Genomic DNA, 121896 nt, shown 5'->3' with positions numbered 1-121896 from the left:
CAATTGAGAGTTATAGGTCAAACCTTCATGTACTTTTAAAAAAACAACTGCATTAACTTTAAAATGATACACGCATGCATATTTTAACATAAGAAGGAATAAATATTTTAATGATGACCAAAAGTAATGTGTACTTCAAGGTATTTGACAATTTAAACTTCAAAATGTGAAATCATTGAGCAAAATATGTTTTATTTTATTTCATTTATTTATCTTTTTTCACACTTAAAATACAAAACTTCGTAATAATATTAAAATAGACTTCTCAGTATCGAAAATTTCGTAAACGATAGAAAACATCGTAAACTCAGGTATAGGAAAATGTTTTTAGCCCGACAAGATATTTTTTAATAACCTCTGAATGAAAAGTTATAAAATACTTCTTTTCCCTTAAAATAATCTTTGATTTGCTACATATTAAACTGAAATGAGAATGTTGTTGATATTATATCATTTAATAAATCAAAAGGCTTACACTTGAGTTTGGAAGCGACAGAAGTTAAGCAGCTCTTTTTTTAAATACATTCTGACTTCTGCTTTGATGAATTATTGTCTTTATCACAATTGTGCAACTTCCTGGGAATTACGATAAAAATATTGTTTGAGCTATTCTATAATTGCACGGTAAAAACTGTTTCGTAATATCTCTTCAAACATAATGTTGAACAATCCAAAAAATTGGTCATTCCGTAATTGTATATTGTATTCCGGGTTAACCCAAAGTCGAGTTTTCATAATCAATTTAAGGAGTGAAATTTAAATCTGAGAACTTAAAATTGAATAATCTTACATCAAACTTTCAAACTCTTACACCATGTAAAGAATATTTTCACTTCTGAGAACACCAAATTTTAGGCATTTGGCGTGCTTTGAGTATCAAGAAACGCCAAGTAGAATGTAGCGAGTAGTTAGTTAGTTTACTGACTGGAATAAGTTAACAAGAGTTTGTTGTTATTGTCAACGCTGATATTCATTAACAGAAACACAAATCGCTGTTTAATATGTAAGTATGCTTTTAGCTGTGCAATAAGGATAATTATATTTCAATTTTTAAATCACTGTTAAATGATTTTATAATGTATTATTTCGATCCATTCCCGTTTAGTTAAACCTAATTCGAATCGTCTGAGGATTCTCGTTGTGTTACGCGGATGTTTGATTTGCAAGCTATTTTTTTTTTGAGAATCAGTATGCCTACGCATTCTAAATTAATGTTTCTTATTATATTGTATTGTAAAAAAAATTAATAATTGCTATGTGTATCATGTCTTTCCGTAAGTATAAATTTTAATATTTTTGAATGAAAAAAATGTGGTTAATTTACACCATGTCGCGTAAAGGAACTTTGGTGAAGTGTACTAGATCAAGAGTTATGCATAGAGTTTCACTACTCCACTTTGGTGCCAGGTAGTTGCCACCATTTTTGGAGCGACTTTTTTTACAGTGTAGATGCTATAGAGATGAATGCTTTTTTTTTACAATAATTTTCTTTCTTTTTTTACTGTCTTGATTCATTGTCTGGTAGATGAATAACCATGATAGTACATGGCAAGAAACTGGATAAAATGAAATATTTCGCGTCACTTAAACACATCACACGACAAGTATACAGTGACGCAATGATGATATTTTATCTTATTTCACTTTATTAAAACCATAAAATAGGTAGAAAAATGCATAGCATGATGGCAGTAAAAGTTTAAGTGATAATAAAAAATTTAAGAAAAATGTTTAGTTTTGCCAGTTTTCAGTATATAACGCAACCGGATTATAGTAACCAGTTTTAAAAATTTATAAATAAATTTTTATAAGGCATCTTTTTTACTCTATAGAGTTTTGAAAATGAAAACTTTGTTTTTTTACTACCCTTGTCTATGTCCTTAATAAACTTACAATACCGCAAAAAATAAATTCTAGAGAAAAGGAAAAAAAAATTGCGGGAAATAGAAACTTCTGATCTGAAATTATATCTGCTCCATTCTGTGAAAAAGCAACTATCAAAGGCTTATTTTGAAGACTTTCAAAGACAGTTCGATTTAAAGTTTCATTATTTCTTAAGAAAGTTTGGTTCTTAATTGAAATATTTCTGTTATTGTTGGGATTTTTCTTATCGATTTCATCCCCCACAAAAAAGTATAAAATTAATTTCAGTTATAAGAATTATTTAGTTATGTATTATTTTATATAAAAATATATAAAAATCACTTTAAGCTTATAAAAATCTTTTAAAAACTATTCAGTATAATAAATTTGTTAATACAGATAGATTTATTTTTAAATTTTGATAGACTCTAAATATTTTGCATCATTTGCAGACTTTTCAACAAATTTGATTTTACTCATTATAATTTACTATGTTAACATTAAATAACTCTCGAGTTTATTGTTAGTTACTTAATGATAAAGCAAAGTTGATTAATGAGGGTTATTTATTGATTCATTCGAAAGAACTCTTAAGGTCGTTCTTTTACGAAATGGTAACTTATATATATCTTTCACCAATAGGTCAGTTTTTTCCATTCTCAGAAAAATTAGTTTACTGCTGGACCATACTCTTGAACTATAATTTGGTAAAAATATGCTGCGATATCAATAAAAAATTCATTTGTACTATGGTTCCATACAAGCTGAACCATTTTAATGTGCATTAAAGTTATAGAAGTAGGATAATATGGTTCACCTTGGAATCATACTAAAACTTTGCATACATGAACGATATTATGGTTCAATACACTCAAAAATTTCTTACTGTGTGCAGTAAAGCAACAAAGCAGTGTACAACAAAGCACCCTGATTAAATGTTGATCTAATAGTCGGATTTTCATGATCTAGGTCTTCATTTTAATGGTTCAAGAGGGTAATCTGAAATTTGCTAATTAATTAATGCAGACAATATTAAACACAACAACGACACAAAATCAGATACGAAATATACTTTCTCTGAATAAGCATACTTTTTTTGACGGATTATGATTTGTAAACTCTTCCCAAATATAGGGAGTTGCCACAATTAGGGGAATATTGTCCCAATAGTTTGGCCATGGTAGCGTTCCAAAGTTCGTACCTCTTAATAATAATTTTACTTTTTGTGTATTTCACCATTTCTAAGGAAATTTTTGAGCGAATTCGAAAATAATTGCACGATAGTTATAAAATTTATTTATTTAACAATGCAACACCAAAAATAACTTTTAATAATTGTTTATTTTTATTTTTTAATATTTAGTTTAAAATAAGTCGAAAATATTTTGAACTGAAAGGAATAAAATTTTTTACAATATTTTAAGGAATGTAATTTTACGTGATAAAAAAAAAATTTGAACATAATCGGTCAAATAGTTAAAAAATTAAATTCAAAAAAATTTTTTTCACCCTTTTTTAAAATTGCTTTTTCAGAAACTATTCTATCAATTTTGTAAAAATTTTTTCATTTAGCCATATAAAATTAAGTTATTTATGATGATGCAAAAATTTTTATACGTCACTTTTCAAAATTTTTAAAAATATTGATAAATAATATAAAAAAAATAGTAGGCATTAAAATTTAATTTTGGCGTTAAATTATATTTTGATAATAGAATTTCATAATTGGAGGCAGATAATTTTCAATTCACTTAAAAATACCTCAAGATATTCAAAAAGTAAAATTAACACTATGAGGTTCAAACTTTGGACCGTTCTCCTGACCAAGATATTGGGACCATATTTCCTAGATTGCAGCTACCCCATATTAAACTATGTTTTTCATTCACTAATTAGCACATTTGAAAACATAATTATTAGGTCCTAGTATGTAAATATCCGATCATTTGATAAAATTTTTTGAAGGTTTTTCGTTTATTTATTTGTGCTCTGTACAACTCTAAGCAAGTTATAAAAATAGGGAGTTTGCGCTTTTATATATAAAACAACATTCAACATAGTGAGTATATTTTCAGATAAAACCGTTCCGATGTTTCTCGACTTGAATCTAATTTTTGGAATCAGTCTACAAATTTTCACAAAACCACCATAAAAATTTTTAAAGTTTAGCAATATAACATAAATACAAACATAAATTTTTCTGTCCTATGTAAATATTAAAATGTATCACTTTATTTTACTATATGAATTCAAATCAGGTCTGAAAAATACTGTGCTGAGAATTAAATTTCTTTTTTAATACTAAATAACTTTTTTGGTTTTGACATAAAGATGGGTTTTAACGAAACCTGATCTCTACCTCTGATATCTGGCTCAGATTTTTCCTAATCATATTAAGGCCTCACATACCTTTTAATAGGTAAAAAATGAGAGAAAACGAGCAATTTTCAATCATCTGCCAATTTTATAATAATTATTCTAAAAATACCAAATTTTGAAATATGACACTATACATAGTCTACATTTTGAAAACAATGCAAAAATTTTTTTCAAAAATTAAGAAATTTCTTAATTGAAATTTTAATTCAATAAAATTTTTCTGTTTTTATTTGCGCGCAAGCTTCTGGAAAAAGTTTACATAATATTTGCTTGATTTTTTTTGTGAGTATAGAAATATATGGTAAAACTAAAATGACGAAGAATGAACAAATAATTTTACTTTTTTCTCTATGCAAAAATTTTTTTAAAATTTATTAAAAAATTTTAACAAAAAAAATTGCTATTTCATTTTTTTAAATGTCAATACATTAATCCCACCTTCAAATGGCTTCGTTAATTTATAGAAACAGGTATTTGAGACCTGCTGTAAAAATTTTGTGTAATTCTAATCAATAGTTTTCGAGATATTGTGCGCGCAAGGTGTAAAAATAGCATTTTGAGATAAATGAGTTTAAACACAAAACAGGACATATTTTATTAAAGAAAATGTATGACTTATTTTTTCGATAACTTTTGATCTAATGTAAATTTTTTTATGCTTTTTTTCCCAAATTTTCAGAAAGATCCATAGAATAGAATAAAATATTATTAAAAAAATCGATTTTTTGAAGTATTAAAAGGTATGTGAGGCCTTAAAAAGCCATCCTAGTTATTTATTTTTCTATTTTTTTATGTATATATTTTCCCATTTAAATCACGGGCATTCTATTGAGTATCATGCATTTTTTTGCAAACTATGAAAATTATTATATACACCGAGGAGCCATTTCACTATGACCACCCTCCATCTATAACAATGGGCTAGCCCAGGTTTTCATGGTTTATCGCCCAGGATCAATGTTTTCATGGGACACATTGGGACCCATAATTCTCACAGAACAATCCTTGACGTCTGTAAGCTACTTGAACATAGTTGCAGACCAGGTTCATTCATTCAAGGCAACAGTTTTTCTAGCGGGGTATGGTGTTTACCAACAGGATAATGCATCATGTCATAAGCACCATGTCATACGAGGTAATGCACCATGTCGAATCGTCATGGATTGGTTCGAGGAATATTCCAATGACTTTCAAGTCATGTCTTGGCTTCAAAATTCACCTGACCTTAATCCAATAGTGCATTTGTGGTCCTACTTGGAAAACCAAATTCGTGCTGCCACGCTACCCAGTTGGTGAGCGCTTGGTACCAGATACCTCAGACTACCTATCAGCACCTTGTGGAATCAATGCCAGGGTGGATGCTAGCAGTTTTGAGGGCTAAAGGTGGTCCTACATGTTATTAGCAAGGTGGTCATAATGTAATGGCTCTTCGGTGTATGTTGCTATAGTCATAGGGTATTATCTCTATTTTTTTCTGGAAGTCATTCTATAGAATGCCTAGGGAAAAATTGCAATCTTGATTGTTTCACGCATAATTGGTTTGCCAGTAGTTAGTTTTTGTTTAGAATGCTGAAGCTATACATAAAATATTAGTCATTCCGTACTTTGCCTGCTGATTTTAGAAATTTATATCGATGGTAAGATGTACCCAGATTAATACTGCGTCTGCATAAATTGACAACAAATCTATATAAGATTGTTACTTATCATTAAACAGCATAACCGGTCAAAAGACTGGTTATTGTATTTTGCATTGTATTGTACAGTGCTGGTATCTTTAGTATTAAGGGGCTTCTACCCGTGCAATCTTGGATTTAGGCTAAATTTATGAATTTACGTCTTATTTATGTTCGTTTGTACTTAATGAACTTCTAAACTTTTGATGCATCAGCATCACAATAACTTTCAAAAAAGTAAAAATTAAAAGGGTCGTTTTCTTTAGGTTAAGATAAATGGAGCTTGATATTTCTTAGAGCTTCCATAAAATTCTCCTTACAACTTTAAGGCATTAAAAAACTGCGATGTGTGGTTTTAAATCAGTAACTTGAAACTGCATATTTGTTAGTCTTTAGATTTATTTAAAATGTATTTTTATTACAGTATGAACTGATGAAAACCGATTTGGGTCATTCTTAAACCGTAAATTGCTCGAAAACAAAGAAATTTATCAAAAATTTAACTGCTATTTAACTACCTTTCAAAAACTACTAATCGCAAAACTGTACTGGCATAATTTTGTCATAAATAATTAAAATGGTATCTAAATTCAAGTTCTGATTTAGAGAAAGTTTTGTATTTTACATGTATCGAAAGATACTGCTGAATAAATTAAATATTCACAATCAGTTTATTTGTGCAAATCACTAAAAACTACTGCTACTTTGAAAACTACTTCGATTAAAAGAGTACTTAAAATTTTCACTCGCAGTCTTTACCCCCTGGGCAATTTAGTTCAATCTAAAGGAAAGGCAGCTTAAATTTAAATTTTTGTCAAAGTTGACTGATTGAGAAAAACATCAACAAACATGTATTACGTGATTTTACAGTTTTTTAAATAATTGTAGTACATTATCTAGATTATAAAATGAGTTTTTATGAGTGTAAGTAAAGGTATAATGATAATTAGACCAGTTTTAGCCCTCTTTCTGCAATTTTGAAAAATTTACGGTTTAACCAGATCAACTTACATTTATTTTTACCGTAGCGAGATTTCTCAACGGATGCGAGGACAAACTGCAGCTTTGCGATGACCTTTGCCATATTTTTAATCACGATTTTAATTTTTAAACACCTGAAAGCTACACATTTAATTATGTACAAATGCAGAAGTTAACGATAATTTATTGCACCACATTTTAAGCTTTATCTCCGGATTTATGGGCTTAACGCATTTAATTTAAATTATAACGGAAACAAAATAGCCGAATTCTTTGTCCTCTGAAGAATTAGTCGCTCTCGAAATAATTAAAAGATGTTGAATATTTTCCCCAGTAATATTCTTCAAGGAGACTGAAATCCCGATGGAATTTCTAATTATTGAAGTGCAAAATAAAGTTCCTGTTAATTAAAATAAATTCATGACATTTTCAATTGATTTTAACAACTGATAATCTGAAACTTTACTGGAAATATAATTTAAGAAGAATGCAAATATGGAAATATAATTACATCTTGACCCATTTAAGCTTTCATTTTATTAACTTCTTAAAAATGTAAGCTCATTTTTTTTATTCGTTGGGATTTATTTGGTGATTTGTGTTATCCTTTGAAAGGAAAATGCAAAATAAATTTTAATGTCATGGGCGATTTATAAATTATCTATCAGATAAGTATTTTGATTTTCATGATAGTAATTAAAATTCGTACGTAAAGATAGAAAAGAATGAAATATTTGAATTAGATTTTTATCCAACGAAATTTAATGTAGAAACGAAGTTTTAATTGCAGTTACTAATTACCAGCCCTTCTAAAAAAATAATTGCTTCAGAAATTACTCGTACGTTTATATTTATCAACGGACTGCTACTGAAGAAAAAATTACTTAATTAAAGAAATAATTGGAGAAAAAATTACTCATGCATACAAGTATTTTGTAGAGGTATATGTGGTGTGTAACTCTTAAAAATATGCTGTATTTTTAATTTTATAAGAAATATCCTATAACTCAAATTCAATATTTGCATATTAACTTTAATGTAGAAACTGTGAAGAAATATCTATCTGATTTGGCGTTGAAAAACTTTTAAACATTGTGTGGATGATTACTTTATTTCAAGCTTATAATAAATGAAGCATTTCTACATTCTTCAATGGGTGCAGTTACATCTTAACATCATGAATTGAAGAAGTTTGCACTGGTCTTAGATGCTTTTTTTACTCTTTTCACGGGCGACAGCTTGCTGGTAATTGTGAAATCCGTGAATTAGGAGAATAATTATTGTACTGAATTGTTCAAAAAACAATTTATTTTTTTCACCAACAGAGGGCGAAATTATATTTTCTCACCGCCAACTTTACACTTAAGTCACATAATCATTATATACTTTGACAGCTCACATAGCTTACGCTTGCTGGTGAAAATGTTCGATTGATTCTATGAAATAGTTTTTTATTGGTATTCTTTGAAATAGGAAGAGTAAAAGCAACATTTTTGACATATTTTTTTTATGCTATTAAAAAGGTAAAATTACTGATCAAGTAAGAAAAATTTTGCAGTGTATCTGTAAACCGTTTCTTTGAAGTTTTCTATTGTCTGCTATAGTCTCTGAGATCACCAAGAGTCACTGTCTTGAACAGGCAATTTGTTTTCTCTCTACTTGTTCCAAAACCAATATTTTAATACAATTTTCCTTTTACTAAACAAGAAACAGTCATGGTTAAAGCTAATGACATAGCAACAACTTCGAAATAGTCGGTAATCTAGAATAAGTATCTCAGAAGTACCATGCAATAACGGCATCTCGATTATCATCATATTATAGGTCCCGCACTTTGACATTGTTTTTGTTTCCATTTCTTACAATTGTGAGAAGATCTCATGAACAATGTAACTAACAGAACTGACAGTCATAGGCAAATAAAGGCGACATCTCAGCAACTTCTCTAAGCCCTCAGAAAGTTAGTCCTGGCTTTTTCCAAACTTTTCGTTGCAAATTTTCCTGCATCAAGAAACCGGTGTTCCTCCTGTTAAACAATGGGGCTCAGAGACTAAACATTTAGAAGACTAGAAGAGAGAAGTACTTTGCATTGGTTACCATAAACGAAAACTCCGATCTATAGTAGTTCGAACGTTGGGACACCTTTCTTATTTTTCCTCTACTGAACAGTTTAGCAGTCGGAAAGTTGTGACATTTTCTTATTTTTCACTGACTTCACAGTTTATGTTAATTTATTTGGACTGCTAAAGCGTTCCGTGTGATGGCCTTCTCTCTTCTAGTAGGTGCTGATTCAGTTAGGCTTTTATCCTTCTTTTTCCGCAACTATTTTAAATTAATTGCGTCATTTTCTCTTTTAATATAATCCATAGTTTAAGACCGATAATTGGAGAGACTTAAAGTAAGAACTCTGTTTAGGAGAACCAAACATTCAGAGTAGTTCTGAAAGGAAAGGTACATTTAAAAAAGGAAACTCCTATGTTAATCAATCTTTCAAGTCATCATCGTCATATAACTTCAATTAGTATTTTGACAAAAAAAAAAGAAATTAAAAAAGATAAGTTCTTATCTTTCATATTTTAAGTTTGTTTATTTTCTCCCTAATATCCTCTTAATCTGTTAAAGTAAATTTAACGAGATTAAAAAATAAATAACTTACTTATAAAGCATTATAAAAGCATTTTATGTAACTTAAAACTATAATTTGCTAAGTTTAAAGTTAATTAAAATGCCTTTATGTTTTAAGTGAAAGATCTCCGATTTTTACGTAGTTGTCAAAATGTAGAATATTAAACATTTTCAATGCTAGCTGGGATAGTTTGCTATAGTAACTTTCTTAGCTTTTTATTTCTGAAAATCATTGATTGAAAACCAAATTGTTGTCTAACCATTTTGTACGAAAGTCTATTTTTTACGCCTGTTTGACAAAAAAGGGTAAAAAATGGTTGAAAAATATATTTTTTTCTATACAAAGTGCTTTTTCCAATACAAAGAATTTTTTCTATACAAATATGAATACTTTTCACATCTGGCATTGATCATACGATTGATATTGGTTAGAAGAGTTTTAAATTATTATCTTTAAAAAATGTGCTTCCAACGATGTTAGACGCCTGCAAACACCAGTTTCTAAGCCAGATCACTAAAAAGACTCCCCCTCTTTTTTGAGAACTAATTTTTGTCTGCCCTCTAGGCTTGTCATATGTACTTGACAGTTGTTTTCATGTAACTCTAGATGAGAGCTTCCAAACCAGCAAAACTCTTTAGGTGAATTAAATGTTTTACTACCACGATGTGCGAAAAAATATTATAAATGTCTGCAAAACATTTTATTTATTTGCGTTAAGACATTTCGAGTTATGGCTTTTCAAAATCATTACGTAGAAGGTTAAAATGACATTAAGGGGCCAAACTTTTGGCAGCCTGCCTGTCGAGACCATTCGGACCATGCATTTTAGATTGAGGTCAACTTAAAACTATAATCAAAATATAAGACTGCCAAAACTGTCTGCCAAAACAGATATAAGACTGCCAAATATAAGACTGCCAAATATAAGACTGCCAAAACAGACTGCCAAAATATAAGACTGTCAAAAATATAAGACTGCCGAATAAAGGATTAGTTTATTCAGAGAAAGTACATTTCAGTACCTGTTTCTGTAAATTATTTAAAAATTAGCACTAATTAATTAGCATATTTGGGATCAGCTTTTCAAACCATTAAAATTGAAGTTTAGTTTGTGAAAGTCAAATCATTCAAACGAGTTATTTAAAGTGGCATCTTCTTGATTTTGCTCACTGCGCAATATCTCCCCATGTTAACCCAGAAAGAATAATATGGCCTTTTTTGCCACTCTTGTTGTATGTTGTCAACAATAAATAACTGAAAGTAGTTAATTTTCATGGCTTTTCATAGTGTGATTCAATTTAAGTGTTTATTCAATCATTTTGTGTATCAGCTACATAGGAGAGTAAATATTAAGCCTTATATCTAAATATATGGGAGGGAACAAAGTAGCCCTAGGTGCTTTTCAATAATATAGCACTATAAGAAAGTCAATTCAATGCATATTTATTCAATATATATTTTTAAATAATAAGGTATTTTTTAATAATAATGTACTGTTGCAATTGCAAAACGCTATTTATTATAGTTTGATCTTCCTCTATTTACATTCGGTTTTGAATTCCAACTGCCAGAATTCTCCTACTTCATCCTGAGTACAGACGACTGGACGTGTATTAGTGCATTAGAAAAATAAATAAATAAATTTTATATTTTATCGCAATAAGACTGCGTCGTGGTTTTGCCCCATTTACTCAATTTTTATTTAGTCTAGTGAGAAGATGTCGGACACGTTGTCTCATTCCTGAAGAAATTTTGAAACAATTTCAGTGATTTGATGAACTTAATTTAGGTGATAGTGATATAAATAATTTAGAAGAAGAAGAAGACGAATAAGTTCCGAAAAATCATTGATTCTAGTGATCAACCTGAAATATACAAAATAAAAGTGTATGTTATGAAAATTATTTCACCTAGACTAACTTTCACCTAGACTTCCTAAAACGTATTGATCGAAACTGAAGGTCCTACATGGTATGCATGAAGAAATACTTGAAAACAATGTACTATAAAGTCTAAAAATATAAGAGAGATAATTGGTTTGCAGAAGCATGAATAAAAGTAAAAATATTAAAAACTAACGGGCTGGCAAAAGCATAAATAAAATAAACACATAAAAAGATAAATTTGAATAATAAAAGCAGACGATAAAATTAGAACACCAAAAAGTTTTTTTTTTTAGAATTAATTTTGTGTGGAATTTGAGTTTTCATATATCCCGTTACGGGCACTTTATCTAGTTGTTTTATAATATTTTATCTATCCCGCTACGGGTGAGTTTCCTTATATCCCGTTACGGGTTTTTCTTGCTGTTTTATGATCTTTTCACTATCCCGTTACAGGTAATTCACATTTGTTATTGTTTGTGTTGTTTGTAAATAAAAGTTTTTATAAAAAAACTGAACAGTTCTTTAATATAGCTTGATACGCTACAGTACATAGTGCTTGCCAACTAATTATTAGCAATCAAATAACGTGCTACATAGAAGAAAGCACTGAAGAAGACGCTTGCTGTCTTCCAGCTAACAACACATGAATTTTTTATCTTTCTTTTTTTATGAGCTCGAACCTTTTTTTTTTCAATTTCATAAGCACGACATACTTTTGCATTGAAGAACACTTCTTTGAATTATTTATAGTCAAACTGTTTGAGACCTGTCATTTTTCCACAAACCATTGCTTGCTGGAGATTATTTCAAGGAAATCTTGTGTTTTCTGCTCTTCAAAAAACTGAACTGATCTTAAAACTGAAGTATCAGGGTGACTGAAAAGAGATAATTTTGCTCTAGCGTCGGTTATAAGGAGCTGTTTAGTTGAAAACAGTGCAATTTGTTAAAAACCTGGAGTTAATTTTACTGTGGATGAGCAACTTCTTCTAAGGCTAAATGCCCTTGAACTATATATATTTCCATTAGGCCTGAAAGTTTGAGATAAAATTTTGGCTGTTCGTTTGCGTAGATTCTAAATGTGTTTAAAATAAAATTCCCTAAGGTGTAAGTAACGAACGGCCAGCTGACCAAGCTGTTTATGAACATGCTGTTATGAAGGCCTGATTTGCAAAAGGAAAAAATGGGGCAACTGAATGTTAGTTTACTACTGTAAAGTTGAGAGAAGTTATATTATTTTTTTCTATAAAATATATAAATATAGCATCAGATAGATCCAGATGGCGGAAACTGACTGAGACGGTCTTAGCCGGCAAACGGCTGTGGAGCCTAAGGAGAAGAAAAAAGTTGGGGGGCAAATCGAAGTTTCAGTCAAAATTTCAAAAATGAAGTAGAAAAGCTTGGTTGGAACATTAAGAAGAGATCGTAGAAAACATAGAGATATAACATTAACTATATCTGAAATATAGAAAAATAAAAATACATTATTGCTTAGCTCGCTTTATAACACTATGAATTTTGAAGACGATGAAACTAAAAAACTTGAAATTGTAACATATTACAATAAAAAAAAATAAAAAGTACATCGTAGGAGAAATGATACGTCTTTATGCACTAAAATAGGAACGTCTGCGTTTACGCGTATTTTTTTATTGTTTCAGATATATCTGCAATAAATTCTTGAATTTTATATAAAGATGTAACCAGAAGGAAAGAACTTGGTCGCAGAAGTTTCATATTGCAGTTAGGTGAAGAGGTTTTATATGTGTCATCAAGAAATGTAGCTAATGAATGGAAATCAATGCAACTATGTTTAAAAAGAGATTGGATCACTCTAAAAAACGAATCAAATATAGGGTAAAAACGTCTTGTAAAGGAAGCCATACGCAAAATACATCTTCCAATTGCAAAGAGTGGTTTGCTGCAAATGTGATATAAGAGAAGTGCGGTGCATTGAGTGGTATGGCAACTGTAAGAAATTAAGATGAATCAGGTTAGTGTCATAAATTTTCAGTTTCATTACTCGAACTAAATTAGTACAGCTTATTATTTTAATATCCTTAATTAGTATACAGTTTAAGTATATATATATATACAGTAATTAGTATATATATATATAATTAGTATATATATACAGTGGAAACTCAATACTATAATATAAGCAAATGTAAAATAAATATCAATAAAAAATAGTCATTATGTTAAATTAGATCAGCTATTTTTTCTATCCAAATATGATAAAATACCTTAAAAATTTAAAAACTGAGTTCTTAGTTACATATTTATTCTTCAGTTTTTAAAATATTTTAACATTTTAAATGTATAATTGGTCTAATATCGAAAATTTTAGGAAGGGCATCATCCGACATTCCAGATAAACAGCAATTTTTTGTCTTTCTAGAATTAAAATGGTCATTTTCGATACATCTCTTCTTCGAAAGCGCAGAAAAAATTTAAAGAGCAGTTATTTTTATTCTTTTTAGTACAATGCACATTTTAAAACAAAAGGGTTTCAAAACTTGGAAAGTCTGACTTTTGAAAATTTAATTTTTGGCATTTCTATAAATATTGCAATTGCTTATAGTTTATATTTTTCTATGCTTAATTCTTCTATGCTTTAACTTTAGAAGAGTGCAATTTTTTAATGTTGATAAATTACCATCGATGTGGGATTATTATGAAAAAAAAATATAACTTACAAGAATTATGAGTTTAAAAGCATGCATTATCATAACATAATGCATTAATTTGAAATTGATTAAACTATTTAGTATAATTGGTTAAAAAGTTAAAACCTGAAAAATCAAAGCAATGGTTTTCTAATTATGTTTTTAATAAAAACTCGACGCATAAATCACCAAAATGATGTGAGTTACTTTAAAATTTATTGCATACTGCTCATCTACTTGTAATAAGAACTGTCACAGAACTTGATTTATTTTCTACAGGCTAAATTTCAATATTTACTTGGATCAGATACTGATTGATACGTGATTTATATTAAATTGCTTTTACAAATATTTCATTGTAATTAGTAATTAGAATCAATTGAGTAATAATTTGATTTTGAGAATATCGAAGAAGACCTACTAGTTCAGTATTATGATCTAAGCTTAAGAGTTGTTTTTAACGTACGAATCATGTAATTTAATATAAGTGACAGTAGAAGTGGAAAATAAAAGTAAATTAACGTTTGTTCATATGGATAATGTCTGGCTGAAACAATAAAAGATATGTTTTCTCAGTACACTAGTTTTTAACCATTGTAAAAGACATTTATAAATAGTAACACATCAATACAAATGCTTATGTAGTACAAAAAAAAGCTATTCAAATAACGAAATTGAAAAACAAGTTTTTAATTTCTTTATTTGAGTTCTAACTAACAGACATGTTTAAATACTTTAAAAAGAATCTTTAACTAAATTAGTTCAAGCTATTAAATTGTTTTAAACTATTGATATTAAAAATTTTGTCCAACTACAAAATCAAATATGCACGATGTGCTTGAAAACTTATCTATAACTGTATCTAAATTTTGTTTATTTTTAATAATAAATTAGGAGGAGTTCCTTTAATGTATACGCAAATGGAGATTTTTAATTTCTTCTAATTTGTCATTCAATACATATCTGTGAAATTTAAATCATGATCTTCTATTTTTCATTTGGCTTTGGCATCATCACTCATTTCTGCAATTTTTATATATATATATATATATATATATATATATATATATATATATATATATATATATATATATATATATATATATATATATATATATATATATATATATATATATATATATATATATATATATATATATATATATATATATATATATATATATATATATATATATATATATATATATATATATATATATATATATATATATATATATATATATATGCACAAAGTTACTTTAAAAATCTAAAGTAAGTTTAACAAACAGAAGAAAACTAGCTGGAAACTTCAGTTCAAATAAAATCTTTTGATCTTAGTTCAGGGCTAAATCTCTTTCATCTCTTTGATAGAAACTTTTAAAAGTATCTTCGAGAATGATTTGGACTTTTGTTCTTCCGAAATAGAAGTTCCTGATTGCATTGAGAATAGTCATTTTTCTCGGAACATTTATATGCTATAACATCATTTAAAATATACGTTTTTGAATCTGTTTGAAATAGGGTAAGAGAAATTAAACTGTCTCTAGTGATTACAAAATGAAACATGCTAATAATACTTGACTTTTTCTTAAATTTGCAAAAATAACCTACTGTATTAAAAAAATATTGTAATTGGCATTCTGATTTCTAATATGTGGCAATTATAGCAGCTACAGGATAGCTACTGAAAGAAGTATAGTGCTGTTTAAAGTAGGGTAAATTGAGAAATTAAATTTTCACTAGTGCTTACAAAATTAAACATTCTAATAACGTTTGCTGTTTTCTTAAATTTGTGAGAAAGAAACTAAAAAAATGCATTATAAAATATAATTGGGTTTCTGTTTTCCAATGTTGTTGTTTACGTATGCCTGTTTAAGCAGAGGGGGTGTTATTGTTCTTGTTTTCCAGTGGCGCCATCTAGGGCCAAGAATTCGACTTCTGCCACAATATAGGTCACACCCGTTTATATGGCGGACCCATTCATACATCCATTTATTCATCCACAGATCGTAATTTTGTCCTGAACCAGAGGTATTGATTTGTTATGGGAACATGGAGGACTTTTGTGACTCGAGAGATTTAACGTGTATCTATCACTCTACTACACGGGGAGTCTTCGACTGGTGGACCCCGCCGACCGAAGACCCACGAACTCTCGGACATGGGCCCAGAGCCCTTCCGACCAGGCTATCCCTGCCCCCGTTTTCCAATAACTGGCAATTATAGCAGGTATAGGACAGCTGCGGAAGTAGGTAGGTCTGTTTAAAGACGGGTAAATTGAGATATTAAATTTTCTCCATTTCAAAATTAAACATGCTAATGATATTTGACGCTCTCTTAAATTTGGGAAAAAACGTATTGTATTAAAAAAATATAAGTTGGTTGTTGATTTCTAATAATTGGCAATCATAGCAGCTGTGGTATAGAAAATCTGGAAATCCACAATAAACTGATTAATTAAAAACAAAAATCATTATTTATCCCGTATTCATTTGATAAATTGATTTATTGTACTAATATATTGTGGTAAATAAATTTTTTTATTAGCTGCGACTGTCATAAAAATATTTCACGTATATTGAAATCATATTTTGTAATAACCTTTTGCATTAAAATTTAAAGTCTCTTAATATTTTCAACATACATGCGCTCTAATATTGAAAGCAAAATAATAAAAATTTGCCGTTCCTCATTTCAGGTTTTTCACCGCTCACAATTTATGTCTCAAACATGATTATTTTATTTAAAAAAATTTCTTACATCTTAAATGTATAATTTATTCAAAACAAAAAAATTAAATTAAAAATATAAACGATTCCGAAATCCCGGCATTTTTAGAATATGATGTAAGAAAAATTAAGTTTTTTCTTTCGTATCACGAAATATGGTATAGTAATACAATATTAATAGTTTTAATGTATGTGAGATTCAACTTGATAATTTATTATTATAGTAAATTGCTCAAATATGAATAAAAAATTTTTGCAAGCAAATTCTGTTCAAGATTAAATAAGTTCAAAAAATCTTTTTTTTTAATGCGGTGGGTTAAAAATGGCTTAAAACTATCGGGAAAATGTCGATGATTTACATATGTTGACCGTATCATGGCTAAATAATGGCTATAAAATATAGGCTTAGTCAGATAAAATTATACAGGCTCTCTTCTGGCTGAAAAAATATAGGCTGAATTAGTGAAATCTATAACTCAATATTGACTGAATAATGATTATAAAATCTGCAGTCAATTGTGTAATTCCATATTGGCTATAATATTGGCAAAATACTAGAAAAATGGCTCCAATCCATTTAGCTCTAATTAAGTCATGATCCATGAATATAAGTCCAATAAAGGATTGAAATAATTTGCTACAACAGCTTTATGTTTTGGTTTAGTTACAAATTATTTATCTTTAGATTTCAAGTTGTGAACAATTTTAACACTTTTTTTTGTTGTGTAGAAAATATAGATGTTTTCAAATATGAGAGAAGCAATTATAATCTTACTTTGCTGATAAGTTCGACGCTTGTTAAATAATAATAACGTTCCTATTTGCAAAAAATGTAGGACTGAACAACACTTTCGTACCCCTTAAACTTGATTAAAAAATAGTAGAGTTCAAGTGAAACGGAATTTTTTTTTTCAAATCAACACTTCATTAAGGTTGCAGCAAAATTGAACTATACAGGGTTATTCATAATTCCCTCCGCCTGTGAAAGCCATTTTTCTTTACTACAACTGTCTTCAGTGGTACATGTTACTGCCATTTACTGGCAACTGCTTAAATTAAAGCTTGAATACTTTCGGAATAATTTCATATCTTCTTTTTTGCCATATTTGTCTTCGTTTTTTTACTATAACGCATCGAAACCCCGGAGGGAATTATGAATAACCATGTATTATGGTTTAAGACACCGTTATCATTGTTCAACGTTTAACCTATCTTTCTGAGATTGTGTTTTTTATTTCAATGTTCAACCCCATAGCCTTGTAAGTTTGAACCCAACCCAGAAGTCAAGGGAAGCTCTGGATCTAGTATTGGAAGAAACTAACCTTCGTGGAGGACGTTTTGATGAAACTTACCCGAATTTGCGTTACATTAGATGAAAAATAACGAAAACCTCCCATTTTTTTGTCCAACGACAAGAGTGCTAATGGAATAAATGTTAGTGGTGAAAAATTTCAAATTAGCTGTTGAAGCAATAAAATAATATATGATAAGTATCCAAAATATATAATTAAAAATATAAGCTGCTTTTCCTGAAAATTTAATAAGTTCATTTTTGAAAAAAAGAACGAGATAATAGTAATTCAACGCCAAGTCCTATAACATGCGAGAAGTACAGCAATTTAAGAGTTTATTACCTTTCGTACTACCTATTTATCATGAATACTTAATTGTTATCATTAATAAAAATGATTATTCGTATATTTACATGTTATATTTGTTTTATTTTTACGCTAAGAAAAATACATTTTAATAAAGTAAATATCTATAAAAATATGAACTTAACTTTCCACTTTTATTTCTTATAAAATGCTGTAATTGTTAGGTTCAAGTTATAATGGTTGAGTGTAAATATTATAATTGTTGAAATAAGTTCATTGGAGCTAAACACAATCTTTAATTTTAATAATCATTATTGCATTTTAAAATTTGATCATATCACAGTACCAATAACATTACCCAAATTGATTCACTTTTTTTTCTCCATATTTTAAAATGTTTCCAAACAATAACCCCTAAGTATCTCGAAATAGGAAGAAAGTGGACTTTCTATATTTCGAAAATAATGGATCAAGAGCAATGGAACATGTAGTTTCGTTCGATTTTAAATTTCGAGATACCCGAAATACCCTCCGATATCCGGATCTGTATTTCGGAGGGAATGATACCGTGAAATATGAGAGAATCTTCAACTGGGATCATGTACTTCCATTAAGAACTGCCAAAATGCATGATTTATTTCTAAACGGAAGGATTATTTTAACACGTAAAAATGCCATTAGTTCAGTTAATAGGGTGCTTGATTTATATTTATATCTTTTATCAGAATTTCTAACATTTTTTGGATAAATTCAAAAATGTCATGGAATGTCTTTTTGAAGTATCTTTCTTTTTTTTAGTTAATTTTTTTAATATTCAAAAGTCATAAAATTTTCGTTAGCTGAATGAATGACTCGAATTTCTAATTAGCTCACGCGTTTAAATACAAATTATTCTAATTTATTCATAAGTTGCTAACACCTGAGACTGGCTACCTGAATATTTGATTCCTACTGTCCATAAAAATCATCTGTTCGTTATTCAATATATGATGCTCCTCGCGATTTTATTGACTGAATCTATGATGAATATTTTTATTTAAACTACGTGTGACGAAACAAACAAAGAGGTAGAGTTTATTTCGTCTAAATTAAAAAAAACTGTTACTATTATTGTAAAAATATATGAAAACGTATCTGGAAAATCTTACTGTTTTAACGTTTAAGTGCTCAAATTAAATATTTCTATGAGATTATATATATACAAGAAAACACGAAGAAAGACAATAAGTTTCATTTATTGCGCTTAAGCTGCAAGTAAACAGAACTCATTAGATAAGTTCAAAATGAAGATAAAAGAAAGAAAAATTATTCACATATGAAAAAAAGGGGGGGGGGATAATAAGTAAAAAAATTACAAACAAAAGTTTAAAGAAAAAAAAATGATGAAATTTAATTGAAAAAACCGGAAAAAAAGATATAATCTTTTCTTAAGCCCACACGATTATATCCGCAAAACAGAGTGTTTTCTGATATTGTATCAATAAAGCCAAAGCAAAATATATATTGATACAATATCAGAAAGCACTCTGTTTTGCGGATATAATCGTGTGGGCTGATGAAAAGATTATATCTTTTTTTTCCGTTTTTTTTTTAAATATGTCTATAATTTTTCTTTGTTTTATCTTCATTTTGAACTCACACACGCACACACACACGCGCGCACGCACGCACGCACGCACGCACGCACATATATATATATGCCTTTAAAGACTAGATAATTGAAGGGACTTAGGCTACTACTTTTTAAAAGGCATTTTATGACGTTATATGGAGTATGGAAAACAGTGTTCGTGGGATATTTACATTGATGGTTTCCCAATTTCAGGGATGTTTGGCTTTTGGCCTAGATTTATCTAGCCATGGAAATATGAAAAAAAAACACGCATTTTTGGCTGTCCCGAGAATTTAAAGGGAGGTTCTGAGAGAGAGTGGTTGCAAGAATCTTGTTATCTTCATGAAACGTCATTCAATTGATAAAATTTAGAGATTTTGATTCGCTAAAAGGATAGCGCCGTTCTGGTTCTGGGAAGTTTTTGGGACTTTCTTAATGTGTATTTCATCGACGAATTATTGCCCATTAACTTCAGAAAATAATCTTTTATTTGGCCTTATCTTGTTCATCTTGACTTTTTATGGCTCTTTGTGAGAGACCGACTTCTACTTCTTAAACTTGATGAGAAACATATGTTTTAAGCTTATCAGTTAATATAGAAAGACTCGCATGAGAAATTCTCTCTCTTTCTCTTTGTTTCATGGCTACCGGGACCGGTACCCCCTGAAGACGTCGGCTTCGGTGGTCATATTTTTATTTTAATTTCCTTCGTTTCCTTTATATATTCGTAAGTTTGAAATCCGACATTGTATATAATATCTCAAAATTTAGCGTGCGCTTAGGCTCAGAATATGTCAGTTACACGGGATGGTCACATGCTTGTGTTTCATACTTTGCCGGTAACATACATAACAGCCTTATAAGGACCTTTTTTTATACTTTGCCTAAAAAGCAATTGTCATTCTACAGAATGCCAAGGTATTATATTTAGTGGTTATATGTCCTGATTCTCATTCGCATAAAAAAGTCTCGCATTACATGCAATGCCAGGGCATACTATAGAATGACGGCGTGTAGTACTTTGTCGGTATCATATTTATATGTATAACAACTCAGTGGGTTCATTTCTCTAAACAAAGTCAATGATTTGATCAGATCCATAAATTGTTTCTGTGAAACAATGAAATAAATAAGTCTATTGAAAAACACGAAGATAAAATAAACATACAGATTTTTACTTATGTTTGAACTATATATATATATATATATATATTGTATATATATTTATTTTATGTGGCACCATAAACTCGGGTATTTCCTGATCCACTGGCAACATAGTTATTTTTCTCCTTGTTAGGTTGTCTTAAGTATTCAATTAAGTGGTGTTAAAAAAACTTAGTGAGGCATTGACTACACAGGTTATCATAACATATGAAAAATTCACAAAAATGACAATAACTCAAAAAAGGTATGAATGGAATTTAATAATTGTAATTCATAATAGTGCACGAATCAATGAATGAAATAACATAAAAATTAACTACCAGATAATTATGGTGTAGCAGAGATGATCAACATAGAATAAAAAATATTAAAAATATTTTTATAATCGAGTAAGTATATAAAAGGAATTAAAAATATTTTTTTCATTATTAAAAAAAATAACCAGTATTTCTGAAAATATCTGCATAAACCGCAAAGTTTCATTATAAGTAGTTTTAAAATTTTAAAAAGTAAACTGACTTTTCACTAAGCATTTACTAATATGCTTCTTTTATTCGATTTTCACAGAGCAAACATTTGAGTTCAATAAATATTTATTTAAAAGCAGTACTTAATTGTTTTGAAACCAAAACATCATTATATTTAACGTATAATTTATTCATTGTTTATTCAATTTAAATACGTTAAAGAGACGTATATTTGAAAAAATAAAACAAAAGGAGAAAATCAGTTACAAGTTGTCTGGAAGATATATTGTTATTTCTCCTCTGAGGGTTCTTATTTAGCATATTGATCGTTAATGAATAAATGAATTCGTTAAACAAATAATAAAATTGCAGCCTACAACACAATAAAAGTATGCAAATAGATAAAATGAATGCCTGAAGACACCAGTAAAGTCCATGTTATATAGCTTTTAATAGTTTTTAACGATCACCAATTCATTATATATGCTGTTTTTTTATTTTATAACATTTATTATATCGCGAAAACTCGCTCTTTTTACGAATGATTTTCTTATCCGTGAAATAACTTGTAAAGTAATAAATAATCTGTAAATGAAATTTATACAGTTTTTTTCTCTGCTTTTTGAATATTTTAGGGAGAAAAAAATATTGCTTCTAATATTTTATTAAAATATTTTATTTTATAACAGTCGTTGAACAGCCGACCCAAAATTTGAGTATACGACTATTAATTTTTAACTCGATAGCCTTGTAATTTTGTTTTGGGAGATAATTGTATTTGCCTTCGTGGTGAACTGTATTTGCCTTCGTGGTTATAGGAACTTCACCCACATTTGCGTCAAATGGAGAGGTTGATTATGATATTTTGTTTTTCTTACGCAGATACTACTGGGTTCAAGTCAAGTGATTTTGCCGATCAGTGTAATTAAGGTGCGTCAGCGTAATATTTTAGAGAAACAGTTCTCTCTACTTGTTACAATTGTTCTTTATAAACCTTATTGTTTATTTTTATTGAAAGCGTAGGAAAAATATTTTTATGAAATTAGTACAAAAGATGCAAAATAAGTTAAAGTTACTTATTTTTTATCGTCATTTATTGTAATTCTTCAAGACAATTCGATTTTAGTCCGCTTAAGCAAATTAAATTTATATAATTAATATAGAGCAACATTTAATGAGTTATGTGAATTAAAAATCGGACTTTTAGGAACCACTGATTTCAAGATTGTTGCTCGAATTTCAAAAGGTACTATATACAATCAGTTCCATTATAATAATAGCTAAATGCCCGTTCTTTTTAAAGCTGAAAAAATCAATAAATCGGTATTAATCACAAATATGAAACACTTATTTAGACACAAAATTGAGCATAAATAAATCTAATTTTACTTAAATGTATTATTATTTTTTACCCTTCCCGGTGTCTTAACGTTATTAGATAAAGCGAAACATATTTGTGGAAATTTATCCCATCAAAATAATGATCAACTATATTCAGTATCATTTCGCATAATGATATTGCTCGAGGATAACTTTTGATAGTCAGATATTACCGAAATCAACAGTTTTATCCAGTATATTTGATGGACCATAAAAAATTATTTCCACAGTACTTGAAGTAGGTGTCTTGGAACCAATAACAGTATATTTAGTACCTTCTGAAATTCACCATTTAACATAATACTAGTAGTACTTATTCCAAAAATTATTGACCATCGTTGTCAATAATAGTATTTGATCTTTTAAAGTTCTCTCATACGAATAAGTTTGAGTTCTCTCATACCTCATTCCTCTCATACAAATAAATACGTGTTCTCTCATATCTTTTCTCCATCAATTTAGCTTTATAGGAAAAAAAAAACTTTTCTTTTAATTTCAATTTGTGTCTATTACCGAAGTTAATGAAGCATCATTGGCGGCAATAATAGTGTAGAGATGTTTGCAGTTCTCATGTAAAAATAAATACTTTTCAAACGGCACAACGGTCAACAAAATTCGTCCAGACAGAATTTTAATTTTTAAGGTTTTTAAGTTTATTAAATTTTAATGCTAAGACATATTATTATATTATTACCAACTATTAAAATAATAATTACGTAATCTAATTTTTTAATACGAATTTTTATAATCTTAAGCTTTATATTATTATTCTTAAAATGGAAATATCACAAACGTTATTAAGGAAATGGTACTTATCTGTTATTTTGTACCATGGTGCCAAATTCGCCAACCAGTGTCAGTTTCTTAGTAACACAGATCGATAAAACACATAGGTTCATCAAATATGTCTAAGTTGTTAATATTATAATAATTTATAATTATTGAATACGCTATTGTGAATGTTGCTAAATATTCTTTGGGTAAGAAAAATATTAACAACAATGTAGAAATTAGATTAATTTGGAAAATATAGCGATATATTTTTGACAATGCAATGCATTTATGATTTTGCAAATCTTTTGCATCATCTGTTAGTGAAATTTTTTCATTAAATCATAAAATGCATGTTGATATTATGTAGAATTATTATTATTTCCTTCATTTTTAATTAAAACTGCTGGTTTTGATTAAAACAAAAATGTCTTAATTAATTTTACAGAAAACGAACTGACTCTATTACAGATTGTGAATACAAAGCACTTTAATTAACTTTCAAAAATAATTCACCTTTGGACAACAGCTTCCTTTAACGCAACGTAATTTGATTGAAACACTCTTTGTGTCCTTCATTTTGATGAAAAGTTTTGCTCGGTTGATAGGCGACTTTTCTTTAAAGTTGAAAGTCACGCGGCTATTTCATGACTTCAATGAAATCACGTTAGGCAATCTAATAAAGGGTTGCGCTTTAGAAAGAATATCTACTTTATTATTCTTCTCAGGTGTTTAAAATTTTCAGAACCTAATATAAATCCTTCTTTTTTCGTAACTTCGTTTATCGCTCATTACTAATGAACTGTTTGCTGACATCGTGGTGTTTTTAAAAAGAAAGAAATTAGTGTAAAAAGACGGTAAAGTTAAAGTGATATACCTTAAATGCTAGTGGTTCGGTATGACTGTTCAATAATTGATCGTGATCTACAACAACAACACAATCAAAATAACAGTTTTCATCAACTGTTATTTTCATTTAATTTTAAATAATTGTATTGGCTAAATTAATACCGTTTTCTGCGTTTTAGCATGACGGTGAAAAAAAGGCATTATTAATCAGTGAAAAAAGCAAGAGAGAATCTCATCATTTTATAAAAATTATAATTACTTAATATCTTCCGGCTGGATTGATTTTCACCTCGAAATTTAATCAAATAAAACAATATCAAATGATAATATATGGTAATGGTAATGTTACAAAATATCAAAAGAATTCTGGTAAAATTACCGTTCTAGGTGGTAATTATATTTCTGGTAAAAAGACATAATTCTGGTTACCGAAATTACCGAGTTTTGGATAAAAAGTGCCGAGCTTTTTGGAGTTTCTATAGAGCCAAAACACGGTACATTTTACCATAATCTGGTAGTTTTGACCGCACTTTTTTTCTGGTGTGCGATTAGTGAGATGACGTATGATGTTTATGAGGGTGTATGATGATGAGTATGATTTAAAACTTGATATTTACTAACCAAACATTGTATACTGGTATTTCAGCGTTTAGTGATTTAAGGCACAGAAGGCTTGTAAAGTAGAACTTTTTTTAGGAATTCTAATTAAACTAAGTATGAAATCAGACTAGTTCATGCTTAATTTAATATTCTCACTAAATTAATGTTAAATGTTAATTAAGTATGAAATAGTAAAATTTCATACCTAATTCAATTAATTGGAATGGCCAAAACTATCAGAATATCATTAGAAAACTACTAAAATTTACCATGTTTCTGGCTATATGGGAATACCACTGTAATTTTTATTTAAGTAGTGAATTTGATCAAATTAACTATGAAATATGGTATAATATGTGATAAATTTGATGAAGATGGTAAAATTTGGTAATTTTTATCTTGATACAGTACAGCATGGCATAAAAACCATTCGTTTGGTTTAATTTACATTTCAGTTTAGTATTTTTCAGTAAATGTGGGGTAATAAGAGTCATAGTTTTGAAAATTTGAATTTCCGGTAAACCGTTACCATAAAGACGTAAAAATTACCGAATGAATTATATAATTGGCTTTATTAATTAAAATTAGTTTCATTATTTACGAGAAATATGATTACCGTACAATATGGTAATTTTACCAGATTTTTTTTCTCTATGTAGATTAAAAAATAACTTGTTTTAAGAGGTTGAATAAACAGAAAAAGAATTAAATTTGTAGGAATTGTTCCTGCAACCATAGAGCAACAGAACAATTATCTGTTAACAGTTTATTAAAAGAAACTGCAATGTTGGTAGCATAAACAATTTAGATAATGCTTAAGTTTGGCTATGGTCAAAAATAAATATAGCAATAGTTTGTCTTCAGCATAGTTTGTTATATTCATTAATTACTAAAGATTACGTAATAAATTAAGAATATTAAAAGTTTTGGAAAATGTATATACTGTATAAATAAAAAAAGTTAAAAATAAAACAAGTAAGTAGCATCTTTTTGCGAAAAAAAAATTGATATGAAAATTGAGTTTTAAATCAAATTTAAAATGCTTGAATAAAAATATTTAAAAAACACATTTTTTACTCAAGTTGGTAAAAATTTATTTACAGTCGAATTGAAATTTATTTGAAATTTTTAATACTTGCACTATGTATTGTTATAGAGTTATAAATGGATTTTTTGAATTTTTCTATAGTAAAAATGAAATTTAAATTATCAAAACTTGTTTAATGAAAAGGAAAATGTTTTTTCATAAATTTCCTAGAGAGGATATTTTTCTAGCATAGTTAATGTTCGTGAAAATTAACACTAATGCCCAGAGAGAAAGGAATTTACGAATTTTAAACCTGAAGCTATACAATGTTTATTTTTAAGTATTGGCATATATGATGCAATAGTCTGAAATAAAAAATTCAAAATTAAATTTGGTGTTTTAGTTTAGTTTTTAGATGCATCCAAGATAAATAAAGATTATTCTGATTGATTACTTCTAAAGTTACGTAAGTTGCTTTAGCTGTCTAGATAATCTATAACAAAACGCTTATACATACGTTGTTATAAAATCGATAAAATTTCTTTTCACTCATTGGTATAAGTATAAAACAACGCCGGTAAACACTGTTTCATTATGTAATTATTTTAAGTAAAATTTTGTTTTATTTTAAGTTAAATTATGCTTCGTTGAAAGTTAAATTTTAATAATATTCAATAATTTACGTAAGAAGTATAATAAATTACAAATAAATATTGAAATGTATAGATTGAAAATTTTGTACGTATAATTGTTTTTTGAATGATTTATTCTAAACTTTAGGCTTCAAAAAATTATGCAAAGTTAGACGGAAATAACTTATAAAATGAGCAACCAATAATTGAGAACATTACTTTATAGAATTTCTAATCGGCAAAGCCATCTGATTACAAAGTTACAAACAAAAAGTTTTGGAATTTCTTACGAACGAATCACATTTTTCCCTTTGTAGAACGTATCAAACAGTTAATTTCTATTTTTCTATACTCTTCTATTTTTCTTCTATACTTTCATTTTTCAAATCATCGGGCATTATTAAGTCACCTTTAAAATCACCTTAATTTTTTTACACAGTTCTTACTTATATGTAAAGGACACATTTAGGAATTTTTTTTTCCTCTTGCTTGACATTTTTTTAATAGTATCGTTGATTTCAAATCTGAAATCTTCTTCTCTCTCCATGTTGCTGTTTTCTTTTTAAATGACACTTTTAGTCTATTTTTTGTCGAAATCATTAAGTTTAAAAACGTTGCATATAATAAGGGGTAGCATAAATATTGTGACAAACTTCTCGGGGAATTAGAGCATATCATCAGGATTAAAATTGCAAAGGATCCTATGTCCGGAAATTCTGTTATACGCCCCTAGGGGTGCTTCCCTATTATGAACTGCTTCTTTGTGCTCTTCTGAACAGGTCATAACAAAGATGCGCCTATGATGTCATTTCGGGCATGGGTTTCTGCGCAATTCTCTTGATGAACAATTTTATCATTTTAACGAACGCTTTTTGACTTTTACATTTTGACGAAAAATAGACTAAAAATATCATTTTAAAGAAAATTAGTTGCTATAGGAAGAAAATTAGTCAAGATTCACACCTGAATTAGGCAAGTTTAAGTGTTTGTATAAATAAAACAAAAAATAATGTTTACTTGTGTTCTAATTTGTATTAATGACAATATTTTAATGTTGCAAACAAAATACCGTCAAGTTCTTAATGTTCTTTTTCTGTCATAGATTCTTATTATACGTATCGAATATAGAGGTTAGAATTACCTGATAAATCTGTTTCATATATTCTTCTACCCTTTTTTTTAACATTGTATAAAAACGAATAACATTGTTAATGGAGGACTTAAATAACTATGTTTAATGTGCGTGACGGCCAATAGTTTATCTTTGCAAAAGAGTGATAATTTATTCCAGGAAGAAAACAGTAGATAAATCGCTTTTGCTTCCTAATACGCCACAGTTTCATTTCTTTGAATATGCAAGGTTGGAAAAATACAATATTTTAATCCTCGTTTCCGTTAAGCCAACGCCTCGTACTTAATCTCATGTTTAAATTGAGTCTCCTTATAATGTGTTTTGTCTAACTAAGTTAAGAACACTCCATGATGGGCGTAAAATGGCTTAGATACGTGCTGTTTCATAAAAAGAACTTTAAAAACTGATAATGACGGCAGCTTTTAAACTGTAAAGCTTTTTTTTCTTTTTCTCATAAAGATTTTATTATTTCTTTAGCAAGGAAACATAATTTTAACAAAAATTTGGCTGTAAATAAATTTTTGGTAATTTATAATGATAAATTCCAAAACATTTAATGATTTTTTTTTCCTTCTTCGGTAAGGGATCATTTTAAATTTTTATTTTATGTAACTTTGAGTGAAATTCATGCTGTCTTACTTATTAGGACTTCTTTTGTTGTAAGTTCCAAATGGTTCTTTCAAATATAGTCTGAAATTTATTTATTTTTTTGTTAAAAAAATATTATTCAGAAAAAGCTTAAATAAATTTCATCTTTTAAAGAAAAACATTAATCATGAAAATCTAGAAATATCTTCGTTATTTAGATTAACTCGTATGGTAAGATATGTACGAGATGATAGAAATATTTAAATTTTCTAAATATCAGTAGGATAAAATCTATAAACAAGTTCTTCCAGCATTTCGAAGCTTTAAAATTTCAATGATTTTCGATTAGGTATTTCATAGATATATTATGTTATTTGTTTCTTATTTAAAAAAAAAAGTATTAACGAAGTAGGATTTTTTAATTTTTGAAGTTATACTTCTTATGCGACTTCCAACAAGGTTGCGTTAAACGTTTAACGCTTCATTTTTATTGGCCGGGAAATCACGTGGTAGGATTCAGTTTTCCCTCATTCATTTCCATATTGTTTTGGTTATCTCTAGCATAAAAATAATAAGTCATAAAAGTGTTGTTTTTCTATAAATATTTTTTTAGTTTGGTTTGATACACATATAATTTAATAGGGTAGTATTTTTTATTTTCAAATTTAGTGGATAACAATTGTAAAAAATGAGTGAAAACAATCCCACGGACAATGCGACGGATTTAAGGTTATGTCAAGGTACGTCTCTTGTGAATAGCAATTGATTGTTAGGTTTTCTCTTCTGAAATTACATTATGACGCATTCACATACATTATTAATACAAATACATTTTTTATGGCGAGACGATGAGGCAACCACAAGCACTTCCACTGGTCCACGAGGGAAAAATGCACAATATTACCGTTATTACAGAGTACGGAAGCGAGTGGAGCAGGAAAAAGAGTCGTTGAATAGAACTAGTGATCCTTCTACGACTGCTGATTCTTCTGCAATTAACATCGCAGGTTGCGAAGTTTAACTTCTTCCGCGCGGAGGGACTCCACGCACTATTTTTTTCCTATTATATACTAGGTGTAAATTTCCAAGCTATCTCCGACTGAAAAAAAACAGTGTTTTAAATTTATGAAATCAAGACTAGAAGTGCAGCCATACAGTCCCTACTCTTTATGTCTAAATAAGGCACAAAGCTTTAAATAAAGCTGTAAAGCTGCGCAATGAACTAACTTTGATTACGCAGAGCAGTAAACTAACAAGCATCATTTGTATTACCTTTTTACTTACCTTATCACTTAAGAAAAAAAATGCATGAAGTTTAATTTTCAACAAGGCCTAATGCTAAACCTAAGAGAAGAATTACTTTTTATGTTTCCATTTAAACAGACCAATATACATTTTTAATCGGTTTTTAAGAATCGAGTGCTAAAATTGATCCTAAAACCTGTAGTCGGAGTTCCAGGACATTAGTGAAAATGGTTTAGGATTAAACACAGCCACATTAACTCTTCTTTTTGTTATTATGGACTATATTTGCAATAAAACTAACTTTTAAGCATAACCGAGACTAAGTCGGCCTATTTACATAGTTTTCAAATAGTTTTACAAAGTAATGCTTTTAATTGCATAATTTGGTGAATTTGAATTGCGAAATTCGACGAATTTTTCGAATTTGAATATGCTTAACACATATGCAAAATAATGGGAAAATGGATTGGTTTGTTTAGTAAGTAATTTCGTTTTTTACTTATGGAAATGAAATAGAATTTTCTTTCACTGAATTAATATTTCATTGAATTATGTCTTGTAAATTCAGGACCAATACCTTTTGCCATATATCAACCGGTAGCATGAATCCAAGATCAGGAAATTTTTATTCTTTATTAGCAAAAAACTTGACTTTTGCCCACCTAATTTGCAGCAAAGATATTATGATCTAAAAACTTTTGTATAGACCCGAACAAATATTCTAGACAACCTAATTCTAGTTCGGCGCAACATGGCGGTGGCACAACATACGGAAACGTAGGAACAAAAGGAACCCAAAATGGCGAGTTTAGAGAATAAACCTACAGGTTTCAAACTATCATGTACCGTCAAATTTGATAAATTTAATCTCTCACCGACTTAATTAGTCATTAATTGTCAATTTACAGCAATTAATGCCTTTATTCTGTCTTCAACCGTCTAAACTGGTCTAGTGTATCTCAATTGAAAATTTGTGCAAGATCCTAATTTTGCATACCGATTTCGGCTGTGGCTTTCAAATATCTTTTTCGTACACACCGGATTTTTTTCTTGCTCCAGCCGCATTTTCACCTTCTCGATTATAAAAAATGAAATGTAACAAAAATACAGCATTTTACTTTCCATATTTGAAAGGAAGCCAACAAAAAACTACTGTGTAAAATCAATCGAACCTTATCACGTTTAAGCATTATAATCAGTTTTCAAAATTGATAATGGTTATGCGATATAAGTGTGAAGTTAACTGCGTTAAATATAATGAAGTCTTTTGATGAAAAAAAAAACGAACTTTTTCAACAACAAATAAATCTATATTTACTTTTAACACTTATTCTGATTCCTTAGATGCTACTCTTTTAATAGCTTTTCCAGATGTATGGGTAGTAAAATTTTAAGTAGTTTTTTAAGATTACTATGAGTAGCATAAACATCCATCACAACAACCAAATAAAGCAATATCTACACAGGGCTAGTTCACTCCGCTCTTAGAGCTGAAGCTACGATTTCCCTCCTCATGACGTCACTGTGCCCACAGATCTCGGAGATCGCAAGCAAAGATATGATAACTTTGCATCTTTCTCTTTGTAAAAATAAGTTAGACTTTTTCTGGCTATTAGCCTTCAAACTTTACGTAATTAACACATTATTTCCGTTCATTAACATAGTTCAAAAAAAACTTTCTTGGTTATTATATTAAAAAAATACCATTTTAAACTTATAAAAATATTTTGTTAGTTGGTGAAAATGACACGATAAATACTTTATTTTAAAAAGTTCAGTTTTAACTTTAACTATTAGGAAAAATGAAGGCATATATCGACACTTTTTTTATCTACATATTCTTTTATAAGGATAAGTTAAGTTAAATTTAGAATCCCTGATTTTAAAATATGTCGTTAATAGCAATTTGTTCATACTTAATCATTAGGAAACATCAACCTTAAACGCTAATTACTGAAACAAAATAATAATTTAGGTTCATAATGGCATCAGAAATTTTACAATTGTTTATAGACATTTAAATTTACGATGATATAATATATAGATATTTAAATTGAAGAGAATATAATTTTAAAAAAAATCATAAATATTTAGAATAACTACATTAAAAAATATGTTATGAAATTAGGAGAATTTCAACTATATACTATATATTTTATTTATACTTTTTACTTACATTTTAATTTTCTTTGACTTTATCTATTTTTTAATTCTTTTCACCTGCCTTTCTTTATGAAGTAACGAGGCGGTTTCTATTTAGATAATGAATTTTTATAAAAGTTCTTTACGACAGAATAAACGTATTGCTGTTTTATATTAACTTTGTCATTTCGGAATCCATTCTTTACATAGTTGTTCATTTACTTTAGGGAACACGCGAAAAATTATACTTTTTCCTCTTGTTTTTATATCAGAATTTTTGCAAGTTGCAATCGCGCAAACTGGCATTTCGATAATAGTTTTAAATTCTTGTAAATTCACTGCAAAAACTGTGGAAAGTCATTATAGAAAATAACAAATGTCTTAGAATATCTCGCAAAAAGAAATGATCCAATATTAGTTAGAGCTAGTACGGCCAAATGCTCCGTTCTTAAAGTAAAAGTGCGAGCTTTGCGCCAAAGTGACGTCACTAGAGTGACGTCGGAGGATCGGCGGTGCCAGAGATACTTCAAAGGAGTGAACCAACCCTTCTATTCTCTTTAGCCCTGATATCTACATATATTCCTATTCACTAGAAGCTGCCCTTTTAATAGATTTTTCAGAAAAAAGAGAAGTAAAATTATAAGTGGTTATAATTTATATGGTATTACTATATACTATTATTATTCACAGAGATGCCAACTGCACTGGATTCGGGAAAATGTTTAAAAAAATGATATTGGTGAATTTTGCCCCCATTTTACAAGAATCAGCATAGTTTAGTAACAAAATGGCGTATCGCATTAGTTTTAGAATTATTAGTGGAGAGTAAAAACACTATGAATCTTATTTACTAAACCACAAATCACATACATTAAAAGACTATTACTCGCTACTAATTATCCGCTGTCTGGATCAAGTTGGTATCTCTGTATACATAGCAATAACATTCATCCCCAAAATAACTTTTTGAACAACTCAATAAAACAATATTTATTATTTACATTTATTCTGATGCACGATAAGCTGCACTTTTAATAGATTTTACAGATGAATGTGAAGTAAAATTTTATGTAGTTTTATACAATTGCAATTCTTAGCAATAAAATCTATCCCCAAAACAACTTTTTAAACAATCTAATAACGCAATATTTAGTATTTACATTTGTTCCCAATCATTGAAAGCTGCAGGTTTAATAGATTTTGAAGATGAATGATAATTAAAACTTTATGTTGTTTTATACAATTACTATCCTTAGCAATAAAATCCTTACCAGAAGCAACTTTTTGAACAAGCTAATAACGCAATTCCGAATCATTGAAGGCTGAAAGTTTCTCCATTGAAAGCTCTAATTATTTTCCATATATATAGCAATAATATGCTTCAGAAAAAGAACTTTCTGGACAATCCTATTAAACAATATTTATTATTTACATTTATTTTGCTTCACTGGAAGTTGGAGTTTTAATAGATTTTACAGATGAATGAAAAGTGAAATTTGAAGTGGTTTTATCACAATCGGTTCTGATGGTATGAGAGAGACACACAAACTTTTAATTTCATTATTATAGATGTAAGTACTTTGGCCCTTAGAAAGCTTGAAAAAATTAAATTTTTTAGTTTCAAATTTTTATAAATTTCAGATAAATCTGAAAGAACATCTTGGAATAAGTAGGCAAAGCATATTAAGTAACTCACAGAAAACAGATAACAAAATATCGTGACTTGCTTGTAAAGTCCATGACAGAGAAAGGAAACTTTGACTTTATTCCGCATAAACAGCGCTGGCTAGGAATTTAATAAGAAAAGCTGATTTAATTTCTATGTCCTTTCAAATTCGAATTGAAATCATGTAATCGCGATACATATTCAAAGATATGAAACCACAAAACATTATTTGTTTACATTTGAGTGTCACATACGAAACGCAATGCCATAGTTAAAAGTTGTAAGCGCTTTAAAATTTTAAGCAAATTCCCTTTGTTTAATATTCTCTGATCAATCAAAATACCGAGCATAAAAGAACTTATGTATTTGACTTATTCCCTTCATTTGTATAACATGAAACCTGGCAATGAAGAATCCTCACAAATCTCAGTTGGAAGTTATCTCACACGAACCCTTCTCTCTGTAAATACAGCCATTCTTAACTTAAAAGTTTCAACACGATCCACTTCTTAAAATGTTGTTGCATGAAACGTTTTGTGGGCAGTCATTATTATGTTAATGTAACACCTTAGAATAGATTTGAATACATAAATTTGAAATAGGCAAGAATAGATTAGAAGAACTGTTGTGGAGAAAAGAAATTGGGAGTTTGAAAGTGAGCATCGTGTTTAGGATGAAAGCGCTGTGCCCGCGGTATAAATTTCTGCTGCAAAGAGATTTATGCGGAGAGGTTTTTCCTTTGAATATTGAATGTTTTCTGGTGAAGTCTTATTCGGAGATTTGGCTCAAAATAATGAGATTTATTTCATTTTTTAAGAGTCGAAAAAGTTTAGTACGAATGTGTAAGAGAAACAGTTATTTATCATTGAAATGACTTTAATAATAAAATTCATTTGTTGGTAATTTTTTTGATATAGGATAGAAAAAAATTTTATTTTTTGAAATTTCTTTTTTTTTCTTCATATTCGAGGTCAAATATAATTCTGATAATTTAACAGTGTTTTAGTAACTACTAGACCATGTCTTATAATTAGTATTACCTTTACAATTATGTACAGTCCGCAAAAAAAAAAGATATCACCCTGAATAACTTTTGTTCTAATGATCGGATTTTCACGATCTAAGTGTCAATCTTAATGGTTCCCGGGGGTGACCTCAAATATGCTAATTAATTAGTGCTAACTATTAATTAAGTTACGAAATCAGACACAAAAACGTACTTTCTCTGAATAAACATGTATTTTTTTTACATATTTGGAATCCTGACCCTTAAAATAGGGGGGGTAGACAAAATTTCGAAAAAAATGGGTTGTAAATTAGGTCGCAATAGGGATTTATATATCTGGCGATGGTTTAAAAATATGCCAAATTACCTCGCCATAGAAGGAGAAATAATTTATAACAACCATAAAGAAACTGAATGAATGACAAGATGGGAAAAGATAGTGCTTCTCGTTGCTAATCAACCAAAAGAATTTTTCACGTTGCTTTCTGGGCTTTTTTTTTTTTTTTTTTAAATCTCCTTTAAAAAGGAAATTTAAATAAATTAATAAATTACTTTTGATTCTCCAAGATTATAGAATCTTTGAATTTTTATCTGACATTATTTATTTTTGTAAAGCTGTTTTAACGTAATTTGTATGACAGTTTTGAATTAAAACCAAATTTTCATAAGTTATCATAAATTTATGAAGAGTTGTAGGGTTAAATGCTTTTGCCCCGCACTTCGAGTTTCTTAGGAAAGGAAAAAAAAAGTGATCAAGCAAAGGTGGACCTGAAAAAAGATAGCTATTCTGATGCATAATCGCAAAATTTTATAGAAATCACGGTATTTATTTTCGATAAAATTGTAAAACTTAATAAATGTTATAAGGCATTTTAAAAGCATTTTGATATATATATCATAATAAATAAAAACAAAAAAACACAAAGAAAATTACGAAAAATAATAAGTTTTATTTATTGCGCATAAGCTGCAAGTAAATAGAACTCATAAAATAAGTAAATAAGTTCAAAATGCAGAAAAAACTTGGGAAAAATTACGGAACAATAAAAAAGGGGGGAAGTAAAATAATAATAAAAAATAAAACAGCAAGAAACCGGAAAAAAAATTCTAAAAATATCCGGAAAATAAAAGATATAATCTTTTCATCAGCTTACACGATTATATCAGCAAAAAATAGTACTTTCTATTATTGTATCAATATAGCCAAAGTAAAATATATCAATGCAATAGTTTGAGAAGCACTCAAAAAAATTTTACAAAAAAATTACAAACATAATGGAACACAATAAGTAAAAATATCAAGCGAAATCAGAAAATTAAGTATAAAGAAGAAACAGAATAAAACATGAAACAAAATCTATAAAGCGAGCTGCGAATTCAAATGAACTTATTACATGAACGTGAAATTTTTAAAGAATTATTTAAAATATTTTCGAAAAAGATTGCCACATTACAAAATATGAAACCAAAAGCGGAAATTAAGCTAAAAGCTTAAATAGAGGGGTTTTGTATTAAAGTGCGTTCTTACTGCAGTGTTTTGGTTATACCTATTTTATATAATGTGATTATAATGCTTTTTGAATTTATTATTCTGTTTTTATCGGAGAAAATAGTAACTTCGTTAAATCTTGAAAATTCTTGGAATTAGACATGAAAAGTTATGAATTTGAAAATCTAAAATGTAACAGATACCCTGCATATAGGAAAATAAAATATTTCATTTGAAATCTATTTTTTTATTCAACATTATTTCATTTTATGCTTTACAGAATATTAAAACGGTGCGGAGATCAAGGAGGTATGTAAATAGGAAAATATATTAAAATCCATATCTTAAGTTCAGAACCTTTTTTCATGGCACTTGTTAACCAAAATGCTGTAATGATATTGCCAGCATTTCAATTAAAAGAACTAATTCGTTCTGTTTAAAACTATCTCTATCACACGACTTTTTTTTTCCGAATGTCGCATACCTCCCTTAACTATATCCGTACTTCTTCAACTACGATAAAAATAAAACTTTATTTTAGGGAGCAAGTCAAGAATTTGTACTTCTTAATATTTGCAAATGATATTAAGTAAACTTAGTTTGCAGTAAAAAGAGTTGATGTTATTTACACACTCCTTTCGTTAGTTCTTTAAAAAACATGATTAAACGAAAATTAGGTTTATAATACCCTTAATTAAACAAGAGTAACAATTGTTACAGTTTTTACAATAATTTTTCAACTCTGACACTCTTTTCATGAGATAACTTCTTTTGCCAACGATTTTGTCCCTTTTTTTTGTTAGTTGAAACCAGCTTACGCATTCTTGTAATTTTTACATTTTATCTTTGAAATTTCAATCTCGAAAGACATGCATGAAGTGACGCCTAGTCCAAAGAATCTAAGTTAAATAGTTGTAAGGCCGATTATTACGAAAACAATTAACTACTCTGGTTCAATGAAACAATTACAGTAAAACTTGGGTAAGTTGACCACTTCATGTGCATTGTTTTAGTGGCCAACGTAGACAAGTGGTCAACTTATAGAAGGGGTGGGACATTGTTTACTTTTTCGTTTCCTACATGTTGCTATACATTAAATTTTTTTTTTTTACTTGACTTAAAAATTTGATTTAGCAAATGGCCAAATGAATATCTCAAGAAATATGTTTAAACCTAAACGAACTTCAATTTGTTACACATAAATAATTTTAATATTTAACTAACTTTTAAAAAAAAATTATTTTGTTAGTTATGCATGTGAAGTGTTTAATAAAAATAATTTCTTAAAATATCAGAACACGAAAACATTGAAAACTTTAACAAAACAAAATTATTTTAACACTTTAAAATTTATTCTGTTATTACTACGCATACAAGCCTATTTGCTCACTATTGCAACTGGAAGAGCAACTTTTCAACTAACACACCTGTTTTCAATGAATGAATGAAAGAAATGGTCAAAAGCTGACTCCCTACAGTTTCCCCAGATGGTCAACTCACAAAAATGTTTAGATTAGCTTTTTACACTATTTCACCAAACAAGTGAAATATTAACATACATTGCGAAATGACAGAAAATTTTTTGAATTTTTTTTTTTGGTCAATTTATGAGGGTTTTAGAATAGAATTTCATAATACTCCTAGACAAAATTAACTTATTTCAGTGGTCAACATACAAGATAGACAGGTGGTCAAGTTACAAAGGTTTTGCTTCTTTATTATGTAGGAAAATTTCCGTTCTTGATAATTGAGGTCAACTTATTCAGGTGTAAAACTTACAAGTGTGGTCAACTTGGCAGGTTTCACTGTATAAATAAATCATTAATATTCTTGTTTTCTTATTACGAAATATTAGGAGAAATTTGTATACATAATTTCTTCAAAACGTGTGTTAAAACTATGATTATAAGTTATTTAAGAAGAAAAAAGTCAAATGGAGTAAAAGAACAATTTTTGAGATGATGATTCTAAAAATAGCACATTTTTCAAATCTTTTTGCAATTTTTTATTTTAGTAGTTGTTTAACAAAACAAGGCATATCGAACATTTTCCTGATATAGCAATATTTTTTTGAACTGTGCAAAAGTTGAGAAATTATACAAACAACTTTTAAAGAAAATATTTTCAACTTTTTAAGACAAAAGGGTAACTTAAAAGGGTTAGCGCACAAGATTAACTTTGAATGTTGAATTAAAATTGCATGCCCATAGTTTTTTGTTCATTTAAAAAACAAAACAATCTGTTATATTTTTCCTCTGTGCGCACATACGCATTTACTTTTCATTACTCGAATAAATAAGAAGTAATAAAAAAAATAAAATTAATAATTTATCTTCATTTTTCGTAAACAATAGTATTTTTAGTAAATAGTCAGCTGTTCTGCTTCGAATGATATTGAGTGTGATCAGTAGAATATTTTTAATTTCTTAACAAGATTTAATTCTCAGATAGCTGGCAATAATTTTAAGTTTTCTTTCAATAAGAACTTAGCAATAATTTAAAAAGTAATTTTATTTTAAAGAAAAACATAAATTAAAGTACTTAAACAATTGATTAGTATATTATTGGAAAAAAATATACATAATAGAATTTTAAAAAAAATTGCATTAAAATTCAATAAAAAAGTTAGAAAAATAATTCTGCGAAACACGCATAGACAGGTAATTTACAAACTTATTTTAAGATTAAGGCGATATATAAGATGTAAAGAAGTTTTAAAAAACTCTACTCTAAACTCAGCTGCACGACAGCCCATGCAGGGCCAAGGCCTACTATGCCCATCTCAGTTTTCTGGACCTAGGGCTCTGGGGTGCAGGAGCAGATGTTCCGGTCAGGTGGTCAGCCGAACGCGGAACCCCCAGTGTTTAGTTCCCAATCATGCTTGGTACTTATTTATCGACCCACTGAAGGGATGAAAGGCTGAGTCAGCCTTGCCCGGCCCGAGGAACGACAGGGCGAAGCGCTACCGCTCAGCCACCGGGGGAAGTTTTAAGATGATTAAAAATGTTGACTACGCATTCGTATTAATAATTATAAAATATATATTCAAGAAATTGATAAATATATTATTCCAAATCTATGCATACGTGTGTATATTATTGAAATTGTATCAGTTATTGAAAAAGAAAATCAAAAATTAAAAAAATCACATTAAGTAAGCACAATCTGGTGCATAATCATATTCTATCAGAAGCACGCCTTTATAAAACTAGACATTCGTTGAATAAAGTGTTTTTTATTCAAAATGTTCTATTCATAATTTCTTTACTAAATTACAAATACATTATTAAATGACTAAAAAGAAACATCGTATTTTATAGTTTGAAAGAAATAAAAATAAAAAGATTAGCAAACGATTATTAGCGAAAAAAATATGAATGAAATTTTACACTACGCGCGCGAAGTCAAGTTCCTCGCAAGTTTATCACATTTTAATATTAATCGCCCCATTTAATCATTTTTTTATTGTCGCTAAATTATTTTTTTAAAAATAATTAATTTTAATTTTTTTCAGCTTCTAATAAATAAAAACAGTTGAAACTTTAGATTTTTCTATTGAAACATATATAGATTATTATGGTATAAAAAAATTCATACCTTATAATTCAAAATTTTTTCATCTTCAATTTAATTAAATAATAAAAAATAATTAATAATTATTAAAAATTATTTTTTTCATGAAATTATCTTTGGGTAAATGAGTTTTATGAGTGGGTTCAATTTTTTTGAATTGCTTCATTAGTTTTGAAAATATGACTGAAAACGCAAAAAGCGAAATTAACATTAAGGGGTACGAACTTTGGATCGCTCTCCTGACCAAACTATGGGGACCACATTTCCCAGATTGCGGCTACCCCCTATATTTTGAAGGTTAGGAATCCAAATATGTAAAAAAAAATACATGTTTATTCAGAGAAAGTACGTTTTTGTGTCAGATTTCGTAACTTAATTAATAGTTAGCACTAATTAATTAGCATATTTGAGGTCACCCCCGAGAACCATTAAGATTGACACTTAGATCGTGAAAATCCGATCATTATAACAAAAGTTATTCAGGGTGATATCTTTTTTTTTTTGCTGACTGTACATTATAGTTTAATGTTGAACTTATTTTTCTGAATATCTAGGAATAATTTCAGACATTTAATTCAAACCCACAAATATTTCTATTTTTTGTTTTCTTTTACATTTCTTTAACATCAAGACTAGGTAAACATAACTTCAAGCATAATTTCTCGCAAATTTACTGAAACGAAATATAATATTGTGTTAAGGAGGTATCACATTAAAAGAGGCATAACAAGATTTGTATTATTTAACAATAAAACAAATATTTCATCTAATTCTTTCTCAATAAATATGTATTACGTCTTTTTCTCAAGAGAGTCAAAGTAGTCATGTTTAAGTCTAAATCATATCCGATTAATCGATTATATTTCTTTAATCGTCTAAAATAATAACATAAATATTATAAATATATAATAATATTAAATGTTATAAATATGTACAAAATATATACCATTATAATAGTATTTTAATATATAAATAACATATTAACAAAAATATATACCTTTAAGGAAATTATAGCAATATTTTTGAATTTTTCACTCTTTTGTATTGTTTGTATAAAACGGAAAAAATTTATCATTATTTTTCTCATTTACCATTTCATTATTCTTAGAGAACTTAGGGATATATGTTTTCGTGCTTTGCATTCCAGTCTGATTTCATCTAAAAATAGTGTTTCTCATTCAATATTTTCAAAGAGCACGGCTATCACTTAGAGAGTAGAAAGAATATTTACGCAATTCGAAGAACTTTTACACGACGATTATACTTTTCTTTTAATTGTTGTTGGAAATAAATAGGAGGTTACAAATTGAGAGGTGTTTTAGGTAAAATATTTAAAATAAATAATTTCTTTTGTTTTGGCAAACTTCATTGATTTTACTAAGAAAAGAAAATAGGTTTGCGAGATTATTTGTTCCAAAAAATTAAGACAGGGTCAAATATAATATTTTATAGTAATGTAGTTGTTATCTGACGAGATCAGAAATGTATAATATGTATTATAGGTGAAGGTATTAAAAGGTATTTAGTGAATTTAAATTTTGAAATAATTAATTTTCAATTTAATTTAATTTATTTATAAATGAATTAACTGAATAAAGAAATAAATTGGCTTTTAGAGCTTACCAAAATCAAATATGGATTTAAAAAGATATCGAGTAAAAATATATAGAGTATCTAAATGGGAAGAAAATTTAATAATCTCTGAAATCATAAAACAAAACGGAATTGCATCAAAAGTTGAAGATCTTTCACTTTGTTGATTGATAATAGAACCTACAGATGGTGCTGTAAGTGCCTTAAAAAAAAGCTGGAACTTTTAATTTACTGAATCTTAAAATTTGATATTTTAAGAACTATAGACGGATGAAAACTGTGTTGTTTCAAACTTAAAATTTAAGCTATCATATCAAAACTTATTTAGAGTTGTTGAATCTTGTTATTGTTTTTCATTAAATATTGTAATTGTTATGAATGCGAATACAACATTTTAACGAACCAAAACCATTGAACCACCGATTTGGGATTATGAACTACAATAAAATTATTTGCGTACGATATTGGACAAGGTTAAAAATGAGTTTCAATACAAGTACTCTAAGGGAAAGGCTATTTTTGCCTTGATTATGAAAATAAAGTACTTAAATACTTAATAACAAAGATAATCAAGTTTGAAACACAAAAGGTCTCTTCGGTACTCCAAGCAAGAATCACAATTGATATAAGTCTCGAGTCAAGTACTGAACACAGAGTGTACTAACTTGCAGTATGATATATCTCGTCAATATTTCCACTTTTTTCTGAGCCTGCTACGTTACTTACTTAAATCAAGTTAGTTGCTCAAATCATTTTAGTTTCTTAAATCAAAACGGCTGCACGACATTTGGTTTTAATTTTTTGTTCTTTATTTTTAAGGTAAAATCTACGTTTAAGTTTATAATTCACCACTACTTTATAGTTCATCAGATTATAGTTCATCACTTCTGCTTTCAAAAAATTAAAAAAAAGCGATGTCTTTTTTACTTTACATTAAACGTTTTTCGAGAGTTATGTGAATTAGCTACAGAGCACAATGGGCTTACATTTTTAACTCTCTGGTAAAGTACAAAAGTCAGCTCGGATATTAAACTGAAAAAAGTTTGGACAAAACTACTAGAATATGGTAGAATTTACCTTGTTTCTGACTCTATGGAAACACTTAAAAAATGCTCGATATTTTACACAAAAGCGCCATGGTGATGATTTTGGTAAAATTAATACTAAAACGTGCTTTTATAATAAGTTATAAATTTGTTAAATGTGTTGAAATGTATAATTTTCTCTTGAAACCATCTTTGCATGGTATAAAAACCATTTATTCAGTTAAATTTACTTTTTACTTATGTATTTTTATTAAATATGTGGTAATAAGAGATATAATTTTGGAAATCAAAATTTCCGGTACACCTTTACCATATGAACAGAAACAAACTAATAGGTAAAATACAGAATATTTTGGTTTTTATTAAGTGGGATTATGTTTTTTATTCAACCAGAAATATCATAACGATACATTACTGAAATTTTTCCAGACGTTTTTCCGTGTGTTTCCACGTCTGGCATCTTGGTTAGTGTCAGTCTTATTTTTCTTTTCCTTGGGAATGGAATACGAAACACTTAAGTGCACGAACAAAAATACTTAAATTCGATTCAACAAGAGTAAAAAAACGAACATCATTTTTTTCTTATTAAAATTCATATATTTATGACATTTTAGCTGTCATGTTAACAATTAGAAATTTTGAAGTACGTTAAGCTGTAAAATGGTTCTAATTGGTTGTAAAGTACAAAGGTAAATTGAGCCATATTATCGTACTTCTCAAACTTGATTACGCGATATTACGGTTCAACTTGAAGCAAAAAACGGTTCATTTAAACAAATTATTAAAATTTCGGCAAAAAGTTGTACGATGTTATTGTTCAAAGTTCTATTATATCTCGATACATATTTCACAAATAGAAATTTCACAAAGTGTAGCAATAAAGAGTGCAAGGTATTTTGGAAATACAGAAGAAGCGATTATACCATTTTTTTTAAATTATAGGAGATAATACCTAGAAACTTATCAAATTGATAATGATAAGCTGAAGAATATGAATACTAAGAATTGGAATTTATCTTTAAATGGCATTGTATTCTTTGGAATTTTCCAGATGCGCAGAATGTCTTATCAAGAATTTGAATAACAATTTTGAGAAATTATCACCTGTGTGTGAAATATTTGCTTTGTACATTGCATATATAAGTTCGAATTATTTATTTTCATTTACTGGATTTCAATTACTGAAATAAAAATGAATTCCTACTTCATCTGTGCAAGCATTCTACTTCTTTGCTTTGGGTAATTTACATCATATTATTTTATGAAATTCAATCTCATTTGTGTTAGTAACAATGATAAGCAAACTTATTTTAATACGATATAAATAGCAACTATGTAAATTAATATATATATATATATATATATATATATATATATATATATATATATATATATATATATATATATATATATCAGAAAACTTTGAATATTGTGAGTGATAGATAGTTTTGTCTCAAGAAAATAAATACGCAGCATTAAAAGAAGCATTTGTTGCTCATTTGAGTGACTATAAAAGTGTTCGGATGAGTACACTCTTCTTCGAATAAGATCATGGTAATAAGCGTCCAAATCAATTGTTACGTGGAATGCAAAATTTTGGCGAAGTGCAAAATCTATTATATATAATTCTCTTACGTGGCTCCCAAATTTTGGCTGTATTTCTTTTCCGCCGGTGGCAACGTTTGCTTTGTTTTGAAAACACCAAAGCATTCTGCCTTTTAAGGATGTGTTTCTGATCTAATATATATAATTCTCTTACGTGGCTCCCAAATTTTGGCTGAAGTACTTTGTACAACTAAATAAGATTCTTTCCACAACAGTTAAATATTTACTTTATTTTCTTCATTCATAGAGAAAACAGTCGGCAAAGAATTCTGTTAGGTTAAAAAACATTTCGCTAAAAAAATAACGAATTCTAAAGGAAATAAAAATAAACAACTTAAAAAATAAAAATGCTGTTGCCAGCCATAGAATTTTTTTAAAGTTAACTTAGCTACATAAATCAAAATGACATAGAAGCGCAACTAGATCAAAATTATGATACCTGAGCGCTTGACGTAACAAATCCTTCAATAATAAAAGTTTTGTCTACTTTCATTAGTGCTTTGACCCTCTTTCATTACATTTTACAACTTCATGCTAAATTTCAGGACTTTAAGTTGTTTTGTGGTTGAATACTGACATTTAGAAATGTGTACATTAAAAAAATATTATTTAGAGGTTAAGAGTTGCCTCAGAAAAATTTGAATTGTTGACATTGAACTTAACAATGGAAACAATCGTTTTTGTGAAAAATTGAATTGTATTGTTGACATCAAAACTTAAAATATTGTGTTTCAACTTAACAATACTACCTTAATTTATACTTTAGAATTGCCTCGGAGAAATTTGAATTGTTAGCAATGACTTAAACAAAAAGTTTTATTTTAACTGACAAATACTATATTATAATTTTAACTTTTTCTATGACTATACTCATTTTCTTACTCTTTTCTTTGTTTTTCATGCATTTTATATTTTTGTGATAAAATAAAACACTTATAGTTGCTCTGCTTCTGAACACTGATGAAAACATAAAATGATGGGCTTCCTCAACAATCAAAAATATATACATTTATTTTACAAATTCCATATTATTAAGGTGGCGCTCTTCAGAGAATTAAAAATACAAAATTATCTTCATCATAGCCGATGCTTTACATCCGGCGTTCAGTGGCAGACTACTATTTCATATTGTTTTACTACGCATGGCCTTAGCCCTTTGGTGGTAAAGACTTTAAAACAAAACTTACAACAGTTACTTTTCTCAACAACTGAAATTTAGAATAGTGTGATTAAGAAAAATATGTGAACTGTTTGCAATTTCAAATTAATATTGAAATGTACAGGTTTAGAATTTTCTACAGTGAAAAGTTTTCGGGTCTTCAGTATTCGAAAAAGTATACAAAAACTAGACGTTAAGAACGTATCCAATGAGCGAGCTAAGCGAGCATTGGATTGCGAAGCAAACCGAAATGAACTGCGAAAGCAGTACCGGGGGTTGGTGAGCGCCAGCGAGCAGGGGGCGAAGTCTCCTAGTAAATAATAATGCTTTCAAACAACTTTGGTTGCAACAATTGCTGTATCAGGTTCAAACTTTTTTAGCTGCCAGCACTGATTCTCTCGATAAACTGGCTAAAATGGGTGATAAAATCTTAGAAATTGCGGCTGGTGTTAGTGTATTGGCAAATTCTCTGCCAAAAGCAACACAGAAGTGGTATATATCAGAGACAACTATCAACAATATTGGAGAAAATTAAGGAATTTTCTAAGAAAGTTAGAGAGCTGCAAAGATCACGCACCGATTCTAGAAGTCAGTCTTGTTTTATTCACCGAAATTCCAATTGTAGGATATGATTGAGATCTAAAGAAAGTATTTGTTGGTATCGTCGTCGTTTCGGTAAAACGTACACCAGATGCACTAAACAGTTTACATTTGTTGCTGATATCCGAAAAATCGGACATCTAATTAGGCCATCGTTGACTGGCTGATAATTTTAAAAAATTAAGCTTTTTTCATTGAGAAGGTAGGTATTATATAATTTTAATTAAAATATATTAATATATTTCAATTAATTTCAATGATACTTATGATACTTTCAATGATACAATGATACTTATGATACTTACGATACACTGACACTTTCACGTAACTTGCATTTATTTGGGAAAATAAGCATGTATCGTTATCATAAGCTGTTACACATTTTAATACCTACATATATATATGTTTATAATTTTTTCTAGAATTCGTTATTGCACCTTTCAAAACTGATATTAGTTTGATATTCGTTTTCAAATAATGAATTAATTTTCATAAATTAAAAATTTCCATTAATGATATATACTTTCATCTCAATATGTCATTAAAAGAATGGTTTAAATGAAAAAAATATTTTTTTTACTAAAGCTCTCAGAGGAATTATACCTGTTACTTGTTTACCAAATTAGCATTATTGATATAAATTTTTTAGGGATGTGAGTATGGCGTTTGCTGAAAAATCAGGAAGCATCGAAACAAATTATCATTATCGTGAAATATTTTTAAAAAAATTACAGAACTTACACATTACTTATTTACGTTTTTTCATAAAGGTACATTTTAAATTATTTCAAAAAGGTAGTTTACTTGAGAGAGGATTATTTCTTTTTAAAGGAATTCATAAATTAGTTCTTTTAGAACGTAAATACTGAGGGACAGTTTATATAATAAAATACTCCATTTTCTAATTTAGGTCGACCATAGCTGAAAATTGTACGTGCACCACCTTTCTTATGGGAGAAGATGGTTTTACAAGAGATACCAAAACCATGTCATTTGTATTTGATATAGAGAATACCAACTGTGATTTTGATCTTACCTTAAAGTGCCAGCGTGCCTGCATTAATAAGGTAACAGAAATTGAATAGTTATTTCTGTACATAATTTACTTAAAATAATTCATTGCGTATTCTTTCTTTTTTCAAAATATGTTTGTTTTGAAGAGAAAACTAATCAAGCGGGAAATATTATATGAAAAAAATTGTGCTTTGCTGTAAAATATTTCATAACAGAGTTCCTTTATCTAAAAATATTCAAACATGCAACATACACAGATTTAATAATACAGATATGTAAATAGTAATTAGAATCTATCAATAATTAAAATCGTGTTTAAGGATATTTTCATAATCATAGTAACAAAAAAACATCTACAAAATAAAATCTTTTAGTTTCGAAAGGGGAGTGCTATTAAAGAGATCTTGGAAATATAAAATCGTAATGGATTTAGTTTTATTTTGATTCATAAATTCTTAAAAAGGTTGATTAGTAGTGGTAATCAAAGAAGAACCTTCTTTAATAATATTGTTTATAATTTTATTTAAGTAGTTAGAGAAAATAGTGCCAGGTTTAATTAGGTAAGTATTTGACCCACATGATTTTTTTCTAAATTTATAAATTAATAAGATAATTAAGTATTTCTATTGTATATTATTAATTTTAATTTTTAACCTTGTATGAAAAATTAAAATTTTTTAATGAAAACATCATTTAAATTACAAGCTTAAAATTGTTTATTATTTTTTAACTCTTACTTTAAAGTACACACAACATAGAAATCTGTACAAAATTTCTTACAAAATTTCAATGTTGCTTACAATGCAAAATTTCAAAAAAAAATACTTCAGTAGTCGTTCAATTTTAAGTTATGATTCAATTTTAAGTTATTGATAATTTAGTTACTGTGTATAGCTGAATTATGTAAATTATTTCTAATGTTAAGAGAGTTACTAGTTTGTCCAACATATTTAGATTGCAAAAACCACGGGTTAACATATAAATGACATTATTAATTTTACAACAGATTTATATCTATCGTTATTTCAAATAACAGTCTTTTTGTCAATATTAGATCAAGTTTTATATCCTTTATCGCCCCATGCTTGACAAGAAGGAGTAAATTCTGCTATTGAATCAAATAAAAAAAAATATTGTTTTCAAAGTTGCAGATTCTCTCTGAATTAAGCTCCTTGAACCGGGTTTAACATATTTTTTTGCCCGACTCTGATTTTTTTCAGTTTTATATATATACATATATTGTTTACCTTTTCTTACAGTTAAGTCTGCTGTCAGATTGGGGCAAATTATGCTCTGTAATAAAGGGAGGTCAAAAAAAAGTTGGAGATCTGATGTGTGAAGCTATCAACAGGGACGTATGTAATAGACAAATAGGTCTCATGCTGAAGGACTGTGGCAGTGGTTTCCCATTTGTTGATTCAGGTTACCGATTTGAAGATGAAATATGCTGCAAATCAGGAAAAAACACAAATTGTTAAAAAACGCATAGCTTTCTGAATAAGCGCACGCGTTTGCTGAAACATTTATGATACATGTTGGAAATATTTCGATTAAAAGAAAAATCAAAATTTAAAAGAAAAGAAAACTCGTGTGGTCATTTCATTGTCAACTTTGTTGTTTTGTGCTTAGTTTATTTTGTTTGATTTGTAAAAACAATTCCAGTGAAAACGCATAAGAATCTAATCTGTTTGAAATCAGTTAGCAGGAATCACATTTAAAATTAAAGCAAATAAAAAGCAAAATTATTCTGAAAATAATCATAAAAAATATTATGCAAGGCTTTGTACATTATCAGATAGAAAACTTTGAAGATTTCGTACAGTTACGGAAATAAAGTATGTAGATTTCAATAAATTTATGGAGTCTGCAAAATAAATTACGGAAAGAATTACAAATATCTATATTGCAAAATTACAATTGCTCCAAAATGCTTATGCAAATTCATCAGCATTTAAAATTTAAGAATATCCATTTATGTATTTAATACAGAAGCAGTAAGTAAAAGATAAGAAAGACTTTACTTGATTAAAAAAACTTCATTAGCTTCAAAAATATGCTGAGGAAATATAAGTCGACACGTTTCAAACGCAAAAAACAGGCATCCACTCGCAAGATTTGAAAAAAAAAAAAAAAAAAAAAACTAGAAAAAATGCAGTTTTTCTAGTTTTGTTTTACACATATATTTCAGATTTTTCGTTCGCAACTTTTCTCTCTTCTCAATCGCGTCTGTCAAGTCTTGAGAATAAGAGCTTGTTTGAGCTTGAACCAAATCGTCTTTCGATTTTATCTGCATATTTTTGTAGCCAGTTAAGTTTTTTGATCACTTAAGCATAAATATTATTAGTAGCTTGGAATTAACCTGGAAGAAATGCACTAGTCTTTTTCTGGTATACACTTCTCTGATATTCTTGACAGTCTTTACAGATATATTGTCCGGCTACGCCCGGTTTTTCTACACTGACAATTTTGAAGTTATACTTCTTATGCGACTTCCAACAAGGTTGAGTTAAACGTTTAACGCTACATTTTTATTGGCCGTGAAATCACGTGGTAGGATTTAGTTTTCCCTCATTCATTTCCATATTGTTTTGGTTCTCACTAGCATAAAAATAATAAAAGTCATAAAAGTGTTGCTTTTCTATAAATATTTTTTTAGTTTGGTTTGATACACATATAATTTAATAGGGTAGTATTTTTTATTTTCAAATTTAGTGGATAACAATTATAAAAAATGAGTGAAAACAATCCCACGGACAATGCGACGGATTTAAGGTTATGTCAAGGTACGTCTCTTGTGAATAATCAATTGATTGTTAGGTTTTCTCTTCTGAAATTACATTATGACGCATTCACATACATTATTAATACAAATACATTTTCCATGGCGAGATGATGAGGCAACCACAAGCACTTCCACTGGTCCACGAGGGAAAAATGCACAATATTACCGTTATTACAGAGCACGGAAGCGAGTGGTACAGGAGAAAGAGTCGTTGAATAGAACTAGTGATCCTTCTACGACTGCTGATTCTTCTACAATTAACGTCGCAGGTTGCGAAGTTTAACTGCTTCCGCGCGGAGGGACTCCACGCACTATTTTTTTTAACTTTTAACTAATAAATTGATTTCATTCAAATTTTGTATTTGTCTCTTAAAATCATCTAACGAAATAAGCAATCTAATTTTCAAGTGGTGCTTCACTAGAACCTACTGGTGCTTAAATTATTAGGATCATAAATCTGAAAAAACCATTTTTATTCTGAGAAAATACGTTGATTATCATTTTCTTAAATTAAATTGAATTTTTAAAATGTTGCAATTCTTGAATGTTATATTACATTTACTTTATATTTTAGTCATAAATTCATTTATTCTCTAAATTTAGTTATAAGCTTATAACAAGTATTTATTTCAAGTATAACCATTTTCCTGCTTGACGCAACTAATTATCAGTTTATTCTCTGTAATTATCAGTTTTGATGATCTCATATTAATCTTGTTAATTTCAGCTTTCATGATCAACTCTCATCTCACTCAAGTATTAGGTCAAGAGCTATGGTTTGTATATTTTATTTTTTGAAAATTTCTTGAATAAAACATATATGACTTCATGTAATTACTGAACACCTTGTTCATTAATTTAATTTTGATAGTCACTATTTATTTTGATACTTGTTTTCACTAGGAGCTATACTCGGTTTTGATTCATACACCTGAAAGATAAAATAATTATTTGAGCTTTCAGATCCACAAATGGTCAGGAAAATGGAGGAAAAGATCATCAAAATCAGCTTCATAATCAGGAGAAATTTGATGAAGGGTCTGACACCCGCCTGTCACCTATTTTCGGTTATCTCCTATCGTTAAAGACATTAATTTGACAAATATTTACTGTTTCCTTGCTTAAATATTAATTTCTGAACCCTAACGTATATGAAATGTTGTCTTTATAATTTACAAGGAATCTAAAAATGTACATTACGAGTGGTTATTGCGAAACACTCTTATACATATAAGGATGAGACGTAGTGGCTCAGAAAATAGAGCGTTCGATTTCCCATGAGGCGAACCGGGTTCGAATACCAGCGATGGCTGGTCGATACGAATTCCGTCCCCGGATCACATAGTGCTGATAAATACACAAGTGACCTTTGTGCTAAAATACAAACTAAGGTAAACAACGTTAAAGAGCACAAAAATATTATTAAAAGCAGACAGCTGTCTCGGATGCTCAATGGGCAACCTTCATCAGTGCAACAGAAAGAAATGAGAGAAAATAGGGTAAATATATAGAGAAAGGTGACGTCACAACACTGAATAGGTCAATGACCTATCCAGGGTTCCTTATCCTTCTCCTGTTTGGAAATCTATGATTAAACCTAACTACCCCCCCCCCCTCATCTTTTTGTTCCTTGATTCCCATTCGTCGTCATCCTTTCACTCGTCATCCTTCTACCCTATTTTCTCTCATTTCTTTCCGTTGCACTGATGAAGGTTGCCCTTTGAGCATCCGAAACAGCTGTCTGCTTTTAATAATATTTTTGCGCTCTTTAACGTTGTTTACCAGTTTGCATAGTGCTGATGTTAAATATCCTCAATGGTAGATTTATCATGGGTTAGAGTTCCCTTGCCATTGGGTTCACCGTGGGAGGTTTTCGTGCTTTTCCTTACGTTTACAATTATTCTTTTTTAGTTATTTGAAAATTTAATTTAATAAGAATTTACAAATAATTATTTAGAAACATACTTTTTTAATTATAGGCTTTTCTCCTCATTTTATATGGACTTTGGAAAGTATCAAAGAAACGTTTATTTAGAAGTAAAAATATATAAATTTACATTTAAAAAGATGAATCAAATTTCGATCGATCATTTTCTCATCTAACATTCTTGAGATTCAAGCGAAATAAAATACCCTTTCTTTTTTTTTAAATTCCATGTGTTTATCACTAAAAAAACTCATTTATGAGGGAAATATATTTCGATGCCTTTTGAAATTGATCTTTGTTTTTTTTGAATTTTATGAGACTTTGCATTCTATAAATATGTTTTATTTTTTTTATATTTTCGCTTTTTAAAGATTTATTTGCATCCTTACTTCTACAAAATACAGTGTAATATTTAAAACCAATTTAACACTTAATAGAAACATGGCTACTGACCCAGTGGAACTATTCGCAGTTAACTTGCATTTTAATAATAGAGATACTGATATAATAAAATTAAATCTTTCTATTAGACTTAATCTTTCCCTGGAAAGTTACTCTTTCTAGTGGAGCATAATTATATTTATACCAGACAGTCCAAAAAACACTGGACGTATCACTTTCAAAAGACGTGAGGAAATTTATGCTGTCGAAGGTAGTTATTGTTAATTTACGTCGCACTAGAGCTGCACAACGGGCTATTGGCGACGGTCTGGGAAACATCCCGGAGGATGATCCGAAGACATGCCATCACAATTTTGATCCTCTGCAGAGGGGATGGCACCCCCGCTTCGGTAGCTCAACGACCTGCGCGAAGTCGAGCACTTTGTGGTAGAACAGTTTAACGAGGATCAATACCGCACACCCTCGGTCCCTACGCAGACTGATCCAAGTGGTCACCCACCCGCACACTAACCGTAGCCAGTGATACTTGACTTCGGTGATCTGCTGGGAACCATGTTTTAACAATCAGTCCACTGCGGGACCGAAGGTAGTTAATTAAGAAAGTGATTCATACAACATTTTTCGTTTCTAACGTGAATAAAAAAATTTCTCTCTCTTCGTTTGCATGAAAAAAGTGTTTTTTGAATTCCATTTTATTACCTTCTTCATAGTTTTGTCTATATGTGTGTGTTTGTGTTGGAAAGTTGTCAAAACTGCTATTGGTGATATTGTTCTTGTACTAGTCAGTAAATCACTCTAACTTGGATTGACATCAAACATGGATTTTCAGGAGAAATTTGAGCTCCATATTGAGTCGGAAAGGGGTCTATAGTTTATTGAAGCTTATTTCTTACTGGCTATAAAGTGACAATAATTCCTGCCTGTAGTGAACAGAAAATTATTGAACCTTATATTGTCATCAAGCATAGTGATCAAGTAGATATCTAAGCACTCTAGTTAGGTATATATTTGGTTGCAGAGTTTTACAAACTTTAGGTCAGGAAGTGCCTGAAATTTGTATTCATGTTAGAGATTTGAGTGTTTGAAAAGTAATTGAAATTTTTATTGAAGGATTCTATAATCACGACTCGAAAAATAAGTAATAATAATAAAATAATTGAATCTAAATTAAAGATTTCTCTGCGGATTAAAAGAACAACCGTAATTTTTAGAATTTTGATATTACAAATATTACAGCACCAGTTAAGAATGACACGCCCTCACATTACACTTAAGCGTCTAAATTCATTTATCTATCTTTTCTGAATAATTATTCCAGACAAAATTTCAAGCGTTTTATGTGTATTATCAATGTTACTGGCCCTCAGTGTAATTATGTATTTGTCGCATTGCCTTTTGTGTTTAAGTCAACATATTCTTCAGCTGACATGCCAAGCTTTTCAGCAATATTGATGCAATACAGCAGTGATACGAAATTGTTCGCCAATAATAATGTAGTCGTATTGTGTTTAGGGCAGCATGTTCTTCAGCTGAACTGTCTAGTTTTTCAAGAAGCTGAATGAAATACTCAAGTTGTACGAAATTGTTCTCCAGAATAATGTAATCGGATTGAGTTTAGGTCAACATATTCTTCAGCTGATAAATCAAGCTTTTCAGCAAAATAGATGAGATACAGAAGTTGTACGAAATTGTTCACCACAATAATACAGTCGTGTTGTGTTTAGGTCAACATGTTATTCAGCTGACATGCCAAGCTTTTCAGCAAGATGGAGGAATTACAGAAGTGTTACTAAATTGTTCACCACAACAATGTAGTCACGTTGTATTTAGATTAACATGTTCTTCAACTGGCATGCCACGTTTTTCAACAAGATGGATTAAATCCAGAAGTGTTATAAAATTTTTTACCCTAATAATGTAGTCGAGTAGTGTTTAGGTCGACATGTTCTTCAGCTGGCATACTAAGTTTTTCAAACAAATGGATGAAATACAAAAGTGTTAGGAAATTGTTCACCACAATAATGTAGTCGTTTTTTACTATTATCATTAGCAGAAATGCTAAACACCTTAACTCGTTCCAATGCTTCATAGAACAATAGAAGTAGAGCTCAGCTGAACAAAAGAATTTTATTATAGGAAATTAGGATATTATTCGATGCCATTCTTCGTTGAAAGGTACTTGAAGCTCCAAATATACATGGTGTACATACACAAAGGTACACATGGGAGTACACACAGGCAGTTGTATATTGCAAACACTACTTCTTATAGAAACGGAGAAAATATGTTGATCGTAAGTTCCCATCATAACCCATAAAACCTTTGTTTATGGGTTATGCCATGAAACCTTTGTATTCTTTGTTTATGTTTCTCTTATGTGATACCGTAAACTCGGGTATTTTTCTATCTATTGGCAACACTGTAGTTATTATTCTTCTTGTTAAATTATATTAAGTAATAATTTATGCAGTTTTAAAAAATTAGTTATACGATAAGTAAAAAATTAGTTATACGTTAAGTATTAGATACATTTTGTTGTGTAGTCGCAAATAATAGTTTAAGTTGTGTTAAATTGTTAGTTTTACGCAAAGTATTTATTTGGAATAATTTTGTTATTTTAAGGAATTAAAAACTTGGTTACGAAGTATTTATTTAGATTTGATTTTGACCCTTTCTAAAATGGTTAAAAAGTTTTAAACATAAACAGTGCTATGCTGCCATTCAAATTATAGGGGTCAGAACTTGCCTTTTTCGAGCAAATAGAAATACATATATTAAAGAATGCTCATCCTCGAGTTATGGCTCTAGGGGTGCGAGAAGAAGTAGTGCATCACGCTATTGAGCATTTGGTTGAAGTTTATTCTTATCTTACCTTGCGACTGAGAGGGAAATAGCTTAATAATATTAATAATTTTGCTCCCTGCTATTCTGCAATATCACGAACTCATATTTAACGTATTATGTGTGATTTAATAGCTGCCTAGTAGATATTAAATTATCTCAGAAATTTAATGCATAGAGAACTGTCGAAATATCGCAGACATCTCTTGAAAATAGTTAAAATTAAAATCAAGATACTTCCAGCGGAAAGCAGTTAGACGGTGAAAAAAATATGGTTAATATATTGTTCAAAACTAATAAAGATGTTAGAATTGGAGGAGGTGTTGAAGGATTAGAATATTGAAAAACAGTTGGATGCATTCACTACTTAAGTTTATATGTTGCACGAGATAATTTTGAAAGATGACCAATCAGGTGGCCATAGGCGGCTGCTAATTCTTAGTCTATGAATATGAATTCTATTGTCTTCTAAATGAATATGAATTCCGTATGAATATGAATTCCATTATCTATGAATATATAAAATTTCAACTAGTTTTCTATAATTGCCTATGAAAAAAAATCAGTTAAGTAAAAATTGTTTTTAATCTTTATTAGCAAAAGTTTTCTATCATGAAGTTTGTTTTCCCATGTAAGGGAGCAATAAACTTTAAAATTGAAATTAAAAATATGAGTACGTAAAGTAAATATTTCAAAGGACGAAGGAATAAACAAAATAAAATATAGAAAAGAAATAGCTCAGCTTAATGTGGTCTCTTAGAGGATAGATTTCTACATCGGGAAAAAGCTAAGTAGTATAAAACTCGTTGCTTATGTTAAATGTTTAATTAAAATTAGAATTAATTGTCAGACACATATTTATAAAGAAAAAAAACATTCAGAAATTTTTTTTGGAATTCCTTCTTTCTTTCCCTTAAACATTAGATAGTAATGAGAAAATAACAATTCCTAAATTCCAATTTAAGAGTAAAAACTCTATGTGAGAGTTGAAAATGAATCTAGAATAGAAATGAGCTTGAACTTGAATTTTAAACTAAATTCAAATAGATCGTTAAATTAACTTCAACTTAAAAATTTATTTCGGCAATACCTTTTTTTAAAACACAGCACATTTTCTTCAGAAAAAGCTATTTTTTATTTATCTTGTATTTTATTGAGAAACTGAATTATTCCACAATTAGTTCTACTAATACAATATGTAATTAGTACGTGTTACTTGTGACACTCGTATTTTGTATAGGCAACCTCTTATCTAATATCCGAAAGATTTCATGGTTCAATTAATGATTTATTTAAATTCTGATTCAAGAAACCATCTTTATGAATTTCTTAAATAGTCGTCTATAATTATGCAAATAGAAAGAGAAAAAAAAATCTTTTTTTGCGTTAGTGTTATGCAAGTGTGGGGGTCATTTTTTCAACCAATTGTTGCAAACAGCTCATTTTTTGAAGTACAAAGGGTAACCATTACTTTGTAAATTTATGCTTTTTTATTCCATAATATACTTTGTAAAATTAATCACCGAAAAAATACTATGCCTAACTTTTACCAAATAAATATTTTGTATTTTGGTATCCGCTAAATGTTTATAGAAAACAAATGATAAATAGATGTTTGAATCATATGTTATTTTAATTTATTTTGATAAATTTTAAAATATTTTAACTGAAAATTTAAATGGAGTTAAAATGAATGGAAATAAATGAATGGCATTATGAACTGTCAAAATGAATGAAATTATACCTATAGGCTATGGTTGTCTATCACGCATTTTTTCTTTCAACCTTTTTTGTTTTTGCCTTAACAGTTAATTCCGTTAACACTTTTATTTTTTTTAAAGTTAATTTCCATTTTAAACCTTCAAATTTGTGCAAGCTATAGGCTAATTTAATTTTCTCATCTTAATTTCTTCTGATTTCAGATTTTAAATCCTTCCAGAAATTTTCAGATGTTAACAATCCAAAAAACCCATTAGATAATCTTCCTGTAATTTCCTTTACAGTTGTTTCCAAAGTTCACCTATAAATAGAAATATGAACTGTTGTTTAGATTGATATAGATAAATCGGTAATCATGAAAAGCATTTTGGATGAGAAATATTTGATGTAATTTTAAATGAGATTTTCTAATTGTGCGATAATTTTCAAAAAACTGAACACAGCTGTAGAATTATTTCTCTTATGGTATTTCTGATTATAAAATGAATAAATATAAAATGAAGAGATACAAAATTAAATGATTTTGAGTAATTGCTTAGAGATTTTTATTTTTTTATTTATGTATAAATTTTGTGATACCCTCACAGCTATAGCGTGTTTTATTGAAACAGAATAAAAATGACATAAAAGAGAATACTTCAAACAAATGTATTTAAAAATTATTACTTTACTTAAAAAAAGCAGTTTTCTTTATCATTTCTAAAGCTGTACATCCTTTTAAAAATGTCATTTTTTCAATGTTTGGGGATTTCAAAACATTAAATGTTCTTAAACTAGGCCCATGATGTCTGTTTTATTATAGCCGAAAATGTATGGCTTTCTATTTAATGTTCTGCAACGTTTACTTTTGGCTGTGGAAAATGTTATATTTTAAAGAAATATGGCAAGTTTCGACCGTTTTTTACAAGATTATTTTTGATATTCTGTTCTTACGTTTTGAAGCATTTGAACAGAAATGATGTGGAAATCCTTGATATACAATTCTATAGGTAAAATGTGTCTTAATAGAAAATAATGTTTATGTTCAATATGAAATCTTCAATGTTTAGAGAAAAAAATAAAAATGTTTCATACAAAGTATTAAATAAAAATCTAAAACACAATTTATGTAATTATAGTCTTGAAAAGAAAAGCAACATGATTAAAATGTGGTTTGATTTTTAAACTGCATTTAACTTGCGAAAAGGAAAAAAAAGATGATGTTTTATATTAGGTAGTATCAAACAATATGCAATTTTATGTTATTGTGAAGCAGTTTGAAAAAACATTAAAAAAAAGATCATTTAAATTTAAATTATTTTTTTAACGTCATTTTCTTGTTGCTACTTAAGTTAGTGAAGCAAAACAAATACTAAATTTTAAATATTAATAATAATACTAATGATATATTTGCAATGCACTTGCCAATTTTTTTATTTATCAAAATTAAATTTCTGAATCACAATTTTCCAACTCTTCAAAAAATCAGTTCAATCTTGGTTCTGCTATAATTTGGCGAAAATTTGACTCAACATATTAGTTACTTGCATTCATCAGTTTTTTTCTCACAATTTTAAGAAGAATTTATTTTCACGATGATACGTTTACTTAACACCATGTTGAGACTTCAACATACTTTGAACGATATTATGGTTAAACATATTCTGAAATTCCCAACTGTACACGCTTTTGGAAAGATAAATTTTCCTTTTAAATATTTTAGCACCTCGAAATATTTTGCAATGGTAGAAGTTCTATGTTAATATCAAATTGCGATTATCGGTTGCAAACATACAAATAGCTCCATTAATTTTTTTTCATATAACTATGGCATGCTTTACGCTAAAAGTTTAATGATTTATACTTAATGACATTTCAAATAAAATCAATTTAATTGTTTCCTATGTTATTGGCATATTGTTTCTATTTTTGTGCATATATAAAAACGTGTTTACTTAGGATTGCCAAGGGAACATGACTATATTTTTTCAAGATTATTTTTGAGGTTTTATTTAGTCTACAACCTGATAATTTATACCTAAAGATATTATCGAAATAATATATAGTGCATGTATAACATAACTTATATTTATATTTATTAGTCATATTTATATTATGTTGATATTTATTAGTTTATAATAAATTAGATTTAAATTTTGTTTACAATGTAAACGTAAAACAAAACCTCTTACTCAGAACTTTCAGCTGTGTATTGTTATTTTACACGAAACTTGTTTACTTAGAAATGCCAAGAGAACATTACTATTTTTTAAAGTTTTTGTTTTAGGTTTTAATCAACAATCTGATGATTTATACCTAAAGATATTATCAAAATAGTAACTTTAATTTTATTCCTATTTTGTTTACAATGAAAATGAATAATAAACCTTCTTATAAAGAACTGAAAGCTGTGAACATTTATTTAAAACAAAACTTTTTTACTTTAAATTAGCAAGTAGATGTAACTATCTTTTATATTTTTCTTCAGGTTTCATTCTAAAATCTATTGATTTATACATAAAGATATTATCGGAATTATGACTTTAATTTTATTTCTATTCTGTTTACAATGTAAATATAAAATAAACTTATGCATAAGTGCAAGCTGTGCATATTTATTCAATAATATTGATACATATAACTACTGTTCTGATATGAAAAATATAGTCAAACAAATCTTATTTATTTCATTCAAATAATATTGCAAGAAATGTTTTTAAAGTATTTCTGTGTTTTACATAATGAGATCGGAAATCAATCACCCAATATTTACTCAGATCAAAAAATCTGAAGAAAAAACGTTTAAAGTATACGTACATCATATTTATTGCTTTATTTCTTTCTTAAAGATTTTCTTGTAATGCACTTTTTTACTGAAACCAAATCTTCTTCATCATCAATATTAGAGCTAGAGTAAAAACTCGATATGGGTTTTCTTAAAATACGAGAAAATATTGCTTACATTCATGGATTTTTTTTTTGATTTCGTAAAAACTGCACCCATTTTCGATCAATGTTTCGACCATAAGGCCTAAAAAAATCCGTATTTTGCTGTATGAAATTACAATGTCTGGAATATTTTAATCTAAAAAAGCTTCTTTCATACTTCTTTGAATATCTGATTTTGAGACATTTATCCGATTCTACTGACATTTCCCTTCGAAAATATTTTATTACAATCGATTAGTAATGATAAATGAATGATCTCTGGAGGTTAGTTAAGATAAGCATTTCTTAATTTATTTAAATTAATCATCAAGGAAATACTTAAGTATGATTTTTCTTAGATTTTAAATTTTTTTTCTATGAATTGAGCTCAGACTAACCAATTTTTTTTCTCATTTTTGTAAAATATTAAATTATTAGTAAATAATTTCAAGTTTATTTAATATTATATCTATGAGTGAAGACTTATTTATATTAAGAAGAATTATAAGAAAAGCCTGGTTGTAAAGTTCTAAAAAGTACATAATTTTTTGAAAGAGTCTTAATTCAATAGATCTGACGTCCAATTAAAGGAAAATGCGAGAGTTTATACAGGATAACTTTTACAAATGTTATTCATTTTTAGAGTTTTACATTCTAAATTTCTGATATAAAAGTTGATTTAGATTGTATGATGTGATTTCTGAAAACTGTCTGTCAAGAAAGGGTAAACAATAAATTGTATTGCAACATTATTATCTATAGGATTAGTGAAGATATTAATAAATTTAAAAATCAACGTTCAATTTTATTGTTTTTCGCTTATACAATTTTATAGTTTTTCGAAGATGAAGACAAAATAAAGCACATATGCTTTAAAAAGTCAATTATTTCTTCACAAATAGAAATTTTATGCTAATAATTTAACTCTTCAAGCCATTTATTCAAGCCAATATAAAATTATGAATAAACTTTTCAGTTTCTTATTTAGGGAAGGTATTTGTAAAATCTTAAATTTTTATAATATTTTTGATAAAGGAATATAGCTCTTCAGAATTTGATACCTAACGTTTCAGTGCTTGCATTAATAGAGAGATTCAATATACAATCGTGCAATAATTACTTTATAGCTGTTATACTTATATTAATAATGTTGTATTTGCTATGGTACTGACTATAATATATCCATCAATATTTAATGTAGTGCATTTTACACGTGATATATTTCAAATATATGATACGCAGTTTCTTTTACAACGTTTCCTTTTTAAATGCTTAGTCTATGATGTTTAAAAGCAAAAACTTGTGTTCTAAAATTAGTCTTAGAATCCAAAAAAAAATGGATTTCCCTGTCAATCTTTACAACGGTTCAGCACGAGTACACATGTTAAGAAACTGTTACATTTACAGTAAAAACTGTCTGCTAGTGTGCCAGCATAAAGCTGATTATTTCGCAGAAAAATACTGTTATTTTGAAACGGACTCCAGTTTTTAAGCAGAAAAGTAATGCTATTTTAGTAAAAACACATATAAAACAACTATTTCAGTATTGTGTTAAGCTGAGAGAAAACTTCGCAAGACCAGTCAAGGCAAGGGTTCGAAACCGGGGCACCACATTAGGAGGAGAGCGCTACATTTTCTGAACAATATAATCTCATATGTTTGGTTATAAAGAAAAATCACTCTTTAATTTAAAAGTCTTATTTATTAAGGTCATATTTACGTGTAAAAATGTTTAAAACAATAGTATCCACCCATATGAAAGTTGTTACTATTTTCATTTTCCGAAAACTTGCATCTAAGATAATAATTAGGTAGTGTATCAATTTAGCAATGAAAATGAATCGCAATTTCATTTAAACTGTGTTCTAAACCATATAATAATTTTTGAAATGCAAGAGCAAGTATAGAAAATAATCTAAATTAATCTAAAAAAAAGATTAAGTTACGAAAGAAGAAACGGATTACGGTTAAAAAGAAAGATTACGGTTAGTAAAGCTGCATGGAAAAAAACTAGAATTTGAATAGACAGTTTTAATCCGTTTATGATTAGGTTGCAAAACAGAGAAAACTGCTTGTGAAAAACAGCTTTAAAATGTCAAATATATGAAAAAAGTCTGTAAAAGAATTGCAGCACGCGGGTAACGATTAAAAACAGAAAAAAATGAGTATCTTTAAACAGTTTTTTTCCGTAAAAAATATGATTTTTTTTATAGAATTGACAGTTAGTCTGAAATACAGTGTAGTCTGAAATACTTATTAGTAAATATGAGATTATAATAATGATCACTTCTAATATTTTGTCAAATTTTGATTTATAACCACTTAATTCTTAGAATTCTAGTACTATTCACTTTATTCTCAACCGTGTTTCGTGTTTTCAACGGTATGGAAAGTATTTGCGAAGTTTGTTTCACCTTTCGGTAAAATATCCGTTTGTACTGATTTCAATTTTCTTCAGATATAATTATTTGCTTTTGATGACAAAAAATTTGTTTTCAACTGGTAGCAGTGGTGCAGCCTTTGATAGAGCTATACGTCGATGCAATAATTTGTAATCTGGAATTAAGATGTATAAATTCTCTAAATATCTATCAAGCCGAATTCAATGGAGAAACGCATTAAAGAAAAAAGGAATACAGCAATGGAGTAAAGCATTAAAAAATAAAGAAATAGTCTTTTGTTCTGCTATGACGTAAGAGATGTATAGCAAAATTTCCTAGAGGGTATGTTTCTTTCTTCTTTTTTTTCTAAAAAGATGGTGAATAAAAGCTTTTAGATTAATCAATGTCTTTACCGAAATACTATTTTGCGGATACTTATAAATTTTTAGCAAAGTAAAAGAAACATAAATACTCTTATTTTAAGAGTACAGTTGACAATGGTTTTAATTAATTTAAACAATATTTTTGAGGTTAACGTTTAAAAATATTTTTATTATATCATACATGATTATTAGAATTTATTACTTTTATTAAAAAATTTAAATTTCGTTCGAGATTTCAAATAAATGATTATTTCATCAAAAAAGTTTTATGATTTGAGATAATATTCTATAGCTTATAAGTCCTGCTTACTTTATCCAGATATTAATGTAAGCTATTATGTATTTAGTTTGAGATGTTACTAAATGTGGAGTATTTCGATAGTTACAGATGAGTGATGAATCCTATTAGTAAGGCAATGCCATTTGGAATCTGCTCTGTAAATTGGAAATGACAGTTAAGTGAGGCATCACAGAGATTAGATATCAAAAATTGATGAACATGGAAATGAGAAGCAAATATGAGTATTGGTTTACGAATCAATTGTTATTATCATAAACTATGTTATTTATATATTTAATACAAAGAATTTGCGTGTTCATCTGCACTGTATTGCGTAAATAATGTAACCATTAAAGATGCGACATTCAATTCTTACGAAGCCTGATTTCCGATTTTATTTAATTAGATTTTTTTTAGAGGAATTTAAAAAAAATGAAATTTTCTCATTTGTTTAGCCAAAGCCATTGTTTTAAATCAATATATAAATGACCGGGATAGTCTGGTTGGATTTCATTCGTGAGAACGAGAGTTCGAATCCAGCAGGCCAGAGACTTCCTATGCAGTAAATAGTGACTGATGAACTATAAGTCAGTCGGGTCATAATATCCTTCACGTTCCCATAAAAAATTTTTCTTCAGGGTTACTGAATAGGAGATTGATCGTTCTCAGGTCAAAATTACAATCTTTGAATGAATGAAAGGATGTATGAATTGGTCCACCATATAAAAGGGTGAGGCTTATGGGTGGGGTGAAATTCAAATTCTCAGCCACAGATGGCGCCACTGGGAAACAAGAAGAATCACAGAATTTGTGTGTTCATCTGCACTGTATTGCGGGTATAATGTAACCATTAAAGATGCGACATTCAATTCTTATGAAGCCTGATTTCCGATTTTATTTAATTAGATTTTTATTTTAGAGGAATTTAAAAAAATGAAATTTTCTCATTTGTTTAGCCAAAGCCATTGTTTTAAATCAATATATAAATGACCGGGATAGTCTGGTTGGATTTCATTCGTGAGAACGAGAGTTCGAATCCAGCAGGCCAGAGACTTCCTATGCAGTAAATAGTGACTGATGTCAGTACAGTAAATACTGACTGATAAGTCAGTCGGGTCATAATATCCTTCACGTTCCCATAAAAAAATTTTCATCAGGGTTACTGACAGTGGCGTATCTAGGGTATGGCAAGTATGGCGAATGCCATGGGCGCATTATTTCAAAAAGGCGCAAAATCAATCAACATCAAAGATTATTTTTTTAATTAAAAATTTTACAAATTTTTTTTTCAAGTTATGGCAGAATTAAAAAAAGCATCGAACATTTAACCTTTCCTCGAGGGCTCGAAAAGAAGACATCGAATTCTTTCGAGGAACTCTTTTTATAACTGGGGGAGTGAAATATGAAAGCGAACCGCTAATAATAAAAACAAAGTAGGTGACGAGCGTTAAACAATTTTAACCTCCCACTGTTTTTCATTTTTTTAATAACTTCGTTTGAAAACTCATAGACCACCTCAGTTAGGGATAATAGGAGGGCCAAGGTTTCCAGCGCTTTTACATAACTCGAAAAGCGCGGGAAATCTAAGTTGTTATATTGGATTCAACATTAAAAAAAATGGGGGAAATAAGAAAAAATTTTTAAACAACTTGACGTCTGTGTAATAACAATTCATACACGTTTCTGCATTCATTCACTAGACACTTTTTCTTTCATTATACTTTCAAGTTGAGCAACAGAGGATTCGAAATAAATAAAAAAAAATTTTATATTCATGAATACATTCAAGATAAATACTAAAATAAATCAGTAATTAAAAGTAGCTTTTTCTTTCCTACTATTATATTTACGATGATTTCGGCAAAAACCAAATTTTAATTATAATATCGTAATATAAAGAATAATGCAGCGTTTTTAATAATTATAATTATAACTCTCTTTACTAACTTTTTGATACTTTCCAATAAAAATATTTTTAATTTCAGAGAATTTCCTAAATATTTAACATTTAATGTCGATCAAAATCCTTTGACAAAAAGACTTTTAGCCCCATATTTAATTTTATAAACGTCGTTGAACAGCCGACCTAATTCCGTAGCCTTGTAATTTTGAACCCAATCCAGAAGACAAGGGAACTCCTATATCGAGAAATGGGAGAAATTTGCCTTCGTGGAGCTAACCCGCATTTGCGTTACATGGAGAGGAAGACCACGAGAATCTCCTACGGTTAGCCTGACGGGAAGGGAACTCTAACCCATGATCCGTCTACAACTGAGGATATTTCCATGATATTTCACGTCAGCACTGTGGTCGGTGCAAGCCGGGTGCGGAATTCGTATCAACTGGGATTCGAACTCGGTTCGCCTCATTGCAAGGCGAACGCTCTATCCCCTGAGCCATCGCGGCTCCCATATTTAAATTAAAAGGAATTTAAACTTATTTTTTTCTAAAATGTAGCTTCTTATTGCTTCACGATACGTCAAAGCTGTAATAGAAAGAATTTAAGTTATCGCTGATAAAATGAAAAGACAAAATGTAAGCTCATTATTTATTATAGAAAATTACAGGGAATTTTATTTATTTTATTTTTTTAGTGCATTATTAATTTCATTTTTTCTACTAAAAACGAAAAATAAAGCACAAACTTAACGTGAAATTTTTTGAGGAAAACGAAAAAAAAATTTTTTTTTCCAGGTATAAACGAAGATAAAATAAACAGTTTAATAATGTTCATTCAGAAGGGTTATTCACGAGTAAGAGTTATAAATATTGAAGTTCCCAATATTATAAACAAGCAAGACATTATAAGACTTTATTGAAACTGTAACTCAGAGTCAAACTATAATATTGCACAAGGGAAAAAAAAAAAAAAACACTAAAATAGCCACAAAAAATCATGGTTGCATATAAAAGTAAAATAATTAACTTAATAACATAATTTAGATTACAAAAGTATGGAATATGTACTAGCATTAAGAATGTATATTGTAGAATTGTATTGAATGTGTATTGTAGTACTATGTATGATGTTATAGCTCTTGAGTAGCAAATATATAGATATAAGTCAATGCCTTTTTCCTCGGCAATACATAGCGTATTTGTTTAAAATCGTGTCCTTTTTTATAATAAGATGATAAAAATAGAAAACAAATCCTAAAAATAATATTTATTGATTTCGTTTATCTAAAATAGTTTACTTAGACAGTCAATTAAATTTAAAATAATTTATTTGGAAAAAATGCTTTTCTACTTAGATTATTTGATATTATTTATGTGTAATTGAAAATGCTATACGTTAAATATAAATTATAATAATATAAGCTGAATCTTTAAATTTAAAATATTTATCTATATGAAAAAATTAGTAGTACAACAGACTAAAAAAATGAAAGGCGAACGAAAGAAACTTTGGAAGTTCAAAAGTTGGTGACAAACGTAAAGAAATTTTTCTCCCCTTATCTTAAGGAAAGTGAGACCTCCAGTTAAAAGAACGATTTTCGGGGGAGGAAATGAATGGAACCCCTTCAGGCAGAAAAACCAGATGGCCAGATGGTGATGACCAGAGGACAGAGAGATGTGAAAACCATGGGGTGTCCCAGTCTTGCTTAGACAAATTATTCTGTAGTGAAATGCTTGTAAATCTTAAATTTTATCAGGGGTTAAAATCTCTTTGAAAAACGTTTTCGGAATTTGCTGAATAGATTTCAAGTAGAGCCCCTTCTATAAATTAGCGTAAATTCTTCCTCAACAGGAGATTTTTACCACCCATGGTGGTAATCACCGCCACTAAAGTGTGAAATACTAAAAATAGGAGGTTCCTCTGATGACTCGCTCTACAAATAATTTAAACCAATGGAACGATTTAATAATGAATACTTTCCACTATTTTGAAAAATAAAGGGCAGGCGTTATAAGTAGTTAGGTGCTCATACAAAAAATTCTGCTCGTTTTAGTTAATGTTTCAAGATTTAAGCCAAGAAAATCAAATATTTAAAGTCTTTAGATTTTTATAATCTATTTTGATGCAGCTTCTGGACTTTTATAGTTGGTTCATAGATTTAAAAAAACAACGTGTACTACAAGGATTTTCTTTGATTGTAAGTAATCATTTCCTTAATATTTAAATTAATGCATTTATAACGAATACTAAACAAAGACTTCTAAAGATTCAATATATATCAACAAGGAATCTTACCTTGTTTCGGCTTCTTGTTCTGCCTTCACCTAGTATTCTCTTCCAAAGGTCTTGGGCTGTAGATAACTAATACACTTAGGCTGAAAAATACTTCGCACAAAACGTTTAAGAATTAAATTTAATAGTTAAGCATGATAAAAAAGGGAAAGCTATATACAGATGAAAAGAGTTGTACGTTGTACATGACAAATTCTAAGCTATACCACGCTCGTGGAGAAAAAGTTCGTAATTGAATGTTTCTGTTATTGTCCGCTAGGGGGGATCGAGGTATTCTCAACACTCCCCTCCTTGAGTTCAGTAGAGTGACTAGCTGAACTCAAAAAAAAGGAGAAAGTCGCAGCATCAGGGTTCAAATCGATCAGGAACACGCACTTGTCTTCCAGCACGAGTTTGCAGAGGCGCACACTGATGAGGAGCTTGCTTCTTTAGTTGTTCAGTCAATTTTTCTTCAGTTGTTTTGTTGACTTCAAGAGGACAAAGTTTTTTCAAAGGACGGATTATGATTCCGGATTTGGTTTGCAACTTAGCAGTTCGGGCATGTCCATCTTTACTTGGCAAAATCTTTAAAATACGCCCGAGAGGCCACTGAATTCTGCTTACATTGTCATTCCAAATTATCGCAATGTCCCCAACTTGCAGAGCTTCTGAAGTTTTGGTCTTTGAAGAAGTTTCTCGAAGTTGACCAAGATATTCCATTCTGAATCTCTTTCGAAGATTTTGACAGATTTTATTTCTGTATGCAAGTCGTTTTTTGAATTTTTCTTGATCTAAAATATCGAAATCTGCAACACCCACCTGTCTTATTTCTTGAAGGAACATCATTGGTGTTATTGGTGATAGCTCCTCCGCATCATCGGACACATAAGTCAGGGGGCGTGAATTCATTACACTCTCACAGTCACAGAGAACTGTTACCATTTCCTCGTAATTCAACGATGTTCTACCCAGAACCTTTCTTAGGATTTTCTTCATCATGCCAATTAAACGTTCCCAAAATCCCCCATACCAAGGGGCAGACGGGGGAATGAAATTCCAGGTAATTGATGACAGATTGGATTCAGTCTTAAGCTTTTCCCAATCAATGCTTCTTAGAAGGTTCTGTGTTCCAACGAAATTAGTTCCATTATCTGTGTAGACAACTGACGGTCTTCCCCTTTGTGAGATAAATCTTCTAAGTCCCAAAATTAAGTTTTCAGTAGAGAGGGATGATAAGAGTTCTAAGTGAACAGCCCTAACTATAGCACAAGTCACCATCAAGATCCAAGTTTTTTGACCATCTTTCAGAATGAGGGGACCAGCCAGGTCAGCACCTACAATTTCAAAGATGGCTGCATCCTTCACTCTATCTGCTGGCAAAAGACCATCTGGTACATTGGAAGGTTTAGAATGAAAACGTTTGCAGATGACACAAGATTTGATGGCATTTCTTATAGTTTTTCGACTTTTCAAGATCCAAAATTCTTCACGTAATGTAGACATCAGTAATTGAATTCCACAATGTCCTAATTGCTTATGTTTCCAATAAATCAGATTTTTAACCACAGTATAATCTGAGGGAAGAACTATTGGAAGACGGAAATTAAAATCATCTTCTCTCATAAATACCTTAGTTTTAATTCTGATCAGTCCTTCATCATCAATAATTGTTTTCAAAGAATTCAGTCTCTTATTTCCATCGTTGGCAAAAGCATCCTTTTGGACACATTTCAGAATTATTTTCTCAGCATTTTTCAATTCTTTATTGTTGAGTTCTCCAATGGTTCTGTCATTTTCTCTTTTCTTTGAATTTTCAGCGAATCGAAAAATCCATCCTGTTATTCTCAACAATTTCAAATAAGATGAGTACTTGTAAAATTTTTCACTCTCCTTTACGTTAGTAGCAGTAACTATAGTCTTTCTTTTTTCTGCATTGATTGTATCGATATTTGGCAATATTTCGCTCTTTGGCCACCTTTCTTCAGGTTCTTTTAGAAAATCAGGACCATTCCACCATTCAGACTGCAGAAGAGTTTTTGCTGAGCAACCACGTGATGGTAAGTCAGCGATGTTTTTATTTCCAGGAACAAATTTCCATGAATTCGGGCAAGATAATCTTCGGATTTCTCTGACTCTATTTTCCACATATGTACCCCATGGTACGTCAGTTTTAATCCAATATAAGGTATCCATAGAGTCGGTCCAGTAGTGAGTTTCTACATCTTCGAGTTTCAGATCTTTTTTGACGGATTCTGCTAACCTTGCTCCAATGCAACATGCCAAAAGCTCTAGACGAGGGATAGTTATGTTCTTTAACGGAGCTACTCGGGATCGAGCCTGGACTAACTGGCAGGTTACATCGCTCTCAACTTTAACTCTAAGGAAAACACAGGTGGCATAGGATTTTTTGCAAGCATCGCAGAAAACATGCAAAGATAAACTTCCTGAATGGAGTATGAACTCACTCAATCTTCGGGGTATTTTCACGTTTTGCAGTTCAAAAAGTTGAGTTTTCCACTTATGAAACTCTTTAACAATATTATCAGGCAACTTACAGTCCCATGAAACTTTGATTTTCCAGCACTCTTGTAAAATTATCTTCGGAATCAAGGTTAATGGTGCAGTAAATCCAATTGGATCAAAAAGCTTGTGAGCTAATGAGAGAATACTTCTTTTCGTTACAGGTTCATCCTTAAATTCCAATTTTCTTAAATCACAAGTTAAAGTATCTTCTTCTGTACTCCATAGCAATCCTAGTACAGGTACTTCTTTTATATTCAAAGATTCAAATGGAAATTCGTCCTTTTCAGCAATGCTAGTGGAATATCTGTTGTTACACCATCCTCTAAGATCAAATTTGGCTGATGCAAGTAGTTTACAAGATTCATTTCGAAAATAGTCCAGTTCTTGAGGAGAATCGACACTGGTGACGCAGTTGTCCACATACATCGAGTTCCTAAGTTTAGTGGCTAGATCTTTAAGATGCGCAGGGGCTTGTTCTAAGTGATGGTCTAGAGTTGCAGCTAAAAGAAACGGGCTACAGTTTATCCCAAAAACAACCCTGCAATGACGATAAATGACCTCTTTTCTATGATCTCCTTCTTTTCACCATATGAAACGCAAATAGTCTCTGTCCCGCTAAGTAATGATATTTGCAAAAATGCTTTCCGAATATCAGCGATGACTCCTATTTTTCCAACCCTGAAGCGATTCAAAACTGAGGGAATTAAATCAATTAAATTAGGGCCTTTTTCAATACAGTCATTAATGGAAACAGAGTTTCGAGTGCGAGCTGAGCCGTCAAAAACGGGTCTACATTTCGTAGTAGATTGTTCTTTAAATACAGCCCTATGTGGTAAATAACTAACATTCGATGTTGAAGAGGCTTCAGGTTCGCCAACTCTCTCAATAATCCCCTCAGATTCCTATTCATCAAAAACCCTTTCATAATCTTTAAGTTTGTCAATTGATTTTAAAGACCTTATCGTGTTCTTTAATCTTTTTTCTGTCAAGGATTTATTATCGGCAAGAGGAATGTGTCCATCGAACCATGGAAGGCAAACTTTATACCTCCCGTCATGATCCATCGTTACAGTTTCTTTAAAGTGTTTTAGGGCAAGATCCTGTAATTCTTCTCTAGATCGTTTTTCACAAGGATCAACAATTCCCAATGTATCTAAATCCCATAAATCTGAGATTTTTGCATCATTAACATGAAGGGATAGAACCAAAAGCGAACTATCAAATTTATCATGATTGGCTGACTTTCCCATTACAGTCCACCTTAGGTTGGTCTTTACTGCCACTAATCCACAAGAGAGATGTTCTATACGATCTGTTATAAGCTTTGTTACAACGTCGGCCCCCAATAGTAAATGTATTTCGTTCAAATTCCTTTCATGTAAACACTCCTTACTTTTTGGGGAAATATCACTCAAAATATACCCTTTGACTCCAGATCTTTTAGCAACTCAAAATTATTAGCCCTGGGAATATTCGTACAGATTTCCTTTTGATCCATAGCAACTAACTCACAACTATATTTTCTATCGATACTACTTAACTGCAAAGCGAATCGATTATGCAGTTCTGTTGATTGAGATCCTCCAAAAAGTCCATGAGTAATTTCTTCTTCACCCAATTTTTCTAATCCCATTCTTTCAGCTACAAATTTACTAATGTAACTCTTTTGGCTGCCTGAGTCATAAATTCCCCCCCATAAAGTGTTCTTTACCTTTATTGTGTATACGAACAATCAATGTTTGCAAATATACAGTTTCAGATGATGTTTGATTCGTTAATACGTTATCTTCAGAATTAGGACTATTTTTATCTTTAATATCATGGTCAAACTTAGAAAAGCACAAGACAGTTTGATGTTTACCTTGGCATCTACTGCACACAACCTTAAAACGGCAGAAGCGTGCAATATGGCCTTTATTTTCTAAACATTTGAAACAAATCCCCTTCTTTAACAAAATATCTCTTTTCTCCTCAACGGATTAGCATATTCACATACGGAACTCTCATGTTTTGAGGAGTCGCAAAAGCCGCATAATTTTTTATTCATGTTTTCATTTATTTCAGAAGAGATTAATTCTGAAGCGGAAATGAATTTATTTTTATTTTCTGATTTATTATATTTGAATCGAGTATCGGGAATATTTTGCTTAGGGCTGGTAGAAAATGATTAAGAGAAGCGGAGGGGTCGAAGGTCATCCGCATTATTCATTATTGCAGATCGTTCTCTAGAATTTAACTCCTTGGAGAGAAAGCTCAAAAGTTCTTTTATATTTGATTCAGTTTCACTTTCACGTCTGTTATATTCTAAGACTAAATCAGGCGGTAAAATTTTAATGAGAATGGGGCATAAAACATTTCCGTAATTTTTACAGATTAATCCTAAAGATTCTAAACTTCTTATTTGTGTATTTATGTTATCATAAAATTTTCGGAAAGAAATTACATCTCGTGAGTTCTTTAATGGTTGCATATTTATGATATTATTCATGTGGGCGTTAATAAGAATATCTGTTCGGGCAAATCTTTCTTTTAATAATTTGACTGCCGTGTCATATGTTTCTTCAGGAATAGAAAAACCTTCTATTGTAATCAGGGCAGTTCCACCCAAATGAGCTTTTAAGTAATTAAACTTATCAATTTTATCAAGAGTGTCATTGTTATGAATGGCCGACTCAAAACTGTTCCAAAATGTCAGCCATTGTTTAAACTCGCTCTAAAATTTGGGAATGCTTAATTTGGGGAGTTTAATTCGAATACTTTCTTTTTGTTCACTTTTATGATTTGTAGACTCATCAAATCCTAAGGATTCCTTATTTTTAGATTTTTCAATCGATATGGTTTCGTTTAATTCCTGAATTTTCTCGGTAGCGCGGAATTTAGAACGAACAACTTTTTCACTGTACTCTTCTGATTTCGAAAATTCGTCTTCAAACTCATCTGGTGTAAACAAAACTTCTAATTCTTTGCTAATCGATTCAAGTGATTCATTTTTGTTTAGAAGAAAATGCAAACACTCTTCTAAAGCACTGATATCTAACACTTCTGTTTTAAGTTCATTTTCTAATACATTCATTGCTTTAGTAACAGACGATCTAAGCAAACCTCTTTTTTTCTTTAAAATTGTTACCCGTTCCTCCATTGTTTATTTTTTCAATTTAGTGCTAATTTATATTTTTCAGTTCAATTGAATAAGTGTTCAAATTAAAAAAGTTAACTACGTCCCAGCAGGGGATGCCATATAACGAATACTAAACAAAGACTTCTAATGATTCAATACATATCAACAAGGAATCTTACCTTGTTTCAGCTTCTTGTTCTGCCTTCACCTAGTATTCTCTTCCAAGGTCTTGGGCTGTCGATAACTAATTACACTTAGGCTGAAAAATACTTCGCACAAAACGTTTAAGAATTAAATTTAATAATTAAGCATGATAAAAAAGGGAAAGCTATATACAGATGAAAAGAGTTGTACGTTGTTCATGACAAATTCTAAGCTATACCACGCTCGTGGAGAAAAAGATCGTAATTGAATGTTTCTGTTATTGTCCGCTAGGGGGGATCGAGGTATTCTCAACATCCCCATTCATTTTTTTACAGTTGTGTAATTTGTAGTTATTTGTAGATCAAACAGCTAATGTTAACTGTCTATACCTAAAAATCTCCAATTTTTTGCATATTAAAATGAATTTCATTGTTTTCATAAAACAATTATTTATACGCATAAGACTTTTTATAAAATTTATCTTGATTAATCTCTGACTTCAGAAAGATTTGTAATTGTAGTAGCTAAATTAGGAATTATTAGTTTTCTGAAATATGATAAAAATCTAAATTGAGGATAACCTTTGTATATTTAAGATTTTTCTTGAAATAAAGACTGTAGAGACAAAGTAGTTTCTTGACGGCGGACACTAAACTGTTTATCACTAATATACATTAAGACAGCACAGCTATTTGTCTTGATCCTAATTCTTTTTTTAACTATTCTAATGCTTTTCTAAAGGTATTATGGTAGATAAGACAACTAATGTTATTTCAGACTGTCTATTTCTTTTGATATCTGTTTTATTTCATTTCTATTTTTACCTACTAAAATAAATTTCCATGTTTTTTAAAAACAATTTATAGGCTTACAACTTTTTATAAGAGTTATCTTGATTAATCGCTGTTCTTAAGAAGATTTGTAATAGTAGCATCGTATTTGAGATTTGTTACTTTTAACATAAATTAAGGACAAGCTTTGTGTACTTGCGATTTTTACTCAAAATAAAGAACATAGATTACGCGTGCGAGTATAAATTCAACGCAAAGAAAATTTTTCTATTTTTCTATCGAGAACGTTCATCTTTCAGAAAACTATAAAATTTGATTTTTCTATCAAAACATGATCTATACCAGTCAAAAATACTGCAGCTCAAATTTTCTAAAATAAAATAGAGCGCATCCTTTTCAACGTTAAGTTTTATATAACCCTTCAAGCTTTATATTACTAACAAAATTCTCAATTTTTCGAAGTATAGCCTCACAGAAGAATAATAAAACATAAGACTGAAACGTAAAGGCTGCTTCATCTTATTCCGTTGCAAATTGAATTTATAAATACATTTGAAGCATTTGATTTGATATTGATCAATACACATATATTGACATTTTTGCGCAAAGAGATTCTGCTGGGAATTTTTTTCTCATCTATGAAAATGATGCTTCAAATTTCCTTATTGCTTTCGTATCAACGCCTTCCGTTCTCCAGCATATATTTTATCCATATCGTAGAAATTCAATATCTGTTGTGCAAATTTGCAGTTGATGTAAATCAGATCAGTTCATTGCAAATCAGACATTTACTTTGAATTTTTAAGTTTCTAGTTCAGGCTATTAATATACTAAGGTGATATAAGTTTTGGGAGTTTTGGAGCCCGTTCCAAACTGTTCTGATAATGCCTTTCGAAAACAGACTGAAAAGTTTAATCTGTTATCATCTTAAGAAAATAGTAGAGATATTCTTTCCTTGTCGTTTTGTTATAAATAAACTATTTTGTTTAAATTTCAAATGTATTAAAAATAAACATTTTACTTTAATACATAATATTTTCCAACGCTGCAGTGGCAATAGTGTTTTGTCACGTTTTCAAAATAAGAATTGATATACAATATACATTTAGAAATTTGAAGAATCGTGAGTTGTATTTTATTATTTTTCAAGAATTCAACTTGTTTATTGTAGTTTAATTTTCTGAAAGCAATATTTAGAATATTGTTAAAAAATATTACTAACTAAAGAATAGTAGCGTCATGTAAAAACTATGAATGGTATCAATCGAAAAATCAACAGTTAAAAGATTAACAACCGTTAACCGTAGGCGAAAAATTTCTTAAAAATTGAAGGAATTTCGAACGGTCTCCAAAAACTCCATGCCTTGGCCTATTGTATTGTAGTCCATTTGAGTCTGTCTTGTGCTTTTGTCTACCTATTGCTGCTTTTACAAAAAGTAAATAACTTTATCTTAGCCTTGAGGGTGTCATATTTCTTGTTGGCAATAACAACTGTTATAAAAAGATATAATTTGAATTTGATTCAATTCAACGGTCATTTTCTTGTAAAATAATTAAACTCTTATAGCCTGTCTGGATCAACTGAAATAAACTCACGAATTTCACAGTTGCGTTCAAATTTCACAACTTACTATATTTATCGGAAATTCGAAGCATTATAGCATACTAAAAATATTTTATATTTTTCCTTATAATCATAATTGTTAAACCAAAACTGATTCCAGTTATTATACTTGTCACAATGCCAACTGCTTGTCATCTTAAATTTGAAATAAATTGGAATAAATTAGAAAAAATTTCAAAATTTATTTTAAATTATTCACAAAAAGCCTTCAAAAATAATGCTAATTAAAAATAAACAATTTTTACAATAATATCTGTTTTCGGTCATCATTTAGGGCATGAGATAGTTTTAAAGAAACATGTGGGAAATTATATATTTATCGTATCAAATATTTATAAATTAGAGTTATAAAATGTCACTTATTAAAATTTTATTTTAAAACAATCATAAGGATTATTTAAATAACGAGGAATGTCTAGAAAACTCATTTTTTCAATGAATAAGTTTTAATAATACGAGTAGAAAATATTTTGCTTACCTATTAAGTATTTTCAACTATTCTCTTCCTCTTCTCATTGGCACGACAGCCCAGGATGGGACTTGGCCTTCTCAACAAGCCTATGCCAAGACATTCTTCCCTTAGCCAAGGTTCTCCAGTTTATTATCTTTAAAACTTGTAGGTCCTTTTCAAGGCAGTCTAAAAATCTTAGGTTTGGTCGTCCTCTTTTTCCTGTACCTGTTGTACCAACTATTTCTAAAATAAATATCAGCGAAAAAAGTTTTACTTTAAACCATTTATAAAAGTAGTCTTCAACGCATTTTTAATTTCTTTTAAATTACTCAAGTTAATTACTCAAATTAATTTTTAGAATATTACTTATAGTATGAGCTTATCTAAAATCATGAACTATCTGCTATAATGATCATGTTAAGTTTCATGAAAAAAAATTTAGAGTAGCACTGAAAAAGTCAATCTCAACTAAAGTGACAAAAAATTTTGTTATATAAAAAGTTTAATGCAAAACTTTATTAGTTTTTTAGTTTCATTTCATTTCTGATTCATAAAATTATTCATGATATTCTATTTTTATTTTAAAAGTAAGTAACTTTATACATATTGAAGTGTCTGGTTAGGAATATTTTAAGAATTTCGTCGAGATATATTTTTGGATTTTTATTTTCTGACACCTTTTGGGAAATATAGCATTATTGATCAAAATATTTTTTTACTTATTTATTTTGCATGCACCATGCAAAATTCATATCCTAAATTTAAAAAAAAAAATCACATTTCCTACTAATTTTTTTATCCTTTCATTTTTTTCTCAAAAATATATCCAGGATTCTTAAATTCAAATTTGAATTTCCTTTCCAGAAGAAAATTTTATCTGATAAATAAGTTTTATTACAGAAAAAGTTCTTATAAGTTATTTTGATCTATTTTTTAAATTAGGAGTACAGGTTGTGAATGACCTAAATAAAATAAAATAAAACACTAAAAAATCTCAATTTGAAAAAAAAATGCGCTTCATTTTTTTTGTCTTAACCAAATGTTCTTATTTCATCTTTTTAATATGTTTAGATTAATTAATTTTTAAATTATCTCAGAAAAGATTTTAACTCACTAAATTATATATTTTCTTATTTAAAATTGCGAAGTTAAAAGTTTTTTAAAGTGCGCTCAGAAGCTGAATTGAATAAATACAATTGTCTCTATTTCGTAAAACTTTAACCGTAACAGGATACAGTTCCTTCAATATTTTCTTTATTAGTTAGAACAGAGAGCCCACACCTTAATTTTTTAAGTTTGTTCTGGAAGGCTTATCTCGGAATTCCAAAATTTTATTAAGTCCTGATTATAACATTCAATTAAACTTTCTATTCTTTGAATGCATAACCAAGTTTTATAGATAGATCACTCATTTCTGGAATATTTTTAAAAATACGGTTCTCATAAATATTTAAATATAAAATCATGCAGTTAACCTTGTCCAAAAAATTAAAGTTAAATTGATTACCGTTAAGGGCATGGTGCTAAAAAGACATTTAGAATTAAAACGAACGTCGGGTTGCATAGGAAGAATCAGTAAAGAGTATCTGGTAAGCGAAAATTTAAGGTGGTTATGCTAGGTTGGATTTGGTAAATGGGGTTAGTTAGTTGCTAAAAGAAAATAAAAGTAGAAAAGGAAGAAGTCACTTAAAAAAAATTGAGAAAACAAGATTATCTGGAAAACGAAAATGTAAGTGAAAGTAGTTAAGAATAAGTTACTAAGAGGGAATTTAAGATCGCATAAAAGAGTGAAAATTCATGGGAAAAATCTATAAAGACAAGATTATCTGGTAAAATAAAATGTAATTGAGGATTTAAAGATCCGGAAGCAGAATTTACCGAACTAATCTGCAATACAATCTTCATACATTTAAGTTTGTACTCTAACACAGTTATATTATTGTACAAATTAGGCTTCGGAATTAGGTAAAAATCAGGCTATAGTTAGGCTTAGGTATCAGGTAAAAATTAGGCTCAGGTATTTGGAAAAAATCAGTGTTAGGATCAGGCTATCGTAAATTTTGTTGTTTTTGGCATCTCACCCTTTACACAAATTCTAGGGCATTATCCATGATATTCCTTACTGCTCTCGTTCATTAGTTATGTAACATCTGTACATTTATCAAACTTAAGATGATTTAAGTAAAAATGTTTAACTAAAAACCCATTAAATTATAGTATTTTACATTTAAAAAATAAAGTAAGTATACATATCCCTTCAAAGTTTCATATTGAAATGAATAATTCTTAGAAATTGAATGTCTACACAAAGTTAGTTTTTAATTATTCATGAGATTTTAGTTTTTTAAATTAAATTGAACTTTCTGATTTTGTAAATGTGCTGAGACTTGTTATCGACAATGTTAACCTTCATCTATGAAAAGGTACCCCATTCAAGAATCGAGTTAACATGTCTTATATACTAGTGAATTGGAATTGTATTTTTGTAGTGATAGATACACAACAGTACTCCCCAACCAGAATTATATCTGTGATATAATTAGATGAACAGGCACCACTTGTTGATTCATTGCTGTTTTGTGAGACGCCGGGAGAGCTGTATTAAGATCACCGCACTTTAACTGATCGTGGGAGCTGTATTAATTCACGGTTGTGGTTGCTCCTGTATTGCCATCAGCAGTAGCGTGTATGCATGCTGACGCGAAGAGGTGTATAATGTCGCAGTCACAAGTAGCAAGTCAACTGTTCAATGTGGAGCATCAATCGAAGTAGGCGTGTTCAGATCGAAGTGGGCATTACTGTCAAGAAAGGCGTGATCAGATCGAAGTGGGAGTTTCTGATAAGGTACGCGTGTTCACATTGTATTTTTCCAGTGGTAGATACACTACATCAAATACAGTTTATATAATTTATAAAGCAGCAGGCAAAAGTTGTAAAATTCATATTTTAAACAAAACTAGCTTTTTGTTTAACACGTGAAGTCTGCAATTTACACACACACATTTTATAAAACACACACGCACACGCGAAGGCACACTCACACATACACATATACACTGTCTACCAGTAAGTATTTGGAGACCTATGCAAATAACTATACGTCGGCGGAGGTGGAATTATGGTCTGGGGTGATTCTCCTGGCATGGATTGGGAGACTTGGTCCCTTTTCATGGTAAGCTCAACGCCGATGCCTATTGCCTTATTTTGGATGACAATGTGCTTCCTGCGTTGTGGCAGTTTTACGGGGTGGACCCCTGTTACTTACATGACGACAGTGCCAGCTGTCATGATGCGAGAGTCACCAAGGCTTGGTATGGTGCCAATGGGATTAATCGTATTATTTGGCCTGGCTATAACCCTGATCTGAACCCTTATCGAGAACCTCTGGGACGAGTTGAATCGCCGAAATAAGGGGTGTACTACATGTCCAAAATCGGTGAAAGAAGTTACAGGTCTTCTCCAAGCCAAGTGGAATTAAGCTGTAATTCCACGCTGTAATTGCCTCTCGTGGTGACTCTACCAACTATTGATTATGAATAAAGTTTTTTTTTCAATCACACGTGTGCAAATACTTATTGGTAGATAGTGTATATATATATATATATATATATATATATATATATATATATATATATATATATATATATATATATATATATATATATATATATATATATATACACGTTTTTTTATTAGAACTGAATTTGTTTTACCTAGGCAAAATCAGACTTCTTTTGCTTTAGTGATATTAGTCTGAATTATCTAGCAATAATAATACAAAACCGATTTGTTGAAAACTTATGTATTTTTCTGAGAAATACATTTCACATGGTTTATGGTAGATATTGTGGTTGGACATTCTTAATTCTGGAACTCCCTTGAAAATAAAACTTGTTTTAGCTTTTTTTAGTAATACCATGATAAATATTCATACAAAATATATATAATTTTTAAAGTTTCTTAAAGAGCAGTGCTGTTTGTTTACTATTGCTTTTTTCGTGTTTTGTTACGGTGCAAGAATAGCATATCTACAATTCTCGCATTATTAATTTTTGAAATATTTAACTCTATTTTTATTTCAACTGTTTAATTTTGTAGCAAAACTATTATTATTATTTTGTTTAATTGTATAGGTGGATAAAAACGGAATTTTTGATAGTGGAAAAGTGTTACCTTTTAAAGAAGTATACGGATTTATTTCTTGTGAGTCTCTGTTTGTTCCTCTCTTCTTTGAATAAACATTTTTAATTTTGTTTCCATATGTATGAAAATTAAGGAAAAGGAATGGTTTCCGCACAAGAAAGTTGATTCTGAGAAAAAATAATTTTTGCTCAATGACAGGAACATTTTTATCCTAACAAGGATAATATTTACTGCTTAATGATTCTTTGAGAGAACTGATTTTCAGCATTATTGATGTGCCAAAACTTAGTAATCCTCAGAATGCAACAGAGGGCGATACAATCGTCATTTTTGGGTGAAATGGACGTATACCATTCTTTCCACTTAATTTTCGTATGTCAACTATGTTTAATTCTTTAGAGTAAGTAATGTTAGACTAAGTAAAAAAATATGAATAAGGGGGAGCGGTTATTTTTTTTAAAAGTAATTAAATGCATTTTAATATTTTTAAAAATTTTATCTGTACAAAATTTTCTAGTTTCTTTTCTTTACTGACATTTGAACTACAAAATTCTTTGATTTTTTTTTGTTTTGTTTGAGGTGAGATTTTTACTTTTGAATTCTGTTAAGTTCATTTAATTTCATTTTTAATCGATTGACGAGTAATTTTTAGAAAAATTTAGTAGAAGAAGGTTCTAATTGACTGTTGGACGAAATTGAAAGTCATTAATTTTTGGAGAAATATATTAATTTAGTCTTTTTTAAATTTATTTTTTTTATTTCTTAAAGTTAATAAATTGCACAGATTTCACTGGGTGATGTAAGGGTATAATTAGCCTTTTTGTATTATCAGACTGATAAAAGATTCAAACTGCATTTGGCAGTTTGCAGTTTGAGTGAAAAAGAAATTTATACAAAATTTTAATAAACATTTTTATATGATTATATAATTTTCATTTGTGTTGGTATAATTTTAGTGAAATCTAGAGATTCTAAATAGGTTGTTTTAAAATATCCAGTTACAAGCATATACTAATTTGCAAAACCAGATTTAATTCCGGTTTTCAAACTTCATTTACCTCAAGTTTAATTTAAAAGCTCTTTATTTTTAAAACATGAAAATGATAATTCCAAATGTATCAGATATCGCAAGGATTCGCCTACAGCTGATATGTGTTTAAAGTGCTGATACATCTACCTCTATCCATTACGTGTAACGAGCTGTGAATGCTGATTATAGGCTTGACAACTGTTAAAATATTCCTGAAATTGATGAATCTAGAATAATTACCCCTAATATTCCATTCGTGTCAAAGCTCTAGAGCAGGTGATAATTCTCACATCCCACTGAGGTCTACTCATTTCAAGCTTAGTTTCCGTGCTGCAAATCATTACATAGGAAATGTATTTAAATAAATATTAGATTTAAAACGTTCAATTTCAAAGGTACATTAAATTGGAAGTAGTGAAACTTAAATTGATTACTTCGTAATTATTAAAACTACATTTCTAAAAAGTATTACTATAATATTTCGCGCACTTTTATTTCTAATTAGGGTTTTATTCTGAGCTATTTTACATTTGGGTTCGTAATTAAAATAAAATTCCCGTGAGTTTGTTTCATAACACGCCGTTTGAAATTTCTCTGTAAAAATGAAATATCATTTAATTTAATTTTTAATTAACCATATTCAACCAATGCAGTCAAATAACCATAATAAGGATGGCATTCAAACTGTAAAAGTGTAAACTTTATTGATTGCTTTTTTAATCTCAGATGGTTTAACAACCAGAATTTTTTCTGTGCCAATACGGCTCACCTTATGAAGCTTTTTTGTTCCGTGCGGCTGAATAAACACTTAACCTTTTGCTTACGGCTGGTACAACATGTGGACCACATGTGATGGTACAAATATGGTATACCGTAAGCAAAGGGTTAAGTTCAGAGGGCTGATGGATCAATCTCGTGACAGACAGAACAGGGTGTTCGAAACACAGCGTCGCTACCACAATATTTCCTGCATTCATTTAATGCATGAAAAGTCTCTAGCATCCTGCACTGTCAGAAATAAAACTTCATTTTTAACGATTCAGCAATCTTTCAGCAGCATTTCCTTTATTTCGAGAATAAGCGCGAGCTCTCAAATATATGACGAAAATGTTTCCTCAACTTGAAACCTCATCATAGGTTATGGAAGATTGCAAACTAGAATGACGAAACTAGAATAAAGATAACGAAATTGAAAATAAAGCGATCAATAAGGACGATCAAGTTTACAGTAGTCAAGGAGTTGGTCACGTGCCAGGAAGATTCGGGGTCCGAATCCCTCTATGGGCATTTAAGGAGCCCTCTGTTCTATCCGTTCTTGTTGTGTCAGGCCCTCTATGTGGCTTCATTTTTTTTCGGAAAAAAAATCAGAATGAAGATATTAGTAATAATTAATTAATTCTAGCTAAGGTATTTTTTGTGTAATTCTGCAGTTGATTTTATAATTATTTACATGATTCAAATTCTTATTTAGTAAATTATACAAATTTATAATTAGTGGTTCATTCTTACAGAATTTTAAACCTAAGCAAAAATTCTAAAATATTTAAATTTACGGAAAATGGGTATTTTTCTCAAGGGGTCTAGATGATTTTTATAACAATAATTTTGATATTTTGAAAACAAATATGTATGATTGTGTTGTTTCGAGAAATTCAACACCAAATGTAATATAATACTGAAAAAGATTCCAAAGTTGCAGCAAAATTACTGAAAGTCACTCACTGAAATCAGAAAACAACAAAACATTTTTACTAATTGGTATTGCTTCTAAACTTACTTTCTTTGTTTAAAGATTCAAAGTTACGTTTTTAAAAGTTGTGTTTTTCTCAATTAAAATATTTTTTTAGAGCACAAGATTAATCCGCTTCTAATAAACCATTAAGGTTAAAATTTGATAATTAGTTTTAGTACAGCATGTTCATCAAATTCATTCCAGCAATTGGCTAATGGTAAATATTTTACATTTTTTCTGAGTCAAAGTAACCTTTTTACAGAAATAATTTTTTTTAGCATTTTAAAAAGTTACTTTTTACCCAGAAATTCCTTTGAGCTAAAATGGTGTAAAAGGAGTACATTTGGCAGCCTATGAAAAATTGTATTAAGTAATTAACTCGATTCTTTTTACTTTTATCGCGCTCGCAAGACATTATATTATCCCTTTTTTCTTCAAATCTTAAGAATATTAACTATTCAAAGTTGTTTGCACTGTTTCGTAAAAGTATTTGCATTTTAAGGCCTGCGTTTATGTTAAACTTCTGTAAAAATCAAAATTCTAAGTTAAATATTAGATGAATCATAAAAAAGGAAAAAAAGGGATGTATGCTGATGCTTTTTCGATAAAATAAAAATTACATACACTCATCAACTTGTAATTATTTTTTGAAAAAAAATGAAAATGCATAATTTCATGTTCCTTATTTAGCCTAAAACTTTTTTCAAACTTTGATTTCCCATACTTGCATATTATTTAATTATGCATGTTTCTAAAAACACATGAATAATGAAAATATTATATATTTATTATAAAACCAAAATTTTAATGAAATTAATATTAAAGTTATTAAGAAGCATACTTTTCTTTATCAATTTCTTCAAATCAACTTTTGTTCCTTTAGTCTTTTTATTGCTCTTAATTCTGTGGAAATTTTCATTGCTGCTCTTACTGACTAGGGATTGTGTTGATTTACTGAGGTAGTGAAAAAATTCGTCTCTTATAAGAAATCTAATAAACTAAATACAGTGTTTTGTATACTCATTATGAAAATATTCTTTTTGGCTATCATCGCTTCAAAAGTTAATATGATTTCCTATAATTCAATTTTGTTAGAAATCCGTTTTTTATAAGGAAGGAAAAATTACATTGAAAGTTGCGATAAAGAATTGTTTATATTTCATTGCCGTCTTTATATATTTTTTTAACAGATTTTTTCATAAAAAATGGAACCTAGCAAATTCTCCCTGAAACATAATCACAATCATTATTATAATGATGATAATTTGTTTTGGTTTTTAATTTCGTAATAGAGGTACACAAATAGGCTATTGGGAATTTTTTATGCGATTATTCATTGTGAGGATTTGTATTCATTTTAAAGAGCATGCCACTATAAAATTTTTGTTAAAGCACATTAATAACAGACAATGGTTATAAGGAAATTTTAATAACATTTCTGTAAGGAGATTAGTATTTTTGTAAGTCATTTTGAAAGGAGAAAAAAGTGCAAGAATAAAATTTTTATTGAGGGACACTTATAGAATATTAATTTAATTTCCTTCATTTTTCTCTAATAATTTTTGAAAGCTAATTCATGACTCAGTTTTACAAACAGCAAACTGAAAGTAACCATTTAAATAAAACTGTCATTATCGACCTTATAATTATACAGTCAAGTTAAAATCACGAACGACAACTTAAGAACGTCATCACGACACTTTTACTCTCCTAAAGGACCTCTACCCTTTCTATAACACTAAATAGAAACGGTAAAGTGATACTGTAAATTGAAATACTTGATACTCTACGGTTTATAATTTAAAGTCTTTGTCATATTTTTGCTTATTTCTGCACGATTGTATTTAAAACATGTATGAATAATACATATCTATGATTTATAGTATTAAATTTGCCATTTGAGTAAATTCTGAAGAAAAGATTTGACTGCGTGAACTTCAGTTTATATTTCGTAATTTTTTTTAATATTGCCCATTTATGTAGAATTACAATTTTTCAAAAAATTAATTCAAAATCTTTTATCTTAGACTTGAGTTCCATTATTCGTATGAAAATGCTTCTGTTATTTTTTAAAATTTATTAATGTTCATTTAATTTTGTCATATGATAACACTCTGCAATAAACAGAGAAAATGAATAAAATTACATTAATACCGTTGTCCATTTTAATTTTCGATTAGTTTGAAATGATTAATGGCGCATATCGTTCTCAAATAAATACTTATTTTATTCAACATTGAAATAAATTTAAGAACTAGGAAAATAGTCACATATTAAAATATTTAAAATTAAAATTTAATTTACTTTACAAAACGAACTTTTATTTTCATTAAAATATGAAATATATGAAAAATTAATACTTAAGTATTGCAGGGGACTATAAAAAATATGAAGATTTCGTCATCTATTACTGAAATCAAAATAAAGCCTGCGATACCTGTAAATTAATAAGTTTTTAAAATCTGAATTATTCATAAGCTTTTAGGTTTTTTTTAAAAAATTGAATCTAACTTTCTGAGTTTGTAAATACAGTTCATGTAATTGATAAAGTCAGAAAAAACAGAGCATTCAAATTGCAAACAAAATTCTCTTTTTGTTTGACATGTAAGTCTTCAATGGGATACCAGCGAGGGACGTAGTATGGGTACCTCCATCCTGATTAGTTGTTGAAACGTGGCATTTGTTTACGTTAGTAACAGTTCTTTCCATACTATTTTCAGTAAGCCAAGCCAGTTAAGTATCAATTCTATTCAGGGATATATACTATATTCCTTGACAAAGATTCTTTCACAAAGATTTCTGGTGCATCGGAGTTACCAGGTATACAAAGAAAAAATAAGTCAAAGTTGCAGTAAGATACATAAAATATAATAAATCTAAATAAAGTAAAAAGAGAAAGTAACTCTGAGAAAGAATTTTGTTTCAGCAATTTAGATGTGTGATACACTGTATTTAATTAAATTCACCTTATTTAACATTCTAACTTATGATGAGAAACTTAGCTTAACTTTAATACTACATTTTGCTTATAAGCGATCAGCTGGCACTGACGTCATATGTCATATGTGTGGGTATCCGTGATCTTCTTCTTTTTGAAGTACAAGTATCCAATTGTCTTCTTAAAACTATTTTTTTTGCTGCTTAAAATTTAGAAAAAAGGTGATATTTAAATTTTAATAAAACACATAAATGTATATTTTCAGCTGCAAATTGTTGTAGTCTTAAAGTTGAGAAAAATTTAAATACTTTTTTTTGCTACCGTATAACTGTGTTTATATTCTCTTTATTCTGGGATACTATTACTTTCATTTAATTTTTGAAAACTATGCTTTTTATTATAAAATAGTTGAAAAAGAATTAACGCTGGAGGTTGTTTTAGTAATAAAAGAAAAACCTTTTAATAGATCGCCAGCAGAAATAGTCTTGGTATCAAGTGCACTTTACTTTTGGGTGCGTACGAAAGAGGATACTTTTACAGATATTTTGTTTTAAACAGTATTTTCTTCCTTTTACGATAAAACTTTCTTCTCTTCATTCCAGTCTAAGTCTTAAAAAGACTTAAGAATATTGAGAATTTTTAAGGGCGACTGTAATTTCTTTCTTTTTTTCACATTTAATAGAACTCAAGCTTCCTATAATTTTTAAGTGCAATAAATTGGACTTTTAAGAATTCCTGTGGTTGACTTTTTCTTCAATTGTTCGCAAGGTACATTTTTGCAAGATACAGTTATCTGTATCCCATAAAAATGATTTAAAGAAATGGTAAATTGATTTATAGTTAGCATTTCTCATTCCTTTAATAATTTTCAGGGGGATTCGGAAGCGAACATGGTTACAGCAATATTTTGAAACAGTATATTTTCACAGCAATATTTTTACTTTCTACAATATATTGCAATGAGCTAGATTTCTCTAAGAAATTTATATTCGATGTATTATGACGAATTAATAATACTTTTTATTACGAATATGAATTTAAGTTGGTTAAAAACTAGATTTATAATGGAATATGCGGTTTTCATTTTATTATAAGAAATGCACTTAAAATACATTATGTTTTTTCGATCCATTGTTAAAAAGTATTCACATCCAACACCTCTAATTAATATGGAACTGAGAACAGAATGTTATAAAAATGCTGTCAAAATCTGCTGAATCATTGATGAGAATGGCGTCATAAATACATAAAACCAGTTTGATAATTAAATATACTTTGCATTTGGCTCATCTCTTCTCTGTTTCCTTCGGTAATCACATTATTTTCGAGGTTTTCAGTCGCGCCTAAAATACTGTACTTATCCATTAGAGTTAGCTATCGCTAGAATTTCGTTTCATTCGTTAGAGTTAGATCTATTGTTTTTTTATATATATATATATATATATATATATATATATATATATATATATATATATATATATGTATATATATATATATATATATATATATATGTATATATATATATATATATATATATATATATATATATATATATATATATATATATATATATATATATATATATATATATATATATATATATATATATATATATATATATATATATATATATATATATATATATATATAATTTAATTCAATTAATGAAATTCGCGAATTATTACATAATTTGAATAGAATGCCTTTAAGCGTTTTATTAGCTACTCTTTAGTAAGTGTTGCGTAAGGTATTAATCGTTTCTACCTTCTCGGTTTTTTTAGGCATCCTGTAAAATGCCTGTATTTCAAATATCAGTTAAAACGTACGTATTTAAATGATATACATAAAGATAACGGTACTAATTTTTATCAATGCTAGTATCTTATTTGTGTAGATATAAAATATCATTTTATGTTTAGTAACAGGAAACTTCTACCGAGTTTTAATATTAATATTATCTGAATTTATACGATGAACATAATGCTTTCTCATAAATAAATATTTTCGTAATGATCATGACATAGGAAAGCTACTTACATCCTAGTTTATGACCAAAGATATTTGCGGTTTCATTTTTATTTCTTTCTCAGGAGATTATATACTGTCAAATGCTTTTTTCTATAACAGAATGGGTAAAAAATACATTTTCAAAAGAATTCCGTAAATTATTCTGAGTTGAAAAGATGAACGAAATCTCAAAGGAGTTTTAGGTTAAATAAAGTTTTTACAATTGCCTTATTTTTCCATTGCTTTCCTTATCGCTCTGGTACTTAACTGAAACATTATTTTTCCTTTTTTAAATTTTTTTTCTCACTAAGTTATATTTTATATATTATCTTATGCAACTTCGAAGAAAATATAAGAGGACTTCGAGTTTAAAATAATTAAATAAAGTTAATAAATTTCCCCCGATTTTGATTTCGAAAAAGGAGCTGATTTTCTTCCAAGTTTTGCCTGCAGAATGTTTTAAATTCCTTCATTGCGAAAACAATTACCGTTTTTTTTTGTTAGATTAAAATAATAATTTTAGTTTTACTTCCGATGTTCAAAAAATACAGCTTATTGTAAAAAATTAATTCTTATTGAGACGAAAGTTTGAAGCGCTGGACATTAATATTCAAGTTAGATTATTGAGGATCAAGTTTAGTTAGATTTTTCCCTCAAGTTACCTTGCAAAGAAAATAAATTTGTTCTATAATTCAGTAATGCAGATTTTGTTTCATGATCTAAACTCACCCTTATTTCAACAAGTTAAGTTTTTTCTGAGTTCACAGGAATTTATGTGGGCAAAAAAAACACGCGTAGAAATTAAAAATCAGAGGAAAACAAAGAGTACGTCTAAAATATATAATTTTTTTTGTTCCACATTCTGACACAAATATATGTATGCAAATGAAGTATTTAGTTCAAAACAATGCAAGGTACTTTGCCATAATATGGATGTTGAATTAATTTCATTAAATTATTACAACAGGTTTTAATCTGTCATTTTGATGGTAATTGAGAGTTAAAAAACAGTTGATCTTTTTAAAAATATTTGTTTAAACTTTTCACTTAATTGCAAAATTAAACAAATATTTTCTTACGCCACTATTGATTCAAAACGAGAGCAATGTCATTTACTCGATGGTTTTGGGAACCTGTAGATTTTAAATTAATTCTTAGAATATTAAAAAAAGGATTCATAATACTTTTATTCGATTGTATTCATTTGTCTAATTGGCAAATAGAATAAGTGCTTTTTGTATTAGGCCACAATCGAGACAAAGTGAAAGCAATATGATAAATTTGATGGTTTTGTTCACCGATGTACATTAAATTCCTCATAAATTATTGTAAAAAATATTAAAAATATTTTTTAAGTGCTTAGTGAGATGATTTTACATAACTGATAAATTGAATATGTATTTATTTGTAATAGGTCATTATCGAACATAGAATGGAAGTAATAACATTTGTAAACTTTGTGCAAAGACAGATTTAAAGTTCTCTCAAGTAAATTTAAAAGTTTTCCTTGACAAGGCATCTCACCTCCAATTTTTAAGGAAACTAATCTACGTAAAAATAAATCATAGAGTAGTATAAATAAATATGATTTAAAAAAAAATTATATATAGATTTGATTTTGGACTATTAGTTATAACATCAGATTATGTTATGTATGTCATGATAACAAAAATTGTAAAATTATGATTTATCAAATAAATTTATTATTTATTATAAACCAATAACACACCGTGTCAATTGAAAACTGGTTTCTACAGTAAACTGATTCATTTTATGCATTTAATGTTTTATTTTACTGTATTAGAGAACGTCTAGCTAGGGGATGTTTTTTTGAAACATTTTATCCGCAAATAACAAAAAAGATTTTCATTACGAATTTATTACTAATATTCATTTTTAAATATTTAAGTAAAATGGTTTAAGAAATAATCAGAAGGAAGATCAATTTTATTTCGTCTGCTGTTCAAATATAAAGGAGTTCGCTTTAAAAAAAATGCAATTAAGGAATTTATAAGTTAGTTGAATCTAAATTTGCGAAAGAGTGCTATTTCTAGATTCCTTCAAGCAGTCTTTGAAGTTGAAATGGAATTATGCACAGGCGGTTAATTCTCAAAGGAAAAGTAAATTTACTCAAGGAGCAAAAGCAATTGGTGACTATGATTTTGTTTTAATTTTAAGATTCTTAAGAATATTATTTCAGAATAAGGAAAAATTTTAATATCTTTAATTTTTATAATTGCTTGAAGCTAATTTTCATAAAGCATTTTAATGAAGTATAATTTTAAATACATATTTAAGTGCTTCTGAATGACTAAGTATGGAAAAATTAAAGTATGAGAAGAAAATAATTTTAAATATTCTAAGACTTGGTTTGTATTCTGTTGGCAACGTATCCCTTACATTTTTGCACCGTTCATATAAAGAGGCTTGTTATTTTTATGTTTATTGTTTAAGTTCAAAATTTCTAGTTTTTCTTTTAATCTGACGGTGTATGATGAGAATTTAACTTTCTAATATAAAAAAAAATAGCATATCAAAATGGACCAATGGGAAGTTAGTTTTTTATTTATTTGATGACTGAATCGTTATAATAAATAATCGACTGATTCACAACCATTAATTTCTTTTCCTAGAGAGTTTAAACTATGTTTTTTAATGTGAGAACCTCTTTTCAAAGGCGGAAATTACAATTTTGCTCCGAATAAATATATTGTTGCATAGCACACAAACATAGTTTATTATATTTTATAACCTTCGTTGAACAGCCGACCCAACTTTATGGGTTTACGACTACTAATGTTCAACTCCGCAGCCTTGTAATTTCGAACCCAATCCAGAAGACGAGGGAACTTTTGGATGGAGTATTAGGAGATATTTTCCTTCGTGGAGGACTTTTTGATGGAGCTAACACGCATTTGTGCTACATGGAGAGAAAGACCACGAGAACCTCCCACGGTTAGCCTGACAGCAAGGAGACTACCACTGTGGATAATTCACGTCAGCACTGTCATCGGTGCAAGCTGGATGCGGAATTCGTATCGACTAGGATTCGAACCCAGTTCACCTCATTGGAAGGCGAACGCTCTATCCCCTGAGCCATCTCGGCTCAACATAGTTTATTTGAACATTTAGCGAATCCTCAGAACTTTTATAAGCAAATACATTTATAATATTTTTGTCTCTTGCTGGCCTTTTTAAGGAAATATGCCAAAATAAAATTAAAATTCTACATTTTTCGTTTTATTTACTGACTGTAACCTATAGCAGTGTTTTTTAAATGATTATCCTTTGATACATTGGGTTTCATGAAGAGATCACGAAGGTTCCGAGAGTTAGAACAACATTGTCAGTTACGAAGCACTATGATAAAAATTTTATCCAGTTAAATTTCATTAGTTATTCAATATTGATCAGTAACTATAATCAACGCTTATTTTTGTCCAGTTTCATTTTTATTTAAACGAGAAAAATATTTCATTTCATGCATACAATAGAATACAATTATGAACTAGATTGGATGCCCCATTAGACTCGTAAATTAAACTGCCTGACATGAAATTCAATTTTAAGATTAGTATTGTTAAAAAACTACACGATGAAAAATGTTCATTCTTCATTCATGCTTAAAATAGTTTTAAACTAAATAATGAAATTTTTAATTTGTTAAATATTTGAAAAAACGAATAATGGCCTTTAGTTGATTAATATTTTTTACATTTGCTAATGAAATTTCTTTTAAGTCTCAGGGTTTCGCTAAAACAAGGTCGATCATAAAGGATTAAAAATTTGGAACCACTGCTTTAGTACGAATTTCAAATTTTCGAAAAATTAAATGTAAGCAAAATTTTTCCTCGTCAGCATTTGTTTAAAGCACATAAATATTCGTTTTAGTTACTTTTAAGATTGTTTAATTTTAAATATTAAAGGCTGTATCGTGTTTAGTCACTATAGCAACCATTATTTTGGATGATACTTGATACAGTTGGAGTTAAAGTAATATATATATATATATATATATATATATATATATATATATATATATATATATATATATATATATATATATATATATATATATATATATATATATATATATATATATATATATATATATATATATATATATATATATATATATATATATTAGTCAAACCCCGCTATAGTGAACCTTCAAGGGACCGAAATTTTGGTTCACTATATCCGTTACGCAGGTAATTTAACTGATGGTTCCTAAACTGCTCCCTTTTATTACGCATTATTCAAATAAATGACTGAAAAATATTATGTAGTAGCAAAACATGTGTTATTTTTCATTACTCTTCGTCTTACGTACAAAAAAAATTAGTAATCTTTAGCTGATCAACATCAGATATGGAAACACTTCCCGACACTCACATAATTTTTCCTGAATTTCTGTTATTCCGCTTTTTAAACCTATCTATCCTGTCATTCCAGCACATAAAAGTAGCATCATAAAATCTCTGAGCAAAGTCATCGACATTTGTCCAGATACTGAAAGATTGCGGCTTCTTCGATTGTTGAACTTTTTCAGTAATGCTTATTCAACATCCTTGTGATCTGCTTTTCTCAACTTTTTTCTGCCATCTGAATTTTTTTCATGAGCAGAAATTATTAATTGCCTACTACTGATTACTGCGGAACTACTGTTACAAACTGCCGATTTGGATAGTTTATATTCCCTGCAAATATCAGCTTGATTGCATCCATTTTATCATCAATGGAGAACGTCTTACGTTTATTGCTCGCTATAGTTAAATTTGAGACACTTCCTTGCAGGATTTTTTTAACTGAACTGAGAGCAAAAAGGAGATGAAATGAGGGTCTAATCAACACATATTAGTGTCCAACCCTTTGACCAATAATGAATAATTACTCATTTCCTCTGACAGAAAATGCATATTGATCCCACTGACACCTTACAGGTGCATCATCTGCACAGATGCATTAGGGATGAGAAGGTGAGATAAAAGAAGCAAACAAGAAAAAATGCTTATCGCTGCCTTCCCCTCCGTAGATGGTTCTAAAAATCAGTATATGTATTTATTTTGAAGTAGAAATTTCAAAATTATTGCAAAAACTTTCTTAAAAAATCAGCCGAGGACGGAAAGAAGTTCATTATATCCAACTTCCTTACTTTTTTGGTTCACTATTTCCGTAAAAAATAACATTATACAGGCACGGGACCGAACATTTGATTCACTATATCCGGGAGTTCCCTTTAAACCGTGTTCACTATTGCGGGGTTTGACTGTATATATATATATATATATATATATATATATATTGGATGTATGACCTTTTATATTGGATTAGTTAAATGCTTTTTTAAGTTACTTCTTAATAATTTGTATCCTCTTAAAATACCTTTAATTATTTTAATTATCAACTATAATACACAGTTTATATTTTATTTATTTATTTATTTTATTATTATTATTATTTTGTAAGAATGGAATGGGATCTGGCTTATAAACAGCCAACCCCGATGAATGCAGGTAATACGTGTAGACTTTAAAATTACGTGAGGTTTTATGCATGAAGGATAAAGTCTATAAGCGGCTTCCTATCCATATGTACAGGCTCTGACTTTTAAATATGTTACACTTAAGAAGATGGGATGGAAATAAATGATTTATTTCGTATTTCAGTCTGTTATTTAAATTACAGCGTTTAACTTTTTTTTAGTAATTAAATTAGTAAATTTTTCTTATTATTATGGGCTTTATTAAGTTATCTTTCCGAATAAATTTTCTTACTATTTTTTTTCTTAGATAGTAGCACCAATATGTTAAATTTTTTTCGACCAAATGTATATTTCAATTCCCCCCATGTAATTTGAGAAATTGGAAAGTAGAGAATTTTGTCTACTTCTTCATAGGTATGTAACATCTACATAAACGCGTATATTCGTTATTCTCATATATATTTATAGACAAATATGTGTGAGATCAAGAAAGATTATGTTTAAAATTTAATATTTTTTTAATTTTAAAATGTTCTGCTTCAGTTTAATATCATTGGAAAAACTTAATCTCTTTAAAAAAATTTGTGGGTATGCGTCATTTCTAAATTTTATCGATACTCAATTTATTATTATGGTAACTAGCGAATTTATTTAAGAGATAAGTCTAGCAGTTTGAGTATTAGAGCTCTGATATATCCATCATAGAAATGTTCCATTTTTTTATTCACTATGTATGATAGTAAATAATTAGTTTAATATTAATATCTTTGCATACAAGTTATCAAAATAACTTGTAATGCAAACAAAGCAGGATCATTAAATTGCAAGGTATGGAAATAAGCTTAAAGAATGTAAATTTTAAAAGTACTATACAAAGCGATTAAGAAACTTTTGCATATAATATTTTTGTATTGCGGAATTTTATAATTGGGTGGATACCTTATAATCACAATTTTCACGAATATTATTATATAAAAAACGAAAAAATAATATATATTTGCTAAAAGATATTTCTTTGCTTGGAATTATCTTTGGATAAGCGAATTTTACTATTGAGTGTAAAAGCTTTTCAAATCTCCAAGAAATTCTCGAGACATGGCTAAATACGCAAAAAGTGATATCAGCATTAAGAGACCCGAACTTTAAACTCTCTGGATCAAGCTTTTCATGCCGTATTTCGGGGGTTCAAAGTCGGAATTCGTCAAAAAAACGGTATGTTTATTCAATGAATTTACTTTTTCGATAAAATTATGATAAAATTATGATATCATAATTTTATCGTCTGCTCATATTCATTAGCATATTTGATGACACCCTCTCACCGTTAAGATTATGTCCCTGAATATGAGGATCCGATCATTAGATCAGCAGTTATTTAGAGTGATCGGTTTATTTATTTATTTGTGCCCTTTTTTTACGTACTAAGTTATGCTTAAGCTCTAATTTGAACACCCATAGAAAGTGTCCATTTTTATGCATTAAATATTTTAGTAAATAATAAATTCCTAAGATGTCTGTTTGCTTACGAGTTATCTAAAGGACGTGTATTGCAAACGAAATAAGATAATACAAATTCGTAATAATTAAAATCGTTATAAAAGAAAATGAAATCTAGATGTGCTAATAGACTATTACCGGACACAAACTGGAATAGACCATCATGTAGTTGCGAATAGAAACTACTGATTTAGATTTGGGTAAGTGCAAAAAATACTTAAATAAAACAAATAATTTTGCAATCGAAATTTTTAAAATTTTATTTATATTTTAAAACATAACCAAATGTTTTCCAACAAAGCAAACATTTTATTTCATTTAACAGGCAGTATAATGTTGAATTTCTCTTTGAAGATTTTTCTAGTTGATGAAATATTCAGGACTTACCATCTGAAATAAATTGAGAATTAGTGTTTATTTGATTACAATCCAAAACATTATAATTTTATACGTATAAAGAAAACATATTATTTGTAGCACTAGTTATAAAACATCTTTTCAGTCAGAAATTTAAAAAAATATATAATTAATATTAAAACCATTTTCAAAAATGCTTAAACGAATTTTAAATGCAAAATCTCATGTAGTATTTACAATCTTATTATAATTATTAAAATCTTTTAATATTTGTTTACAAATTTATTTATCTTTTTCGAAAGAAAACAACTATGTTTACTCTTTATTGTATTATACCTTTTTTTAGCTTAAGTAATTTTTCAACCTTCTACAGGTAATTATTTCGGTAACTTTGTGAAAATAAATAAGAAAAAGCAAATTTTTTTTAAAGAAAAGTATTTTTTTTTTATAAAATTTACGTTGAACTGCTCCTCAGTATTGATTTCAGATCAGTACATTAAAATTTTTTGGAATTTCTATTACAAGTAAGCAAAAGAAACAGAAATATTGTCCAAAGATTCTAAGATTTTATAACCAGAGTTTAACGACACTGCCATTCTAAGACTGGAAATGAGGTTGTTTTTTAAGAAAAGTAAAATTTCAAAATCAATTATATTTATAGCATTGTATTCACTTAAAATATTCTCTGTTTTCTTTTCCAAAGAGGTTACTCCTTTTTAATACTTTATAAAACGCTATGAAAATGTTACTCGTATATCACACAATACGGTTTCCACCGGTCTTATTCTGCGTTGAAAGCTAATAAAAGATCATTGCGGTATAGGACTTAAGAAAAAGAAACAAATTTGTGACGTTGCAAAAGCATTTGGATTTGATTGGACCACTGAAAATAATGCGTCTTGCGCTCATGTATAAAGCTCTGGATGGTCCGAAATCAGTGTTCTGAAATGTCCCCTCTGTTCTGAAAATCAAAAACAGACCAAGGATGTGCTTTCAAAGAGAACAAAAAGAAATATTCACCCCTCCCTCCCTTAATATTACATCTTGTAATTTAAAATAAAAATAAAATTTTGTTATTTTTGAATGTCACTTTTTTAAAAGGTCATTAATAAAAGTTTTTGTGATAAGAATTTTTACAAATTTATTTCATGACAAAAAATATATTACTTAAATTTAATGTCATGAAAAAGCTATAGATTTGCGTTTTGTAAAATATTAATTCAACAGTAAAACAATATGTTTCCATCCCATATACTATATTTAGTTTGAATACTATATTTAGTTAAAAGGATTAACATTTAAAAATTAAAATATAAAAATTATGTTTCATTTAATTAAAATGTAATATGCGTAAAAAAAGAATTCTAGAGTTATAATATTTCTTGAATTGTGAACAAAAAAAATATTTCTTTTTTGAATTTTTACATATAAGCATTTAATTCATTATATGAATAAATTAAAATATACAAATTAAATATTCTTTTGAATTTTTACACCAAACTGCGTATTTGTATTGTTTCTAGACAGGTAAATTTTAAGATTTTTATTTTAATAGGAATTTTCTATCTTAAGATACAATTTTACCGTTTTTAGGTCAAAGTGTTTTTTGAATTTTAAAAAATTTTTTCTTCTTCAAATTAACGGATAGTGGTTGAAGTTTAATATTCCGTTAAAATTATAACAATTTATTTAATAAGAGGTTCATATATATTTACCTATTTCTCAAAACTTTCCTTTATATGGGTTCTTGCATGAACATGAAGGACCACTGTCTTCGGGTACACATGTTCCACCATTTTGACAAGTAATATATGCACATGGATCAGAAGAAATAACAACTTACCACTTAATACCAATAAAAATTCAACCTCATTCCAAAGAAATCATAAAACATTTATTCATGAGACGGAAATAAACAAAACTTGATTTATGGTTTTTTTCCTTTGAAAAGAAGTTACATAAGCTCTTAATTGTAATAGACTTTGCCTCGTCAAAATAATTTTTTCAATATTCTTTAGTGTTATTGTTTGTAAATCAATGTAGTAATAGGGAATATTATAATTTTAGAGTAAACTACGCAAATTTACGAACGTTTGTAACGAAAGTGATGAAAATAATCTCTATTTTTCTCTGAATTTTCTTAAAAATTTTCCTCACGGAAATATTTTTTTCTCGAAATTTTGGAATGTTTTTCTTCAAACAAATCCCTTAATTTTTCTTGAAACACGGCATGCTAACCGTATGCAAATTAAAGATTGCTTTTTGTTATTTTTAAATGTCAGTTTTTCAAATTGTCATTGGTAAAACTTTTTGTCAATAACTTTTACAAATTTATTTCGTAACAAAAAATGTGTTATTTAAATTTAATGTCATTAAAAACTTTTGCGTTTTGTAAATTATTAATTCAACAGTAAAACATTTTTTTTCCATCCCGCATACTATATTTAATTTAAAAACTATATTTAATTAAAAGGAATAAGGCATTTAAGATTTAAAATAAAAAATTTATGTTTCATTTAATTAAAATGTAATATGCGTAACAAAGAATTCTAGAGTTTTAATCTTTTTTTGCTTGTGAACAAAAATGATTACTTCTTCTTTTTTAAATTTTAGCAAATAAACATTTAATTCATCATTTGAATAAATTAAAAAAAATTAAATATATTTTTAAATTTATACATCAAACTGTTCCTTTCTATTGTTTCTTGATGGATAAATTATAAGATTTTAATTTAATTTGAATTTTCTTTCTTAAGATGCAATTTACCGTTCTTAGGTCAAAGTGTTTATTTTTTTTAATTTGAAAAATTTTTTTTCCTACAAATTAACGGATAGTGGTTGGATTTTAATATTCCTTTAAAATTATAACAATTTATTTAACAGGACGTTCATATATATTTACCTATTTCACAAAACTTCCCTTTATATGGGTTCTTGCATAAGCATTTACAACCATTGCTTAAGGGCACACGTGTTCCGCCATGTTGACAAGTAGTATTTGCACATGGATCTGAAAAAATAACAAGTTACTACTCAATACCAATTAAAATTCAACCTCATTCCAAAGAAATCATAAAACATTTATTCATGAGACGGAAATAAGTAAAACTTGATTTATGATTTTTTTTCCGCTGAAAAGAAATTACTTAAGCTCTTAATTGTAATAGACTTTACTTCGTCAAAATAAGTTTTTCAATATTCTTTTATGTTATTGTTTTTAAATCAATGTAGTGATAAGGAATATTATAATTTTAGAGTAAACTGTCTCTCTTTATTGTTTTCAGTAACGTAAATTATAAAAATTCTTAAAATTTAAAGCAGATGGCAGTATATTACGCAAAAGCAGTTAACTTTTTAACTAAAATGAGTATAATGTATTTAAGAAAATGCCTAATGCTTAATTTATGTTTTGTGTAATGAACATAAACATGACAATTTAAAAAAGAAATAAAGTAATTTCTGTATAGTAACGGAGTTAGAGGGTGAAGGCAAATTACATATAGTTCCTTCTTCACCTATTCCTTATATAGTTTCATTTCCTACTGGGAATTCCCCCCCCCCTCGTCTTCTCAAGGTATTGGAATTGCAATTTAGGAGGAATTAGGTATTAGCAATTAGGTATTGGAATTGAAATACAATTGCAATTTAATCCAATGGTACAACATATTGCAAAACATGCAATGTAAAATGCACGGTTAAGCTGTTGGTTCCGAAGTACTTTTCCACTACTTTTATTACACATTACTTGTAACTAAAGTAGAAGTAAAAAATACGTACTTTTTCTTGTACTTTGTTACATTCTTAAATTAGTACTTTTGCCTGTTTGTTCGTTACTTTTTTGGGACAAAAGTACGAGCGTTTGTAACGAAAGTGACGATAATAATCTCTATTTTTTTCTGAACTTTCTCAAAAATTTTCCTCACGGAAATATTTTTTCCTCGAAATTTTCGAATGTTTTTCTTCAAACAAACTCCTAATTTTTCTTACAACACCGTATACTAAAAGTAAAGGCAACAAAACATCTTCATCTTCTTGTTATGAGAGTGCTCTTTTATTAATAGACATCATGTAACTGGTGTATCAATTGTGTGTACAAACTCATTTAATCAAACAATTTAAGATTGAATACCCTCTCCTCTGTTCTGAAAATTAAAAACTCGATAACGTAAGATACGCTTTGAAAGATTTATATATATAGTTTCTGTCTTTACATTCCCAAAACAAAAAATTTTATCATGAAAAACAAAAATGATTGTAAGTTTGAGCCATGGTGGCTCATGGGATAGGCCCTGAGGTGAAAGAGATACGAATCCCAGCTATCACGGGTGGATACGAATTCCGCACCCGGATCGCACCAACAATAAACGCTGACGTGAAATATCCAAAGTGGTAGACGGGTCATGGGATAGTATCTCCTTACCCTCAGGCTAACCGTGAGAGATTTTCGTTGTTTTTCTCTCCATGTAACGCAAATGCGGGTAGGTTCCATCAAAAAATCCCCAAAGAAAGCAAATTTCTACCAATACTTGAACCAGGAGTTCAATTTTCTTCTGGATTAGATTCAAAACTACAAAGATACGGAGTGGAATATTAGTAGTCGTAAACGTAAAAACTGGGTCGGCTGTTCAACGCTAGTTATAAAATAGAATACAATAACTGTAATTAATTTCCTAAATATTTTAATAAATGCAATACTTACTTAATTTGTATAAATCAGTCCAAATTGTTGAAACTTGTTACCGCTGACTATGGTATGTCATCAATGCAGGGAACAAAAAGAAATATTTTTCTCTCCCTCCCTTAATATTGCATCTTGTAATTTAAATTAAAAATTACATTTTGTTATTTGTAAATGTCACTTTTTTAAATTGTCATTGGTAAAATTTTTTGTCATCATAATTTTTACAAATTTATTTCATGACAAAAAATATATTATTTAAATTTAATGTCATGAAAAACTTATAGATTTGCGTTTTGTAAATTATGAATTCAACAGTAAAACAATTTTTTTCCATCCCGCATACTATATTTAGTTTAAATAGTATATTTAGTTAAAAGGATTAAGTCATTTAAGATTTAAAATATAAAAATTATGTTTCATTTAATTAAAATGTAATATGCGTAAAAAAGAATTCTAGAGTTTTAATATTTTTTTATTGTGAATAAAAATAATTATTTCTTCTGTATTAAATTTTAACATATAAACATTTAATTAATCATATGAATAAATTAAAAAAAATTTAGATATGTTTTTAAATTTATGCACCAAACTGCTCCTTTGTATTGTTTCCTGATAGATAAATTATAAGATTTTATTTTAATTGGAATTTTATTTCCTAACATGCAATTTTACCGTTCTTAGGTCAAAGTGTTTTTTTTTTATTTACAAAAATGTTTTTTCAACAAATTAACGGATAGTGGTTGGATTTTAATATTCCTTTAAAATTATAACAATTTATTTAACAGGAGGTTCTTATATATTTACCTATTTCACAAAACTTTCCTTTATATGGGTACTTGCATAAACATTTACAACCACTGCTTAGGGGTACACGTGTTCCGCCATGTTGACAAGTAGTATTTGCACATGGATCTGAAGAAATAGCAGCATACTAATTAATACCAATGAAAATGCAACCTCATTCAAAAGAAATCATAAAACATTTATTCATGAGACGGAAATAAGTAAAACTTGATTTATGATATTTTTTCCTTTGAAAAGAAATTACTTAAGCTCTTAATTGTAATAGACTTTGCTTCGTCAAAATAATTTTTTCAATATTCTTTTATGCTATTGTTTGTAAATCAATGTAGTGATAAGGAATATCATAATTTTAGAGTAAACTGTCTCTCTTTATTGTTTTCAGTAAAGTAAATTATAAAACTTCTAAAAATTTAAAGCAGATGGCAGTGTATTACGTAAAAGCAGTTAACTTTTTAACTAAAATGAGTATCATGTTTTTAAGAAAATGCCTAATGCTAAATTTATGTTTTGTTTAATGAACATAAACTTAACAATTTAAAAAAATAAAGTAATTTCTTTATAGTAACAGAATTAGAGGGTGAAGGCAAATGACATATTGTTCCTTCTTCACCTATTCCTTATATAGTTTCATTTCTTACTAAGAAAATCCCCCCCCCCGTTTTCTCAAGGTATTGGATTCGTCCTGAAATACAATTGCAATTTAGTCCAATGGTACAACATAATGCAAAACATGCAATGTAAATTGTACGACTATGCAGTTGATTCCGAAGTATACAATACAATACTTTTATTTTCATTACTTGTAACTAAAGAAGAAGCAAAAAATACGTACTTTTTCCTGTACTTTGTTACATTTTAAAATTAGTACTTTTACCTGTTTGTTCGTTACTTTTTTGGGGCAAAAGTACGAGCGTTTGTAACGAAAGTGACGATAATAATCTCTATTTTTTTCTGAATTTTCTTAAAAATTTTCCTCACGGAAATATTTTTTTCTCGAAATTTTCCAATGTTTTTCTTCAAACAAATTCCTAATTTTTCTTACAACACCGTATGCTAAAAATAAAGGCCACTAAACATCTTCGTCTTCTTATTACGAGAGTGCTCTTTTATTAATAGGCATCATGTTACTGGTGTAACAATCCTGTGTACAAACTCAATTAATCAAACTATTTAAGATTGAATACCCTCTCCTCTGTACTGAAAATTAAAAACGCGATAACGTAAGATACGCTTTGAAAGATTTATATATATAGTTCCTGTCTTTACATTCCCAAAACAAAAAATTTTATCATGAAAAGCAACAATGATTGTAAGTATGAGCCATGGTGGCTCATGGGATAGGCCCTGAGGTGAAAGAGATACGAATCCCAGCTATCACGGGTGGATACGAATTCCGCACCCGGATCGCACCAACAATAAACGCTGACGTGAAATATCCAAAGTGGTAGACGGATCATGGGATAGTATTTCCTTACCCTTAGGCTAACCAAGAGAGGTTTTCGTGGTTTTCCTCTCCATGTAACGCAAATGCGGGCTAGTTCCATCAAAAATCCTCCAAGAAGGCAAATTTCTCCCCATACTTGATCCAGGAGTTCAATTTTCTTCTGGATTGGATTCAAAATTACAAAGATACGGAGTGGAGTATTAGTAGTCTTAAACGTAAAAACTGGGTCGGCTGTTCAACGCTGTTTATAAAATAGAATACAATAACTGTAATTAATTTCCTAAATATTTAAATAAATGCATTGAGTTTTACTTAATTTGTATAAATCTGCCCAAATTGTTGAAACTTGTTACCACTGACTACGGAATGGCATCAATGCAGGGAACAAAAAGAAGCATTCTCCTCTCCCTCCCATAATATTGCATTTTGTAATTTGCATCTTGTAAAAATCCTGTGTACAAACTCAATTAATCAAACTATTTAAGATTGAATACCCTCTCCTCTGTACTGAAAATTGAAAACAGACGAAACATGCTCGTTAAAAGATATATATATATATATATATATATATATATATCATGAAAAGCTACAATGACTGTAGGTATGAGCCATCTCATGGAATAGGCCTTGAGGTGAACCAGATACGAATCCCAGCAATCACAGGTCGATACGAATTTCGCTCCCGGTTCGCACCAACAATAAACGCTGACGTGAAATATCCTAAGTGGTAGACGGATCATGGGCTAGTATCTCCTTGCCCTCAGGCTAACCGTGGCAGGTTTTCGTCTTTTTCTTATCCAATTAACGCAAAGGCTGGTTAGTTCTATCAAAAAATCCTTCAAGAAAGCAGGTTTCTACCAATACTTGATCCAGGTGTACAATTTTCTTCTTGATTTAATTCAAAAGTACAAAGAAACGGAGAGGAATATTAGTAGTCTTAAACACAAAAATGGGTTTGCTGTTCAACGCTGTTTATAAAATAGAATACAATAACTGTAATTAATTTCCTAAATATTTTAATAAATGCATTTTTACCTAGTTTGTTTAAATCCGTCCAAATTGTTGAAACTTGTTACTACTGACTATGGTATAGCATCAATGAATTGAACAAAAAGAAATATTCTCCTCCCTTTCCCTTAATATTACATCCTTTAATTAAAATTAAAAACAGCATTTTGCTATTTTTAAATGTCACTTTTTCATATTGTTATTGGTAAAATTTTTGGTCATCATAATTTTTACAAATTTATTTCATGAGAAGAAATATATATTATTCAAATTTAATGCCGTAAATAACTTATAGATTTGCGTTTTGTAAATTATGAATTCAACAGTAAAACAATTTTTTTCCATCCCGCATACTATATTAAATTTAAATACTATATTTAGTTAAAAGGATTAAGGCATTTAAGATTTAAAATATGAAAAAAAAATGTTTCTTTTAATTAAAATGTAATATGCGTAAAAAAGAATTCAAAAGTTTTACTATTTTTTGGATTGCGAAGAAAAATAATTATTTCTTCTTTTTTGAATTTTAACATATAAATATTTAATTCATCATATGAATACATTAAAAAAAATTAAATATATTTTTAAATTTATACATCAATCTGCTCCTTTGTATTGTTTCTTGATAGTTAAATTATAAGATTTTAATTTAATTGGAATTTTCGTTCTTAAGATGCAATTTTACCTTTTTTAGGTCAAAGAGTTTTTTTTTTATTTACAAAAATGTATTTTCAACAAATTAACGGATAGTGGTTAGATTTTAATATTCCGTTAAAATTTAAACAATTTATTCAACAGGAGGTTTAAATATATTTACCTATTTCACAAAACTTTCCTTTGTATGGGTAATTGCATAAGCATTTACAACCATTGCTTAAGGGCACACGTGTTCCGCCATGTTGACAAGTAGTATTTGCACATGGATCTGAAGAAATAGCAGCATACTAATTAATACCAATGAAAATGCAACCTCATTCAAAAGAAATCATAAAACATTTATTCATGAGACGGAAATAAGTAAAACTTGATTTATGATATTTTTTCCTTTGAAAAGAAATTACTTAAGCTCTTAATTGTAATAGACTTTGCTTCGTCAAAATAATTTTTTCAATATTCTTTTATGCTATTGTTTGTAAATCAATGTAGTGATAAGGAATATCATAATTTTAGAGTAAACTGTCTCTCTTTATTGTTTTCAGTAAAGTAAATTATGAAAGTCTTACCTAATTTGTTTAAATCCGTCCAAATTGTTTAAACTTGTTACTACTGACTATGGTATGGCATCAATACAGGGAGCAAAAAGAAATATTCTCCTCTCTCTCCCTTATTATTACATCTTGTAATTTAAATTAAAAATTGCATTCTGTTATTTTTAAATGTCACTTTTTTAAATTGTCAATGGTACTATATGGTATATCCATCTGCCATATAATGGTATATCCATCTGCTTACTATATTAGTTATATACTATATTTAATTAAAAGGATTAAGACATTTAAGATTTAAAATGTAAAAATTATGTTTCATATAATTAAAATATAATACGCGTAAAAGATAATTCCAGATTTTTAATATTTTTTGGATTGTGAACAAAAATGATTATTTCTTCTTTTTTGAATTTTAACATATAAATATTTAATTCATCAAATGAATAAATTAAAAAAAAATGTAATTATATTTTTAAATTTATACATCAAACAGCTCCCTTGTATTGTTTCTTGATAGATAAATTATAAGTTTTTCTTAATTGGAATTTTCTTTCTTAAGATACAATTTTACCGTTTTACCAAAGTGATGGCCTCTCTTAGTCATAGATTAACATGTAGTGGTGGTCACAAGTATATAAATTATCGAATCTTTTTTATATCATCACGGTTTTAAATCCATAATTTCAGAAGGAATTCTGGTATTCAGTTAAAATCATATTAACTTAGCTAACACGAGGTTCATATATATTTACCTATTTCACAGAATTCTCCCCTATATGGATAATCACACCTGCACATTGCACTATTTGGAGTCACTAAACACTTTCCACCATTATAACAAGAAATACCTCCACATGTATCTGCAAAAAAAAGAAAAGCATTCATTACTTTTAAAATGTTTTATGTTATAACAATGAGAATTAAACTTCTTTACGATCCTCCAAAACATATTCATAGGACGACGAGAAGTAAATTTTTCTGCATGTATTTTTTTTATTAAAAAAAAGGTACGTAAACTCTTTAATATATTAGACTAGGCCTAGATAGAGTTCTTTTTCACTCTTAAATAGGCAATTGCTTGATGAAAAGGCCATTATTAGTTAAAGGGAAAAGAAACATCTTTTTAAACTGTAGTAGTTATTACTTTTGTTTTAATCAAACTGTTCACAAGTATTATTTCCATAGGTATATTATAACTGTTCGGAATGTTTTGCTATATATCAGTGAAACTATATATTTTTAACTCTTCTTTTTGAAATTGTATTTGTTTTCATGGATTTTGGACAAATTCTGGTACTTTTCATCATCACAATATGTTTGTTATCTCTTTTCAATGTTATTTTTGATGCCTTGACCACTTTGTTTGAACACTCAAACTCCTATATTCTATTTTCTTAGTAACTACCGTTGCTAATTTTAAGATTTCATTAAATTCTTTGAGGCCTTCTGGTGTTGCCATGGATTGCCACCAAGCCTACCTTTTTGAATCCTCTTTTTCTTTTGCTCGGAGGTCACGTGCTTGCTCTTAGAGTCTACAGTATTCTCCGGATGACCCCTGACGGGGGCGGGATGGGGTTAAGCTTTGATATATCAGTGAAACACGTAGAAATAGCTAATTAACTTACTTTTCCTTAATTGACCTTTTGCGCATTTGGTGCAGACGTTTTCCAGGTCGCTGAGAGAGATTTTAAATGTCTCTTCTAAGGGTTTTTTTATTACAATGTCTATGGATAAAATTCCGTTCCTCTCAAAAATGATGGTAAAGAAAAAAAAGGGAGGTCGCTAGATGGAGGTGGTCTTTCCTGGAGGTTTCACTGTATTTACTCTACAGATTAATCTGTAGTGGATGTGTCAAATACGAGGCTTGTCCATAAAATAAAGTTCTCAACGAATTTTCACAATGGAAAACATATATATTGGCATTGAATAATACATGTTTGGAAAGCTGACTGCCCTCTAGTTTTCAACATAATCGTCGTTTAGATCAATGCATTTTTACATGCGGTGTACCATCTTCTTTATGCCTGAGTCGTAGAACTCCGCCGCCGCTCTGCGAAGATAGCTTAAAACCCCCTTCTTTCAGCTCATCGTTGGTTGTGAAATAGGGAAATACGTCCCTCCCAATTAATTCAGGGAAGAGATGGTAATCCCTGGGGGCTCGTATATAAATTATAAGAACATTTTTCAATACATTGTAAACATATAAAAGTTGAGATAAATAAATTTTTCAGTTAAAAGAGTATTAATTTAATTAACAAGCAGCTCATGTATTTACCTATTTCGCAGAATTTTCCCTTATGTCGATAATCACATTCACAATGCACATCATTATTAATGACTGCACACTTTGCTTTATTTTTGCAAGGATTAGGTTTACATGGATCTGGAAAAAAAACCACATGGAACATTCAATATTTTTGAAATGTTTTACATTGTAACAATAAATATTAAACCTTATTTCAAGCATCCATTATGTATTTATTTATGAGAGGGAAAGTTCAACAGCTTTCATAATTCATTTTCATTCTAATATTTATTTATTGATAAAGCAATTAGGAAAACTCTTCCTTATATTAAACTGTGTCCAATTCGATTATATTTTTGGAGCTATTTTGACACATTTTTTTAAAAATAAAATTAGAGAAACCCTTTTTCTCAGTGTAGTAACAATACGCTTTCTTTGTATAAGAAAATAACAAAATAATTTTTAACACACTATTTAATTGACTATTTATATGGTTAAAAAGTTCATTAAATAGAATGACTGTCGTTACTAAAAATTGGTTTTCACTTATTGTTTGCAAATTTAGTGATTTTATTAGTCTTGATCTTTACTAATACAGATAATACAGTCATTGTTATCTGTATTATCGATATTTCATTCACACTTGAAGTAAAGAAAAATGTCATAAAATATCAAATTTTCATATTGTCTCTTACAAAATTTTCATTTTTTGTCTTTTACAAACTAAATTGTGCAAAAATTTGCACAACGGGATAAAAATACAAAAAATTTAAATTGGTACAGTTGTGAGAAATATTACATATTTTTTACAAAAAATATAAGTATGAATCTACCAATTTTGAAAGAAAGAATTTTGTTTAGAAAAAAAACCTGTATTTATGTGAAAAAATATCAGCATGTCATCAAAATATATTTTGTATGCAATGCCCGAAATTTAAAGCATTTCATTAGGATTATGGGATGTTTAAACATCCGCAGGTAAAAATAAAATTAAAAATAAGTAAAAAGAAGTTTAATACTGGAAAAGGAAAACATATATAAGTAATAATTGAGGGTAAATCTTTATTAAAAACTTAAAAATTTATCACCTACTGTACTTCACTGTTCATGTAAAATAAAGTTATAAAATATAGTTTGATTGTATCCGCGGAAATGTTATAACGGCGATTTTTCTTTTTTTACAAGATTTTTTTCTTAATTTCTACTAGTGCAATACGAATAAGCAGCTAATTTTTTTTTAAACTTAAACAGCATGATGTTTCAAACAATAGAAAGATTTACTCAGCAATTAGAAAGGCTGCTTTTCATTATATTGCCCAATTTCTTCTTTTAAAGAGCAATATTTTTCAGCTTTTTAAATAAAATTCTATAATATTAGTTATAATATTAGTCGCAATATTAATTTTTTCCCAGAATCAGTCTTTTAACTACCACCCTTTAACAAAACTGACTTTCTAAAGTTAGAAATGGTGTTTTTTTTAAAAAAAATAAAGTGAATTCTAAAGATCAAACATTTTTATTAGCTTTATGTTTCCTGAACACCTTTGTTTGTTGGCACAAAATAAATTGCCAACCCGTTTTAATTTTCTAGTCTATAGTGCGACGTAAATAAAGCACAGATGATAATATTTAACTGAAACAGATCATTCAATACGCCAAAAACAGAAATCTAAGCTAAATTTCAGAAGTAACTCATAACTGCTTCCGTCTAAATGAACAAGAACCGGCGAACAAATGAAGAGAGCGATTAAAAACATAAACTATATTATACAAACTAAAAAGCAGCAAGAAATTTATTTCTTTCTTTTCGAAAAGCTCAGCATACGAGTTGCTGAGCCAGCACCATATCCTCTTGTTACTACGTGGTCATATCCACCGGCACCTGCTGCTCTTGGAATTAATTCAATTAAATTCTCAATATTTTACCCGTTTTTCAAAAAACAAAGAATAACTCTGAAGATGTTTTTATTCTGGTTGCAAGATATTTTTTAACGGATCCTGATTTCATGATTGCAATCGGTTTCTCCCTACAAGCTACAAATTTTGTAAATAAATAACATATTCCTAACGAGGTTTTTTTTTTTTTTTTTATAAAATAAAAATTACTCGAGTGAATATTAAGTGTTTCCACCACTCTATTACGTAGGAAGTAGCATGGAGAAGTAATTAATACATTTCAATTTATGATTCGATGCGATGAAGCTATATGCTTTTTTTTGTCTCAAATATTTTTTTGCCCACGTTATTCTTGGATACGTCATCGGGTTAACCATTAGCATCTCGCACACGCATTTATTAGCATTACTTGGAAAGGGTTGGTTTAAACTTGGATATATTCACAGATTAACTTAAAGATCTTCAAGTTCCCATTTATTTTAAGATAAATTAAGGAAGTGTTGTTAATGGCTCGGATGCATTCAAAGAGTAACCTATGTTTCTTCAAGTTTCCATTTATTTTAAGACAAATGAAGGAAGGGTTGTTAATGCATCGGATGCATTCACTGGTTAAACTATTTTTTTTTCAAGTTTTCCTTTATTTTAACATAAATTGAGGAAGGGTTGTTAATGCCTCGGATATATTCTCGGGTTACACATTAGTTCCTGGATTTCCCATATATTTTTTGATAAATTAAGGAAGGGTTGCTAATGATTCGGATAGATTCGCAGGTTAAGCATTAGTTTCTCAAGCTTAAATTTATTTTAAGATAAACTAGAGAAAAGGTTTTTAATATTTAAAAAAGCAGTTTAGTTTAATGTCAATTATATTGACTTATGTATATAACATTTCTCAAAATGCACTTACCAGCATTTTCGGGTGCTTTTCCAGAACTGACAAATTTCTTTAAGGTATTTTCATACTGTAACTCATCAATGTGTAATCGGCGTGCAAAATCGGCCTCTAAACCGTATGAAAAAGAAACAACAAGAACACAAATTAAAAACTTAAACATAATGAATAAATTATTTGTGTTTGATACCATAAGACTGTGAGGGTCAGTTAATATTTGTATATTTTTATATTGAGCAACTATCTATCAATTTTCTGAGAATTGACAGGTGTTGCCTTATAAGATAAAATAGTTTCAAACATTTGGGAAATTTCACAATGTTATTCCTAGAATTTTTCATTTGCATTAATTCTAAAAGTTATTTACCTTTTATTAGATATCAATAAAGCAGATACGGGCTTATTATCATTAATTTTCTATACTTTTTATCTTCATGCGTATTGTGCTCATTTGTAATTTTAAGTTTTTATCATATCTATTTTAAGTAGATAAGTTTCTTTATCTTCAAGGAGAGTGCTTACGTACTTATATTAGAATGAAAATAAACAGCAATAAATTTCATATTAAATGTTAAATGAAATATGAGTTTATTAAAAATAAAATCCAGACTTATAAAGATCTAAAAAGCATCCTAAAAAAAGTATTTACCACAGTTTACGAAAACAAAGTTAAATTCAAACCCACCAACATTTGAGATTTGAACAAAATATTTTTCCAGATTTTTTTTCCAACATTTAATTATTATTTTAAAGATTATTTTAAAAGAAATAGAATTCGTTAAAGGCATTGTCATCTGGCTATTTAAACTTTTATGTATGCATTATATTATATTATTTATATGTAAAGGTTGGGAAAGCTCTTTAAATTACAATATAGTAAAATATTTACACATAACTTTCGCTACCCTTAGGAAAAATATGTTCTTGAGAGTATGAGAGTAGCAGGGCATGAAAATTATATTGTTTAACAATATATTAAAATATTAACACATTACTATTAATTCCTTTAGGGAGTCGAAATTTGCATATCAAAATTCGCATATCAAAATGGACCATACTTGGGGAAGTTAGTTTCTATTTATACGATGACTGAATTTTTATAATAAATAATTGACTGATTTACAAACATTAATTTGTTTTCTTAGAGAGTTTAAAATATGTTTAATGTGTGAACTTTTTTACAAAGGCAGAAATTACAATTTAGCTTCGGATAAATATTCCGTTACATAGCACGGTACATATTAGTACTTTTAGTGAATCCTCAGAATTTCTCATATTTTTCGAAACTTTCATATGCAAATAAATTTATAACATTTTCGTGTCTTGGTGGCCTTTTTAAAGAAATAGGTCGAAATAAAATTAAAATGTTATGTTTTCCCCTTTATTTACTGACGGTACTTTATAGTAGTGGTTTTTAAATGATGTTCCTTGAACCCTTGGGTTCCACGAAGAGGTCACAGGGGTTCCGAGAGTTAAGACAACATTATCAGTTACGAAACACTATAATAAAATTTTTATACAGTTAATTTTTCATTAGTTATTAAATACTGATAAGATAACTATTATCCACGTTCATTTTTGTTCTGTTTCATTTTTATTTTAGTGAGAAAAACACTTCAGTTCATGTATACAATAAAACCAAATTATGAACTAGATTGGATGCCCCATTAGACTCGTAAATTCAACTGTCTGACATAAAACACAATTTTAAGATTAGTATTGTTAAAAAACTACATGATGAAAAAGTTCACTTCTCATTCATTCATAAAATAGTTTTAAAATAAATAATGAAGTATTAAATTTTTAAATATTTAAAAATAAATCGAATACTAGTCTTTAGTTGATTAATATTTTTTTTGCATTTGCTAAAGAAATTTCTATTAATTAATTTTCTAAATTTAACTAAATTTCTTCTCGGGGTTTCGCTAAAAGAGGGTCGGTAATAGAGGGTTAAAACTTATGAACCACTGCTTCCAAAAAATGAAGTGTTACCAAATTATTTCCTCGTCAACAATTGCTGGAAAGATCATAAATATTCGCTTTGACAGATATACAATAACAAATTAAACATTCATATTTGAAGAGGACATGTGTGACTTTTAAAAAATTACTGTCGAAAATAGTCAATAATACATTAATATTTTGCGGTTAAATAAAGATCTATAAAGCTTATTTACGGCATACTTACATTTTAAATTGTTTACTTTTAAATATTAAGGACTGCATCAGGTTTTGTCACTATGGCAACCATTATTGTGAACTATTCTTGATAGAGTTGGAGGTTGGAGTTAAAATTAAATATATATATATATATATATATATATATATATATATATATATATATATATATATATATATATATATATATATATATATATATATATATATATATATATATATATATATATATATATATATATATATATATATATATATATATATATATATATATATATATATATATATATATATGTGTATATATATATATATATATATATATATATATATATATGTGTATATATATATATGTGTATATATATATATATGTGTGTATATATATATATGTGTATATATATATGTGTCTATATATATATATATATGTGTATATATATATGTGTCTATATATATATATATGTGTATATATATATGTGTCTATATATATATATATATGTGTATATATATATGTGTGTGTATCTGTATATATATGTATACATGTATATATATGTATATATATGTGTATATATGTGTATATATATAAACTGCATTGTAACTACAATGCAAGTTTACGTTAATTAATTGCCTATAAGGCTAGAGACGAGTGTTTTTACTTTTTTACTCATTTAATTTGATATATTAGACTTGGTAAAGATTTTACGAATTAACTGTGCTTAAGAAGTGTAATCAAAAGACTTTAGAATCCTAAAACAATAAATAAATTAAAATATAATTAAATGAAGGTATAGGACAAAATGAGAAAACGAAGGATTGTTTGGAAAATCCATATTTACAGTAAGTAAATAGAAATAAAAATTGCCGGAATTAGTTATCACGAAATGTTTTGTCCTGATATTTTTATTAATTATCGGCATGTCGAACAAATCTAGCAGAATAATTTGTTTTGTAGGGAAATATTTGCAAGCATTTTCTTCTTCTGAAATCTACCAACTAAATAGAAGGAAATATATTGATTTTTTCAATGTAGAAAATTTGTGAAGTTAAATACAGAGCTATACATCAGAATAAAAAGAAAACAACGTTGAGATAACATTGACTTTAGAAAGAATTCCATAGTTTCGTTTTCTTTGCTATTTCTGGAATTCTTTTTCAATAAGTTTTCAGGAAATTCTATCTCTATTGGTATTTACGATGCTCCATAACCATCTGGAATAGAAGAGAGTGTACGAGGAAAAGGAATTACGGGTTACGGCAATATAATACTTCTATATATTTTGATAAAAAGTGAATTTATTTCTTATTACCTTAATGCATCAGAAATAATTTTTATTTATATATATATCAACCATACTCTCAAGCCTGAAATCTGCCAATAAGTACATACTTTTCATTATTTTAACAAAGGAATGTTAAAAATTCTATTCAATTTTTCCTGGAATATTATTATACGATAGTTTCTGTATACGACAAAAAAAAATCACTATTGCAATAATAAAATATTTTCTGACAAATATTTGGAAAAAATGCACTTTATGAATAAAAAAATATATCTGATTTATTGAAGGGAGAGTTTTTACAAAATTATTCCTTTTCTTAAGTTTGTAGTTTTGAGCATAAGTTACCAATAGGAATTTGTGCACTGAAAAAATTCCGGATAAAATTCCGGTAAAATGTGTCGGCAACGTGGGTGCCAATTAATTTTATTGTAAAATCCATTTTCATCATGAAGTTCTATGGAACAAAAAAATCTAATATAACATAATTTTCTATTGTAAAATCACTGTAATTAAAAAACTATTGCTGTGAAGATAACGGTTTAAAATTTTACATCGTAGTCTTTTGTCATTACGGATTATTATACCGGATTTCATTGTCAAATAATTTTTATGGATGCTGCAATCATGATGTCAGTACTTTTTCACCGTAATTTGATTCAGATTTTTTTTCTATGCATCAACATTAACGGAATGGCCGTATTTTAAATCATGAAAAAATCTAATGCAGGTAATGTTTAAGTGTGTTTAGAATAGTAGGAGTTTGATCAATAACATGAAGCAAAAATTGTAATTTGTAATTTTAATCCATTTATTCAATACATGAAAAGTCTCCAGTGTTCTGCATTCTTCAATCGGTGACCTTAGATTATTAGAATACAAAATTCTTCACAAAAAAATGGCGCAGCACCCATAGAGCTCTAATGTCCATTTAAGTTTCATTTTTATGGTTTAAAAATTATGCTTGTAGTAAATGGTTACAAAACCGTATAGTTTTCTTTTCATGTTTTTTTTAACCGTACAAGTCTTAAACGGTTTCAAAACTGTAAAGTTAAAAAAGTGTTCTTCACCATAAATTTCATGGTTAATCAGATGGACTGATTGCTGCGGGTCATTTTGCCGTAATTTCAGAATTATAGAAAATGTTAAGTAAATCTATGAAAACACTCAAGTCTTACGATTTCAGAGCGAGATGCAGAGAGATGTTTGTGCTACAGGTTTATTATGTTAGTGCTACAGGCTTATTAAAATTATTTTCTTAAAAAAAATATTTTATTAATAACCCCCTTATATTTTCATGAATTTTAAAGCTTGATTATAATATCACTTAATTCTACGACTGAGGTCTAAAAGTAACTATTGTTTGAGAAATAAAAAACTTTTTTTACTGCAGCTACAGACATTTTTTAGCGTAGAAAAGACAGTTCACTAATAAAAGGTTAGATAGTTTTAGAACAATGATTTTATTTTTTGAGTGCAAACTAAATTTTTTCGTGAAATTTTTTTTTATAAGATCATATTTTTCGTTAGAATGACTAATTTTCAGTTATTTTTCCTAATGAAATTATCTTCCTTCCTTCTTTCTGTTCTTTTAATTCATAGAACATAGCTCATCAAAAATACATTAACGATAGTTCTGAATAAGTCTTCTAACTTAAGTGTCCTCACAATATGAATAGATTCACAAAATGCTTCAAGTTCAACAATACTTTATATCATGATTTTGAGATTAATCGTACATTCTAAATGGAAGTTATTATAATAAATACGTTTTGAAATAAATATTGCAAGAATATTCCGTTTAGATTAACTATTCTATTATGAAAAAATATCAACAAAATTTAAATTGATCCCATACGAAAGAAAAAAACAATTTTGAATCTAGTAATTCTTAATGTGCTAGCGTTAAGATCGATTTTTAAGATACATGAATAAGGAATTATAAAATAAGTCTGCAGAAAAAAGGAGATTATTTTAAAATAAATGTAATTTCCTTTTCCATTATAAATTAAATATAGGAAAATCGAAAATGTCCTGCAGTAATCTAATATATTCCATATTTAATCCAGAATATAGATCTGTTTGCCCGAAAATATGGTATGGATGCAAATAGAATCATGTAGCTAATTATACAAGATACATTCTAATCCAAAGGAAAGTAGTTTAGAGCACATGAATTTCATGATAATAAAAATTTTAATCTGCAAATACATTTGAAATACTCGATTGGAAAGTGAATATATGCAAATTTTATTAACATCACAGAAATAATTATTTGATTGTTGTTTCACTAGTGAAGGTATATTATGAAATTACATTCTGTCTCAAAAATTTAATCAGAAGCAAAAATTTTAGATTTCTTAAGGCTACAACAGAATGTTAACAGAAAGACATGTTCATATGATTGAATTTAGAACTGGAAATAAATAATTTTCTGAAAAATAGTTATTTTATCATGACTTTTTGATAAATAAATTAAAAATAAGATTTAATGGAGTGCTTCATAAGTACAAGAGCTAAAATGACACCATTTATCAGTATTAAAATAATCTTGAATAGTGATTCCCCATTATTCAAAATAACATGAAATACATGATGTCTGCAATAATTAGTTTATAATGTATTTTTGGAAGGAAATAATACCAGCTTTCTCAAAAGACTCTTTGAATTTTTAAACAGCGTTATATTTGTTTACCATTCCTATATACTTGGTGGTTTAAAATGTCCCAAACTTTCTCAATCAGAGTCAGCTCTAGTCACAAGACAGGCCAGCTTAGCACATGAACATTTTGCTTAGGCAGCCAATATTTTGTCGAACGTGAAGTGTGTATCGAGGCATTCTCTTGTTGAAATATATAAGTTCCTCTAATAAGATTGTGAAAAGAGAAAATGCGTTGCCTTCATACGTTTCAGGGGATTGTCTTTACTTCAGGTGCTGCCTTTCCATCCAAATTTTCCAAATCATCAGAGATTTGCCTCCTTGCTGACCCTTGAAGAAATTTCTTGGCTCTTTTTAGTTCCAGTCGTCAGGTCCATGTAAGTTCCATTTTTTTTCATCAGTGAATAGTACAGATAACCATTTATTGATGTACTACTTAAGATTTTTGCTCAGTTTTTTTTTTCAAAATAATGTTATTGCATTTTTGAATACGTCTAAAGTGGCGCCCTTAGTCGCTGATATACCGATAGGCTTTTTTATTTGACGAATCAGCATATTTTGCCTTGATACTAATCTCCGAATTTTCCTATCAGTTTAAACACTCATCGCACGTGGTTGTCCACATTTCGGTAACAGGGCGAAATTATGTTTTTTCACCAGAACTTGATAAATATCTCACTTTGATCTATTTAAAATGCTAGAAATATCAGAAACACTCTCTTTTTTGAATTTTCATCTATACATTTTCAATTTTTTCTGGTGAATTCTGCAGTTTTTGGCAATGTAAGTGTGGAAGCTCTCCAATTGAAATAATCTTCCTGTTTTCATACCTTGCGCGGAACACGTTACTTCTTCTAACCACTTAGGTATTCACTAAAAAATTTATTAAACTCTTGAAATAGTCATTTTAAACAGATTATAAGAAAACATAAGAGATCATAATAGTACATAATATAGTCAATGTTAATTAAGCTAATATTTCGTGATAAAGTTTTATTTTGGTTATAATTTAAAAATTTCCCCATTATTACGTCACATGCACTGTCAGAAATAACACTCTCACTTTGATGATTCAGCAATTCTTGAGCTCTATTTCGTTAATTTTGAGAATCATTTCGTCAAAAAATCACGCTATTTATAGCCAAATTTAATGTCTCAAATGCATGAAGAAAAGTTCCCTCAACTCGGAGCTTCATCTTGGTTCATCGTGGAAGATTGTTAACTAATTTGATGAAACTAGAATGAAAACAGGACAATCGGGACAAGAATGACGAAATATTTCTTAACTTTTAACGGAATTCGTTTCTTTGAAGAAGTGACCATAGTTATTTTGTCACTTTGACGAAATGTTTGCTCGGAGCATATATACATGAAAATGGTATCGTTGAAAACAAAGAAAGTTTCGGAACACGATGCAAACTATTATATTCCACTATATATAAGCCGACCAGGTGGCTGAGTGGTTAGCGTGCCTGCCTGCTGAGCCGATGGTCGCGGGTTCGAATCCTGCTCAGGGCATGGATGTTTCTTTCTCTCTCTGTGTGTTCTATGTCCCACTCCTTTGTGTGTATGATTGTGTAAATGTGAGCAGTTCTGGCATTCCTGAGGTCAGTGGGTCTACGTCCCAAGTGCCCGCCATTAAAAAAATATTCCACTATATACTTTACAATAAAACAATTAACAAAAAACATAACATAACACTTAACAAAATGAGTTAAAGGGACTTAACATATGAAATTTAACAACATTGAATTAGGATCAGGTCAAGCAGACCCCGATGTTTCGATAATTTGTAGTAGAATACAAATCAAAGAACTTCATGAGATTCACAAAGTTGAGTACTTGATCAAAACAAAATTAATCGCATTTTAAGTTTGGTTAATTTTTAATTAAAATCAAAATGGTATAACAGAATTTCTTTAAGAAAATGTTAAAATTTAGAAACGAATCATAAATTGTCAATTGAGACTCGATTCGTGGCTGTTTTGCGAAGTGATAAAAATTCAAATAGTCTAGATGCAAAAGAATTGAATTGAGTCCTGTGGGTAATCCATCGTAGATCAATCACATGCTTCCGCTTTAATTAATCGTTAATTAATCTTTAAATGTTCATCACGATACGTAAAAATGAGAAAAGGTGGCAAAATTGCGAAGATACACAATGACTCACTTATAACGGCAAATTGCATTATTGCCTGCAGAGAATTCAGGAGGTTTAATTATTTTGCAAAACCCTAATTTCAGATTATTTTACCCCCGTTTTCAACATTTAACAATTAGTTTGAACAGTACAAGTTTTAATGACTGTTCAATGATATATGAAACAATAATGAAACGGCAATATGCCAGCAGATATACAGAAGTTGGGCAAAATTATGAAAACATTGCTATACTAACTCATTTTTTCATATCTCTCTAGAAATGCTTAGAGAATAATTTTCAAACTTTCGAAGTGGATTTCTCATAGATATCTACAAAATAAGCTTGTAAGTCCTTTGGTTATCATATGTGATAATTGCACAAAATTTCGCAAACCTAGCTTAAATATTCATGGAGATATGGACATTTTTATAAGAACCTAATAATAAAAGCACAAAATTTCTGTACTGCACAAAATTCCACAAACCTTAAATATTCATGGAGATATGGAAATTTTTATAAGAGCCTAATTATGAAAGCAAAAAACCGCACAAAACTTCGGAGGCCTAGCGTTAATATTCATGAAGATATGGACATTTTTATAAGTATCCAATTATTTTGTACAATATATTATAATAAGTTACAATTTTAAAGCAAGTCCAGAAATATTCAGAAAATTTCGCAAACCTTACAGAGTAATTTTTATTAATTATGAACTTATCATTTTAAAACTTGAAAAAAAAAAATTACAAATTGAGCAAGATATGGCCATTTAAAGTCATATTTTTACACTGTGTTTGCGTAAAAAATATTGAAATTTTTTTTCTATAATTTTGTTCGGAATCTTATTTGAAAATTTATGAAAAAAGTCCAATTTGAGTGCATTGAAATCATAAAAAGTTTCTAGCTATTCTCTAAGTAGTTTTTGAAATTTTTTTGCTGAAAGCTTTAAATGGTAAGGAGTCTCATAAAAATTTTCCTTTTGAATCATGTACAAAGATTTAATTAACAAATGGTATTACCTTAAAATGATGAACTTGACAGCAAAATGTGATGGTATTAAGAAAGAAAACATGTGAAATAAACGATAGTCAATAGTTAAAAATATAATGTAGACATAATTTTTAAAAAATCTTGTTTAATAGTACAAAACAAAATGTGTGGATAACCCCTGACCATTTAAAGCTTTCTTTTTCAAATTTACACAAGCTCGGTATAACATTGCTCCAAACTTTTTAAATTTTCGAGATATTCGAATCGGATTTTTCTCCATAAATTACCAAATAATATTCAGAACAAATATATGATAAAAGGCGATTTAAAATTTTTTTTTCCGAACGTACGCAGTGTGAAAGGATGAATGCAAATGCTCATATATAGCGCAATTTTAAACGAATTCTTTTCACATTTAAAAAGGATATTTTTGTTACAGTTAAAAATTTTGATAAAAATTTTCATATCTCTATGAATATTTAGACTAGGTTTACGAAATTTTGGTCGCTCAGTGGCTGAGTGGTAGCGCTTTGCGTTTCCGTATCACAGGTCCTGGGTTCGATCCTCGGGCCAGGCAAGGTTGTCTCAGCTTTTCATCCCTTCAGTGGGTCGATAAATGAGTACCAAGCATGTTTGGGAACTAAACACTGGGGGTTCCACGTTCGGCTGACTTTTTTTTCCCCTTCTTCCAAGCCCTGGGCATGTATCTAGGTTATACAAAACCCTTAACCATATAACTTAATCATTCGGCTGACTGGAACATCTGCTCCTGCATCCCAGAGCCCAAGGTCAAGAAAACTGAGATGGACACAGTAGGCCATGGCTCTCTATGGGCTGTCGCGCCACTGAGTTTAGTTTTACGAAATTTTGTGCAGTTATTGTATTTAATTATCAAAGTAATTGATACAAGTTATAAGCTTATTTCTGTCTTTTTGTCATAAGTTGTTCAAAAACACTATTTTTCATTCCTAATTTAATATATCTGCCCCTTAAATCCCTAAAAGCTCTAAACTGTATTGATATGTATGAGAAATCGCATGATCTAAACACTTCTAAAGTTTTAGAATAATTTTTTCAGAAATCTGAAAAATGTGTTAGTATATAAGTATTTCCATAATTTTCTCCAATACATTTACATGACCCTAAAAGTCGCCACGCAATGCCTTGCGATTAAATTCCTTATTAAGAGTACTCGAATTCCTTATAATAACGCAATAATGGTTCAGTTATTGAGGATAATTTCTCCTTTTAACTTTAATTCACTCATAATGCGGTTTTTCATTTATCAGAATATATTATCATCATGAGCTCTTATCATAAAAATTATTAACTTCAATATTTATTGCCGTCTTTTATCGCAATGTTACTTCCTTTTCTGAGTAAAGCTTTTTAATCTTCATAATTCTACTAATGGCAAGAAATATTGAATGCTGCTTTCTTTACAAGGAGTAAACATTAAAAGCGTAATTACTTTTCAAAATGAAGGAAATTAACACATTTGACTTTGATCTTTGCGGTAAAGCACAGAATAAATTTTAAATTAACTAAGTTTCTTTTAGTAATTTGCTAAGTGAAAAATTCTCTCTAAATTATTTAATGTCTTTTGGAGAAAAAGTTATTTGAACAAATTACGTTAATGGAATGCTAATTTAAGAAATCTTTATTGCTAAATAAATTAGTTTTGTTTGCTTAGAAAATAGTGAGGATTTCTGAGATGTTTCTGTAAGGTTTATTTTTATTTTCAAAATAAAGATTCGGAAATCAAATTTCAGCTTATTTTAAATAATTATTTTAAAAAAAGTTACAACAAGCCAGCGTAATAATAAACTCTATGTTAAAGGAAAACCATATCGTGATGGATTAAAAATTAAGTGTTTGAAATAAATACCTTTAATTACACTTATATGTTGAAGCGGGGGGCCGGGATAGCCTGGTCGGTAGGGTGCTGGGCCCATATCCAAGAGGTCGTGGGTTCGATCCTCGTCGGCCGAAGACTCCCCGTGTAGTAAATTGTGACTGATGCACGTTAAATCTGTCGAGTCTCAAAGTCCTCCATGTTCCCACAACAAATCAGTACCTCTGGGGGTACTGATCCAGAAGTTTCCTTGTCTTCTGGATTGGTTCAAAATTACAAGGCTACGGAGTTGAACGTAAGTAGTCGTAAACCCATGAAATTGGGTCGGCTGTTCAACGACGGTTATAAAATAAAAATATATGTTGAGGCAGTTTGATTCAATTTAAGCAGCAAAAAGGTTTCTAAAAATAAAAATTCGCAAAAAAAAGACAATTTGAGGATCGAAAGAACACTATTAAATCATTCTTTTATTTTACTTTAATCTTTAAAATAATTTGTAGAGCTACATTTTTTAAAAAAAATTTTATAACCATCGTTGAACAGCTGACCTAAATATGGGATTACGACTAATGTTCATATTTCGTAGCCTTGCAGTTTTGAGCTCAATCCAGAAGACTAGAGAACTCCTGGATCAAGTATTGGGAGAAGTTTGCCTTCGTGGAGGACTTTCTGATGAAAGTAACCAGCATTTGTGTTACATGGAGAGGAAAACCAAGAAAACCAAGGATGGCAAAGGGACCCTAACCCATGATCCGTCTACCACTGAGGACATTTCACGTCAGCACTGTGATCGGTGCAAGACGGATGAGCAATTCATACAGACCATCAATCGCTGGGATTCGAACCCGGTTTACTTCACTTGAAAGGCGAATGCTTTATCCCCTCAACCATCGCGGCTCAAAACTGCATGTTAAAAAACGTATTAGTAAGGTGAAAATGCTCCGAAATTTTCAAATCAATCTTTCTAATTTTTAAATGAAACTAATTCTTCCTTAAATTTTTATTAAAATCAGTTAAGATTAATCAATTTAATTACTTGAAATCAATTAAGAGTAATATATCGAAAACTTTAAACTCGGAACAGCTGAACCAAAATAATAATTATTGAGCTTTTAATTTTTTATAATAATTATTAAGCTTATTATAAGGGATGTCGTGTAAATACCATCCTCATTATCTGTTCTTAGGGGTTTATCTGTTTTCTGTATCACATTGGGAGTCACAAATTAATATTTAGCCTCGGAAAAAACAAAAAACGCTATTGAAATCTTACAAATCACGGTAAAGGAATGTGAGGGTATTAAACAAAAAGACAGGATACAAAAGACAGGACAGGAGTTGAAAAGCATACCTTCAAGCTTTAATCGCCGATTAAACCTGTTTTGAAAATTATTATATCTGCCAATTCCGCTTTAGACAGCGTTTCTGTTTTCTTTTCGCGGTTAAATATTAATATGTGACTGTAATTGTATATGCTTTATTTTTGTTTTTGATACGAATTCTAAATATGCATATTAAGAGTGGTCTTTAGGAAACATTCTGTATTTATCTTGAAACTCGTATTGGCCGTGAAATGGTTAGAAACGTCCATTTCTCTTTTCCGATAGATGATGAACTTTTGATTGATGGACATAGCATCTCAGTTGATGGACACAGCAGTTTAAACATACAGTTAAAAAATAATAGAATATAAATTTAGGTTTTGAAGCTATTTACATCAAATGAAACTATTTAAAAATTAACAAGCGAACAAAAATAATTGTTCTTTTTTAAAACATTCTTGTTTTGAAAAACATATTCTCGAAGTATGAAAATGTACGTTCAAGCCAAATCATAATAGTTGTAAGCAGCATTTAATACTGCTTACATTGCTTTAAAATTCTAGCAACTAGCTTGTATTTTATTCGTTAGTCCGTTGAGATAAATGTTTCACATTTCTTTTAATCTTAAGTTATGTGTTTAAAAAAAAAATAAAAAAAACTTCTTCTGTAGTAAGGCTGGCCAAAAAAAGCCGAAGTATACGAGGATCATTTCAATAGTGCTCCCAGTAGATCCTACAGGGAGCATTATCCCAGTAGGAGTATAGTATAGAAAAGATGCCGTATGGAGAAAAAAAAAGAAGAAAATTGATTTTAAAGTTTTTAAAATTGGTATTTTTGACCGGTAATTATATCTTCCGTTCACGCAATCGCACTCAAAATTTTTAGAAATTAGCAAAATAATTTT

The 121896-nt window shown here is 28.9% G+C and overlaps 3 protein-coding genes and 1 long non-coding RNA gene across 8 annotated transcripts; 2 read left to right on the top strand and 2 right to left on the bottom strand.

Annotated features, from left to right (window-relative positions):
* Positions 1–910: 910 nt before the first annotated feature.
* Positions 911–48349, top strand: LOC147807182 (uncharacterized). Of its 2 annotated transcripts, none has more exons than XM_087167911.1 (3): positions 911–1003; positions 46661–46817; positions 48024–48349. In XM_087167911.1, coding segments are annotated over exons 1-3 (378 nt in total). In that variant the 5' UTR covers positions 911–1001; the 3' UTR covers positions 48243–48349. The 2 variants fall into 2 exon arrangements, with proteins under 2 accessions (XP_087024037.1, XP_087024036.1); XM_087167910.1 differs by lacking the exon at positions 911–1003 and adding an exon at positions 43566–43625.
* Positions 48350–48889: 540 nt separating this feature from the next.
* Positions 48890–62761, top strand: LOC147807181 (uncharacterized). Its single transcript, XR_015435539.1, has 2 exons — positions 48890–50322; positions 62489–62761. It is a non-coding gene; the product is annotated as an uncharacterized LOC147807181 (long non-coding RNA).
* A 4162-nt stretch (positions 62762–66923) lies between these two features.
* Positions 66924–69506, bottom strand: LOC147807180 (uncharacterized). The gene has a single exon (XM_087168806.1). The coding sequence runs from the start codon at positions 69504–69506 to the stop codon at positions 66924–66926; it is 2583 nt and encodes an 860-aa protein (XP_087024932.1).
* Positions 69507–94274: 24768 nt separating this feature from the next.
* On the bottom strand, positions 94275–108885 carry LOC147807179 (uncharacterized). Of its 4 annotated transcripts, XM_087167906.1 has the most exons (7): positions 108591–108884; positions 105818–105925; positions 104295–104402; positions 103152–103259; positions 99883–99990; positions 97300–97407; positions 94275–94430 (listed from the first exon to the last, which is right to left on the bottom strand). In XM_087167906.1, exons 1-7 carry the CDS (start codon positions 108766–108768, stop codon positions 94417–94419), a joined length of 732 nt encoding a protein of 243 aa, XP_087024032.1. In that variant the 5' UTR covers positions 108769–108884; the 3' UTR covers positions 94275–94416. The 4 variants fall into 4 exon arrangements, with proteins under 4 accessions (XP_087024032.1, XP_087024035.1, XP_087024034.1 ...); XM_087167909.1 differs by lacking the exon at positions 103152–103259 and having other exon boundaries at positions 108591–108885; XM_087167908.1 differs by lacking the exon at positions 97300–97407 and having other exon boundaries at positions 108591–108878.
* Positions 108886–121896: the final 13011 nt, after the last annotated feature.

The sequence above is a fragment of the Parasteatoda tepidariorum genome, chromosome 7 (genome assembly GCF_982258835.1).
Source record: "Parasteatoda tepidariorum strain Cologne lab strain chromosome 7, Ptep-v5.0, whole genome shotgun sequence".
NCBI lineage: Eukaryota > Metazoa > Arthropoda > Arachnida > Araneae > Theridiidae > Parasteatoda > Parasteatoda tepidariorum.
This window is presented reverse-complemented; position numbering and strand designations above follow the sequence as displayed.

Bases quoted from the DNA above. Each gene is read 5' to 3' on its own strand.
- LOC147807182 (XM_087167910.1), top strand. From the start codon at position 43,579: ATGAATTCCTACTTCATCTGTGCAAGCATTCTACTTCTTTGCTTTGG. The intron at 43,626-46,660 runs GTAATTTACATC...TTTCTAATTTAG, and splicing joins ATTCTACTTCTTTGCTTTGG to GTCGACCATAGCTGAAAATT. The intron at 46,818-48,023 runs GTAACAGAAATT...CTTTTCTTACAG, and splicing joins AGCGTGCCTGCATTAATAAG to TTAAGTCTGCTGTCAGATTG.
- LOC147807180 (XM_087168806.1), bottom strand. From the start codon at position 69,506: ATGTATGTGGACAACTGCGTCACCAGTGTCGATTCTCCTCAAGAACTG.
- LOC147807179 (XM_087167906.1), bottom strand. From the start codon at position 108,768: ATGGTATCAAACACAAATAATTTATTCATTATGTTTAAGTTTTTAATT. The intron at 105,926-108,590 runs GTAAGTGCATTT...TTTTTTTTCCAG, and splicing joins AAAAGCACCCGAAAATGCTG to ATCCATGTAAACCTAATCCT. The intron at 103,260-104,294 runs GTAAATATATAT...CTATTTCTTCAG, and splicing joins GGGAGAATTCTGTGAAATAG to ATCCATGTGCAAATACTACT.